At 52.5% G+C, this 141,767-nt stretch overlaps 1 protein-coding gene and 1 long non-coding RNA gene across 3 annotated transcripts; both read right to left on the bottom strand.

Moving 5' to 3' along the window:
• Positions 1-59,160: 59,160 nt before the first annotated feature.
• Positions 59,161-106,568, bottom strand: Disp3 (dispatched RND transporter family member 3). Its single transcript, XM_060379087.1, has 21 exons — positions 106,207-106,568; positions 89,191-90,166; positions 88,089-88,308; positions 79,690-79,826; positions 78,456-78,590; positions 77,848-78,008; positions 77,011-77,150; positions 76,392-76,540; positions 76,047-76,208; positions 75,020-75,181; positions 73,342-73,455; positions 72,398-72,534; positions 70,809-70,993; positions 69,126-69,256; positions 68,861-69,033; positions 68,078-68,204; positions 67,511-67,656; positions 62,737-62,896; positions 61,973-62,086; positions 61,318-61,484; positions 59,161-60,336 (listed from the first exon to the last, which is right to left on the bottom strand). The coding sequence occupies exons 2-21, from the start codon at positions 90,161-90,163 to the stop codon at positions 59,974-59,976; spliced, it is 4,056 nt and encodes a 1,351-aa protein (XP_060235070.1). The 5' UTR covers positions 90,164-90,166; positions 106,207-106,568; the 3' UTR covers positions 59,161-59,973.
• Positions 106,569-123,642: 17,074 nt separating this feature from the next.
• On the bottom strand, positions 123,643-140,586 carry LOC132652720 (uncharacterized). 2 transcript variants are annotated; one of them, XR_009590291.1, is made up of 3 exons: positions 139,207-139,292; positions 138,516-138,586; positions 123,643-124,131 (listed from the first exon to the last, which is right to left on the bottom strand). It is a non-coding gene; the product is annotated as an uncharacterized LOC132652720 (long non-coding RNA). The 2 variants fall into 2 exon arrangements; XR_009590290.1 differs by lacking the exon at positions 139,207-139,292 and adding an exon at positions 140,161-140,586 and having other exon boundaries at positions 123,644-124,131.
• Positions 140,587-141,767: the final 1,181 nt, after the last annotated feature.

Below are 141,767 nucleotides of genomic sequence, written 5' to 3'. Positions count from 1 at the left end.
CGTGTACAGGAGAGAACTGAGGTTCAACCGGCAGACGGGGCTAGCCACACACTGCCACACAGCTAGTTAGTGCGAGCGCCTGCTTCGTCCTGAGTTTCTCCAACCTGAGGGGAGGCATGGCCTCTACACCCTGTGGACACGGCGGTCCGAGGCTGCTCTGGTCCCTCTGAGAGGTCGGATCTGGGATCCCGAGCGCTCCTGGGTGCACACGCATGAAGGTAGAGGGAAGGGATCATGTTGTTCACAGGAAGCCACATGAGTCCCCTGGGAGCTGGGACATGGGTTGTCATGTCCCTGTTCCCAGCTTCTGGAAAGAGACCTGGAATTTGCTATCGGTGCCCCCACCTCCCTCAGGCACTTAAAGAACAGACCAGAACCGATGGCGAAATTAAACCTGCTGAGAGCGCCTGTTTAATTGAAAATGCCATCTGTAATTTAAACGTCAGAATCGGGGATGGTTATTGCGGCTGCCTTGAAGACTGGGGCTCATTTCACAGTTTCAAAAACAGACCAAGAGAAACAGCAAATGGACCGTGGCCTGCGGCATCGTGGAGCGATTAATGACTTCTCCGGTCCTGCTGAGCTCCGGCTTCGATGATAACCCGGTACAGAAGGCTCTGAATGGGGCTGCGGGCTTGAGATTTGGGCTTAGGGCTCAGCCCACCTCACTTCCGCACGGTTCTGCTCCCTCTCCGGCCAGGCATTAGGGCCGCTTGCCAAGCTGCAGGGCTCCCCTTGTTCCTCCAGAGGGTCTCTTTCGTCTTCCTGGAATGAGAGCCTACCTCCTAGCCTGACCTCCTCCTATCTGGGACTGTCACACACCCACAATTCCTATGACCAAAGGCAATCGAGAAACTCGCCCATTTGGGGGTCCTTTCCTCCATATTCTCTGCTTGTTAGAGGAAATTTTGGATGGACAGACTCAGGATGAAGCCCTGCCCTGGGAGGCCATGCTGCCTCCTGCTGACTTGGCAGGGGATTTGTACGCGGGACTTCCACTCTTCCTAAGTTCAGTGTTCTCTACAAAGATGTCCACACACGCTAGCCCCTCCCCCATCCCTCCCCCTCCTCTCCTGCCTCTGCCTCTGGAAGCCTGGCCAAGAGCTAGTCTGCGGGGACTTCTGCATATGGGCAGACCCACAGTCCTGGAGATCAGTGGAATCAAGAGTCACCCTCCCCCCCCAAGCCTATCATCCGGAGTGGAGGCAGGGACCTCTGGGTAGGGTCATTTTGACAGTGGGAGGAAAGAAAGAAAAATGAAGCTATGTTTTGAGGCTCGGTGCTGGAAATGAGTGTGAGCTGTGAGCTGTGAGTCATAACGGCTGCAGAGATGAAAAGTGGTGGGCATCCTTGGAGAGGTTAGGGGTGTAGAGAGGCAGAGAGTGCTGGGAAAGTGGGGGGACTCTGCCTCTGCGTCCCCATTTCCCCTTCCTCCTCTTCTCCTCCTTCTGAAACAGGGTCTCATGTAGCTCGCACTGGCCTCAAACTCTCCACAGAGCCAAGGGTTCTGTAGAACTGCTGCTCCTCCTGCCTCCACCTCCCCAGGGCTGGGTGGGAATGCAGGCATGCCCACCATACCTGGTTTGTGGGTTGCTGGCAATCTAACCCCGGACCACATGCGTGCTGGGCAATTCTGCTAACTACATCCCAGAGACCTTTCTTTATTGAAGGGCTGTTGTGTGCTAGGCCAATAGGAAAGGACAAAGCGACAAGGTTGGGAGATAGCAATATTATCACGGGTGGGTTTGACTCCTCCCACCCCGTCTGGAAGGGCAGGTAAGTCTGGGATTTGGGATCTGAGGGGGTAGAGGGTAGGTTCTGGAAAGAGCGGTGCCTGGAGGGCTGTGAGATGCCAGGTTTGATTTATGCCTCTCAGTGTGCTTCACCTACAAGCTGATTCTGTCCCAGGAAGATGACTGACAGCAGTGGGAGGAGACCTTCCCATTCAGGGAGCACGCTACGATTATCTAGGTGTGCACCGTCACGCCCAGTTTTACGTGGGACTGAAGACGGAACACAGAGCCTGGGGCAGCATGGAAAGCTGGGGAGAAAGCACCTCCTCACACTTTCCCTGCCCGCACTCCGGCCCTTGTGACCCCACACAGCGGCCATCCCCAGAAGCCTTGACTGGCTGCCTCAGGGAGCAGTCTCTTGCCCTGATTAACGCTCTGTCACCTCAGAGCTGACTGCTGAGGCCACTATTCCGGGGAAGGATGCTGGGGGCTGAGAAGGAAGGGTGAGGGAGGCCTGGCATTTATTTCCTGGGCATTTGCCATCATGAAGCACAGGATCCCCAGACACTTCCCTGGGTCCTAAGGGGGTGGCTTGCTGAGTGAAATGTTCAGGCTGCCTGTCAGGGACACATGGGCATGCTGTGCCCTGGGCTGCTGGGAGCTGGAGGTGTGGGGGCTGTGACAGGGGGGAGGAAATAGCCATGCTCTGCCTCTAAGGTGCTGTGTTTCCTCATTTATCTTGGAAGCACTCACCAGGGGCCAGCTGAACCTGCCAGGCCCTGGGCTGGGGGCTAGGTACAGTGAGGGGGCAGCCCAGCCTGGTCCCTGTCCTTAGAGGCCTTAGTGCTCTTTCCTACCTTCTCCTGCCACCCAGTAGGCAAGGCAGATTTGAGCGCTGGCTGAGGGCAGACAGACACTTAGGTCTCTCTCCTGCCCTTACCCCTCCATCCCTGCTCTGTCTGCCTCTGCACAGACGTCCAAACAAGATATTCAGGGGGTGGGGATGTAGCTAGCTCCATCTGGGGGAGTGTTTGCCTAGCACAGGCAGGGTCCTGGGTCCGATGCCCAGAATCCTATAACACTGGGGATGATGGCACACACCTGTAGTCCTAGCACTTGCTGGGTGGAGGCAGGAGAATCAAAGGTTCTAGGTCATCCTCGGTTAACAGCTACACAGTGAGTTCAAGGCCAGCTCCGGTCACATGAGAGCCTGTCTCAAAAACAGGGTGCTGGGAAGACTGTTCAGTGAATAAAAGTACTTGCTTTGCAAGCATGAGACAGGAGAATCACTGGGCTTGCTGGCTGAAAGTCTAGCTCCAGGTTGAGTGGAAGACCCTGTCTAAAGAGAATAGGGCAGAGAGATAGAGAAGGCCATGCAGTGGCGTCTTTTGCTTTACACATGTGTATGTGTGACTAGGCGTGCCTGTCTGCATGGTATTTTGCACACAGACCATACACACATATACACAAACAACCAAACGAATGAATGAACAAACAACAAAACATTTCAATCCCAAGTGTGCTGATAGTTGCAAGTTTTGTCCCAGGGACCTCCTCTGCCAGGACCCTCCCTTCCAGGACCCACCTCTCCTGGGCAGACGAGGGAGAGAGAGCCTTGTCTTCAAAACCTTCGAAACCTCTTTGCCTTCCTCCCTCCCCATCTCAATCAACCCCACTTCTCAGATGAGGGCTGTGTCCCAGGGTCACCCCTCCATCACCAGTCTCTTCCCGAGTCTGCCTCACTGATGCCAGGTCAGTGACTTGAAACCGGCCTTTGTGGGAGGATTTAACACTGTGGCAAACGGCAGACTCCAGGAATCAGGACGTTCCACTATAGGGAGCCAGGCCGGATTCGCCCACGGCCTTCCATGCTCTGTGCTTGGACCAGGATGCAGCTAGAGAGGAAGCCAAGGATGGCATCTCCTTGGAGCCTTTGGTGATGCCCCACCTACTGACGAAAGGCCGCTCCCAGGTAGGAGCTGGCGCTTCTGTCTCTCTGTGCCACCTTCAGCATCATAGGTGGTCTGAAGATCCGGAATGCAGCTCTCTGCCGCCCTTCCCTCCCGTGCCCAGGTTAATGGTGGAGATGAGAAGACCTGTAGCTAATTGAGGTCTCACTCAAGGTTAACTGGCGCTTTTATTGGTGTGAGTGATAACTCCTTCTGGGTCTGAGAAAGAGGCAAAGATTTGATGACGCAGAGCTGAGGGGCTCCTTTCCCTTCTCTCCTAGGTGTGTGTGTATATATATATATATAATTTTTTTTCTTTTGAAATTTTTTTTATTTTTTTATTTTTTCTTTATTAATTACACTTTACTCACTTTGTATCCTCCCCCACCGTGGTTCCCTCCCTCCTCCCATCCCAATCCCTCCCTTCCTCCACCCTCTGCCTGCATGCCCCTCCCCAAGACCACTGATAGGGGAGGACTTCTTTTCCTTCCTTCTGATCCTAGTCAAATAGGTCTCATCAGGAGTGGCTGCATTGTCTTCTTCTGTGGCCTGGTAATGCTGCTTCCCCCTCAGGGGGAGGAAATTAAAGAGGAGGCCAATCAGTTCATGTCAGAGACAGTCCCTGTTTGTATTACAATGGAACCCACTTGGATACTGAACTGCCATGAGCTACATCTGTGCAAGGGTCTTAGGTTATCTCCATGCATAGTCCTTGGTTGGAATATCAGTCTTAGGAAAGACCCCTGTGCTCAGATTTTTTTTGGTTCTGTTGCTCTCCTTATGGAGTTCCTGTCCTTTCCAGATCTTATTATTTCCCACTTCTTTCCTGAGATTCCCTGCACTCTGCCCAAAGGTTGCCCATAAGTCTCAGTATCTACATTGATAGTCTGCAGGGCAAAGCTTTTCAGAGGTCTTCTGTGTCAGGCTCCTGACTTGTTCCCTCTTTTCTCCTTCTTCTGATGTCCAGCCTCTTTGCCTTTCTGGATAGGAATTGACCTAGGTATATTTTATAGCTGCCATTTCTCCCTTCCCTGCTCATCTCGAGAGCTGCCCAGGCATCCTGTCTGTGGCAGATTTCTCTGTTTAACCCCACAATGTTCTCTTTAGTTTATTTTCCACTTATTTACTTTTCTTTTATTGTGTGCATATGTGTGTGTGCATGGGTTTTTGAGATAGAATCTCTCACGGGCCTGGAATTCACCCAGAAGGCTAGGCTGTATGGCCAGGAGGCATCAGAGACCCACTTGTCTCTGCTCTCTAGAGATGAGATTACATGTTAGAACTATAAGGCTTAGATTTTTTTAAATTAAGATTTAATTAATGTATTCAATGTGTATGGATGTTTGTCCTGCTTGTGTGTCTGTGTACCACGTGGGTACCTGGTGCCCACGGGAAGCCAGAAGAGGGCATTGGTTCTCCTTCAGCTGGAGTCTCTGTTGAGCCACCCTGTGGGCGCTGGGAATTGAACCTGGGTCCTTTGGAAGATCAGCCACCTCTCCAGGCAGATTTGTAAGTGAGTGCCAGGGATCAAACTCAGATCCTGATGCTCTTCCAACAAGCACTTCACTGACTGAGCCTTCTCCCTTGCCCTGTTGGTTTACTTCCTTGACTGCTCCACAAGATGGGAAGCAGAGGGCGGAGACTCTGCAGGCTGCTTCCCACCCCTAGCTGTCCCTCCGCAGCTTCCACCCCTCGGCTCTTCAATGGCGCCTCCTCATCCTGACTTCCGTTCTTCTGTGTGAGTCTGTTTACTTATTTGCTTTGACACCACGTCTCCCTCTGCAGTCCAGACTGACTGGCTTCAAACTTGTGATTCTCCTGCCTTGGCCTCCCTTCTTCTGGGGTTGTAGGTGTGTCCTCCTCCCTCATCTGGTTTTGCATGAGGCTCAAATGGCTGGGAGCTTGGTCCCCAACATTCTGGTTCAGAGGTGTAGGATTGTTAACGTGTGGGGCAATGAGGCCAGCTTTTTCACTACTCAAGACTGAATTAGTTCTCATGAGAAGAACAGAGCCTTGTTAGAACAAGAGCCTTGACTCCTTCCCTTTCCGGAGTTAGCCCCTCCCATCTGAGCCCAAGACCCGCCCCCTCCAGTAATTATAAGTAACATTAAAACTGCCTCCCGGAGCAAGTTATTACTTCCAAGAATAATAGTCTGTTACTACAAGAAACTAATTAACAGCATGCAATGAAGGGGAAAAATTCAATTAATTAGTGGTTTAATAAGCGCTCCCAATGACTCAGGCCCAGTTTGGGCCTTAGGGTGGGAGAGAGGAGAGACTCAAGGGCTAGGCTGGGGATGGGGGTGAGGGTAGGACTCAGTAGCCTGTAGGCCTAGGACGACTCCTGAGGCCCAGCAGAGCCCAGGGGGAGAGCTCCCCTGTTGGGTTCTGTCCGGTTTTCGGCTTCCCTGCTGGGCTGAGGCATTCAGCACTGTCACATTGCGGGTGCTCTCAGGGTAGGGTTGTAGCTGCGATGAGATAGGAGAGACTTTGTCCGTGTCCTGTGTACTAGAGCATGGGTGCCATGGCGCATGTGTGACATCAGGGGACAGCTTGCCGGGGCTGGTGCTCTCCTTCCACTTGGTGGGTGCCAGGCTTGGAGCTGAGTCCTCATCTGCTGAGCACCTCACTGGCTCCTCCCACTTGGCAGCTAGACTGGAGGGCGGGCCCTGGGATCCCCCTTTCCACCTCCCAACACTGGGTTTGTAGCCTGTGCTGCAGCCCTGGCCTGTTAGATGGGTTCTGAGCATTGAACTCAGGTCCTCATCATGTACAGCAAGCAGTTAACTCACTGAGTCTCCCTCGTTCCTGAATTATTTTAAAATACGAGTCCTCGTATCTCCTGCCCTAGATTGATGTCAGTTCCTGCTAGCCTAATATCCCGTCTGTTCCACCCCAGAGCCTCTGTGTGGACTGTTCCCATGCCGGGCGCTGTCTATACCTCTCCACGCTCTTTTTTTTTCCTTTAAAAATATTTTATTTTGTTTTAATTATGCGTGTGTGTGAGAGAAGAAGTGTGTGTGTGTGAGAGAGAGAGAGAGAGAGATCCTGCGGTGTAGGAGTTACAGGCAGTTGAAAGCCACCCAGCATGGGAGCTGGGAACTGAGCCCGGGTTCTCTAGAAGAGCAGACGTATAGTTGGAAGGTCCTTACAAAGTTTGTTTTGTTTGAGATTACATCTCACTGTGTAGTCCTGGCCTAGAACTCACTATGTACCTGAACTCACAGAGACCCGTCCACCTGCCTCTGCCTCCTAGAGCAGGGCACACCCGGCTTTCCCCATCCTCTTTTTCTCCCTTAGACGTCAGCCTGGGTCCTTTATAAACGTCTCCTCCTGTCTTAAGCCCCTCCCCGCTTCTCCGCCTTCTGGCTGGGTCTCCAGGGCCTTCCCTTTGCGGGCCCTCTGTGATGACGGTTACTCACGAATTTTCTGTGTCTTCCACTCCCTGTCAGCTGTGACTCTATCTGCCCTGTAAACTCTTATCACTAAGCGCTCAGTAAGTGCATGTAGCATCAGAGGGGTCTGGGGGCGCTCCCAAGCTGGAAGGATGCCGCTGCTCCTGAACACAGATGCCTGTGGGGGTCGTGTCACACAATTGTGGGATCCGGGCCACACCACACATAGGAGGCCAAAGGCCATCTCATGGGAACCCAGACATGGGGTGGCAGAGTGTGTGTCGTGAAATTCTAAGGCACGAAGTTGCTTGAAGAGGCAGGCTGGGTTAGACTGTGGGGTAACGGGGAGCCATTGCTGGTTCTGGAGTGCCCTAGCCCTCCCAGCCCGTCCTTGTGAAAGCATTCTCTGTCCCGGCTTGTCCTCCGCCTGGCTGCGGCTGACCTGGGGCAGCAGCTAAACTCGGTGTCCGCTGGTGTGGGTGGCCCTGACCTGCCCCCTCCAGCCCCTTCGTGAAGCCTATCACAGCAGCTGCTGTGGGCCAGCCGTTTCCAGAGGGAGGCCAACAGGCGCTTATTGAATGTATGGTTTTAATTTATGACAATTCTAATCCCATTACGGGTTCCCTTTTGTCTGCAGCCCCACAGCAGTGGAGTTTAATTACGGCCAAGCAAGAGTTCCCCCACACGAGGGACCTCGCCTGCCAGCCTCTGCCCTTCCCAGTTGTCTGAAGGCGTTTGGTGGCTCTGCAAAGGGGTGTCCACAGCGGAGAAGGAGTGCTCCTTAGCCCTGTGGTGCTGGCATCAGAGGGCTTCCTGGGCCCACAGCTGCACCCCACAGGATGCACGGTGATGGCTGCTGGATAATAATGAGGGCCGCAGTGTATGATGGGCTGGGCTTCAGTGCCCAACTTGAACAGCTACTGGGGCAGAGGTGGGCCGTCCTGGGGTAGCAGGAAGTGGGCAGCTCAGGGACCTGTTTGGAGAGGCACTGAAAGACAGTGAGATGTACCTTAGTTGGTAATGCTTTACCAGCAGGGACAAAGCCCTGGGCTCCATCCCAGCACTGCATTAAACCAAAGGGAAGCAAGAAGACTGGAAGTTCAAGGCCATCCTCAGAAAGAGTGTGATTGCAGCTAACTCTTTCTGGATTTTATGAGAGCCTGTCTTTTGAAAAAAGATAAGGTCATCTCCTGGGTTGGTCTGTGCCCCACCACCCACCCTCCCATTCTAGAAACAGATGCCTCCCAGGATGCCAAAGGAGGCAAACTTAAGCCAGGCTCAAGCACATGGTGGTGATGTAATGTCCAAAAAGGTGTTGATGGAGGGCACTGCAGAGTGGATTGTAAAACGCTGTGGCGGAGGGGTCAGGGGTCAGGGGTCAGGGGTCAGGGGTTGTCAGGTGCTGATCCCAGGCTGGCAGGGAGTCCCCGTGGGACTCCAGGTGCACAGGGTGCTCCTTTCTCTGACCTTACAGCCAGAACTCAGAGCCATCTAACCTGAAGGGTGTTGCCAGGAGAGCCGGGATGGAGGGAAAACAAGGGCCTGGAGATGCTGCAAGCAGGCTGAAGAGATGGCAGTACCAGATGAGGTCCCTGGAGCCAGGGGACACACAGGAAGAAACAGGGCCTGCCTGTGGTCAGGCCACCTGCAGAGGGGCAGAAGCCCAGAAGGGCCAACAGCCCCACTTTCCAGAGAGCAGGCCAGGGCTGCCTGCCACACACGGGCTGGCCAGGGAGTGGTGTCTGCTAGGCAGAGGCCCAGGGGTCAGGACTCTGAGGCCCCAGGCTGTGGGTTATGGGTTCGGAGACTGCTGTGGGGCAAACACTTGTAGATCTCAGGGCTAATGGACAGATCCTAGGCAGAGGTTTGAGGGAAGCCGATCGTATATGGGACTTTTGCAAGTTTGCTGCCAGTATCCTGGTTCCTTCCAAACCAGGTATGTGAGGTGCTCAAGGGATAGTGTGGGGTGCAGGCTGCAAGCCTAGACCCCTCGGAGGGTGAGAAAGTAGCTTAAGTAAAAAAAACAAAAAAACAAAAAAAACAGACAAGGAGAACATTAGGGTATGGTAGGGACTAGGGCCAACTGGAGCACCCAAGGGGGCAGCCACCTCTCTACCCCACCATCATCAGCATGAGAGAATGCTGATCTTGCACTGCCTGATGGACTCAGTCTTCCCGTGTCTATATCTGTAAAATGGGCATAGTAATAATGCTTATCCCATTGACTTGAGATGTGGGTTCGAGTGGGTAAGTACAGTGCTTGGCACAGTAGCTGGCACACATGAGTGGTAATTATTTGCATTCACAATTATCCTGGTGTCTGCCATTCTCTACGGACACGAGAGACCAGCGGTCTTTTCTCCCACCATCAGCACAGTGACAGGGGGATGTGCAGGCGTTGCTTTTGGCGGTTTGGGGGTCTTTGGAATTCCGGGACGGTCCAGTCCCGGTCTGGACGGCGACTGTGCTCAGGACATGTTTTGATCCGCACAGGAAGCAGAAGCGTGGCCGAATTGCCTGGAGTCACGCCGTCCCAGAGACACACATTGGCAGAGAAGATTTGTCAGGCTCCGCTGGGCCGTGAGATGGAAGGGCTTGGGAGACAGGAGTCACGTGGCGTGGGGCGCAACCACGTCAGTAGGAGCAGGGGCTTGCTCTGTGAACTTGAGATTTGGGATTGTGTTCAAGCACAGAAGAGGGAGAGGCAAGAGTGAGATGGCGGCAGAGGGGGGCAGAGCCGTCCATCCACCCCTGCACTCAGGAATCCTGCTGGGGCTGGGAGGAGGAGCTCCGGTCTCACTTTACAGACATGGACGTGGGAAGACTGCCTCGCACGCCACACGCTAAATAGCCTTGGCTGGCCAGGAACTCACTGTGTAGACGGGACCATCCTTGAACTCAGAAAGATCTGCCTGCCTCTGCCTCCACGCCTGGCTGAATGGAATTCTTGGGCCTCCGGCTGGCATGCCCCAAGTGTCTGGATTCCAAGCACGCACCCCCACAGCTGGTTTATGAGGTGCCCAGAATGGAACCCTGGGCTTCGCGCATGCCAGGCAAGCAGCCTGACTCTGAGATACCCCAGCTGCGCACATGCTCTCAGGATGTCTCACCAGCGGCACTGGTTGGGCCAACCAGAGACAGCTCGTCAGCTCGTATGCACCCCTAGTCTAGCCATCATCTTCTCACTTTCTGTCTTGTGAAGGGAGCAGTGATTCGATTCCAATCTGGGGCATCTGGACTTGCCTCTTTTCCTAGTCTGAAGCCATCTAGCTGCCACAAGACAGTTGCTGAGCCCAGGCTAGACCACAAACCTGCTGGTGGTGATGGCTCCACATTGCCTTGTGGCAGATGGTACATGTGGGGGTTGGGTCTCCCCAACTGATGGATCATTTAGGAGCTGAGACCTCTTCCTGGGGACACTGGCACTTCCTGGGATGAGGTCCATGGAAGATGAGGCTGGCGGTTTGGAGGGCCATCCTGGGGCTATGACCAGGCCGCCTTGGTCCAGCAGGGAGTGAGAGCCGCAGGTGGTTCTGTCAGATTAGGCTGGCTTCCCTGGGCCTCATTCTTCCCTCCTACAGAATGGGTGTAGGGTAGTTATGATGACTACCCAGACTGTAGGGCACTGTGGTCCAGCCCAGCCCTTAGCATGAAGTGGGGTAATCGGGCTCAGCTGGCAGAGGGGCACCTGGGGGAGCTTTAGGAAGGCAGTGGGGAGGCAGCCGCTGTTGGGGTGGGAAGGGGGCCTCAGCTGACAGAACCCACTCAGGAGCCAATGGCTTTGTCCCCCATCAGGACCCGAACAGCAGGGAAACGGGTGGTGCTGAAGTCTATGTGCTTGCACTATGAGCCCTGGAGCTGGGGTGGGGGCCTGGGCTCCTGCGAGCCTTCCACTCTGGGAGTCCCCACCCAGGAGGACAGGCTGGAGAAGCAAGGGCTCCGGGAAAATGGAGGGGGGACGCCTGCTGCCGGGTCATTTGACCACCCAAGGGTCAGACAACCATTGTCTAGACCCTGAAGCTCCTCTCCCCGGGTTTGAATTTGTAGTTCTGTGACCTTGGGTGAGACCTGACCTCCCCATGCCTCAGTTTCCTCACCTATAAAGCAGAGATGGTGACAGCACTTCCTGGGCCTCCTCCTGAAGATGAGGGGCTTTGGATCATGCCAGCTGGGCACTCAGCCCACTGCTGCCCCTGGTGTTGGCATCCGCACTGGATACAGGGCAAGGCTGTGGAGGCTGAGCCTCTGGAGGGTGATGTTCTCTCATCCTCTGACTTCCTCGTGCCTCAGTTTCCCCGCTTCTGAAAGGAGAGTTGTGTGGGGCGCAGCATGTGAAGCCACCGTGACCGTGGCATCATTGCTTGGAGGGCTGACTGGCGTGGATATGTCAAGGGTGTGCTCTGGGGCAGAGCTGGAGTGGGCACTGGGCCCTCCTGGTACCACAGGAATCGGGGTGAGAGACGGAAGACCGTTGGAGGCAGGAAGCAGTTGCCGGGGTGGAATGTTTGAAGATCCATACTCTGTCTCCAGTGAAGCCACACACACATACTGGCCTTTGGGTGTCTCTAGCTGAGAGACACCAGTCCAAGGCCTGGCCTGGCCTTCCGCTAATCCAAGCTTCAGCTCTGAATCTATGGAGCACAATAATAAGTCTATGTTGCTGGCATAGACTTATCTATGCTGGAGGCTTACGGGGGCGGGGGGGGGGGTGTTGCGGGGAATGGCTGGAGGAGGCCGTGACCCCAGCAGAGCCAGTTACACCACCGGAGAGATTTACAATCGGAGACACAAACCCAAGTTTGTTCCTTAACTCTGCCACTCACTGACTGGGCGACTCCAGGCAATTTCCTCCACTTCCTGGAACCCCGGGCCCTCCTTACATGTACTGAAATATGGCTTGAGGGTTTATACTAATGTGGGTTCAAAATGAAACTCTATGCCAAGTGTCCAGCCCAAGGGTGAAGTGACCAGAAGGGAGTGCACCCTGGGGCAAGGGTCATCGGGATAGACGCACTCTCCTCCCCTTCCTCTTCCTCCCAGCCTGTGACCTGGGCGGTTCTCTGTTTGCCTCCTTGCTTGCTGCACAGCCAAACAGACCCACAGTGACACGGGAGGGAGTTTCTTTCCCTTTCATCTGTACTTTTTGCCTCCTGGTCCCTGGTGCTCCGCTCAGTCCCCCCTTTCCTGTGATGTTCGCCATTCTAATTAAGTGGAAAAGGCTTTTACTCCATACAATTCTCCAGTTATGAATAATGATACTGGCTCATAAATGAAAATCGCTTTTCTATTTAAATTCTGTGGGTTTATTTTTTTCTGATTTAAAAAAAAAAAAAAAAAAAGGAAGTAGGAACCCAGGGCTCCTGGGTCATTTGCAAGTTATTCATTTTAAGCAGAGCCCTTAGCTAGCTCATTAATGGTGAGTGTGGGACCCCAGTTAAATGCAAGGATGTTAATTACCTTGCAGTTTCCATGGGGAGAGGAGGCTGGCTCCTGGAGTAGGAGAGGCTTGGCAAGGGAGCAGGAGTCTCTTCTAGAAGCCACGAAGAACGGAAGCCTGGCCCAATGAGATCCCCTGGAAAACAAGTGTAGGGTTCCAAGGAGTAACACTGAGGCCATTTGCCCAGAACCTGAGGACTCTGGGGTGAGGTGAGGGGGCAGGCTAGGGGCTTGAGTGTGGGGCCCCAAGGACGTAAGTGTGCCTAATGAGGCATGTGCTAATTTTCCGAGAGATGTGTATTAATTCCATGACTTGATCATTGCGTGTCTATAGCCTGTGGATATGTCCCGCTATTGTGTGTCAAGGAGGAGCTGGGGAGCTGGCCCAGTGGGTAAAGCATCTGCCTGCTACTCAAGTGAGAGGACCTGAGATCGGAGCCCAGCACCCAGGGGCTCCTGCAACCCCAGCACTGAGGAGGCGGAGGCAGGAGGACCCCTAAAGTTCACTGGCTGCCAGTCTAGTGGAATTAGTGTGCTCCTGGTTCAGAAAGACCTGTCTTAAAAAAAAAAAAAAAAAAAAAGGCCACCATTAGTTCTGTATCTAGTTTTAAAAGCAGAGGCGAACTGCCTGCTCTTCCACGGGACCTGGGCTCGGTTCCCAGCTCACACACGGCAGCTCACAACCTCATGTAATTCCGGTTCTAGTGGGTCCCAGACTTTCTTTTGGCCTCTGTGGGTATTGCATGAACTCAATGCACAGATATACACACACACACCCAAACAAACAAACAAATACATACATAAGTAGACAAATTTTGTGTATTTTGTGATCGTTTCATGCATCTTGATGGCGAGCATCTCCAGTTTTTCCGTCCTGTTCCCAGCAAGCACCCCAGGGTAACCCTTCCCACTTGCGTGCTCTTGCTGAGGAATCACTGACACTGGTGGGCTTCTTGGGGAGGGAGAGTCAGGGTTCCGCCTCTGCAGACCGCTCAAGCCCTGACGGATGGCTCCCCACTCATGAGCATATGCCCAGCATGAACTGGACTAAAAAGGGGGGTGCTGGAGAGGCGGGTCAGCCGTTGAGAGCACCTGCTGCCCTCGTGGAGGACCTGGGTTCAGTTCCCAGCACCGACGTGCTAGCTCACAAACCCTTTGTAACTCCCGTCCCACGGAATTCAATGCCCTTTTCTGGCTTCTTTGGGCACCAGGCACACATGTGCTGCATGTACATACATACACTCAGGCAAAATATTTATTAATGATGATGATGATGATGATGATGATGATGATGATGATGGAAGGCTGGAGAGATGGGTCAGCTGTTATGAATGGTGCTGCTTTTGTGGAGGGCCTAGGTCCAATCTCCAGCACCCACATGGTGGCTCATGACTGTTTATCACTCCAGTTGTGGGGATGTGACGTCCTCTTACAGCCTCTGTGGGTACCAGGCATGCATCTGATACAATACATGGACACACACACACACACACACACGCACGCGCGCGCGCTCGTGCATGCACATAAACATAAAATAAAAATAAGTCTTGGTAGAAAAAGACACAAAATTGAGAGTGGTGGTAGAAGAAGGGAGGTGGGTCTAGGAGTTAGGCTGAGGCGTGCGAGGAAAGTATGATCAGATACATTGTGTGCATGCGTGTATGTGTGTATGCATATCTGTATATATGCGTATATGTAATTCTCAAAGAATGATTGAATATTAAATGAAGGTGAAGAGGTATAGACAAAGACCCCCACCCTTGTTGACCTCTGTGTGCACACACATACACATGCACACACACAATCAAGAAAGCCAGACACAGGGCACACCCCTTGACTTTGGCCTCCAATGGCCGATGACAGCTGAGAGGAGGGAGGTTGACTGGCCAGTGGCAGCCATGTGATGAGTTTAGCGTTTCTGAACAGCTCCGCCATTCCCCATCTCTGCTGTATCGACACACCTCCTACTCAATTATTTACTTACTATTTTTATTTTCATTGACTTGTTTTTTAAAAAAAACTGAAATTTAGTTTAAAGGGGAACTTTATATCTCAGCAGTAAAAGGGAAACTTGCATACCATTCATAAATTCAAATAAACATAAAAATGAATACATGACTATTAAAATAAAAAATGTCCGTCCCTATGTCCCCTGAAAGCAACTTCCACACAGCGCAAGCTGCAACTCCTGTGCCATGGAGACCCCTTTGATGGAGTAGTCAAAGCAGTTTGCCCTCATGGTCTGGTGTCGTCAGGAGCCCGAGGAGGCAGGGGTCAGAGGACCAGCCAGGGACCTGACAGTGCTGCTGTAGCTGAAGCCAAAAGGCTGCAGGGCAAAGGCAGACCGGGGAATTTCCTGGCATTCTGGGCTTCAGGGAGTACCCTGCAAATGATATGCTAATCATACACATGTAAATTCCACACTAGCCAGCCTGCTGTGCCCTGGGGACTGGCAGCTCAGCAGTGTGCCCGGATCTCCCAACCTAACTCGTTCTCATGGGGTCAAGGATTTACAGCAAGATCCAGAGGACTGTGCAGAAAGCACTTGGCGGGGAGCCTGGATGGAAATCTCTGAGCTCTGCCGATACTCAACCAGGTGACCTTGGTTGACCCCTGCAGCCTCCCTGGATCTCAGCTCCTTCGTCTTTGTAAGGAGGCTGAGAAAGAAGCATCGAGAGATGCAGAGATAGTCAGGTTTATGGGCAGTGGTGCTCCAAGCTGTAGGTCAACATTCTCCGGATGTTTGGACGGGATTAGTTCTACTCTAACTCTACTGGAAGTGGAGCAGGTGCCCGCTGTCACGGGGGGTGGGAGGTGGGGGGTGGGGGTGGTCCTTGTCTAACCAGTAGAAGCCATGAATACCTCTCACTGCCAACTGAGGAACCGCGTCCGCCTTGTCATTTGATCTGTAGATACTTCAGTGCCATCTCTAACAGATAAAGGTGTCCCCCCCACCTAAGGCAGTGGTGGCAGCACCTTTAATACAAGAACTGGGGAGGCAGAGGCAGGAGAATCTCTGAGTTCAAGACCAGCTTGGTCTACAGAGTGAGTTCCAGGACAGCCAGGGCTACACAGAGAAACCCTGAAATCCCCCACTCTGGGTGGAGGTCAGAGGAAAACTTGAGGAAGTCTGTCCTCTCCTTCCACCTTGTGGGTCCTGGGGATCGAACCCGGGTCATCACACATGTGCAGCAAGTCCTTCCACCCACGGAGCCATTTCTGTTAGGTGGCAGGAGCCTTAGGGTAGGGGCTGCCATCGTGTTCACTCTATAAGACGGGGGCCTAGGTGCTGGGCCTGGAGAGCAGGGAGTGAGGCAGCGGCAGCGGCTCCTGGGCAGTGCGGTGTGGAGCTGACCCAGGGTACCATCTTTCAGGCCCAGATTTTTTTATCCTTTTAAAAATGCAAATCCCAGGAGAGCTGTCAGGCTCCAGTTTCTCATTCTTCTGAGATGTGGAGGATTTGAGGCCCCGCAAGCTGACATGGGAGACTTAGCCTCGCTCCATCAGCTCTCCCTTCATCCCCTGTGATGTGTGGCTGCTGCTGGAGGCAAGCCTGGGGATAGGCCCCATCCCTGTCCACCGCAGGGCCGCCTCTGTCAGGAAGGCACCATCGCCCTCTCCTCATTTCCAGTGAAGGGTTTTTGTTTTTGCTGTTGTTGTTGTTTTTTGTTTTTTTGTTTGTTTGTTTTTTGACAAGAGGTTGGGAGCTTGGGTTCTAGTCTCTTCAGTAGCCTGGGGAGCAGGACCAGGTTGGGGAATGGCAGTGTGTGTGTGTGTGTGTGTGTGTGTGTGTGTGTGTGTGAAAATAGATCCTGATATTCATAATTGAGGACAACCCAGCAGACAGATATGCTCGGAGCTCCTCTCCTCTCCTCTTTCCCAGGGCATGTCCCCGTCTCTCTGGCCTTAAGGCAGTGGAGATGGGGGTCACTGGACCAGTACACACCCCTGAAGGGGCCGAGGCTTCGAGGCGTGCTTCCATTGCTTTGACCCACATGCCAAGCTATGCCGTCATCACTCGAGGGCCTGACTCAGATGGGGGTGCTGGCCCTCAGAGGCTATCACAGTGGAGCTTGTCGTTGATAGAGCTGCCGGGTCCCCACTTCAGCAGCCTGCCCTGCCCAGACCTGCCTGCAGCTGCCAGCAACCAGTGTTGCGAGGTGGGGGACCCACCTTCCCCCAGGCTTTCCCACTTTCCTTCCGTGGAGTTGAAAGAGGGAGGAGACACGTGCTACAAGCCGATTAACTAAAAAATATACACTGCACCATGCAATGGAGAGTCAACTGCCTGGCAACATTACATCGCTTATTGCTTTGTTCTTCATGGGTGACAGGCGGTCTTTGCTGTGGCAAGCACGCTGTGTGGGCGTCGCTGGCTGTTCCTGCCGGCCTTGGCTTGACCCAGTGTGGCTCTGAAAAGCCCCTCTGGGTTGGGGATTAGATCTTTGGGATTTGCCTAAGGTTGGAGAACAGGATGGGGAAACTGAGGCTCAGACAGCACTTCCCCCATCCCTTGTTGAAGGTCACACCACCACTTCAGGATCCCACAAAAATCTCTGAGCCTTTAAAATATTTATCGGCCGCCAAATGGGAAAAGAAAACGGGGAAATCGAAATTAATAAATGTTAAATGTCTACACAGAATAACACGAGGTCAGACGCATTAATTACCACATTTGGTATTCATAAATGTGTCATTACCCGCGAAAGCAATTTGTCAGCTACATTTCAGCGTAGGCCAGAGAATGGATGGAAGGCACAGCCAATTATCAATGGAACCAGTGCCCGCCAGCCAAACAAGCCCAACAGCCAAATTAGAAAAATCCCTTTAAAAATTGTTGGCAATAGCGTTGTATTTAATGAGAGCTGCTGGTGTACTTTGTTCCTGTTCGGAGAGGGAAACTTTAAAAGTCATTGTTGGAAGCTGGCGAGATGGCTCAGTGCTGAAGGTGCTTGCAGCCAAGCCTGGCCACTTGAGTTCAGTCCCCACCCGGAACCCCTGGGAAGCCCTGAATAGCAACTGCTTCATGGGCTGAGGAGGACTCTGAGGGCCCTGCTGGCCCTGCTGTTATTCTTCAGACCTCACCTCGAGGACGGTTACCTCACTGGAGCTGTTTTTCATCTCCCCCTTGCTTCTTTCCTCTGCAGAGGGATTGAGGACTGTGAGGCCCCCATTGCCACAGGAGACCATAGTGCTCATGGCCCAGTTCCCATTCCAGGGAGGCAAGGAGGAGCCAGGCCATACGGGGCAGCAGAGTCTCTGTCCCCTCATCCACAGCCAGGCCACTGTGGCCATCTCTCTCCCTGAATCCAGGGGCTCGGTCCACTGTTAACGATTGGTTGGGCCCTGATTGCAGCCAATTAGGCCAGATAATGGATGTCCAAGGCTAAATGGGTCTTGTCCTTGCTGAGCAGTGGGGCAAGGAGAGTGGCTTGGTTCACGCCCAGCGTGTCTTGGATGACAGCTCAGACCCCACCTGTAGAGAAGAATGGGTGACGTTCTCCTGGGATACCAGGAGGCAGGGGTTCTGTTTCTGGGGCCCTCATTACCCCTTCTGCAAGAGTGACTAGCTTGGGTTCTTGCCATGGACAGCCCTCCTCTCAAGGTCAGGACCTTCCTCTGGCTCAGAACCTGCTGTGGCTCCCCCCACCATTCATCCTCTCCTCTTTTCTTCCTTGTCTTCGTTCACTTCTCAGGGAGTGTACTCAGAGTCCTCACTGCGCCCAGAACACTCCTTACATCCGAACCTTCAAGGTCCTGTGTGGAGCACTGCCAGGGTCCTCAGACCTGCAGCCCAGCGGGGAGCCCCACTGCTCTCACCTCCTCCCCATGTCTCCAGGCTTCCCACTCCGGGTCCTATCACAGCCGTGAAACGCTAGAGCCAGACACTTCATAAATGCAGGCTGTCATGGGGAGAGATGTCCATAGTGACACGAGGAGGCCTGAAGTGCTGGGAGGGAAGACTGAGAATGGTGGAATGGTGTTGGCTTTTCAAGGAGCCGGAGCAGTGGTCCTCAACCTCCCTGACGCTGTGACCCTTTAATACAGTTCCTCATGTGGTGACCCCCGACCATAAAATTATCTTTGTTGCTACTTCATAACTGTAAATTTGCTACTATGATGGCTCATAATGTAAACATCTGCATTTTCCGATGGTCTCAGGTGACCCCTGTGAAGGGGTCAGTAGATCCCCAAAGGGGTTGTGACCTACAGGATGAGAACTGCTGAGCTGGAGGAAGGATGAGGGAGTGACAGATACAAAGACCCTGAGGTAGGAGCAGCGGGGTGAGGATGAGGTCGGAGGGATACGGGGGCAAAGGGCTGTAGGGAGGAGTCATCGGGAAGTTTGGCTTTTAGATGCTATGGAGGAGGATAGGAGGGTGGTCCTAGGGCTTGTACCATGGTCCCCAAGGCTGTGGTGGCTGCAGAGTAGAGGAATGCAGGAGCAGGATGGGGGAGGGCTTAGACGGGCTGGGATGGGTTTTTGGAGATCAAGACTTGTCAGCTGGATATAGGAGAGCAGGACCCAGAGGGCTATGGATGAAGGCAAATGCAGCCTGCCCCCCTGGGATGGGGAGGTGTGGAGGACGCGGGACCCATGTTTGGAATTCCCGTGGCAGTGGAGCTGTCACGCAGGTGTGGAGAAGGGTCTGTCCCTCAGGAGAGTCATGGAGTGAAGATGTGCCCACAGGCACGAGAGAGGCATACCGTGGTGTCCCTGCTTCCTTCTGGCCAAGGCCTCCGAGAGGCACAGAGCTGGCTCTTATTATTATGTCTCTGGAGCTTCCGGGAAGAAGTCAGGTATCCGAGCCCGTAACTACTTCACTGGTTTAAAGCTATGGCTGACAAAATAAGAAAATCAGAATAAAACAGTTTATTGTGCGGAATGCTCCCTGTCTGCCTAGCTCTGCTGAGGGTGAGACAGTGTTCCTTCAGCTGGGACTGCAGAGGGTGAGGGGGGACAGAACTGAAGAACTCAATTATAGACACTGAATAACGACAGGCTGGGCACATGGCCCAGTTGGTAGAGTGCCTGCCTAGCATGTGCAAGGCCCAGACTTTGACCCCAGGTACCAAAGAAACAGCCTTCAACCCCAGCACTGGGGAGATAAAGGCAGGCAGAGGGTCAAGAAGTCAGTCACTAGCAAACACTGAGGGAGGCCAGTCTGGGTTGTGGGATCTTGTCTCAGGGACAAAATTAAAGAGTGAAGCAGAGAAGAGAGAGCCAGTAGAGGTGACAGAGGCAGGGGGATCTCGGAGTTTAAGGCCAGCTTGGTGTATACAGTGAGTGCCAGAGCAACACAGAGAGAACTTTCCTCAGAAAAAAAGAAAAAAGATAAGGAGGTGGAGGGCCACCGGTGTTTCCTAAAGGCTGTCAGGGGGCCTCTTTGAGTGGAGGACCCCTGAATACAGACCCGGTGGATGAGGCAGAGCTAGGTGGTTATTTGGAAGAAGTATATACAGGCAAAGGGAACTGTACGCTCAGAGGTCCCGAGGCCAGAGCAGACTCTGACAGGTGCCTGTGCCTGCGGCCGGTGTGACCTCAGGACAGACCTATAGGCTTGGGTCTTCCTGACACTGTTTATGTATTCCCGTCATTAAATGGCTGGATACACACAGGGGCTGGAACATCAGCTCGCAGAGAACATCTCCCCGCTCCGTAATTTTTAGGCTTTAGAGGAAATCACTCATGAGTAGATGAGTCAAGAGGCTATCTCATGGAGGGAAAGAGGTGGAGTCTGTGGCCCTCGCGCTGTGTCGGCCTTCCTGGGCCTAGTTGTGGATCTCATTTTGCCGTTGTGGGGGAGGGCATGTGAGAGGCTCGGCTTCACAAAGTGCTGGACTGGTAATAGCATGGAACAGAGTAATGCCTTAATGGGGCTGTTAGCTGCAATCACACAAAGTCATCCTGCCCCTTTGCAGCTGCCTCAGAAAGCCTTTGTCCTGATTTTGTTACAGGGGCCTCATGGGGGTGGGGTTTTCACTGTGGAGGCTGAACTGTGGTCGAAGCCCTCATTCTGGCCCCTCCTCCTCCTCCCCCAGCAGCCTGCGTCCAATGGAGGCTGGGGAAACTGAGGTCACTCTTGGCTGTGAGTCTCAGCGGTGTGAGGCTCCAGGCAGGTAGCGGCTCATGCTTCGGCCCAACTCTGCTCCATCCCACTGGGATTCTGCTGCATTAATGGACTAAGCTGGAAGGGACATAGGGGGAGCAAGTGTGTGTCACCCGGGGGAGGGGGACAGGGAGAGGGAGGAGGAGGGGGCTGTCCCTTCCAGGTGAGGAAATGATTTCACTTAGTGTTAACTTCGACTCTTTAAAAATGCTGCCATGTAGTTCAGTGGGTAGGGTGCTTGCCAGCGTGCACGAAGCCCTAGGTTCGTGTTCTGTAATGCTTGTAATCCCAGCACTCTGATCGTGTAGGCAGGAGGATCAGAAGTTCAATGTCATCCTCAGGCACATGATTAGCTTGAGACCCTGTCTCAAATTACAAAAGAGGAAGAGGAGCAGGAAGAGAACGAAGAGGAAAAAGAGAAGGAGGAGAAAAGGGTGAAGGTGCCTATCTCTAAGTCTGTTGACCTGAGTTTGAGTTTCAGAACCCACTTGGTGGAGAAAAACCAGCTACTACAACTTGTCTTGTATTCTATACACACACACACACACACACACACACACACACACACACACACACCCCAAGTAAAAATTTTAAAAATCCAATCAAATTATTAAAAACTATTTACTAATTTTGAGTTTGTGTATGTGAGTGCTCTCAGTGTGTGCAGAAGCCTGAGGAGCTCAGAAGTGTCAGAATTCAAGTTACAGATGGCTGTGAGCAGCTACGTAGATGCTGGAAACTGAACCCAGGTCCTCTGCAAGAGCAGCAAGTGCTCTTAACCACTGAGCTATCTATTCAGCCCTCGCATCATTAAAAAAAAAAAAAAAAGGTAAAAGGACAGACCATACTATGCAGACAATGCCCTTATCTACCCGGTAGTCTCTTCCTGGCTCCCACTCAGTGTCTGGTGGCCCCCCCCCCCCGGGCTGAATGAGGTTGCCTCTTTTGCACAGGCTGGTGAGTTCTGAGTCGTGTTCTTGAGGCTGAGTAAATCTTGTTGCTGTTAAACTTGGGGAGCAGCAATTCCCAGGAAAGATAGCGTTCAGATTTAACCCCGCCATCACTGATCCACCAAAGATGTCTCATGGAAGCTGTGCCAAGGCTGAGGTGGTCACACTGCCCTGGACGTGAGGAGTGAGCTGCCTTTGCAGGGAGACCTTTGGTGAGCAGAGGCAAATGTGGAGAAGGATGAGGTGGATGAAAGAGCCGCCTGTCATGGGAGATGGGGGACAGCATGAGGGAAGGGCTGGTTCGGAAGGGCTTGCAGGTTAAGGCTTTAGAAAACTGAAGAGATCATGGTTGGCTCTACGGAACACATCCCCACCCACCTCTTACTCCAATGCAGAGGTCCTGGGGCTGCCTGGATTCTGAAGTGACAGATATCCAGTGACCCTTCTGGACCGCTGCCTCCCTCTGAGTGGGAAGTCAACTCTGGCTTGAGTTTCAGGTGAGAAATTCACTTTCTGGATCAGGAAGCTGACCCAGGCTACAGCCTGAGAGATGCAGGGGATCCAGAGATCTGGCCTTCCTATCTGGGAAACCCCCTTTCCCCATCCCCCTTGAACTCTGTGCATTCCCTCTCTTATCTCATCAGTCTTCTATGCATAGATGCAGGAGCTGCAGGGATGGGCAGCGTGGGAAAACAGAGAGGAGGAAGACTGGAGACAGATGTTAAGTTTCAGGGCCTTGGCTGGCAGCCAGGGACAGGCAGGCCACAGAATGGGAAGAAGGAAGACACCCAATAAATTCTCTATTAATTTGGAAACAAATAGAAGAAGGTTGAACATCTTTACTTTTATTAATGATAAGGCTAGAAATGAACATGGGGAAACAGCTACCATTTATCAGACACTGACTACCACAGGCATCCAGTAATTTCTGCAGTTTCCCTCCTCCCCTCTCTCCCTCCCTCCCTTCCTCCTTTCTGTTCTTCCTCCTCACCCCTCCCTCCCCTCCATTCCCCTTCCCTTTTTTTTCCTCCTCCTCCCTCTCTCCTGCTCTCCCTACCAGCAGGCTCTCACATACCCCAGGCTAACCTCCTACCCTTTGAGTAGCTGAGGATAATCTTGAATTCACAGTCCAATTGCCCCCTACCTTCCGACTCTGGGATCACAGTGTGCTCTACCCACACCATGCCCAGGTTCTGAGATTCTGTTTAGGGCTTTCTGTATACTGGTCAAGTACTCTACCAATTAAGCTATATCTCTAGCTCTCACTCTAAAGAGCCACTGATAAAGCATTTTGGAAGTGGCTGGGAATGACACTTCCTTCCAGTAATCCAGGCTAGATAGGGATTTGGGAAGGACCCAGGCCACATGTCAGTTCTCTGCCATTGTCCCGCTGGGCTACTTGATTAGTGTATTTTATGTGTATGCTTTTTTTTTTTCCCTTGCATGCATAATTGCTCCTCATGCACACAGCACCAGAGGACAGAAGAGGGCATCAGATCCCCAGGAACTGGAATTACAAATGGTTGTGAGTCACCATGTGGTTGCTGGGAATTGAACTCAGGACCTCTGGAAAAGCAGCCAGTGCTCTTAGCCTCTGAGCCATCCCTCTCCCCTGATTGTGTCTGTTTTTCTAGGTGAACTGCCAGTGCCAGGAGAGACTGGTATCTATTTTTTTTTCATAGTCATATCTTCACTTCTCAGTGTCAGACTTAGTCTGAATTTGTTGAATGAATGAATAAATAAACCAAAGGGCTGGTTTCTCTGCGACCTCAAACAGGCTTCCTGGACCTGGGAATGGGAGTTCTTACAGAAGACCTAGAGTTCAAATTTTACCCACAATACCCTAGGAAGAGGGGCCCTAAGAAGCTTGTTGTCTGATGCTTCTATTGAAAGCCAGTTGTATCTGGATGATTAATAGATGGCCCAGTCTCCCTAGAGCCTAACAACAAGCTTCCCTGGACACGGACATTCCTGTGGGCTGACTAGACTCAGCTGGCAAATCCCCCCTGGGATCTCTTCCACAGTTATGTAAATGAGTACATGCTGCCTGGCTTCTTCATGTAAACGGGAGTGTGCGGAGTGTGCGGCCTGGCTCACAGACGCCAACGAGCAGGGACGGGGATTACACCTCTAAATTGCAGTTTATTCAGAGAGCCACTGATCTGAAAAACCAGCAGGTTAACAGCTGTGTTCGTCAGGCTCCTCTAGAGAAATGGAACTTAGAATATATATAAAGGAGATTTATTAGAATGGTTTCCAAGCTGTGGTCCAGTTATCCAGCAATGGCTGCTTATGAACTGCAGGTCCAAGAATTCAGAAGTTGGTCAGTCCAGGAGCCTGGATGTCTTGGCTGGTCTTCAGCAGCAAAAGTAGGCTTCAATGCCAGTGAAGGAATGGACTAGCTATCGAGGTGAGGGCAAGCCGGCAAATAGCAAACGCTTCCTTCTTCCATGTCCTTACACAGGCTTCCATTGGAAGTATGGCCCAGATCAAAGGTGCGTCCTCCCACCTCAAAGATACAGATTAGAAGTGCATCTTTCCACTTCAAGTTAAGCAAAAATCTCTCACAGATGTACTCCTCTATTTTTGGGTTTTAGTTAATTCCAGATGTAGCCAACAACCAAAAAGCCATTATACCACCCTAAACACAGCCACTTGCAGCCAGCAAGTGTTGTAAGGAATGAGGGTGGAGGCCCAGTCAAAGGTGCCCTGTGGTTCTGGGGTTCAGTCTTTCCCTTTTGGTCAGGTGGTCAGCCATGAGTTTGAGTCTTGAGATGACTGTGCCTTTTCCTTGACCATCCCAGCACTCTTCCCTCCTCTCTGGCTGCTTGGGCTCAGGCAGAGAAATTCTGAGTCAAGAGTTTCTGCTGGTGTCAACCTTGTACTCCATCAAAGGCATATAGGGTGAGAGGGGTTAGTAAACCATAAGAGTGTCTGTGCTAAGATAGTGTGCCTGCCAGCTTTAACTGTCACCTTAACACAACCTAAAGTCATCTGGGAGGGGAGTCTCAGTGAGGGATTGTCTACATTGGGTTGGCCTGTCGGGGGGCACTGTCTTCATAAAGTTGGTTGATGTGGGAAGACCCAGCCCACTGTGGGCGGCATCATTCCCTCGGTAGGGGATCCTGAATTGTACCAGTGTGGAGAAACCGAGCTGAGCACAAGCTTACAAGTGAATACACATGCATTCATTTCTCCCTGCTCTTGACTGTCAGTGTGATCCGACTAGCTGCCTCGACTTCCCCTTGGTAATGGGCCTGTGACCTAGAACTGTAGCTAGAACCCCTTGCTCCCCTAAGTTCCTTTTGCAGGAGTATTTTATCACAGCCACAGAAATGAAAGTAGAACAGCTAGCAATAATTTTCACGTCCTGAGTCCTCTATACAATATTATAAAGCAGAATACGAATGTGTCCCCTACCCTTCCCTGCTATCTCCCGTCAGTTACAGCTGGGGCTGGAACCGTCTGAAAGCTCACCAGGATGTCTACAGAAGCTGTTTTCTGCTTGTGTCAGCTAAGGCACTGGGGATGGGCGAATGGCCTAACGGAGCTTCTGCATGTGGCTAGCCTGGACGTCTGCACAGCAGGGAGGGAGTTAGACTTTCTACAGACACGGACTTTCCCAGGAGCAGGGTCTGAGGATCCCTGGGCCTCTGCATCCCAGCCCAGGGAGGCACCAGTACATTCTCTTCATTGAAGGCCAGTAGCAAGGCATCCGGCCAGAGAAGGGTCCACAGGAGCCCGTGGCTCTCAGAGGACAGACAGAGAAGTGTGGCTGCTGGATGAGGCTCTGTAATGCAACCGAAGACCTGTGTCCCAGTCCTGCTTCTGAGGATCACCCTCGCGGACCTGAGCTGAGCCCCCAAAGCTTGGTCCTCTGGGGTGCCCTGTGGTTCTGTGCCAAGGAAGCCCTGTGCGGCCTGCTTGCTAGGACAGGACAGAGAACAGCAGGGGCTCCAGGCTCTGGGTTTTGGAAAGAACCTGTCACCCTCCCCAGCCATCTCAGAGCACATTATTCATGGGTTCATTACTGTTTAATTTAATCACCAAATGCCATCCAAGTGCCATTTATTCTGCTTTCCCACCAGAGACCTGCCTATTTATTTCACATTTCAAATGGGTTGCTCATGAGCCTGTTGTTGGGGCTTTATTTTGTAATTCATTTGGTGAGTTCTGACAAGTTGAAAATGATGCTGTATTGAGCCACCTCCTGGCCCTCCTCTCAAGGGCCTTTTCCTTAATGGACCTCCCCTGTGCCTCTTTTTGTCGGAAGAGAACCTGCTCCCTCCCCCCCACCCCATTCCTGGTGCATAGTGAAGGGAGAGGAAGATAAACAATTCTGTTTTCTCTTGCTTCCAGGAGACTCAAATCTGAACCTCAACCACTCCTTTGCAGCAATGCTTACCTTTGAAAAAAAGGCAATTCCATTTTGCTGGGCCTGGTGGCACAAGCCTGTGGTTGGAAGACTGAGGCTGTAGGATTAAAAACCGAAAGCTAGCCTGGACTACAAAGTGAGGTCAAGACCAGTCTAGGCAACTTAGTGAGATCCTGTCTCAAAGTAACAGCCTTGGGGGCTGAGGAGATGGCTCAGTGATAAAGCACATACCTTGTGAACATGAGGACTCAGGTTTGATCTCTGGAACCCATGTTAAAATACTGGGCATGGTGGCAAATGCTCGTAATCCCAGCACTGGGCAGACAGTGACAGGAGGCTTTCTGGGGTGCACAGATCACCCAGTAAAGTGTAATTGTTGGATTCCAAGCCAATCACAGAAACTCTGTCTCAAAAGATGTGATCAGTATTCCTGAGGATGGCATTTTTATGTAGTCTTCTGTCCTCCACGTGCACACACGTATCTGCACATGAGTGGGTGTGTGTGTGAGCGTGCACATACACAAAGAGGGTTGGGAATATAACTCAGTGATACAGTCTTGCCTAGCATGGATGCGGTCCTGAGTTCAATGCCCAGTACTGGCAAGAAAAAGGAGGCCGTCTTTTGGGTTATAGAAGTTTTGCTGGCTATTTTTGTGTCAATTTGACACAAGCTAGAGTCACTGGAGAGGAGGAAGCCTCAACTGAGCAAACGCCTCAGTAAGGTCCAGTTATAGGCAACCCTAAAAGGCATTTTCTTAATTAGTGACTGATGGAAAAGGCCCAGCCCATTGTGGATGGGGCCACCCTTGAGCTGGTGGTCCTGGGTTCTATAAGAAATCAGGCTGAGTAAGCCCTGCAGAGCAAGCCAATAAGCAGCACCCCTCCATGGCCTCTGCCTCAGCTCCCGCCTCCAGGTTCCTGCCCTGTTTGAGGTCCTGTCCTGACTTCCTTCAGTGATGGGCTATGATGTGGAAGTGCAAGCCGAATAAGTCTTTTATTCTCCAACTTGCTTTTGGTCCTGGTGTTCCATCACAGCAATGATAATCCTAATTAAGACAGCAGTGCACCCCAAAACTTCCTATGTAGAACAGCTTGTTAAGTAAGGAGGCGTAGGGAAGGCTATGCAGAGAACGTGATGCAGCTTGAGGTTCAGTTTCATCCTTCAGTCATGGGCTGAGGTTTTCACTTCCAGGACAGTGGTTTCCCAGATCCACACCTGGGAGTATTCACCGGTAACCCGGAACGGTAGCAGAGCTGCGGTTACAGGGTTGTTTCAGAGGCTAACCAGGATGAGTCCTGCCGGGCACCTCTGCTGAGCTCCCTAACAGCAGTCACATCATTGTCCTCAGAACACAGCAGCCCAGCTGCATCCTTGCCAAGGGGCTGGAGTGGAAAGGTCAGAGACCTGGAGAGATTACAGTCAGCAAGAAGGTCTTGACCCTGTCTTCCCAGCTTCAGGCCTGGCTGGGAGGCTGCCAGGTCCAAGTTCAATCCCTCAGCCCTCCCTGGCTGCTGAGCAAGCAATCTGGGAGGTCTATCGATCTGAGAGACCAGCGACACCTCAGCTCGAACCCAAAGCCCAACACCCACTTCCTGCTCCGAGTATCCCAGGCCTCTTGGCATCTTGGAAAAATGTATTTATGCCTTTCTGATTAGTGATGAGCACCCGCCGTGTGCAGGAGGCTTGGCAAAAGACTTAGGAAAATCCCGAGCAATGAGGTAGTAATTACTGGAGTCTTTATCTTGCCTTTGTCACCCAGGACACGCACGTGTCTGCTATCATACTGCTGTGGTTGGCTCCTGTCTACCCACCTTGCATTGCCCGCAGGCCTCCTTGCTCCCCGTGTTGCCCTCCTCCCCCTTAGATCCCAATTCCCCACCCTAAAATACCCGTCCCAGACCTGGAGCCTCATCGAGCTGTTTCCAGGTTTCTTCATTTGATGCTGATTTTTTTGGAAAACAACCTCCCCTTGCTTCCTCAGGGACGCACTGCCTAGTGCACCGCCCACCCCCTGCAAGGCAGCCTCCTGCTTCTTCAGGCTTCTTCTCCAGGGCAGCCCCCTCAGCAGAGCAATAGGAGCTGCGATGGGGTTTAAAAAGTGTTCCAGCGGCCGTGTTGATGAACCCCCAGTGTGTGTGATGTCACCAGGACCATCCAGACGATTGTCACTTAATCCACGCGAGGACTCTGAATGGGTGAGTGTGCTCTTTGCTTCCATCCGCACCAACGCTTGGGAATCCAGGTGCGTTTGTTTGAAATGGTATCACACTTGGCTTCAGATTCCACGCCACTTCCGGTGCTCAGAGGTCACCCCTGGCTAAGACCGTGGAACCAGACAGTGAGTGCCTCTGGGATGCACCAAGGACGGGGTGCGGGCTCCTGTTCTCGTGTCCCACAAGGCTGCCTCTCACTGTGCCCTCTCTTACATCAGCAACACACAATCGTATTTCAGTGTCAGAAAAATCCACATGTGCTGATCTGGGTTTTTAAAATTTGTCTTTGATTTTTGAAAAAAGTCAAAGCTGGGGAGATGCCCATGGTTGAAGACACCTGCTGCTCTTGCAGAGGACCCAGTCCTCATTCCTAGCACCCACAGTGGGCGCCTCACAGCCTTCTGCAGCTCCAGATCCGGGATCTATGCTCTCTCTTGCCTTACAGAGACACCTGCATGCATACAGCACACATACAGACAAGCAGGCACACACACACACACACACATACACATAAACAAAAAGCAAATAAAAGAAGAAAATATTACATGTTTTACTGATGTGCACTCATGTGGCGGTCAGAGGATAACTTGTAGAAGTCAGTTCTCTCCTTTTACCATCTTGGTCCCAGGGACTGAACCTCAGCTTGAGAAACAGCTGTGTGCTGTGGGTGTGTCTCAGAGGTAGCCTGCTTGCCTGAACTGCAGGGAGCCCTGTCTTTGATCCTCAGCTCTGGGGGGAAAAAGAAAACTAACTAACTAACCAACCAACTAACCAACTAACTAACTAACTAAATCAGCTCTGGGGGAAAAAAAAGAAAACTAAGTAACTAACTAACTAACTGAATGAATGAGGTCCTAGCTTTGATTCTCAGCTCTGGGGGAAAAAAGAAAATTAAATAAATAAATGAATGAGTGAGTGAATGCATAAACAAACAAACAAACAAATAAAAAGGAACAAGGGAAGGCAGCTCCCACTTCCACAGCCTCAGAGCTGGTCTGTGCTCTGCCTCAAGAATTCAGGCCACTGGGCATTCCTAAAAATGGGGCTGCGAGCATTTAGGCAAGAGACACTCAAATCAGACAAGCCCCAGAGGCAGCTTTTAAGATTGGGGCTCCTGCTTGCATTCCCAATGCTAGTGAAGCAGAGACGGGGGTTGTAATGAGTTTAAAGCCAGCCTGGGCCTAATATGTGAAGGGGGGCGATGAGTGTGGTGGAGGTCAGAGGACAACCTTTGGAAGTTACTGCTCTCCGTCCATTGCATAGGTTCTTTGGTGACAGGCACATTTATCCTCTGGGCTATCCTATTGGCTCTTTTGCCAGGAGTGGAATCTTAGAGCTTGCTGCTTGCTAGGCAAGCACCGAACCATTAGAGCTGCAGCCCAGCCCTGATCCTCTGGCCTTACCGGCAAGCGTTCTTTCTTGTCATGGGTGTCTGGGAAATCCTGTTGCAGCATCCCCTGCCCCTGCCCGCATTTGGCCTCCCAACATCTTTGCCCCTTGTGGCACAACCTCCTTCTTTTCTTCTGCAAATATCTGTGCACAGATTTTCACGAGACCAGTCTCTAAAACCTCTTTGGATGCTGCTGCCCCAAAGGCCCTCAGCACCAGTCTGTCCCCTCTTGGGTCCTCAATAAATGTGTGGTTTATGGAAAAGGAGAGCACCAGGTTGAATAAGATTCAAAACCAGCCTCAGAGCTCGCTGACGTTTCGGTGACCACAGAGCGACGGCTCATGCTGCTGTGGTCTGTGTATGCCGTGCTGCCCCTGAAGCGCCTGTGTTGGAGGCTTGGCAGATCTATGCTTCTCCCAGTGACTGGATCCTGAGGGCTCTGGCCTCATCAGTGAATTCCCACAGAGCCAGACATTAGCATTGCTATTGGGAGGGGGGAGAGTACTCTGGAGAGCAGGGTGGGGGCTAGGTTGGAAGGACCAGCTCACTAGGGCTTGCTTTGGAAGGACAGGCCCCTCCCATGTGTGTGTCTCTGCAGCTCTCTGTCATCTGTTTCTTTCTCTCCTTCACATCACCATGAATGAAGGGAGCCACCTTCCTCGGCCATGTGCTTCTGCCTCCCAACAGTCCAGGAACACACAAGCCACAGACTATGGCTAGAAACCTCTGATGCCAGGAGCCAAAGAAAATGTCCCTCCTTCAAACGATATCTCTTAGGTCTTATTCATGGTGACAAAAAGTCCAGTTGGCTCCATCAGTCCAGGCCAAGTTTCAGCAGGTAGGACAGGCAGAGATATTTGTGAGAGGGCCAATGAGGCTTCGGAGAGCTTTCCTGCATGGTCATGGAAGCCTGGGCCAGGTGGGAAGGGCCTGGGGCGGCTCCTCTAGAAAGCACATTCCATGGAGATGGAGAAAGACTACCACGGGCTCATGGCAACAATCCCTGCTTCCTCCAGGGCACATTTCCATACCTGCCAGGGTCTAGACAACTTATTTTTTTGATTCTATAAATATTTGAGGGAAAAAAAGGCAAAGGGCACAGGGGAGTCTCCCCTTATGTCTGTGGGTGACCTCTACTGCCCCTCCAGCTCCAGCGGGTGTTCTAACAAGGGTATCACTCTGGTCTCCACAGATTGATGTTCCCTCTGATTGTCAAGGCAAAGGTCCGCTGAGCCATCTGAGGGTGACCTTCCCTTGTGACTGGCTCAGTGGACACTCGTGTACTTTAATCTCCTTGGTGATCTCAGCAAACAGCAGTTGGGAGAAGTGACACTAGAAACTGACACTAGCCTGGGTGTGTGACATTCAGATGACTGTCCTGGGGGATCTTTGAAAAAATATACATATTCTTAGCACGCTTTATTTAGTGTGTGTGTAGGTCAGCAGGGTCTATGCTCTACTTCCACCATGTGGGGCCTAGGGACTGAATTCATGTTGTCAGGCTTGGAAGCAAGTCACTTTCCCCACTGAGCCATCTCTCAGCAATCCTAAAGGGCTCTTGGATGCTTCCTAGCCATCTCTGAGAGAGCGGGCCCACCCAGGCAGGCACACTGCTCAGGGTGGCCTCCATGCGTACAGGACACTGCACCCGCCCCAGGCTGCCTTTCTTGTGTGGCCCTCCTTCCCATCACCGCACTGCCAGGAGACAGGGATGCGGGAAGTCAGGAGCTCATTCACCTCCTGCTCGGCGAGGTCCCCTCAATCATAGGCGCCTGCAATTTTCTGAGCTGTCGGTTCCCCACTTGGCGGGGTTTGCCTGCTGAGCCCAGCTGAGAGGAAATGAGCCTGAGGGACCCTGAGACCAGCAACTGCCTCAGCTTGCTTTTGATTAAAGCAAACCTGCGTGTGATCTGTGTTAGCAGGCTTGGTCCTCGGTGCTGTAGCTGGAAAGCCCTCACTCGCTTGTGCGATGAATGGTGTTGAAGGAAGGCCTTTGCTGCCCACCAAGGCCAGAACCTTCATCAAGCCCAGGCTGGCTTTCCCGCTCTTCTAAGTCTGTTCCCTGTGATAGAATTATGGCCGTAATTATAGCAATAGTGGTAATAGCTGTTATCATTGGCTGAGTGCCTGCTGCATATTTGAAATGGTGTCTGTTACATTGTATATTGAATGATGTAGGCATATGCTTATATATATTATGAAATGTAATTATAGAAAAAGGAGTATGTAAAGATTAGGTTATTGGATATCTACCATACCTTCATTCTTTAGAGGCCAAACTGGGTGTCAGAGAGGTTGAAAGGCTTGCCCGGGGTCACACAGCCAGGAAGGGTGCAGCTGAGACCAGCTCCCAGCTGTTTGGCTTCAGAGCTCTTGCCTCACCTTTGGGCTTCTGCCTCAACCTCCCACTCCTCTTTTTAGGGGTACCTCTGTGATTTTCTGGCTCCAGCACTTGATCTCACTTTCCAGAAGAGACAGAAACTGAGGTGTCACTGTCCCTCCCTCAGAGAGTGAATCTGTGGCTAGGCGCTTGCTCCGCAGACCAAGATCTCAGGTTTCAGCTCATTAAGACTGGGACAGGAGAGGCTCATTATCGGAGCCTTTCTCATTAACAAACAAACAAACAAACAAACAAGCAAACAATTAAATCGTGTGAGTGTGTGTGTGTGTGTGTGTGTGTGTGTGTGTGTGCCACAGCAGCACAATGTGGGGGTCAGAGGACAATTTGTGGGAGTTGATTCTCTTCTTCCACAATGTACATTCTGGGGATCAAACCCAGGCCCTCAGTCTTGACAGTAACACAGCCACTGAGCCACCCCACAGGCCTCTTTTTCATTCGTTCTATGGTGCCCTATGCCCAGCCATGTCCCCTTGCTTTCTCTTGGGCTGGATCTCACTCTGCTCCTTTCAGCACTGGGTAATGACCTTGTTGCGAGATCCTCACTGGGCGTGGTGGCACATGCCTGTAATCCTGGCACTCTGGAGGCAGAGGTAGGTGGGTCTCTGAGTTCGAGGTCTACGAGAGTGAGTTCCAGGACAGCCAGGGCTACACAGAGAAACCCTGCTTTGAAAAAAAAAACAGACAAACAAACAGAACATGATTCTCAGAGCTGACAGGTTAATACCTGACACGACCATCTCTGTCTCTTGGAGAGCTGGAACGAATCCAGGGTGTGGGTAGGGGGTTGTCTCAGCTATAGAGTCCAGACCCTCATCTCAGCCATCAGAGGGGACACATGGCCAACGCAGTGATGGACTGTGAGGCCTGAAGGCTGCATTTCCAAGGCAGAATGGAGGAGGACACTCGGGCCCCATCTCTGCGTCAGACTCCTTTAGCAGCTTTAGCTGAACCCAGACCACAGAGATTTGCTGTTACGGGTTCAAGATCTAGAATTGATTCTCAGAATGCCTGGTACATGGAACAGTTCCTTCCATGTGGGCTGGGGTCATTTTCCAAGTCACACAGACAAAGTCAACAGAGTGTTGGGAATAGAGAACAGATTTAATTGCCATACCCCACGCTAACGATCGATGCAGTTTTAATTGGGAGCCATGCCTGACAAGTCAGCCATCAGGAGCTCATTTGAGCTGAATGGGCTTGGGTAGATCCAATCCCTGGACTCAAGGCAGCTCTGATTTGGGGTGACTGGGGATGGAGGGAGGCCACATTCCTGCCTTGGCCACAGCTACAGGGTTAGGGTAGAGGCCACTTCTGGCTCCCCAGCCACCTGATCTTTTCAAGCTTGTAATTTTCTTCTTCTCTGTGTGAGCCCAGGCTAGCCCATTAGCCTGCGCACAGGGCTCCTTGTGCATCCATTCGCTCTTGGGCAGTAAGTACTTCTCTGCTGGGGCCTTGGGTCAGCAGCTCCATTAGGGCTTCTGTGAGGAGCAGCCAAAGAGCCCCATAGAGTGGTCCTTCCCTGTTTCCCAAATCCAGCCTGTCCTGTCTCCTGAGGCGGCTAAGGGGAGGCCTTCATGGCAACCAAGCGTGACTAGAGGTTTCCACTTCAGGCAGGCCCCGTCCTCCTCCAAAGCGAAAACCACTCCCGCCCTGGGGTGACCCATCACAAACGAGACTGGTTTCCACCCTGAGGATTCTAGCGGCCTGAGGCTTGGCCGATGCACTCTGCACGAACCCGGATGCCACACTGAGCAGACGGTGCATTCCCTAGGGGCGCCATTGCTTGGCGGCTTTGGACCCTCGGAGTGTTGCTCCAGAGATTCCAGCCAGGTCGCCACCCTCCGCGGTCTCGATGTCCCCCTGTGGCTCCCTTACCTCTTGCCTCATCCCTGCCTTGGCTACTTCTGCCCGATGCCTCTGGAACAGAGCATCCAACAGGCAAAATGCCATCTTCATTTTCTTCTTCCCACACATGGTCGGACGCAGGAAATCGGTCATGGGAGGTTCCTCAGCATCCCTCCCTCAGCTCAGCATCTTTCCTAAAGCAGGGTCCAGGCAGCTGATAACGATTGGGGAATGTATCTGACTGCCCCACACAAGGAGTTCGGAGACCCAGGCCTGTCACATGCTAAGCACGTGCTCGGCTGCTGAGCAGCTGCCCGCACCGTGCTCTGGATGGTTGCTAAGGGTTAGCTTTCTCCTTGTCACCTTTAGATGGGCTCTTTCCTGATGGTGGCTACCAGACTCCTGAAGTTCAGCCTCACATTTTCCAGGCTGGTATCTAGTAACTGACACCCAGATCCACAGACATTTATAGCCAAGAAGATGGAAGACATGGATGAGCCAGCCGGGGTCAGGAGTGCAACTTTGTCATACACATGAACTGAGAGTGACTGCCCCGGGACCCTCCATACATGGCTCAACTCCATGTTCTGAGGACCACAGTAGGTCTTCACAAGCCCGGTGGACCCCCAAATCTCCAGTCCCCTCTGGCTTCTCACCAACCCTCATAGGACGAAGGAGTAGTCCAGCCTCCCAGGCCACTGTATGGCTGTGTGCCTTCTCCCATGGAGAGGGATTTCGATAATCAGCGCCCACATCTGTCTGACACCTCCATCACCCCCCAGCCACACCTGTTCTAAGACCCCAGCACCGCCCCCCACCTCCTCTTTCAGTCCTGGAGCCTTGCGCTCCAGCTCAGGACCGAAAGCTCTGCAGTAAGCCCTGTACAACTTTTCCCTCATTCCACCATCTGTGGGGCCTTCTGCATGTCAGGCTTGGGTTACCTCTGGAAAGTGGATTCTCATTTGAGGTCTATGGAGAATTGTTGAAAGGAGGAAGAGCCCTGTGAGGTGGATTCTCTCAGTAAGGCAGGTGATGGATGGGAAACACAGTGACTCAGAGAGTTAGAGTAACTCACCCAGAGCCACACAGCATAGAGATGACAGGAGTGTGGCCACAGCAGAGGCAGCCTGTGGGGACTTCTCAGGCTTCTGAAGCTACTCAGCAAGGAACAGCTCAGGGTTAAGGTCCATGACAAGCGGGACAGGAGCCTTAGGCTTCTGCTCATGCTAGGCCCCTGTGAATCTGGTTCTGTTTGTAGCAAGTTGGCAGCTGAGCTATGGCCAAGCCAAGGGCTCAGTGTTCCAGGTCCCCCGCACCTGTGATTGATCACGGGCAGCAAATGTTCTCCCCTCCCGACTGGCCCTGCCTAGCGGGCCCCCAGCAAGAAGAAAGATCCTTCCACTGGACGTGAGGTATTGTTCCCATTTCCAGGGGGTCAGGGAGACACTATAATAACTCCAGCAGAAAGCCTGCTGTGTCACGGGGAATGTGAGTTAGCCAGAACCCTGTCAGCTCACACTGCCACTGCACCCCAGACTAGGACATCTTCCTTCCCTGCTCTGCACCTTGCACTTCCTCAGCTAGACTCCCCAGAGCAGCACCCCCCCCATCCTTCCACCAAAGCCCTGTTCTCACCTTTCTAAGCATCTGATTTTTTTTTTACGAAGGGTGACTCAGGTTTTTGTGTTGACAGCTGTTTCCTCAACACTGGGCTCAAGGTCCTCTGAGCAAATCCACGTCCCTTCCTTGAGATGGTCCGCTGCCGTTTGATAGACAGCTGTCCTAATTTGTGTACAAACCCGGGAGCGCCGTGCAAGCAGCGATCCTTAGCGCAATGCGGTGCAGAGCCTGGGCCACTGTTCGTGACAGCCTGGTGCACCACATAGCTGACAATGGACCGTAATTGTAAATATAATGGAGTTCAAAAGCTCAGATATACAAACCGAATCATTTAAATAACAAACTGAGTTCTTTGCTTGGGGCTGAGGAGTCCAGGCTTTGGTAAAAAGGGAAGCAAACTGGGTCAGTGATAAATAGACTCTCATAAAGAGGCTGTTTAGACCTTAAAGTGGGTCAGGACTCAACCCTGTGCAAATGAGCTGCTGTTTACTTAGAGACTTTTCTCTGGCGTGTGTGGCTGCACTGTTGGAGACTTAGCTCATTTGAGGATTGAATTTCAATAGAATATCAAAAGTCCTTTTTAAAAATAGCTTCCCAGGGACGGAGAGATGGCTCAGTGGGTCAAGGCACCTGGTATGAGGTCCGCAGTCCCAAGTTCAGTTCCTCCACCCACTCAGAGAGAACTGACTCGTAGGTTGACCTCTGACTGCCAGGTGTCCACCCACGTCGATGTACACATGCACGCATGTGCACACACACAGAGCTGCGGTGGTGACATGTGTCCCTTTACCTCCAAGCCTAGACTTACGGCTTCTAGCTCTCTGTAGACAAAGCTTGCCAACTTCTTCTTAAACCCCAGGTTTCCCACCCGCTTGGGGTGAGAGTGGCAGAGAGCCCTCTCTGGGGTTACTGCTCTGATGGAGTGAGGTCACCCGCTGTGCTGAGTGCCTTGAACACAGCCCCTCTCAGGCCTGCCGCTCCCCGTCACGCCCCTCTCCTGCTCCACCACCACTCAGCTCCTCCCTACAGAGGAGGATGAACCAACAGGCACAGCCGCGTCCCAGCAACGCCACCTGTAAGCACAAGCAGAGGGCCGGACTTTCTTCACAAGGGTCCAGGCTAGTTCATGGGCTGTTACACTGAGGTGGACGGCAGTCACTGGAGCTTGGGTTTGAATCCCACTTCCCACTCTCTGCCGCTGGCAGTGGGCAAACCTCATGACTGTCTCATGCCTCAGTTTCTCCATCTGCAGAACAGGGATGCAATTAGTACCTGCTGCTCAGGATTAAGTCAAGCACTGCGTTTGATGTGAAGGATGGATGTGCAGAGCACACAGAACCCGCTATGTGCAGACATACCGATGCTTAAGATTTAACTCAAAAAGTATACATGGTAAGAGCCTGACAACAGAACACATATGACAACAAAGTGCAATTGGAGCCATTGTAAGTGATTTCTGGAATGTTCTGTGTAATATTTTTGGATGGTCATAGTAGGCATGAAGTGAGCATTGCTTGTGACTCGAACCTATGAGTGTCAAACTGGATCCTTGCCCAGCAGGTAGAGGGGCAGGGTCTGTCCTCGTTCTTGTGGCCAGTTTCCAGTGTCTTAGCCAACACGGATCACGTTTCTTTGAGCTCCTAGAGGCACGTTCCCTGTGAGGATGGGTATGGGACACAGACTTGAGAGGGAGAAGGCCTTGCAGGAGGTAGTCCCAACTGCCACTGTTCCCTGTGCCCTCTGCAGGTGGCTGTGCTGGGGACAGCGTGAGGCAGAGCTATGGGAGGGCCGGGAGGCAAGGTTGGCAGTCAGAGCAGCTCCCCGAGTGCCACTTAGCTCGGGAGGAGAAGGCATGACAGATGAGCCACCATCCTGGAAGGCAAGCTCTGAGCAGCCCATACATTTCTGCCTAAAAGAGTTTTATACAACCAGGCACTCACTCAGCAGGGCCGCTGTGTGTTTACTGACGTTTTTAAACGCACGGCTCCCACAGCCTGTAAAGCCACAATTAGCTGGAGCTTAATTTATGAGCATGAGTTATGGCTGAGGGAGAGCTGGCTCTGTCCTGGCTGCCTGGGAGCTCCTGCAGCCACGGAGGGTGTCTTCGGAGCAGATGGGGTGCAGAAGGTCTCCCCGGGGCAGGGATGCTCCCCCACCAAAGCTTGTCTCAGTTCTCAGATCCTCACGACATCTCTTGAGGTCATCTCTGATATCCCTCCCAATTGTGATCGAGGAAATTGAGACTCAGAGATGCTAAGTGACTTGGTTGGAGATCACACAGTATGTAAGACTTGGGCAGTCTAGCAGCTCTTGGTACTGTTAGGAACCCTGAGAGCTGTCAGTCCTGTCCAGGCTTTCTAGTTGTGGCTACATAACCATTGGAAAGCAGTTCACCCTCCTGACACTTCAGCTGGCACATCTCTGTAAGACGAGGATGATGAAGGAACTTATGCCCTTAGATAAAGCGATGGTAAGAAGACGTTGGGCTTAGAACTGTGAAGGGATTGGTTTCCAGCTCTGGAGACGGGAGGTTGGAAGTGTGCTTTGTTGGTTACTCAGAAGGCCTGGGGCGGGGGTAGGGGTGGAGTGAGGGCAGTGGGGGATGGCAAAGAGGGCAGGCTCTGAATTGGGTGGCATCTAGCCATCCCTGGTCCTCTGTGACGATTTCCCAGCTCTGCCTATCTTCACATGAGTCTCCCTGAACTTCTGACCCTCTTCTGCACCTCCATAAGAACACATGTCACTTGTCAGGGTTAACACAGAACACTCTCAGTCAAGATGCTTAATTATGGGCTGGAGACATGGCTCAGGTGGGAAAGTGTTTGCTGCGTAACACGGGACTTGACTTTGATTTCCAGAACCCACATTTAAAACAATTTGGGCTTCATGGTGGGCTCTCAGAATACCTGGGCTGGAGAGGTAGGGGTGGGGGCAGCCTGGGCTCGCTGGCTGTGTTCAGTGAGTTCCATGTTCAGGGAGAGATCCTGCCTCCAAGTGGAGAGTGATGGAGGAAGACACGTGAGGCCAACCTTCAGCCTTCACAGGCTCTGTTCTGGGTCTCCATCTCTAGGTCGTGGGGCTGAAGACTTGCAGACGCCTGGCTACCGACAAGTACCCAAGCTGGGCTTCTTCCCAGGAGAACCATGAGTACCAATGAGGACAGCAGCTTGTACCGTGTGAGGTGATGGCTGGGATGGGCTGTTTGGCTCTCAGGAAGCTCCTAGATCCCCAAATGCTATTGGAGGGGTGAATGCAGAAATGTACACCAGCTTCTGCTGTGGATTCTCCTGGGAAGTTCTGAGGTAGATGCCAGAGGTTGTCCCAACTCAGGGCAAAACATAATGGCCTTGAGTCCTCAGAACCTTGGGTGGGAAAGTCCCCTGCCTTCTTGGGCCTGTCTTTGCTTGTGGGTAGCAGGATGGGATGAACACAGATGGACACAGACATTATGTTCTTAAAATAACGTTGTTTAGCTGTTAGCAAGCTCCAGTCACAGGACTTGGAGAATGAGCTAGAAGGAGAGTGATGCAGGTACTCTCCTGTCTCACCCACCCAGTGGTAGTCTTGTTGGTGAGGGCTGGGGAATCTCATCCCACAGGTTTTGTTTGATTTTTTGAGATAGGACCTCACATAGCCCAGGTTGGCCTAGAGCTCACCAAGTGGCAGAGGATGACCTTGAACTCTCGATTTCCTGTCTCTCCCTTCCAAGTGCTGGGGTCACAGTCATGCACCATGACATTGGTGCTTCTTTCCTATGCATAATTTTTGTTCACTGGGCTGACTCTGTTACTTTCATTCTGGACCTTGCTTTCTTCTTGCTTACTCCTCTAGCCTGTTTCCCCACTTGAGGAAAAGTCTTCACAAACACCAGTTTTCAAAAAAGATTTATTTATTATGTATACAGTATTCTGCCTTCATGTACACCTGCACAGCAGAAGAAGGCACCAACGCTCCTTATAGGTGGTTGTGAGTCACCATATGGTTGCTGGGAATTGAACTCAGGACCATCTGGAAGAGCAGCGAGTGCTCTTAACCTCTGAACCATCTCTCCAGCCCCAAAGGCCAGTTTTTAATGGTCATATAATATTTCACAGGGTGAACGTGGGGCTGTTGCTTACTCTAGTGGTCCTCATTCTGTACATGTCAAGTGACCCTCTCACAAGGCTCCCTAAGATCATCAGAAAACACAGACATTTGCATTATGATTCATAACAGTAGCAAAATTACATTCATGAAGTAGCAACAAAAACAATCTGATAGTTGGGGTCACCACAGCATGAGGAGCTGTATTTAAGGCTCGAAGCATTAGGAAGGTTGAGGACCACCGCCTTAGTCAGTACTGTTGGATGTCTCGGTCTTTTCCAGGATGGAGGCCAGTGATCAGAGCAGGCACAAGGAGCGGATGGGAGCTGGCAGAGCTAGCCGCAGGGCTGAGGGCACAGTGTGCCTGAAAGTCTGCCTGAGCTGTGGTCATCAGCCACCTGCACAGCTGCATGCCCAGCGGGAGCTACTGAACTTGCTGTCAGCCCTCCTTACTGGCAGGCGGCTTTATCTTCATTTCTGATGCTCTGCAGTGGTTCAGCCCTGACACTTCCTCTTTATGTCTCTCGATCTGGGAGCGTCTCTGTCAAGTAGCTAATGAACTGTAAACAGACACTCCAGTGTTCCGAGGACCCTTGGAGGAGCTCTGGGAGGGAGGAGCTGGGAGCTGCTCTTGACTGTGCCACGTAGAGCACAACAAAGCCTCCCACAACAGCCTCTGGGGAGGCAGAGCAGGGCTCCCATGCATGCTCTGTCCCTGTCAGGACAGCAGGCAGGACATTGCAGAAGGAGAGGGGAGAGGGGGGTGGGGGCAGCTTCCCAGGTCTCAGGTTCCTTAGCTCAGTGCTTTGAACCTCCCCAGAGTCTCAGTCATTGTCTTTTCCTTCCCCCTCCCTAGTCCCAGATGTCTCCAAACCAGACCACTGCTGACCTAGGCAGGGGACCCTGTGGGTCCCTGAGTCCCCAGACTACAGAGGTTTTGGTGGGATCCTGACTCAATTCAATTATCAGAGTATGCTGAGAAGTACTGAGCTAGGCTGGGGCGCCCACAAAGCTTGCCTCAGAAGCCCCCTCTCTGGGCACCACCTTCCCAGAAGCAGCGACTGTACCCAGGTCCCCTCACTGCCACTTCTCCAAGAACCCGGCTTCCTGCCAGTAGTCATTCAGCCCCCTCATGCTTTCGTCTTCACCCCCAGTTTAAGGATGTGAGTGTGAAGGCCCGTGAGGGGGCACATGGGGACAGTGCCTCTCCCTGACCCACCTCTAGAGGGAGAGAAGGAACCAGCGGGGCTCAGGCTTGCTTCAGTTTCTCCTCTGCTCTAAGTGCTGTGCTGTGGCTCACTCAACAGCCAAGCTGCTCTCAGAGCTGCCCCACCCCCCAAACAGCAGTCCTTCTCAGCACTCACTTTTCACCACCCACCCCCAGTCTCCTGACAACCATGAACACTTCTTGTCTCCCTGGCTTTCCCTGCTCTGGACATTTCATGTAAACAGAACCACAGGGCATGTGGTCCTAGCGTCTGGCTTCAGCCTGCTCACCTGTGTTGTATCAGGTGTGAATGATACAGTCTTTTTTTTTTTTCCTGTTGAATAATATTCCATTGTATGGCTAGTCTGCATCTTATTTGTCTAGTTGGTGGAATTTTGTGTATGTGTGTATACACGTTTGCTTGTGTCTATATGTATGTGTGTGACTGTGTGTATGAATGTATGTGTTCATGTATGTGTGCGTGCGTGTGTATGCGTAAGTATAGGCAAGCACTCATCACCTAGCTGTGTTCTAGACTGACCTGGGTTTTAAGCTCTTAGGGACTTTTACCATTAGAGCTGCTAAGACTAGTTAGGTGCAGAGTATTTTTCTTCCTCTCCTTCCTCCTCCCTCTTCTAGTCTTCCTCGTCTCGTTAAAGATAAAACCCAGTTTGCATTTTCAACTTTAAGTATTTATTTACTTCTAAGTTTCCTGGGACAAGGTTGTATAGCTCAGGCTGGCCCCAGACTCACTATGTAGCAGAGGATGGACAGCCCGGAGTTTCCAGCTTCCCTCCTCCACCTCCTAAGAAGGGGTTACAGGTGTGCACCGCCAGGCCGGTTTATGTGGCTCTAGGGCTGGAACCCAGGGCTCCGTGCTCGCTCGGCAAACACTACCCGCTGAGCTGTATCTCCACGCTCTCCTTTTCTGTTTTTGTAGTGTAAGATTTGACCTCAGCAGATTGTGTCTGTCCCCCTGCCCCCATCAGCGCTCCCTAAGAGAATTTTTTCACTTGGTCCAGGCCTGTTGCTTCTGTACAAGTCTGGTAAAGACATTTCAGTGAGATAAGATGCAAAACAAACTCTCCATTTTCCCTGCAGCTATAGAAAGCCGATTCTAATCGGCTTCAGAAAAAAATCCACCCTTGCAGACTCACTTCTTAAGACAAGTTTCTGTGGTACATTGGCCTTGGAGATGGCTGGGCTGTCAGCAAAGACTCTTCACTTTTAACAAAACTCAATAATCCTGGTAGATTGCTTGACTGCATAATTTATTACTCTTTAAGTGACTGTCCTTTCTCTTTGTGAGTGGTCCTGAAAGCAGAAGAGGGCCATGGGCATCGGCAAAAACTGCCTGGGCCTCTGGGGATTCCTATCTGAAGTAGGCGTTGGAGGCCCTGGACTCACTGATGCCACAAGCCGAGCGAGACTCCCCAGTTGGGGGATCTTGAGATCTTCGTAGCCAGCCAGATGGACCTGATATTCTAACTCCTTTTCAAACAGGACAGGGAGACACAGCAGGGATGACAGAGTGCCAGAGGCCGCGCAGCTGCCAGATGGTGAAGAGCAGTAGCTTGACCCAGAGGCCACCCTGCTAAGGGAGGGTAGGGCAGCGCTGCTGGGCAGAACAGCCGTTTGTTTTGAGAGCTGTGGAACGGGGAGCAGAGACTCAGGAAGCCAGAGCCTGCTGGGGAATCAAGCCTGTGGAAAAGGGGAGGATGGGCTTTAGCAGCAGGAGCGCTGCAGCTAGGAGGGAGGAGAGAAGTTCAGAGGAGAGGGAGCTGAGGAGTCTCGGGTCAGGGCCAGGGAGCTGGGGTGGAAGACAGGAGCTGGGGGATTGCACGGGAGTGCTTCAAGAATAAATGATGTTGGTCTGGAGGGCGCAAGGGGACCCAAGGCTGTTGCAGTGGTGTGGCACAGCACAGGGGACTGAGTTGGACTGGGGAGGGTGCAGAGCTTGCTTGGGGAGAGCACGCTTAGAAGAGTGTCCAGGTCTCTCAGGGAATGACAAGGGAATGTCCGGAGAAGAGTGTCAGTGCTTTAAACCTCTGCCGACCTGACCAGATAGGCAAGGCTGCGCCCAGTGTATATGTAGCCTAGGTTGTTGCATCACTCCTCCCTGGGTGAAAGGTGACATCCTGACAATGGAGGGACCAACCTAGGGATATGGCCTGGGTGGAAGGACAGTCCAGCCCTGGACTTCTGGGCCAGTCTGCAGAACCCTGTGAGACTTGGGGCGGCAGATGTGGCTCAGGTGGTAGAGTACTTGCCTAGGACGCGAGAGGCCTTGAGTCTGATTACCCAGCACTGCAAACGTGGTGGGCGGGGTGACTAATCACAGCACTCTAGAGTTGGAGGCAGGCAGATCGGGGCTCAAGGCTACATAAGTTTGTGGCCAGCCTGGGGTACATGAGACACCGTCGGAAGAGGGCACACATGGAGGGGGTGACAGTGTGGAGGGAGGGGAGACAGGAAGCGAAAAGAAAGGAGAAAAAGGAGAGGAGGGGTGTTCCACTTGGACCACAGCTGGAAACCCTTTGTCTCATGTCATGTACCACAGAGGCAACACGACAACACTGGGCTGAAGCTTTGAATATCTGTTTCCAGAAGAGTCAGGGACAAATCTCTAGGTGTCCCTGCCCTGCAAGGTTACTCTGTTCTGAAGATGTCAAGCCCATCTTCCTAGGGCACCAACACCCCCCAGCTATTTTAGGTCAGGCCAGTCTAAGGTCAGCTACTGTGGTGTCCCTGTCACACAGTAAGAAAAGCGTACGGGGCAGAAGGGATGAAGCTCCTTCTTTAGCAATACGCTCCTGGGGGCTTAGTGTGGTGGCCTCTTGGGGGTGCCCCTCTGTCCCCCAGGAGTAGTTTCTTTGTGTCTGTTGGTCAGGCTATCAATCCTTCTCGTGACGGTGTCATGAGTAGGGGTGGACACGTGGTTCAGGTGGGCCATTAGACTTGCTATCTCATGGACTTGGGCGAGCAATGTTCTGAAAAGGTGAGTCTGGCCTGCCTCTGGGATGCTTGTGGTAGGATGATGCACAGTGGACACACGGACCTGAGAGCAGGACAAACAGATGCCTGCATACTGCCTGACCCTCCGGGTGGAAGCTCGCTCTGTAACAGTCACAATGATGTTCTTTCTTTTTCTTTTTCTTTTTCCTTTCTTCTTCTTTTTTTTTTCTTTCTTATTTTCTGTTTTTCTCCTTTTTCTCCAACAGGGTTGGCCTCAGGTCTGGCTGGAACCAGTCGAGCAGGAAGCAGAGATGACTGCACCACCAAGCCAGGGGAAGCACGGAGAGTTTGTGTCCCGTGACTCAGTCTGTGCAGGAGCCCTGCAGCAAGGATGCCCAGCATCTTTCAGGGGAGGAGTGGCAGAGGAATGCTTAGGAGGAGGCCTCACCCTTGTGGGGTATAGTGCACACACTTGCACAGATGTGTGTCTTCACACACATGCTGGGGCGAAAAGGGGGGCTCAGCTGCTCCGAGCACTCGCTGCTCTTTCAGCAGACCAGGGTTTGTTCCTGCCTTGGTTAAGGTTCCTGCTGCTGTGATGAATCACCACCACCAGAAGCAACTCGGGGAGGACAGGGCTCCTTTCGGCTCATAACCTGTGGTCCATCACCCAGAGAAGACAGGACAGGAACCCGAGCAGGGTAGGAACCTGGAGGCAGAAACTGAAGCAGAGGCCATGGAGGGTGCTGCTTACTGGCTTGCTCCCCATGGCTTGCTCAGCCTGCTTTCTTATAGCACCCAGGGCCACCAGCCTAGGGATGCACCATCCACAGTGAATTGGTCCCTTCTCTGCATTCATCAACCAAGAAAATGTACCATAGGGTTGCCTACTAGCCAATCGGCAGGGCCATTTTTTTTCCAATGGAGGTTTCTTCTTTTCAAATGACTCTAGCTTGTATCAAGTTGACATAAAACTACCATCAGCTTCAGGAGATTTTAGTCCCTGTTCTGGCTTCCACAGACAGCTATATGCATATGCACACTCCAACCCCCACACTCACACACATATAAATAAAAATTTAAAATGAGTCTGCAAGTGAAACCCAATTGCAGTGCAAGGCACACAACAAGGGCCTGGTCCTGGTTGACCTGGGGCTCTTAAGCTCACCAAGATTTCTGCCATGCCAGAGATGGAGACCTCAGGGTCCTCAGCCCAGCATCTGCTCTGCTTTCCTCTAGTGATCTGGAAAAGGATTGGAACCTTGGAGAGGATTTGGGTAGATTGATATGTATGGGAGAGTGTTAATTTCCATAACAAACATCATCCTTCAGACCCAGGAGCCTTGCAGGGAACACCTTCTGAATGAGTACTCTCTGGAAAAGCCCACAGTGTCCTCCTCCTCTTCCCCATGCTAATGAGACTCCAATTACAGTGGAGGAGCCTGCTGATGAGCTCTGACAGTGGCCTTGAAAGGAAGATAGCAACTCCTGGCAGGGGCAGCTTCTTAGCCCCATCACGCCTGCTGGTGATGGCAAGGACTTTGCAGGGGAGCCAGGGCCTGACAGGAACTGAACGGGGCTGAGAGGAGGGGATGAGGACATCTGGAGTGTGAGGCGGGGTGCCCTCCAGTTCAATTTGCCTAAGCAAGCTGTAATGGGCCCTCATTCAGCACCCTGTAGCTGAGGCAGCAGAAAGCTTGTAAGCAGTGGCATGTGGCATGTGGCCTTCAGGTCTCATTTCCCTTCCTGAAAAACTACGTGTTAGTTATTTTTCTCTGCCGCCTTGACTCTGACAAAGTTGGCAATTTTCTTTTGGCTCTCAGTTGAAGGTAATGTCCAGAGATGTAGCAATGGGAGCAGTTGGCTGTCATGGCAGCTAGAATGTGGGGCAGTTTGCTCATATCTTGGTAGATCAGGAAGTAGAGACAGGACCACCCCAGAGATGAACTTCCTACAGCTAAGCCCCATATCCCAAAGCTTCCACCACCCCCTAAACAGCGCCAATAGCTGGGGACTAAATGATTCAACATAGGCATTTTGCATCCAATCTGTCATAACTTTAAGAGAGTTTTAAGACTCCAAGAGACACTTGGGTATAAAAGTCAATTATAGGCAGACCATGAGGCCAGGGGCCATTTACAAACTCAGAGATGCTGCAGCCAGAGGGTTACAAGGTCCAAATGAGGCCCTTGCTTTACATATGAGAAGAATGAGCCCCAGAGAGGGGAAAGAGTTTGTCTAATGCCCCCAGTGAAAAAGTGAGATGGGACCAGGAACCAGGCTAGTGAGGCTAAACCATGCTGCCTTTGTCTCTCCTCCCTGTTAAATGTCCTTTTGGTGGTTGTTCTGGGTACAAGTGGGCTGTTCAGCTGTCTATGGCTGGTAAGGTGGGGCAGGCCGTCCCTGTCTTGTCTTTGCAAGGTGGCACCCAAGGTGTATTTTGTATATGTTTATGTGTGTGCAGATATATGTGGATGCGTGTGCACGTAGAGGCCAGAGGATTTCCTCAAACGTTACCCACATTGCTTTGTTTGCACATTTTAAGATTTAAGTTTTTTTTTTTTAAGTGTGTGTGTGTGTTTGTGAGGTTTGAATGGATGCCATATGTGTGGGGCATCTACGAAGGCCAGAAGAGGGAATCAGTCTCCCCATAGCTGGACTTACATATGGTTGCAAGCCACCTGCCATGAATGCTGGGGACTGAACTCAGGTCCCTTGCAAGAGCAGCAAGTGCTCAATAGCAACCCCTGAGCGTCTCTCCAGCCCCTTCACCTTGTCTTGTGAAGCACTGTTTCTCACTGGTCTGAAACTTGCCTGGCCAGATTGGTGGGCCAGCATGTCACAGAGGGCTGTGTGTCTTTGCTTCCCCAATGCTGGGATTGCACTCACACTTTTTCACGTGGGTCCTAGGGATTGAACTCTAGTCCTTGTTTTGGTACAGCAAGCATTTCGCTGGCCCAGTGTCTCCCTGCTCACCCACATTGTGAATACATGCTGACACTTTTTAAAAAAAAATGATTTATTTTTATTTTATGTGCATTAGTGTTTTGCTTGCAAGTATGTCTGTGAGGATGTCAGAATTGAACCATGGGCCTCTGGAAGAACAGCTAGTGCTCTTAACCTCTGGGCCATCTCTCCTGCCCCACGCCGACACGTTTGCTCACTCATAACTGATAGTGTGTGGCTTCCCTGCGCTTCTCTGACCCCTGAGCCCACACTTCCCACTGGCCACGGTGAGGTGCTCTCCTTAGAGAAAGAGCCCCAAGGAGAGAATGAAAGGCTCTGTCTGCTCTTCCTTTCATATGACCTGCAAGCTCCCCCTCCCCCAAGCCTGCTTCCATGTTCCTAGTCTTCTTTCTCACTTCCAACCTGTCCATGCACAGGGACCTTCTTCCCTTACTTTGGCCGCATTGCATTCGTGTCCACCTCTTCCCCCTCCGGGTAGTGACCCCTGTCTCTCCAGATGCATTCTGGCCAGGTTTTTCTTGTTCGGATCTCATCTCAGACATCACCTGGTCATAGCTGTCTCTGCCTATCCAAACAGTGACTCCCACCCAAGACCCTCTCATTTTTAGTTCCCACAAGCTGAATAATTCCAGTCACTGGTTATGTTCATGCTGCCGCCCTTGCCAGCAGGTAAACTGCCTGAGAGTTCATCGGCCAGCCACTACGTTCCCAGTGCCTAGCACACAGCAGACTTTCATCGAGCTGGAGGGGTAGCTCAGTGGTTAAGAGGCCTGGTCTCTCCTCCAGAGGAGCCGGGTCAATTCCCAGTGTCTACCACACACACACACACACACACACACACACACACACACACACACACACACACAGCACCTAGCAAGCATCTGTAACTCCAGTTCCAGGGGAACCAACACCCTCTTCTTTCCTCTGTGGGCCCTGCACACATGAGGTGCACATATGTACATGCATTTAAGTTCCCACACGTGTAAAATGAAAATTTAAAAAATTTTTAAATGGGTTAAAAAAGAGTTCAGTGTGTTGAATAGATGAGTTGGTGATGTGTTGTTGCCATTGTTATTGGTCTTGTTGTTGGTGGTGGTGGTGGTTGGGTGTACTGTCAGAGGCCAGAAGAAGGTGTTGGGCCCCGGGAACTGGAATGACAGGAGGTTGTGAACTGTTGAATGTGGGTGCTGGAAACTGGACTCAGGTTCTCTGAAGGAGGATTAATTCCCTATGTGCTTTTAACTGAGGAGCCATGTCTTCGGCCCATTGTCGTATTTTAAAGAAGAGTTTTAAAACAGCCTCTCCTTTCACTCTCTCAGAAAGCGTTCTAGGTTTTGGGAGATGAGGTGAGTCCCAAGGGTCGTGTTCTTTTTGGCGAAGGTCATTTACCCGAGTGTTTTCTGCCTTGCAGGAACCGAGGGAGAGACCTGGGTTGGAGAAAGAAGGTGGCAGTGGGACCAGACACTCTTGGCATTGCACACACATGTCAACGCTGTCGGAGTTTAATTTGATACATAAGCTGGAAGCAGCCGCGCTGCACCTAAATAGCAAACTGTGGGAGACTGCTCTCAGCAACTAGACCGGGGTCTCTGTCCACGGTGCTGAAACAATCGGGCCCACGGGCTTCCCAAGATGACCTCCGTCTGAAGTTCTGAAACGCCTCATCCCATTTCCTACCGTGGGCCTTGCCTGGGCCCTGCGTGGTCACTTTCCGTTTCGGTTCCCTCCTTCCTTCGCTCTTCAGTTCTGGTATGTGGTGCAGCAGTGTTTTTTTTGTTTTGTTTTGCCGTACAGCGCTTTTGTGTGTGATAAGCACACTGTAATTCATTTGCTCCGTATTGATGGACAACAGGGCTGTCTCCAGTTTGAGCTATTTGGAAGATAATTGAGCATGTTTTCTTGTACATCTTTTTGGATGGGCAAAACATCTAGCTGTGCCAGACGTGTATTCAGAAATGGAATGGCTGGGTCATGGCGTAGACTTCAGCTTTCAAATTGGTCAGATTGATTTATAGGCATTAAAAAAATTAATTCCTCCTCCCTGCATCTCCTGACCAGGGGAGAAGGTGTTCTGAAGTCTCAGTTTGGATAATTGTTGCCTGAGAGTTTTCTGGGGCCGTTTACTGATCACTATTGATTAGGTGGTTTCCCTGCTAACCTCTGCCTGGAGGAGAGACATCTCCCCATGAACCTTCCTTCTCCTCTATCGCTGACGCGGCCCCAGTCTGTAATGAAATCTGGATAAGATGACACACAGCTTAGAGTGAGTGTGAATGACCCCTCTTTATCTTCCACATCCTGGACTAGAGTGTGACTGAGAGAAGAATCCAGCCCACAGGCCTTGGTCTCCACCCTCAGAGCCACTGCATGGCTCTGGGAGCTCTGGATACATACTCGAAGGACAGCTTAAAATCTGCAGGGAGCTTCCTGCTTCAGGAACCAGACAGGGACAAAGGCAGTGAAAAAGGAAACACTTTTACTTCCATTTCACTTTTCTCCAAGTCTTTTGAGATTCACGGGCAATATACTGGCTGCTTAGTGTTTATGAAAGTGTGTGTGTGTGTGTGTGTGTGTGTGTGTCTGTGTGTGTGTTTTCATACATCCACTTGTGTGCACACAAGGACCACAGAGGAGGATATTGACCATCCTGTCTCTCATTTTCACCTTCTTCCCTGGAGCTAAAATCCATCACTAAACCTGGAACTTGGCTGTTGGCCATCAAGCCCTGGTGTTCCTCCTGTGTCCACTCGGACCCCACCAGCACTGGCGTGACAGGTGTGCATGTGGCCACGTCTGTCTTTTGGATCTGGTCCTCATGCTTTTGAGTGCTCTTGCTGAGCCATTACCCAGCCTCCGAGTTTAGGTGATTCTAAGGCACAAGCTGGAGCTGTGTCATAGATAATGCAACACGGAACATTTCACAGTCTTCAACAGTGACCCACCCATGAGGGCCCCATCCTCGTTATCCTGATGACTACAGGGCTTTACTTTGGAGTCACAGGTTTTCAACTACGCAGTTACTTTTATGTGCAACCAATCTGTCCAGATATGTCTCTGTGTATATGTCTGTTCATGTATGTGTCTGTGTGTATATGTCTGTGAGTGTTTGTAGGTCTGTATATGTGTTTAAATCTGTATATCTAGATCAGTGGTTCTCAACCTGTGGTTATGACCTCCTCAGGGGTCACATATCAGATTTCCTGCATATCAGATATTTCCATTATGATTCATAACACTATCAAAATTATAATTTTGATATTCAATGAAATACTATAATGGCTGGGAGTCACCACAGCATGAGGAATTGTATTAAAGGGTCCCAGCATTGGGAAGGTTGAGGACCACTGTTTTGTCTATAGGTGTGTATGTCTGCCTATGTGTGTATGTGTATGTGTATGTGTATGTGTATGTGTATGTGTATGTGTATCTGTGTGTGTCTGGTTTCCTGCTGCTGTCCTGCCTCCTCTGTGTCTCCCAGTCTCTGCATGTCTTATGCCTTTTCCTCTCACTCCTTTTCCCACTGGGCTCCTGCCCCCTCCTTTTCTCTCGCCTCCTTTCTCCCTCTCTGCTGTTTCTCTTCCCACTTCCCTGCCCTCACTTACTCTTTGGAGAAAAGATCTCTGAATTCAAAATATCCAAAAGGCTGGTGCAGAATAAAGTGAAGCTCCTGAGTTCTCTTGAGCTGGAGCAGAGGATGCTCACAGCCCTTCAGAAGCAGGGGAGACAGGTAATGTTTTGTGCTGTGAGAGGGATGTTGACTCAGGGCTGGGTCGGCAGCATTCTTGACTTTGCACTCTGTCTTTCTGAGTTGACATCCAGGGTGCTGTTGGCTGGGCTAAGGTGAGGGTTAAAGGACTCAAGGCATAGCACGGAATGGGGAGAACATGACTTGTTTGGATTCCCCCCAGCCTGGACAGGGCCAGGCAGACAGGTTGTCATGGCAGGACGCAGTATTCTCCCTGGGGTCATGGTGACATCGGAGAGTCCATTCTGTGTGCATCTTGGAATGTTCTGACTTTGGGGCTGGGAACACTGTCTCAAGGGTACTTAACTTTCCTAGCAGCCACCCAGGCTACTTGCAGGTCATACAGGAAATGCTCTCAAATCTGCCGCAGCTGCAGGAGTCTCTGTGGCCTGCTAGCCCCACTGGCCCGAGGATGGTCACTGTCAGCACTTTCCCTCTCCGTGAAGATCAATAGGGCCCTTGGATGTGACCTCGAGTTCAATTATGACTTCAATTATGGAATAAAGAGGCTGTTATCACACACCTACCTCTTATTAGAGACACCATGCTAGGGGCTGCAGGAGACCCGTCCTGAGGGAAATCATTAGCCCACTAATTTGAAATCAATTTAAAGTGCATTTGCTTAATGATATGAGCATTGTGAATTATCTATAAATTGTTAATTTAGTTGGATGTCACACCAGATTTTTATTTTATAAATTGGGTTTCGGGGTTGGCTGATGTAAGTGTGGGTGTCACTTCTCCCCAGCTCTCCTCTGACATGAAGCTCAGCCATCTTTCTCATGCTTTTGAACTTGTGACCTGCAGCTACTCAAGAGCCTTCGGGTGTCTGAGACAATTAGGGCAGGAAAGGGTTGCTGGCAAGTGCTTGCGTGCCTGCCTTACCCCTCTGCCTCCCCACTGGTGACAGTTTGGAAGGGCGGGCAGAGTGGAGCAAGGCTGACCCGCCTCCCGGCTGCCTCTGGGTGCTTCAGCGTGGTGGTGTCTGTGCTCTGCTCACCAGGGGTCACTGCCTCCATCTGAACAGGAGGCAGGGGCATTGCCTGTGAAGCAGATTCCTGTGAGGAGGGACCCCAGGGTGGCTGACGGCCCGTGGGCTTTCCACAGAGCCTCCATAAGAGTGAGGCTGTTCCCTTCAGAGGCAGGTTTTTTTTTTTTTCCTCATGGAGTGGGAACCTGTGAATGGGAGGGAGCACCAGGTGGGCCCCTGGGGGCAGGCAGGGACCTCGATGCCAAGACAGCTGGAATTCATCAGTCTCTGAAGTTCTGCTCCATGCCAGGCCTGTTCTGGAAAGTGCATTTTAAAAAAAATTGCTTAAATAAATACTGACTTCAAGAACTTACCACTTTGTGGCCTCTGTGTCACACACCCTACTGAGACTTGGCTGCAGCAACACTGTGCAGGGGGATTCCTTGCCCTGATTAACAGATGAAGGCCTGGGAGCGGTTGATTGTGACCCACTGGCTGCTTCCATTTCTCCCACAGAATCTGAATCTGCAATCTATTGCAGAGGGCTCTTCACTTTCTTTGGGAGAATGGATGGACAGCATTTCTCCTCTGGTATCTGGCCCGACAGACCCCACTTCTGGTCCAGCTGGACTTGACACCAGGCCTGGGTTGAGGCCTGCAAGCATCCCTTCTGCTGCAGAAAGGATACTGGTGTTTTGGTTGCCCAGCTGCTCTAAAGAAAGCACCGAGAGCGAGCATGTAAGATCTCAGGGTTCTGAAGCAGGAGAGCAGGATGCCAGGCGAGCAGGATGCCAGCAGCCCAGGGCCTGGTGAAGCCTGTGGATTCCACCTTTGCCTCTCCCCAGTTGCAGGTACTTTGCAACGTCATAGGTGCTCTTTGGCATGTAGATACCCAGCTCTGGTCCTCAACTTCACCTGCTGTGTGTGTCTGTACTCAGATTCCCTCATTAAACACCTCCCTTCCTCCCTCTTTCTCTCTGGCACTCTCTCTCTGTACGTGTGTGTGTGTGTGTGTGTGAACACAGGTATGTGTGCCACAGTGCCTTTGTGGTCAGAGGATAGCCTCAGGCATTGGGCCTCTCACTCCACCTTGCTGAGATGGGGTACATCACTTGTTCCCCACTGTGTATGCTGGGCAAGCTAGCCCATGAGGGTCTGTGGATTTCTCTGTTCCCATCTTGCCTTTCTGTAGAGCATTGGCTTCACAGACTCCTGACAACATAGGTTTTGGGAATCTGAACTCAGGGGCTCACACTTGTGTGTCACTGAGCCATCCCCTCACCCAGCCACTGGTGTCATTTTATAAGGATGTCATCTATATTCATTTTCTGCCATAACAAAATAACAGGCGGGGGCTTCAACCACAAACACTGGATGCTGGCAGGGCTGGCTCGCACCTTCTCCCTGGGTCCTCCAAGCTTTGTGTGCTCTTGCAACCTGCACTCTAATCTCTTCTTACCTGTAAGAACAGCAGGCAGGCTGCCTCAGGCCCATGTGTTAACCTCCCTCCCTCACTAGAGGCCTCATCTCCAACAAAGTCACACATGAGCATCCAGGATTAGGGCCTAAGGAAATGAATTTTGGGATGGGGTGGGACACCGTTCAGGGCACAGCACCAGTCAGTTGATTAGAAGCAGGGTTCACCCTAACGACCTCGTCTTAACTTGCTTTAACTTGTGAAGAGCCTGCTTCCAAACAAGGCCACGTGCTGAAATACCAGAGGTCAGGATTTCAAAATATCATTTGTGTGCGTGTGCATGTGGGCGACATTGAGCTCATACAATGGGGCTGTGTGTGCATTCCCGGACTCACTGGCATTGTAGATGAGCCTGAGCTGGCCTGCTGGGTGCTGCATGACCCATGGCCTTGTGACCCACCTTTCGGTCCAGGAACTAGCCAAGCCTCCAACCCCTCAAACACCCAGCTAACCTACAGGTTAGTGTGGATTTACAGAAGACACACTGGGGTCGTAAAGCCACCCAGAGGAGCCTGGAGAACCTAGCTTGCTCTGTGACACCATGGAATCACAAGATGAACACAAGATGAAAGTTTATTTTTTATTCTTTTTAAGTGATGCGAGTGTGTGTGTGTGTGTGTGTGTGTGTGTGTGTGTGTGTGCCTGCCTGTGTGTGCAGTGCCCTCAGAGGGCAGAAGGTCTCGAGTCCCCTGGAACTCGAGTTATTGATGGCTGTGCACTGCCCACCATGGGAACTGGGACTCAAACGTGGGTTCTCTGTAAGGCAGCAAGTGACTCTTAACTGCCAAGCACACTCTGCAGCCCAGTGCACCTGTTGTTTGAAGCCAGCAGACTTTGAAGCATTTGGTTAAGTACCGAGAAAGGACAGCTATGCAGTCTCGGAGACAAAGGGGCGTGTAAAAGGTCACATCTCTGAAGCCAGGCGCCAAATGGCTGGGCCTCAAGGATCAGGCAGTGTCGAAACATTCTTCTCAAGCTCCCAGGAGTCAACGCAAGGTGATGTAAGCCTGTAATCCCAGCACTCAGGAGATGGAGGGGGGACCACCAGTTCAAGGTCGTCCTTGAATACATAGGTACTTTAAAGTGAACCTGGTGATACATGAGATTCTGCTTAAAAAACAAAAAAGAGGAGAGCATGGTAGGTGGGTGGGTGGAAGACAGCCTGGTACCCCCTACCCCCAGACCTTGCTCTGCTCCTGTGGCGGTGTCAGCGAGAATGGCCCCCGTAGGCTGGTATATTTGAATGCTTAGTTCCCAGTTGGTAGGCTCTTTAGGAAGGATGAGCAGGTGCGGCCTTGTTGGAGGAGGCGTGTCCCTGGAGGTGGGTCGGGAGGTTTCAAAGCCCATGCCAGGTCCATTCTAGCTCTCTAAGCTCTCGGCTACTGCTCCAGGGAACGCATGAAGCAAGAGCTTGGACGTCCATCCCTTGCTTCTGTGGAGCACCTCCTAGTGGGGTAGTGATCCATCGCAAACAGCGCAGGGGGAAGGCGAGGTGCTGTGTGGTGACTAACCCACGATGGGGGTTCCCACGAAGGCTTCCGGGGGAAAGCCAACTCCTTCGGGGCAAGGGGGCACTCCACAGTGCAGTGCCAACAAGAGGAGGACAGCGTGTGCAAAGGCTGGGGGTGAGCTGCAGCACTGCACCTGTTAGGGGTGATGCTGGGTTAGCAGAGCCTGAGAGCCAAAGCGGAGGGTGTGGCATGAGGCACGTTAGAGCCCCGACGAGCCCTCAGCTCCAGCGTACAGGCTCCAGGCGGTGCTCAGGCAGTTATTGCTGCTACCGTGTTCATAAGGAACACCCCCAAACTCGGCTCTTCCAATGCTAGTAGTTTACTGTCAGCGGGGAGTCTGATCTATGCTAGGACCATTTAGGATCGGCTGCAGGCCAGACATGGGGTCACGCTGGTCCTTCAGGGGTCTCAGCTTCCTGGAGTCATGGCTTGGGGGCCGTGTCCTTTTCTCAGAGAGACAGAAACACGGAGGGGCCAGGAATATTTCAAGACTTTACTGTTTTCTGCTTACCCTGTCCCACGGAAGAGCACGGGTCCCACAGCCAGGCTTACTGTTGGTAGGACAAGAAAGCGCATTCCCCCCCAGTCAGAGGGACAGCCGGGGAGGGAACAGCGCCTGCTTATTGAAGAGTTTCGGATGGTAAGCACATCCGTCTACCCAGGGTTGGTAGACCTGTCTGATAAGGCGACAGGGACGATGGCAACAGCGTGACAGGTATTACTGTGGCCACGGCTTGGGCAAACATCATCTTATTAAAACACAAAGGCCACACTCAGCGGGTATTATTCTATTTAACGGATGAGCAAGCAGGTAAAGACAGAATGTGTGAATTGCTTGGACACAAGGCCAGCAGAGGCAGAACGGAGGTGCGATTGTGAGAGCATGACAGGGGGGCAATGAGCCCAGCTGACCTCCTGCTCCCCAGGGCTGCTGGGTCCAGCATCTCCATGGCCCACACAGGGGCTGGGAGAGGTGTCAGGCCCCACCCCTTCAATCGCTCCAGACTCTCTAGCTCTAGCCCTGTCCCTGCTTGGGGAACGTAGCATGGCTGCAGGGTCCTCGGCATTGCCACCAGCAGATCCTGGAAGGGCATCAGATGCAACAGATGTCAGCTCATGTTTGTTAAGGCCTTTGGGGGGGACCCCTTCTCTCCTTCCTCCTGCTGTTGGAGTGGGCTTTCCAAGAATCTAGTGTCAGCCACCCCTCTCTTTACAAGAAAATCATCTACATGATCAATTCTTGTAGTCAGAACACTGGAGTGCACAGAGATTTATGGCAAGAAGCTTCTTCCTTGGCTCTCTGCCTCACAGAAGCGTCCCCGCCCTGGCACACACAGGTAACCACTGTTGCGGCTTCTCGTATTGTTCTCCAGAATTATTTAATGCACATGCAAACAAAAATGAGCACAGGTTCGCACCTGCTTGGGTATTTTTCAAACACATAAGCGAGTGTATTCCACATAGTTTTACAACCTCCTTTCTCTCATTTAATCTTTGTTGGCAATTTTTTTTCCATCCCGGCTCGAGGGAAGCTCCCTCATTCATTTTCAGCCACAGAACGCAGGCCTCTGTAACTCACTTCACCCGCTTCTATGCTGATGGATGCAGGGGTGGGCTGGGGCTCTGGTTCTTGGATAAGCCAGACCAGTCTTGCGTTCACACTTTCTGCACTCGGCCAGGGTTCAGTTTACCTGCACAGGATCAATTCTCAGGAGCAGGGGTGCTGAATCCGAGGGGCGGGGTGGCTGTAATTCTGCTACCGACAAACAGTCCTGCATGGCTGAGCAGATCACACTCTGACAGAGGATACCTGAGAACTCGCTTCCCCACAGCCTCACCACAAAACTTTTAAATCTATCAGCCAGACAGAATGGGCTTCTGCTTGGAAAACCCTGTTGTTGCTCCCCTGTTCTCCCCCAAACAAAGCACAGCATCCTTTGGCAGACATGGAGGTGGACATAGCCCCCTGTCCATCTCCAGGCTTCCGGTCGGCTAGGGAAGAGGACAGGAACACGTCTCTGGCCGCAGCTTCCTTAATGGAACAAGGCAAAGACCCTTTCCTGAGGCACACTGGGCACTCTCAAGGGGCAGGGACACCCCTTAAAAGCAGAGTAGGCACCCCTTAAAAGTAGGTGTCAGTGACATCTGGTCTTGGTAGTACAGTGAAGCCAAAAGGCCCTCGGTGGGTGAAGGGCTTTTACTCACTCGGACCCCACTCGTGCCCTTGGCCCCTCCTCCACACAGAAGAGGCACCTTGGTACATGAATGCCTGCATAGCCTGGAGCCCCCAGGCTGGTTGCTGAGCTCCAGTGAACAGAGATCTCATTAAGCTCGGCAAAGCTCATTAAGACTGCAGCCCACATTGGCGTCAAAGGAAGGTCACGCTTCTTTTCACGGGAGGTGGTGCCTCTGGGACCCGGTGATGCCAACAGCCACAAAGAATATGAAGGGGATCAAAGAGGCAGACAGCTGTCCCTAGGGCACCCAAACTGTCACCACCTCCTTCTCCTAGGCCTGTTCCTGCCCTGGAGACATCCAGGTGGGAATGGAGTCAACCAGCCACTACACCGGGCTCCAGGAAGGAAGGCAGGCACGCTGGCCTCAGAAGCTACGCACTGGATGTTGAGATTGCCATCCGTGGAGGAGACAGTAAGCCTGGCCAGAAGCCAGTGTGCCACACGCTCTAGCCCTCTCTGATAACCAGACTAATCATCTGTAGACTGGAGGCTTATAGGAGTCCCACGGGTCACAGAGCTGCCCAGAAGCTAGCGAGCCTGAGCCACAGTCTCCTCCATCCTCAGCCCACCTGCCCAGCATCCCCATAGCTCTCTGAAAAGGCAGGAGCCCAGGGAAGAATGAGCCATTCCTTAAAAGTAACTGGGCCAGCAGGGCTCTCCCTGAGTGAGCAAGCATCGTGTGGACAGTATGCAGACGACCAGGCTCTACATTAAACTGGGTTATTGGGAAGATCTCAGGACAAGGTCTTGGAGACACCAATCCTTTGGAGCTTTGCTAGCAGTCTGCCAGGCCCCTCCCCAACCCTCCCCAACTTTCGTAACCTGCTATCAGCACCGCACTCTATGCTGTGGTCGGTTGCATGGGCCCTGTATATGTGGCTGCTACACAAGGGGCTCGGAGCCCGCCTGCTCCCTGAGACCTTTCCCCCATGACAGGCCTCCCGGGGCTCCAGCTTTACCAAGCAAAAAGTGTGTTAGGCAGATCCAAGAACTTGCTTCAGGAGTTTGAGACCAGGCTCCTTGGTCTGACTGCAGCCTCCACCCGCCGTCCCCCCCCCCCCCGGAACACCATCTGCCCTTGTGAGAGGTTATGTGCCTTGATGGTTGAGGATATGCTTTGGGGACACAGCTATGCTCCACATCAGGCTCAGGATCCAGGAAAACCCATCTCTCAGGCCTTGGCTCCCTTGAATCCATCTACACCTGATGGTTATAAAAAAGAGCTGACTCCTCAGTGTGGCCCAGGATGCCCCTCAGTGGCCCTCGGATGCCTGCTCCACCACCTTCCTGATGTCATCATACTTGTCAGCTTTCTCCAGGTGGCATGTCAGGTCCATGGCACATTGTGGGTAGGAACATGGCTGCTGAGGAGTCCTTGTCCTAACTCAGCCCTGAGTACCTCCCTCAGTTTCCATCCCAGACCTCCAGAATAATGGGAGGGGCCTAGGGAACCCTACTTTCTTGAATACCATCAATAAAGTTCACTGCACCCACAGAAAAGAGAGAACGAAAAAGAGCTGACGCCTCCTGGCTGTGGAGGCACACACCTTTAATCCCAGCACCTGGGAGGCAGAGGCGGATGAATCTGAGTTTGAGGTCAGACTGGTCTACAGGGCGAGTTCCAGGACAGCCACAGAGAAACTCAGACTTGAGCTGCCCCTCCCCCCAAAAACCTGACTCTTGAATGTGATGACCCTGTCCCCAGGTATTCGGTGGCCCTAAAAGCTTAGTCTCCATGAGCAGGAGCTTATGGGGGGGGGTGTCGCTGCCGCCAATCAAGTTAAGATGACATCATGAGGGTGGGGTCAAATCCAGCATGACAGATGTCCCTCTTAGAGAGGAATGAGGACGTGAAATGATAGGCACATGGAGGCCAGCAGATGCCCAGCAGCCAGGGAGGCCTGGGCCAGATCCTCTCTTTGGATTCCCAGAGGGAACAGGCCTGCTCTCCAAGCCGAGGGCCCTCTCTGCTGCAGACATCTGTGGTGCCATCATAGTGCCTCAGGAAACAAACACCAACTCCAGGAAGAACGTCTGTTGTGTTACACGCCAGCCGGTACCCACAATCGCTTCACTTCTTGACTGTGGATGGTGGGTCCAAAGGTTTGATATTTCCTCAACAAACACTGGGCACCACGCCACGCCAGGCATACTCTAGGACACAGTGGTATCTGTCATGCTTCCCAGCCCTCCCTTCAATATCTATTAGGGACCAGGCGAGCTGGTGCGCAGACCACCCTGTTTCCTTTCTCACCCTCAGGGATCTGTCGCAGTCCAGGCCGTGTCCAGCTTTATAAGACCCCCAAGGAGTACGGTATCTATGCCCAGGAAGAACGCCAGTGGCACCAGTGGCTTTCACAATGCCAGGCTTTCAGAAATGCCCATCTGTGGGGCTGGCTGGGCCCCATAAAGGCACAAACTTCTGAGCCCCAACCACTTCCCACCAGGAGGCCCCAGCCTCACGCTGAGCCCAGAGGGTTCCCAGCTCTCTACCCACTTCTGTGCCTGTCCGGGTCCGGTGCCGCCCTCTGTGGCAGGCTGCAGGTGAATACTTAGTTATCTCAATTTTAAGAACATGATGGAGCCAGCGAGGCTGAAAATGCTTGTGTTAATAGCGGCGGTCTGCAGTTTTGTCTCATTTTAATAGGGACCATCTGCCGCGAGCAGGCGGCAGGCGCAGCCAGCCCCTCCCCATGTGCGCAACATCCCGCCACACACTCTCAGTCAGGTGGGGGGAGATGAGGTTTGAATCTGTAAAGATGGCTGAGGCAGAACTCCAGGGAGGCTGGGGCCGGGGCTAGGACATGCACCACCCCAGGAAGTGCCTCTGTTTCTGCTGCTGGAGTACAGGCCTGGGAAGGGCCACAGGGTCACCGAGCACCCGCGCCAGAAAGCCGAGGGGGCGTGGTTGAGGGCGTGGCCTCCCTGTCCCGAATCAGCTGTGCTGTTCCTGCAAAGGCCCAGTGGAGTCCTACGTTCTGAGGCAACTCTGGCTCCGCCCCGATCCAGCCACAGGGCAGTCCCTGCCTCCCGGTGCCTCAGTTTACACATCTCTAGAGTAGGGGGTCCTGAAATGTCCACCAAGCAGGTCGTGAGCACTGACGCAGTGTGAGAGGACCCACTGGCAGGAAGCCGGGTGGTGTCCAGGTGTGGGAGGGAGTCTTCCACGGCCAGGCAGACCTCAGTGGGGGGGCTGCAGCCCAGATAGTGTGGGGGTGTCTGGCTTCACTCCCAGTCTGGGCTGTGATAAAGGTGGCGTGGCCCACACAGCTCTGGGGCCCAGTCCCACGAAGCCTGCGGGCGGAGCTAGTTGGAACTGGGCCAGAAACCGAGGCTTTGAGTCTCAGACCCCCTCATCCCCGCTGCAGTGAAAGGTGCGTGAGTCAGGACCCAAGCACGGGGCTATAGCGTGGCCCCGCTGGGCAGGGGGATCTTGTAGCCACTGCGCAGGAGCACGAGACAGGCACCCAGCCCTAAGGCCCCTGCCAGCAACACCGCACCCAGGGCCTTGAGGAAGGAAGTCCTGGTCCGGGTGAAGGAGCCGGGGGCCATGATGCCCAGCAGGGCGGTGCTGACGGTGAGCGTGTAGAGGATGGACACTCCGGTGTTGAGCGCCACGATCTTCCCGAACTTGGCGAAGGGGGCAATAATGCAGAAGAAGAGCGGGACGGTGGCGATGACGGTGGTGAGGGCGCTGGACACGATGGCCACGCCAACATGCCGAACTGCCTCCAAGGTCCTCCACTGGCGCTGAGAGCTGGCATCCTGAGGGGGGGTGGGACAGAGAGAGAGAGAGAGAGAGAGAGAGAGAGAGAGAGAGCGCCCTGGGGCTGAGCGCACACTGTGGATAGCCAGCGTATACCGCTGCCCCAGGCTGTCTCTGCCTAAGATTGGCTGACAAGGCTGTAGGACAGGAGGGCATGCATAGTGGGTCCTCAAAAATGGGATCTCTGACTGGAGTTACTCCACACTTTCAACCAAAAAGTAATTGAAAGCGTGGCTGACTTAATTTTTTTGTCACCCTTTTAATCAGTCTTCACATCAAAGCAGGAAAAAAAAAAAAAAAAACGAAACAAAACGGAGGCAAGTTGGCTTTAGTTGCCAGCTTGGCACAGCCTGGCATCGCCTGGGAGAAGAACCTCAGCGAGGGGTTGTCTACATTGTGTTGGGCGGTGGGGGTGTCCTATGGGTTGTTAATGGATGTGGGAAGACACAGCCTGCCATGGGTGGCTCCATTCCCCAGGCAGGGGATCCTCAACTGTGTGGTCGTGGATACCCCAAGCGGAGCACAGCGAGCAAGCGAGCTGGCAAGAGCGCATGCATTCCATTTCTCCCTGCTCCAGACTGAAGAAGGATGGACTAGATGTCTGAAGTTTTTGCCCTGACCTGTCCGTCATGATGGACTAGAAAGCGGAATCAGAAGTCAAACAAACCCTTCTTCCTCTAAAATGTTTTTCTGCCCGGGGTATGTACAGTATCACAGCAATAGACATTTAACTAGAACAACTCTGCTGCCAATCCCCTCCTTAGGTCCACAGCAAGTGTGGGCTGTTACTCCATTAGAGGGTTGCACGGCTGTGGTCTCATGACTGGAAAGACACCCCATGCACCCAGGGCTGCGGACTGAGACACTGCAGTCTCAGGGAGAGCTCCAAGGACTCGGCTTGCCTGGGGGTGGGGGGAATCAGATGGGATGTCCCAAAGTGGGAGGTGAGTCAGGGGTCAGGCACACACAGGACTGCTTACCTCAGCCTGGTGTGGGGGTAGGTTCTCCCCAGCCAGCAAGTAGCCTTCTACCAGGTGGACACAGTAATCCACAGAAGAGCCAACCAGGATGGACAGGGAGATGGCCTCCACGGCGCCCATCTCCCAGCCACTCCAGTACATGATGGTCACCACGAGGCAGACAATGCCTGTGAGAGGGACAGGGAGGGTAGGGCTTAGACCTTTCTCTGTTCTTGTGGTCCTACAGGGTCTCTGGGGGATGGGGAAATCTATAGTCAAGAGGGATGATGGGGTCAAAGTCAGAGAGAAGGGAAGGGAGGAGGGGGAGGCAGGTACCACAAGATGCCACTCACCTAAATGATGGCGCAGAGAGAAACCTGGCTCCATTCACACAAACGTGCAGTTTCTGTGTGTCACCGTCACGTAATGCCAAGCGGGGGGGGGCAGGGCATTACGGATGTAGGGGTGGGGATGGCAACAAGGCCTTTGCTAAGACTGGAGGGCCAGAGGCTCAGCGAAACTCGGAGCCTCGAGGACCAGAAGACCCCTACACGTGGGCCCACTCCGGCCAGCCTGGCCCACTGTTCCACCAACCACATACCCACATCTGGCCCACTGCCCCCTGCCATATACCCCGGCTGGTGTCATTTCTGGTCGCCCTGGGCGGCACACATACCTAGGATACTAAGGAGCACGGGCAGCAGCAGGAGGACATGGGTGGTGAACACGGCCACCGCGGCCACACAGATGAGCAGGGAGAGGACCAGGCCGTACAGGGCACTCTGAACTCCTGCCAGGTAGGAGAGAAGGGGACTCAGGGGACGCAGGGTGGAGAGGCTGCGGCTCCCTTTTTCCTCAGTACAGAGGTTACCAGGGCTGTATGAAGACAGTCAGTTAGCTTGGCCACCCGGAGGTGCATGGCCTCCCTGAGTCTCTCTTCGGTGAGGCAAGGTCTGGCCATAGGTGAATTTTATTTGGAGTTCAAGGAGTTAAACAGGCCTCCAGAGAGGCCATGACACACTCTTTAAATTATTATTGCACGCATGTGTGCATCTGCTCACATGCCACAGCACACGTGTAGAGGCCAGAGGACTTAGGGCTGTTGGTTCTTTCCTTCCATCACGGGATTCGGGGGTTGACTCGGATCATCAGGCTTGCATGGCAAACACTTTTATCCACTGAGACACCTCACTGGCCAGAATGCTACTTTCCAGGTGGCCAAATTCAAGATCACACATGGACAGACACCACCAGCAGGAGAGGACTCGCACGCTGGCCTCTCATCCGTAGCCGGGGTGCTGCGTTACACCTCATTTCTGAGCCAGGACTCGGGGGGGGGAGGGCAGAAGGGTAGCACAGACAGACCACACTCTCAGTGTGGGCGACTGCCCCTGTGTGGACACACAGCACCTGCCCGGGGAGGGCTGGACTCACACCCACCTATGATCTCCATGAAGATCTGCTTCCAGTGCTCACAGGTCTGGAAGCCCCGTCGCAGGGCTGAGCCCTCAGGGAAGGCCTGCAGCTGCTGCCGGAGGAAGCTCTCCCAGCGCAGGTAGTCCGAGTAGGTCTGGAAGGAGGACTTGCCCTTGTAGGTGGTCTGCAGGGGAACAGGCGGGTGAGACTCGGGGTCTGCTTGCATGTCCTGGGGACAGCTGCTCAGTGGCCACCAGTGGAGGGTGTCCCGTGAGGATGTGGGTGCTGAGCCACCCCCCACGCACTGCTAGGAGCTCAGCATGTCTATGCACAGCTCCCTCTCTCTCTCTCTCTCTCTCTGTGTGTGTGTGTGTGTGTGTGTGCGTGTGTGTGCGTGCGTGCGTGCGTGCTTGGTCAGCTTGGAAGGGTTGAGATGATCAAAGCCATCTCTAGTTTCAGGTTGGCTGTGGCATCAGCCTGGAGAAAGGAAGACAGTCCCACCACATGCTACAGTATGAATGGACCTTGAAGGGCACGATGCCCATGAAAAGGACAAATCTGTATGATTCCATTTATGTGATCTATTTAGTGTAGTTAAACACAAACGGAAAGCAGAATGAGGTGTGAGGAAGGGCAGCCACTTGGTGATTAATGGGGACAGAGTATCCATTAAAGTTTTACAGATGGATGGTATCAATGATAGTCCAACAGTGACACTGAATTTTTCTTTCTTTTTGAGCCAGGGTCTCACTACTAGGCTGGCTAGAAATTATATAGACCAAGATGGCCTTGAACGCACAGAAGACTACTTGTCTCTGCCTTCTAAGTGCTGGGATTAAAGGTGTGTGACACCATGCCCAATTGTCAATGTTTTTAATGTCACAAAAATGGCTAAAATGGTGGGATGGCCAGTCTCCATTGTCAGTTTGACTGGATTTAGAATCACTGAGGATTTGATGAGGTACACCTCTGACTATGTATGTTGAGGGTATTTCTGGTGAGTTACAGTAATTGACCCGCTTTGGATGTGAGTGGCACCACCCCATAGACTGGGGGCCTGTGAGTGAATACACTGAACAAAATGTTAAAATAAAATGCTATCAGAGTGCCAACACTCTTTCTCTGCTTCCTGGCACACCATGACAGGAGATGCTCCGTTCCACCACTGTCTCAGCCATGATGGTCTACCCTCTTCCTCTCTACTCCCAGTCAAGCATTTAGGTAACAGTAATAAAATACTAACAATACAGACAATTGGTACCGGGAGTGGGGTTGTCGCTGCAACTAAGCCTGACCGTATAGTTCTTAGGTTCCTGGAGGTTTGTAGGAGGAATTTGGGAGTTTGGAGCTGTGGACTAGAACAGCTCTTAAATGTTCTATCCAGAGCTGATGAGGCCATTTTGGTGGGATCTTGGGAGACCAGAATGCAGACAGGAATGTGGGCAGTAAAGACTGTGCACTTTCAGATGGGAGTAAGGAATCAGGGAATTAGACTAGAGTCCATTCGTGTCACATTCTAGAAAACATACACACTGTCTGCATCTTGTCTATGTCCCTGTGATGGATAACTTTAACTGTCAGTTTGAAATAATCTACATTCACCTGATAAGAAGCCCTCAGTGAGGGACTGTCTACACCAAGTGGGCTTGGGGGCATGTCCATAGGAGGACTGTCTTGATTACATTAATTGGAACCCACTCACTGGAGGAGGCACTACTATCCGAGTAGAGAAGCTTGAACTGTATAGGAGTATAGTGGGGAGGAGCTGGAGAGATGGCTCAGTGGTGAAGAGCACTGGCTGCTCTCACAGAGGAGCTGGGTTTCATTCTCGGCCCCCACACAGTGGTTCACAACCATCTCTAACTACAGTTCCAGGGCATCTGATGCTGTCTTCTGGCCCCTGTGGGCACTAAATACAGGTGGTGCATACATGCTGACAAAACACACATACACAAAATTATTATTAATAATAATAATAATAATAATAATAATACATTTTAAAGAGGGGAGAGCCAAGCACAAGCATGCATTCACTCATTACTCCCTGCTTCCTGACTGTGAATGCAGATGGCCAGATGTCTCAAGCTCCTGTCACTGTGACTTCCTTACTTTGATGGACTGTAACCTGGAACTGTGAGCTAAAACAAACCTCTCTCTTGAGTTGCTTATGTCAGGGTGTTTTATAACAGTGTGCTGGACAGTCTTATGCCAACACAACACAGCTGGAGTCATCCGAGGAGGGAACCCGAGTTGAGAAAATGCCTCTGGGAGATTGGGCTGCAGGTAAGCCTGCACAGCATTTTTTGTAATTAGTGATTGACGGTGGTGTCATCCCAGGGCTGGTGGTCCTGCATTCTCTAAGGCTGAGCAAGTGATGGGGAGCAAGCCAGTAGGCAGCACCCCTCCATGGCCTCTGCCTCAGCTCCTGCCTTCAGGTTCCTGCCCTGTTTGAGTTTCTGTCCTGGCTTCCTTCAATTATTAACAGTGATGTGGAAGTGTAAGCCAGGGAAACCCTTTCTTCCCTAACTTGCCTTTTGGTCGTGGTGTTTTTCACTGTAGCAGTAGAAACCCTGAGCAGGGCAAACAATAACTGGAACAAGACATTAAGATAGTCTCAAAACATTGTGAGAAGACACATTTAAAGGTGACAGATTCATTAATTTGGCTGAGGAAGTTTCAAAACAGCATAACACTGAGGCTGTGGCATGGTTAATACTGCCTATTTTTAGCCAGATTTACAGTGAAAACGCAAACCAATGAAACAAAACAGAACAGAAGGATGTAAAAAATATGCAGTCTGTTCACAAAGGGAGCCAGTTGAAAGCTGTGGCAGGACCATTACACAGGTTAGCACTATGAAGAAAAACCCATGTACTCTAAGCTGGGACAGTAGGAAAAGCCATAAGGACATCCCATCACTGGAGACATAAAATGACAACTCATTTGAAGGACTTTTTCTTGCCAAACACGGGCCCCCCAGGGAAGTGCTTCCACTACTTGGGCACTCAGAGCCCTTGAGTTACAGTCCAAGGCCGCATACTGCTCAAGTCGGTGTCAGACCGTGGTATCACCCACACAGTGCTGTTTTGTAGGTAGGCAGGATGCAAGAGGTAAAGGTCACAGAGCTCGTACCTGCCTTTTTTATTTCACAGGGGCTCACAGCTAAGAGCTTACCTTGAGTCTCAGAGAAGACTCTGAAATCAAGACTTTTGAAAGACATCAGAACTGTTAAGAATACATTTTTCACTGTGAGATGGACATGACCTGGACCAGGGGTTTAAACTGATATATTTAGGTGTAAAGTTGACAAGGGGTAGACTTGTAACACATAGTAAGGGAAACTTGTAGGTTTCTAGAAAGCATTGCGTAGGGAAGAAAGACTTACCTTGATGTGGGTGGTACCATCCGGCAGGCTGGCGTCCCAGGTACAATGAAAGAGGAGAAGGCTAGTGGAAAGCTAGCATTCTTGTCACCTTACTTTGTTCCTCTGAGACATGGCCTGCTATTCTCCGCTACATCCTCCTCTCCATGGCGAACCAAACCATTTGAAACCATGAACCAGCCTGCCTGCCTTCCTGCCTTCCTTCTTTCCGCCTGCCATTGGTATTAGCAACAAAATGCCAACTAATGCAGGCACTAAGTTTTATATAATGTTTTGCCAAAGATAAAAAAGGAATGTCCTCCCTGGAACTCTGACTCAGACCTTGCATCAGCCTGGGATTCATCTCACTGGGCTAGGGATCTCTAGTCACATGAGCTTATCAGAGGCTTCATGGTTTGTACAAGTAACACTGACCATGGGAGACGGCCTGAGGGGCCTGAGGACACGCACTCTCTCCCACTTGTCACCTGGTCTTATTTTTGCCACTTCCAGCAAAGTGCGTTATCTCCACGGGTCTGTGTCTCCACAATAGCCAAGCTGGGCAGGGGAAGTCTTTCAATTTTTTAAAAAGACTTATTTATTTTATGTATGTGGCTGTTTTATCTGCATGTATATCTTTCTGTACACCAGAAGAGGTCATCTGCTCCCTGGAGACTACAGTTACACATGGTTGTGAGCCACCATATGGGTGCTGGGAATTGAACTCAGGACCTTTGAAAGAGCAGCTAGGGCTCTTACCTGCTGATTCATCTCTCCAGCCCCCGCCCTCCTTTTGAGACAGGGTTTCTCTGTGTAGCCCTGGCTGTTCTGGAACTCGCTCTGTAGTCCAGGCTAGCGTCAAACTCAGAGATCCACCTGCCTCGGCCTCCCAGTTGCTTCGATTAGAGGCGTGTGCCATCACCATTCAGGTGGGGAAAGGCTTTTACACCCTGCTTTGTAGGTGGAGAATAAGAAGCCAAAGGGAAGTGGGGATCTGAGCTATAACGTCAATCACACCACGACCAGGTAAAGGCTGGGCCCTAGTCTCCACATGGAGGCAGCAGGACGCCTTCTCAAGCCTGAGAGACTAAAGTGCCAAGTCTCAGGGAGGCCAGGTCAGGTGACTGTGTGTATAATAAGAATGTGCGTGTGTGTGCACACGTTCCTGGATCTCCCTTGGCAGAAGCAGAGAACATAATGGTGAGAGTGGGGAGTCTCCTGGCCTCCCCTTATCCTTACAGACTGTTAGTCTATGTGTAGAAAGGACGACGGAGTGGTGCAATCAAGTGGGGGTGGTGCTTGCCAGTGACAGCTTGGCAAGGCCAAGTGTCTTTCAAGATCAAGGCCTGGGTGTCTTTCTCTGGTCTGGGCTGAGGGACAGGAGTGGGAAGGACTCAGGTTCAAGGTGAGCACACCTCGCAGGGGCCCCAGCCTCACCGACTCGAAGGCCATGGAGATCCACTGCACGCGGCCCTCCTTGACACCCACCGCCCCATGGGACAGCTGCCCGGGCAGCAGGTTGGGCTCAGGCAGCTCCTTGCACTCAGGGTGTAACATCTGCAGGAAGGAAGAGATGCTGTACCCTGTAGGAAGAAGCAAGAGGGGGTTGTGGCAAGAAAAACGGTCAGTCCCACACATTACACCCAGGCGCACTCACTCCCCTGCCTCTCAAGCCTCCAGGGCGTTAGCACACACTGAGCAGTGTCACTGAGAGACCTACAATTTGCCACTGAGGCGGGAAAAGTACACCTGCCGTTTGGACCAGCCCCTTGCCCTGCCCTCAATTTTTGGAAGTGCCCCCTGGAGGCATAGCTATACATTACGCTAGCACATCCCTGCAGCGTTGGGATTCACTTTCAAGCCTGTGACAGCTGGGGGAACCTCTGTACGGTGAATGCTGTATGGATGCACTCCAGCCCAGACCCCCGAACACCAGGCATGCGTCATCAAGCTGTACCGCGCAGACCGTGGACCCCCAGCCTCCCCAGCCTTGCCCACACACACCTGACGGCAAGCACTGGGCCCCGCCCGGCTTCACCAGCTCCGAGTTGCCCGCGATGGCCTTGCAGAGGCGACACAGGTGCCCGATTTCTTTGAAGAGGTCAAAGCTGCTGTCGTAGATGACGCTGCCCTTTCCCAAGGAGACACACGGGCCCAGGCACTCAGTGAGTTGTGGACTCAGCCCCAGGCTCCCCTTCCCCACTGTGGGGACAACCCTGCAGCAGCTCCCTTTTCCACATCACTTCCTCACGTGGATGCCCCCTGCTCCCTTTGCTCTGCCCCTCTGGCCCCTCTGCTCACCCTGCAGCCCCTGCTCTCACCTCTAAAAAGCCTTTTCGCTTTCCTCCCTCGCCTCCAGCCAGCTCTATCTTACAGCCTGCCTGTCTCCTCCTTAGTCTCCCACCCCTGCTCTGAGTGTGGACAGTATCCATCTGGACTGCAGAGACTGACCTCATCTTCTTCCTTTCACGCCTGCGCCCAACCCAAATACAGCTACACTGCAAGTACACCTGTTGGGCCTTTCAGTCACACATGGTCAGTGGGGTCAACATTCAGACCCCACCCCAGAGGAGGACAGGCTTGATTCCTCTCATCTCTGTTCCAGCCCCTAATGGCGAGCAGGCAGCCAGTGGGTCCCCAAATGTACCCTCACTCCTCAGTAATTCTCCATCAGTTCTGCTTGGCCCTCCCAGGGAAGAACGGCTGCCTCAGGGGCCTGTGGAGGCCCCATGAAAACTGCAGGAGCTGTGTTTGAGTCAAGAGTGCATGGGAAGGTAGTGGCCATACCGGGTCCCCGATAACGTGGTTGTCCATCTGCTGGGTGCGGTTGATGCCAATGATGCCAAAGACCACGAAGACCATGGCCCCTGTATCCACCAGTGGCCGCACTGCTGGCTTCCCACAGCCTGTGTTCACACAAGGGTTGAAGCCAAAGGTGGCAGAGATCCGAGCCTTGGGCACTGCAGGGGAGGGATCAGAGCCAACACTGAGGGCGGGGCCCAGGCTTCTGAGGCTCCCCTCGACCCCCCGAGGGATGTGCGCCCACGATTACCTTTGTCGCTAGGCACATAGAAGAAGCCTTTGGTGGGCCCATCAGGGCTGGAGCTGAGCAAGCACCCAGGTGGCGTCACACACAGGCGCCCGTGGAAGGGGGGCTTGTGAGACTGAGCAAAGTACAGCTTCCTGTGGAGGCAGGGAGGCCAGGCTGAGTGGGGACAGCCCAGAAAGATCAAACGAGGTGAGATGAGGAGGCCTGGCTGGGCTAGGAAGCCGAGGAAAGGTCAGGGAAGGCAGCGCAAGGAGGCCATTTCAGGTGGGGACCAAGCTGGGCTCCTCCGGCACAGGACAGAGGGTGCCCAGGGCTGGGGTCTGGAGGCTTGCTTTAGTTCTGCCTCTGCCACGACAGACCTGATCCTGATCAAGGCTCTTCCCTCTGGGTCTCACAATCCCACAATGGCTCAAAAAGGGAGGAGGCATGAGGGTCCAGTTTAAGACTGGCCTCCAGAGTTGAGGAAGGACCTAGGGCCAGCCTTAGTCCATCAGCAGCCAGCTAGCCCACTGCAACCTGAGGAGTCATGGAGCCTTGAGTCTGCCACTGGCTTCTAGTTTCTCCTAGAATGTTTATTCAGGGAATTGCCAGGAATTGCCACCCTGAGACAAGGGATGCTTAGCTAGAGCCACCTGACCACCTGTTGCCTCCTGACTTCACCCGCTGCTCCAGGTGGAGTCAGCCTGTTGGGGTGGGGGAGCCGAATGCCCAGGAGCCAGTTCACTGTCAGACCGCAGCCCCCAGGTGGCCCAGGCAGTGTAGGCCTGGCGCTGAGATGCCTTCCTGGAACAGGAGCTGCGCTCTTCCCGAGTGTTCCCGTTCCTCTCCCGGGGAAGTGATCGCTTTCCCGCCCTGCCCCTAGTGTGCTGCATGGCACACATTTGGTGTTTGGAAAATTAATGGCTGGGTACTTGGGCCAAGACAGCCCTACCTGACACAAGGGCATAAAGCCTGGGGCAAGACTGCCCTGGGGACTTGGGACACCATGAGGTGGAGGATGTAGCTCTGAATCAGCAAAAATGAGGCACCCTGCCGCATGCCAGGGGGTGGAGACTGAGCATAAACCACAACAGATAAAACTGGCACCAATCCCCAACAATCTAGGAAAGGAGCACAGAAAGGCCCTGCTTGTTAGGAGTGGGGAGGGCCTTGGACAGGAAGTGTGGCGCACACTCATCCAGCACACCTACTGAGTGCCTGTCGTGTGTCAGATGCCACACTGTGTGCTGGATGCAGCCTGCACGACCTCTCTGAGTGCCCTAAAGGACACAGTCCCGGGGCTGGACAGGTCACACGCCAGACCAACATGACAGCAGGTGGCAACTGGGCCAGCAACAGCAGTGGGTGCTGCATGGAGAGCCTTGAGAGGGGTGATGTCAGATGGAGGGGGCTCTGTACAGGCACAGCCTCCCCCAGGAGGCGGCGCGAGGCTGAAAGCTTGAATCTGGGGGAGTAGGGCTTGGGAGGGCACGAGGAGAATGTTCTGGGCACAGGGTATAAACGCCAAGGTCCTGAGGTGGATCTGGGACTTGGCCATGGTGACCCTGCAGGGCTGACCGGATCAGTGGCAAGGTGGACTGGGGGTATTGTGGACCGCTCACCCTTGCCAGTGTCCCCCTCCTAGACAGCGAGAGAAAGAGAAGCGAAGCAATGGTGCTCTGGGCACCATATCTGCACTGCTCTTACCTCGTGTGCTGTTGCTCCTTGGTGGCCACGTAAAAACTGAAGTCAAACTTCCAGCCCCTCTTGGCATCACAGGCCAAGGCCGTCACCATCCACTTGCGGGAGGGGCTCGCCGCCTGGAGCAGCCCTACTGTAGACATACAAGCGGTCAGCTTCTTGGTGAAGTCACCAAAAGGCGCTCTATACACCTAAGCAGTGGGTTGACAGAGATAAGACACGTGACTCGGGGAGGCTGCCTCGGCCTGCCCGGCCTCAAGGTCTGTCCCCTCCCTCCTCGGCCTATCTTCCACCTTGTCCTAGTTCCCAGAGCTCAGAGGCTTAGATCTGAACTTGAAAGTTGGGCAACCTCCCATCTCTCCCTTTGCTCCCTTCTCTTTCTCTCTCTCTCTCTCTCTCTCTCTCTCTCTCTCTCTCTCTCTCTCTCTCTGAACCTCATTTCTTTCCAGCAGAAATCACTGGGCTAACCTTAACTGTTGATGTGACACAAGCAAAAATCATCTGGGAAGAGAGTCCAAATGGACTGTCTACACTAGGTTAGCCCGTGGGAGATGTCTCAGTTAACTGATGTGGAAGATGCAGCCCACTGCGGGCAGCACCATTCCCTAGGCAGGGGGTCCAGACTGTATGAGGATCGAGACATCGAGCTGAGCACAAACAAGCAAGCGAGCGTGGATACATTTATTTCTCTCTGTTCCTGACTGTGGGTGTGATGGGACTAGCTGTTTGAAGTTCTTGCCGCGATTTTCCCCTAATGATGAACAGTAAGCTAGAATTATAAGCTGGGATAAACCCCCTTCTCCCCCAGGTTGCTTTTCATTGAAGTTATTTTATCACAGCATGAGGGGTGAAACTAGGACACTAGGTGTCTTCTTGGGACAGGTTTGGTGCTTGGATATACAGACAGCCTAGGCAGGATGGCCAAGGCCCTGACCCTGTGGAGTTGGCAGTGGAGAGGAGATGGTGTCAGATTCCAGCTGGGCCAGATTCAGACAAGACCATCATGTGAGAGAGGGTTATCTGAGAAGGGAGGCCAGGAAGGGCTGTGTGTGTGTGTGTGTGTGTGTGTGTGCACACGCGCGCGCGCACGCGATGGAGGACAAATCTGACCAGGTAGGTTCCCCTGTGCCAGTCTTCTGGAGGGGGGAAGGGTTAAAGGAACACGAGGGGACACTGAATCTGCATGTGGCTGTGGGAGGCTGTCTTCTGGCAATCTCTTTGTTATAGGCTGAACTGTGGCTGCCAGTGTGGGACAGTAACTGCATTCCAGCTGTCAGTTGGTACACAGCTCTTGTTCCCTGTATACCCAGCAATGTCTTTTATATCCCCATTTCATAAATGAGGAAACCGAGGCTCAGAGACACTGACTCACCTGCCCAACAACATGCAAGTTACACACGCCAGAGCTAGGACCCTAACCCAGGTCTGTCTGGATGCAGACAGACACACGTCTGACTGCTACAGGCTGCTGCTCCTCATGTGCCCTGAGCAGTCCATCCTCAAGGGCCCTGCTCCCTGCCTACATGGTTAGTGTCCATCAGTATGGCACCAACAGCCCCTCCTCAGTGCCTGACTTCACGACAGCTGAGGCTCACCTGGAAGGATGGCACCTCTCCATCTCCAGGGGACACGGCTTGCCAGGGGGCTGGTAGGCTGGCATTGAGGGAAAACCTGTAGACAGCTGGATGGCCTTTGCTCTTCACTTTGGAGATGTACACAGTGCTCACAGACTCTGAGGACAACCAAGGGATGGAAGAGGAGCGGACAGTGACCCTCGAAGCCTCAGGATGTGGCAGAAGCCCACCTTAGCTCTGCTGGTTAGGGAGCTGAGCACTGATCTGCTGGTCATGGGGGTGGGATGGTGGGAGGTGATGGTCATGAGATAGGATGGTGAAGATGATGGTGGGAGATAACCATGAGATGGGGTGGTTGGTGGTGAGAGGTGAGGGTCCTAGGGTGAGATGGTGGCAGTGACGGTAGGAGGTGATGTCATAGGTGGTATCGATGGTCATGGGACTGGGTGGTGACAGTGATGGCGCAGGTGATGATAACAGGACAGGGTAGCGCCGGTGATGGTAGGAGACGCACAAGTGGAGTCACACCAATGGTGGTGGGAGCCACCAGCAATGAATGGGACAGTGTTGCCATCGATGGGACACAGCGTGAAAGATGGGCTAGGTCTGTTAATGACAATAACGTGGGGTGTCAGGGATAAACATAATTGTCCACTAGGGTTACTTCCCCTTGTATGCTCATTCCAGCACCCCTTCTAATGGAGACCCCAGCAGAGGCGAGTCAAGGCTCCAGACACCCCCTTACTGACTCTCAGGATGGTTTTGGTGACCAGGGCAGGCTCATGGAGGCTGCAGTAGGCAGAAGAAGCCCTGAGTTCTAGTCAGGCGGGCTGCTGAGACAGTGAGTAAAGGGAATTTTCCATACACCCATGAATGGCCAAAGGACACAGGTCATATTCCCATGGGAGCATCAGCTTAGATGTGACCTGCGCTCCGTGTAGAGTCTACGGACCCACCCCGCTCACCCTGCGCAGTGGCCTCAGGCCGGCTGGCCCAGGAAGCCCCGGGACCTCGCTTCTTCTTCTCCAGCGATGTCCTGACACTGTTCTGCAGGCTGTGGGGCTTCTCCTGAAACAGACCTGCCCCATCCCCACATTGAGTCAGGGACATGGAGCCTCTTGGTCTTGCCTGGTAGGCAAGGAGGACACGCCAGGATCTGGGAAGGGCCCAGAGGCTGCAGGGAGTGGATACCAGCGTTTGAAGGAGACTCAGCGGAACCCAGGAAAACCTCAAATGTGTATTTTCATCTGGAGGATGACATGCTGGCCCGTGCCTGCTGTGGCCGCTTTCCCAGTCCTATGAGGCGAGGGTAAGGTGGGGCGATGAATGGCCTGCTTTGTTGCAGCACTACAGAGAAGGGTGTTTGTTTGTTTGCTTGCTTCTTCTTTTAACTGAGAGAAACTTCCTACATTAAAGCAACAGTCCTCACAGCCACCCCGAGGTTGGGCTTAACTTCATTGACAGAGGAGAAAGCTGTGGTTTGGGGGACCAGGGACTGAAGGGGCCGGGAAGTGAGGGGAGTCCAGGAGAGGCTGCCCTCTGTGAAAATCATAGCTGCCTCACCAAAGGTCTCCCTAAAAAGGGGTTCAGAGCAGCGTACAGGTACAGGGGTGAGGTGGCTCCTTCACCGATGCTATGGTGTCTGTCCAGCTGGGGGTGGCAGGAGACAGGCAGGAGGTCCCTGGGAGTGTGCATTGTGAACACACAGACCAGCTCTGAGCCCTAGTGGGGACCTGGGGGCTGAGCTGGGGCTGTCTGTGAGAAGCAAGGCTCTGGTACCTGTCAGAGCTCGGGTCTGCTATCATGCATTCAGCTCCAGCCTCGACCAAGGGGAAGGCTGGGTTAATGGGAGCGACGCCCTAATTAGGTGAAGGCAATTACAGCAGTGGCAGCTGGGCTCCTCTCCTGAGCCGTAGGCACCCTATTCACTCAGCATTCTCTCATTCCCCTTCTACCTGCTCTTTTGACACTTGCCCACCCCTGCTCCACCCCTCCTCTCCCTGCCCCACGCCTTGAGAGCCATCCCTCCCCATCTTGTTCAGCTCGAGACCTGCTGTGTCATCATCCTACAGGTTATCAACTCACTCCGAAAACTGTGACCCTTCAGCTGCTCCACGTCTCTTCTAGAGATGACGCCAGCCTCCTGCCCACCTCCATCTGGTCTCCCAACCCAAATCCCCCCGGAACCCTGCTCCTCCTATCAACGGACTAGTCTCAGCTCCCGCAACCGCTCCCTAAGACTTGGCTCTGCTCTTCCCCATCTCTGCCACTGCTCTCAACCCAGAACCCTCCTTCCTCGCCCCTGCGAACCTCTCCTGACTGACCTCCCCCCTCTCCTTTGGGTCTAACCTATTCCTTTCCTCCCCAATTCTATTAGTTGATGACGCTCATTCTTTAAATACGTGTTTAGACACCTCCTTCGGGCAGCCTTCCAGGGTATTCAGCCCATGAAGGATCCTCCCCTTCTTCCACAAAGGCTCCCATCTGCTACCGGAACAGCTTGTCCCTGGCTCTGTAATGTGGAGCCCCTGAGCCCAGGATGTCTGTCCCTCCTGCTCATTGCATCTCTGCAGTCTCTCCTCTCTCTGGCCAACAGGGGGCTCAGACACCACAGGAGGCAGGGGCAGCCAGTGGGGTCCTCACCTGAGCAGGTGATGCAGGATATGCCCTCGGCACTCAGGTTGTACTTGAGGTCCAGCAGCACCTGAATGTTGGTGTCAGGCCGGAAGAGCAGTGGGGCCCGGCTGGCGGGGCGGAGGCGGCTGGCAAACACCAGGGACAGGATGAGAATGGAGGCGAAGAGCCCTGTGAGGAAGATGCCGTGTGAGATGGTGCCCCAAGAAGGATGTGAGGCTGGCACCCCACCCTGGCAGAACCTCTGTCGGTGTGGAGAGCAGGGAGGTGGGGCGGGGGATAGCCTCACCAGAGGCAGGGAGAGCTATCGTGGTTGTAGAGTTGCTGGGGCCTGGCTGTCAGCTACAAGCCGACACTCCTCCACAAGGGTTAGCTAGTCCCTTAGGCGCCTCCTTCGGGCAGCCTTCCAGGGTTTTCATGCCCATGAAGTGCCCTGACAGTCCTGAAGAGCTGGCACCTCTGTCTGACTTGGGTGGCTCTCATGAGCCGTTGAAGGTGGTGATGGTGCCTGATGAATGCCAAGCATTTGGCAGGCTCCGTGCCAGGCCGAGACCTTTATATGTACTGCCCTCCTTAGAGCTCTTACTAGACCCTTATTCCTTTTTGGTTCTCGGAGGCAGAGCCCAGGCTTGGTACACGTGTCCTACTGCCGAGCTGCGCCCTAGCCCCAGGCGCTATTGCCAACCTCATTTTTAGACCAAGTGTTAGACGGGCTGGCACAGCCGAAGCCACAGCGCAGAGGGCAGAAGTGGGGTTCAAACTCAGCCAGGCTAGTCTACTCCAGGGCCAAGCGGGAGTACTCTGCTCTCCTGCCTGGCACGTGGCAATGCGTGAGCAGTGCGTGCACAGTGGCCGAGGAGGTCCAGGAGCAGCCTACACGGGAAAAGGGGGAGGCAGAGAAGAGGTCCTACCCAGGCCTTCGGTGACTACTTCTCTCCCAGGGCCTGTGGCCTGTTTTTATGAGGAGGTGGGGAGATGGGAGACAGGGGCGGAGGTGGGCTGTGCCTGCCTTCAGGAAGGGAAGGGGTACACTCACCTACAATCACCCAGCGGCTCTTGACAGCTGCCCATAACACCCAGTGGTGCAGCAGCTCTTGCAGCTGGGCGAGGAGCTGGCTCCTGCTGCTCCCATCGGGGACGGGCTGCAGACCCTCACAGGGCACAGAGACTAGCGACACGTCCCCCAGCTCCAGAGACACTGCCAGGCAGAGTGGCAGCCAGTCAAAGCCTGAGCCGCAACCTGCCCCAGCCCACACCTGCACTGGGGGAGCCCGTAATGCTGTGTGAGGGTCTCCACGGGCCTCTGGCCTGGCTCCCTCGGGACCAGCCTATCTCTGAACCTCCCTGTGGTGGCCAGCCCCAGCCGGGCCGGCCAGCTCACCTGGCTCATCCTCGACATTCAGCAAGGGGATGTCATCATCCAGGTAGGGTAGGGGACCCTGGGCAGGGCCGCCCCCAGCCTGCTCTGGAGCTGCAAACAGGTCCCCAGGGAAATGCAAGGAGCTCTTGCGGCCGCACTTCTGGTGGCAGCTATGAAGGGCAGTGGACAGGCATGAGGCTAGGAGTCATGGCACATAGAGAGGATGGGGGCAAGGCCAGGAAATTCCATGGGCCCAGGCAGCACATGGCTGCTCCTGCCTCTCACCAAAGGTACCACTGACTGCAAGAGCCAGTGCTGAGTTCCTTCTGGGGCCCTCTACCCTCAGCTTTGTGTCCTCTGGGGACACAAAGGGTCACAGGAAGTGAGAAAGCTGCCCTTTGATGGCCTAGGTTAGGCCCTGCCTAAAACACCCTATCAGTCCCTGAAGTAAACGGTGGTTTTAAGGGTGTATGTAAGCATGTCCATCTCTTGTTCACACATGACCACAGGCTGCTGCTTGATGCCTGCTCCTCTTCCATGCCCTGCCCTGGACTAGGCTTATAGAAGAACCCCAGAGGGTTTGGAGTGAGGGGGCAGCACGTTGTGGCTGCTTAGGGTGTGAAGGGCGCAGGCCGCTCACCTGCTCTGGCAGGAGCTCTCCAGGGGCGCCATGTAGAGGCTCCAGAGGCCCAGGGCCGCAGGCATGGTGAACAGCACAGCCAGCCAGCAGCATGTCACGATGAGAGACATGAACAAGCCGAAGTCATGCACAGCTGGGATCTGCAGCCAGGAGGCAGGGAGGATAGGACGCTGGTCAGGCTCGGGAGTCTCTACACTACGGCCCGAGAAAACCGGAGAGCTGGCTCTTTCCAGACTGAAATGGGAACAGTTTGGCTGCAGGGCAACAGCACTGGGCCTGGAGGATGCCGGAAGCTGGGAGCTGTGCTGGATACAGCAGCAGAGAAAGCGCCTGCTCCACCGAGGGCAGAGGACCTGGTCTGCCTGCAGCCAGCTGGGAACGGCACCCGGTAGTGGCCCTTACCCAAGACACATCACACAGAACCAGGCTGCGGGTTGATGAAGAGGAAGGGAATGTTGGTACCCGAAAATGGATGCAGGGAGTTGGGGCAGGAGCCTGAGAAACCCCTCAGGGACTTGCCCAGGGCTGTGGCGACTGGAGGAGACCCCCACCAATCAGCAGGCAGACCTGAAGTTTGTGAAACCACTTCACCACCTGCCCCAGAATAATCCACTGAGAACTGAGGCCCATTGCCCAGGGCACAGTCAGAGTGCCTATTCGCGAGCACTAAATGTACTGTGGTAACCGTCCCACCTGTTGGTTTTGGAATGGTGAGTAGCGACAGAAATGGGCTGTGGAGCCACAGGAAGGACCTTGAGGTGAAGGTGCTACGGTCAAGAGGCAGCCGTGTTGGGGTGGATGGGAAGCCAGGACAAGGACCTCGGGCAGGCTTCGAACCTGGGAGAAGACGTTGGCTGCGTAGGCCGCGGCAGTGGTCAGCGAGGTGAAGAAGGTGGCCTTGCCTGCCGTCTGGATGGTGTGGATCATCCGCAGCTGGGGGTCTTCCAGGTGGGTGGCCTGGCGGTAAGTGTTGATGAACACAAAGACATCGTCCACACCTGCAGGAAGGAGGCCCAGCCGGAGGGCGGCTCAGCTCAGGTCCCGCCTCTGTGTGCCCGAGGTCAGGTGCCAGGGGAGCCCGTGGCTCAGCTCTGGCTCAGCTCGAGGCGATCTGACTGGCTCCACCTTGAGGTCAAGTTCCACCCACCAGACTTCTTGACCTCATCCAGCCCCTCCAAGCCCCTCCCACTGTGGCTCCTTGGCCCCATGCGCTGTCTCCAAGCCCCACCCACAAAGTTTCAAGTCCCACCTACCAGATTCCTTGGCCACACCGACAAGAGTTCAAGCCCTACCCATCACGCTTCCAGGCCCTACCCATCCCTCTGACAAAGCTTAAGCATCTAGTTTTCCCACCACCCTTATCATCATCACCCAAAATACTTTCTTTGGGAAAGGGACAGAGTTCTCAAGTGGGAGTCCCCTGCCGGGGCTGGGAAACAACTCACCAATGCCCACGATCACAAAGGCGGCCACACCATTGAGGATGCCCAAGTACTGGATGCCAAAGACCACGTGGTAGAGGAAGAGGGCCACCAGGCAGCTGAGACCGATGCTGGCAATCCCAAAGAAGGACAGGAACACTGGGCAGGGCGAGGAGCAGAACGGGCCATGGGGAGGGCCCTCGAAGAACACAGACTCCCCCATCCTTAATGACCCTGACTCTTTTTTTTTTTTTTTTTTCATTTTTCACATTTTTTTTAATTTTTTAATTTTTTTTATCAGTTACATTTTATTAACTCTGTATCCCAGCCGTGTCCCGATCCCTCATTCCCTCCCAGTCCCTCCCTCCCTCCCTCATCTCTACCGTGCCCCTTTCCAAGTCCACTGATGGGGGGACCTCCTCCCCATTCATCTGATCCTGTTTTATCAGGTATCTTCAGGAAGGACTATTTCTAACAGGAACTCAATGACTGGCTCTTTGGTCTCCCCACCCCCGAAGGGAGGAGCAGTCCTGTTAGGCCACAGAGGAGGGCTTTGCAGCCAGTCCTGAAGATGACCCTGACTCTTAATCACCCTGGGCTCCCTGTCCTGTCCTGTCTGCTCCCAGCCATGTGTAGGGACAATCTGCAGAATCTGAAGCCTTTCATTCCCAGAGAAGGGGCTGGGCAGGAGGCCTGTGTGGCGGATGAAATCACCTGCGGTTAGGCTGCCCTGCCCGTGGGGGCTTCTTCCAGGTCCTAACTAACCTCACACATAAGGAGAGAACTGTGAATGTGTCAGACTGTGTGTCACCTGAGGGGACCAGAAGTTCCACGGTGTGGGACCGATGTCTGGTTCAGCCCTGGATTCCAGTGAGTCAGAACACCAGGCATATATTTAGCACCCAATTAATGTTTGCTGCGTATCCTGGGCCGTTTTCTGTCTCTGCTCTCTTAGGCAAGAGCACATGCCTACTGTATACAAGCAGCAGTTAGAGGCAGCTAGTGCATGTGAGACGGTGACAATGGCGAGGTTGTGGACAAAAGGGCAGCTGACGAGTTATGTAAAGTAGGCTCTTGACTGATCCTAGGCTAGACTTGAAAGTATCCCAGATGCCCCTACCAAAGTTGTCGTGGTGTCTGAGCACCACCGGCCCGGCTCTAACACTGGGTGGGAGGCTCTCCTGGCATCCTTGAACAGGCTCGTGCGTGCTGCAAGGAGAGGAGGTGCTGGCTCACATGGGCCTCTGAGACTCCATACCTGAGCAGGAGGTGAGGATGTAGACCAGGGCGGCGATGCAGCTGCTGCTGATGAAGGCGAGGAGCATGTCATTGTTGAAGGTCCTGCGTACCTCATAGTCAAAGAGATCTGTGCCCCCATAGAGGACCTGGACTTTGCTGGGGAGGGAGGCCGTGGAGAAAGGAAGGACAGGAAGGGGGTTGGAGGTGGCTGTGGACACTTGAGAGCCGTGCCCTTCATCAGTGGCTCTCTACCTCGGCTGCTCATTAAAATCACTTGAGCTTCCGAAACTCCCGATAGCTAGGCCTGATGCCAGCCAAATTAAATCATAATTTCTTGGGTGGAGCTGAATCAAGTGTCCCCCCTCCCCAAGTCTCCCAGGTGATTCGGTGTAGAGCGGAGGTTGAGAACTTCCATTCCAAGCAGACAAAAATCAGCGACAATCAGCCCCTATGTCACCTTCCGGTTCTCAGCTGTCCACAGCAATCTAAAGTCAATCAAAACGGCTCCAGATAATGTCAGCTCACGCCGCTGGGCAGTGTGGGCTCAAGACAGCCTATTTTCTACCAGGAACCCAACCAGGATGAGCAAGCTGTTTCTCTTCCTCTCGTGTGTACCTGGTGTGTGTGCACCTGTTGGTATGTGTGCGTACATGTATGTGCAGCTGCCCCTGCATGTGCGTGGGCGTGGAAGCACAGTGTAATGTAGGGAGTCCTCGATTGAGCTCAGCTTATTCAGTGAGGCCGATGTGCAGCTGAGCCCAGAGCTCTCTGACGCCGCTAGTTTGGCTAACCGGCTCGCTCTGGGACCCCTTCTCCACCTCACAAGCGGGCTGCCACACTCGACAGTTACGTGGGTTCTGGGGATCTGAGCTCTGGTCCTCACCGTCAGGCAACAAATGCTTCAACCACTGGGCAATCCCCCCAGACTGCATTTGAAAATGCATTCATTAAATCATTTATTCATTCATTCACTTGTTTGTTTATATGTTTGAGAGACAGGGTCTCACTATGTACTTAAAGTACTATGTGCACCAGGCTAGACTTGAATTTCACAGAAGTCTGTGTGCCTCTGCCTCATGAATACTGGGATTAAAGGTACACTACCTCACCTGCCATCCCAAACTATTTTTAAAATTTTATTTGTGTGTGTTTCTCTCTCTCCTTGTGTGTGTGTGTGTGTGTATGACAGAGAGAGAGAGACAGAGAGACAGAGAGACAGAGAGAGAGAGAGAGAGAGAGAGAGAGAGAGACTAGGGCTGGTGAGATGGTTGAGTTATTAAAAGTACCTGTACTCCTACAGAGGGCCTGGGTTTGATTCCCAGCACCCATATGCTGGATCACAACCATCCACAGGCCCAGTTACAGGGGATCCAACAACCACTCATGGGGCGCCCCCATATATACATGCAGGTAAAACACGTATGCACAGAAAATAAAAGCCATTAAATTTTAAAATAGGAGAAAACACATATTTCTGGACTCTAGACACCAGAGCACAAAGGATGACGGTCCTCCAAGGTAAGAAATGAAGCAGGCGCTGTGCTTTCCTGGGCTGTCGCCTGGCTGGCGTTGCTGTGCCCAGCACAGCCTCACAGAGCAGTTACTAGGTATTCTAGCAGCTGGAAAATTCCTCAGACTTGATGGAAACTGTGAATCTGTTGATCCAAAGACCAAACAGCTAAAGGGACAGCAATGCACATTGCATCTGAACTGCTCAGACACTCTCGTCAAGAGAAAAACTGACAGAGGAAAACAGACACGTCACATGCTGTGCAACAAAGAGAACAATGATGACAGATTTCTCGTCAGAAAATGATGAAAGTCAGGAAATGGCAGAGCAGAGTCCCCAGACACTCAGTGGGAACTCAAGCCACAATTCTATACCCAGCAAAAACACATTTCAAAAGCAAAGGCAAAATCAAACTCTGTCAGATATCCAAGCCTGAAATTACCTCTGGTACACCGAAACTACTGAAGAAGCTAAGGGGCCCCCTCCGGCAGAAGGAAGGAGGATCTAGCTCAGGATGATGCGCTGTAAATGGAAATGCCATGAGTAGGCTATGCAACATTTTTATTTACTTCTACAGAAGAGAACAGGCCGCTTAAGAATAACACAGCTGTGTGGGGTTCACAACAAAGGAGACTGGGACCCGCCGTGGCGGGGAGGCCACTGCAGCCCAGAAGGCTGTGGTGGTATGACATGGTACCCTCTCCGAGATGTACCGTGACGTTTAGGGGGTACACTACAAATCCTATAGTAGCCACTCAGTTATGGCTAAAAAAAAAATAAGATTAAAGTAAGAGCCTAAGAAATAATTCATCCAGAGTAAATAAATAAAGCGGCCATTCCATCTATTCAGCACTAGGGTTTGAAGTAAAATAGGCAAGAAAAGGAGAAATAAAATGGAAAAGAAGGTGCATTTCTGTCTTCATCAGGGTAACACACGCTTATCTATGTGGAAAATCTAAACCGAATCTAAAAGCAAAGCAACAACAAAAACCCTAAGTTTAACAAGGTTACAGAACACAAAGGAAATTATAAATTTAAATTAAGAGTTGGAGAATAAAATTTTAAATTATACTGTTATAGGAGCATGAAAATAGGAAGTGGTTAGATTAAATGAAAACTGACATTAGACGTATCATGTTCATGGATCCAGAGATGTACTATTTTAAGGTGTTGGTCACATTGAAGATCCCAGTACTTTTCTATCTCATGGCGCCTGGGGTTGAACCGAGGGATCCATACAGGCTGAGCACGTGCTCTGCCACTGAGCAACAACCTCAGCTATTTGTAATTTTTAAAAATAATTTGAGACAGGGTCTTGTTAAATTATCGAGGTGGTCCTTGAACACACCCTGTATTCTCCTGCCGAAGCTTCCCAGATATCTTGGGATTACAGATTTGTGGTCCATGGGCCACACTAACCATTTATCTATTTATTTAAGAATGACCTGATTCTAAAATTCATCTGGAAATCCAAATGATCTAGAAAAAAAAAAAAAAAAAAGACTAACACTGTCAAGACAGACAGGGCAGTGTGTGCCTCTCAGTGGTAGCTGCTTGCCGAATGTGTGCAATGCCTGGGCTCAACCCCCAGCAAGGAAGGAAGCAAGCAAACAAACAAACAAAAACAATCAAAACCCTGGTATGAAGAATGATAACCACGACTGTAGAGTTCTCAAGCACATATCCACGGAACAGAACAGGCATCTCAAAAACAGACACATAGGTAGACGATAAGTTTCTGTCCAAAGCACAAAGGCAATTCAGCGAAGAAAGAAGAGCCCCTCCAACAAATGACTCAAAAACAACCAGATGCCCAAGTAAAAATAATAAACCTCGGTCCATATTTTGCTCCGTGCTCAAAAGCAACCCCCAAATGAATGTCATAGTATGAAATGGAAAAACTCAACCAAAAACGGACACAAGTGGACAGTTGTTACCACAGAACCCCACACTTGGCCAAAGCACAGAGAACAAACATTTGTAGAACACTCGGCCATAAACGGGGCACACCACCAAGGCTCACCCCCAAGGCTCAGGGGAGATGGGGAAAGAGGGGGTGGAAAGACTTAAGATTTCTTTTGATTTTATGTGTATGAGTGTTTTGCCTGTCTGTGTGTGGGGGTATCATGAGTGTGCGGGGCCCGTGGCAGCCAGAGGGCGCGTCAGATCCCCTGGAATTGGAGGTACAGGTGGCTGTGAGCTGGCATGCAGGTCCTCTGCATGAGCAACAAGTGCTCTCCACCGAGGAGCCATCTCTCCAGTGAGGTGAAAAGACTGTACAAGACAAGGGGTGGGGGAAGACCAGAGGGAAACAGCATCTCGGCATGACAGGGCTCCGCACTCACGGACCCACACAGCAGCTGTGTCTTCCTGCACAATCAAGTCACTCAGCACTCCGACTTGCGCCTGTGAGTCCCCGACCCTGGCTATGCGGCCATGGAAGCTGACGGCTTCGGAAGGCGGAGACTCAGCTTTCTTTAAGGGTGCAGCCCCTGGTAGGTCTATACCCGGTGCGGACGGCCCCCTACTCAGGAGTGTGCAGACAGCATAGCCGGGACTCTGTGCTGGAAGACCTGGGAGGAGTGCGGGGAGGACGTGACCAAATACATTATGAACACGTACGAGGTTCTCAAAGAATACAAATGCTATTTGGAAACAGGCGCAAGATCTGTGTCAATGGAATCAGAAGGAACCAGATGGATGTACACAGCATCACCCATTAGAAAAAGGCAAACCAAAGACAGCAGGATTGCTGCTACATGCCCGCTAGAACAGCCACAGTCATTCATTTATTCATTCATTCTTTCTTTATCATTATTATTGTTGTTTTTCTAGACAGGGTTTCTCTGTGTAGTCTTAGCTGTCTTGGAACTCCCTCTGTAGACCAGGCTGGCTCAAACTCAGAGATGCACCTGATACATGATAAAACATGGGTACAATTCCAATTAGCTAGAAGGATGAATGAGTTCCATCAAAAAGAGAATATACTACAAGATACCATGTACACAAAACTCTAGAAAGGACTGTCTACACATGATGGTAGAAACAGAAAGTGGGGGCTGGAGAGATCACTCAGCTCTAGCAGAGGACCTGGGTTCGATTCCCAGCACCCACTTGAGAGCTGCCAGCTATCTGTAACTCTAGTTCCACTGGGTCTGATGCCCTCTTCTGGCCTCTTAGAGCAATGCATGCATGTGCTGCTCTTAAATGCACACAGGCAAATGCTCATATGCATAAAATTCAACAAAACAGAACTAAAACTAAAAAGTGAGTCCAAGGGCCGGGGCTGGCACGCAGTATGAGCTGGTTGTCAGTGGACGTAAGGAAACACACTGGGAATTTGTGATCTTGACAGTGGGTGTGTCAGGGCTGCTCAACTTTAAAATGTAAGTGTAAGTGTATGCAGTTACAGTTGGTCGTGTGCCAATTATACCATAACAATTTTTAAAATTTTTTCTCAACCTCATCTTTAAAAAAATTTTTAATTATCATTATTATTTATTACAGTTTATTCACTTTGTATCCTGGCTGTAGCCCCCCCATCTCCTCCCAGTCCCACCCTCCCTCTCTCTTCCCCACTATGTTCCTCCCCCGGTCCACTGATAGGGGAGGTCTCCTCCCCTACTATCTGACCCTAGCCTATCAGGTCTCATCAGGACTGTCTGGATCCTCTTCCCCTGTGGCCTAGCTAGGCTCTTGCCAGGCGGAGGTGATCAAAGAGCTGGCCACTGACTGAGCCCACTCAACCTCACCTTAACCTCATACATAACAGCCAAGAAGAAAAGAGCTCTGACGATCTTACTTTGATGAATTAGGTAATTTTTCTTTGAGTAAAACAGCGGGAAGTTAAATCAGTCATTTACTGTGTAAAAATTAATTTATATAGCATTTACAGAGTATCTTATGGGAAAGGGTGCTGGCGAGATGGCTCAGGGGTTCAGAGCACTTGCTGCTCCTGGGGAGGACCTGGGTTCAGTTCCCAGCGCTAACATGGTGGCCTGCAACTGCCTGTAATGCCAGCTGCAAGGGATCTGACACCTTCTGGCCGCCATGGGCACCCCACACACCTCATGCACACAAACACCCCACAAATAAAATAATAAGTAAATACATCTTTTTAAAAAATACACATATTAAAGACAGAGGAAAAACACTCCCTTTAAGAGAGCAACAATGAAGAGGCAAGATGGCTCAGTGGATAGGGGCACTTGCTGCCAAGACTGACAATATGAGTTCTGGAACCCATGTAGTGGAAGGAGAGGACGAATTCTTTCAAGTTGTCCTCTTTCAAGTTTCACACACACACAGAGGCACACATATGCCCACACACGTACACACGCACAAAATAAATGAACAAGTGTAATTAAAAAACTTTTAATTAGAAAAAAAAGCAACAGAAAAATTTGCAGCTGACTTCTCTACAGAAAATGGTAGAAGTAATGAGAGAGTGGAGCGGCATTTTTAAAAATAGTGAATAAACACAGCTGCCAATTAGGAATGCCACACAAGTAAAGCAGATTAGAAAAACAAAAGTAAAATAAAGATTTTTTTTTTCCAGGCAAACAAAAGAGAAGCCACCACCAGCAAACCTGCACTCAGAGAATACTAAACGGCCTTCTTCAGACACGAGGAGAGTGGTCCCAGAGGGAAGGACGGAACTGCTCAGTGATGGAGAGCAACAGGAAAGGCAAATACTCAGATGAACAGAATGAGCAGACTCCACAGGACAGACGGGCTGTGGGGTTTAAAATGTATATACAGTTAAAGCGCACGCAACAAAACCACAAGGGGATGAAGAACAGTTAATGCCATCCAAGTGTTCTAGGCCGCTGGAGTTATCAGTGAAGCCATAAAAGTCACGACTTGTGTAATTCCGTGTTGAGTCAAGGTGTTTTCCTCTTGAGTCACCAATAATACAACAATAAAAAGGATTTTGTGAATCCAAAAGAAGACATTAAAATCAAGTCCTCTCCCCATGTAGGCTGTCACTTCCTGTTAGGAAGTGCCACGTGAACAGAAGGGAGACTGGCATTGTTCCTAGGGCAAGGCCTTGAACCCAGCAGCCGAACGTTTCAGCAGAGGCAAATGTGGCTATGTGAAGCAACCTTTGCAGTCAGATCCTCTCAGCTGCCTTTCCTTGAGGTACTTTCATTTATCCATCCATCCATCCATCCATCCATCCATCCATCCAGCCAGCCAGCCAGCCAGCCAGCCAGCCCAGGCATCCATCCACCCACCCATCCACCCATGCATCCATCCATCCACCCACCCACCCACTCATCCCTTAGACCCATCTTTAACAAGTGGTGCCAGGCCCCATGTTGGAGCTAAGCTTACAGAGTGAGCCGGAAACAAGCCCATCTCCAAAACAGATCTTTCTTAAGTGTGTGTGTGTGTGTGTGTGTGTTGTATGTCCATACTATAGTGTGCATGTACAGGTCAGAGATCAACTTGTGGGAGGCAGCTCTCTCCTACCATACTGGTTCGAGGGACCTACCTCAGGTTACCAGGCTTGGTGGCAGGCTCCACTGAGACATCCTGCTGTGTGTGTGCCCAAATATGGACATGCGTACGCTCTGATGCGTGTGTGTACGTGCATATGGAGAACAGAGGTCAGAGATCAGCCTCGAATGTCTTCCTGTTCTTTTCCACCTTGTTTTCTTTAAGATTTATTTTCTTTTCAGTCTCTGTGTATGTGTGCACTTGTGTCTGTGAACATGTTTGCAGGTAACCACAGGGGCTGGAAAAGAGCGGTGGATCTCCTGCAGCTGGAGTTCCTGCGGTTGTGAGCTGCCTGATGAGGGTGCTGGGAACAGAGCTTCAGGTCCCCCGGATGAACACAGCAAGCACTCTTCACCACCAAGCTCTGCCCCGTCTTGTTTTTAGACAACCAGAGTTTATCAACCCAGCTAGGCTGGCCAGCCAGTTGACTCTAGGATCCCGTGACGGAGACCTCTCCAGCATGGGGACTGCCAGTGCGCTTTGCTACACCTGCGTTTTAGGGACTGAACTCAGGTCCTTGTACTTTCATGGCAAGCACTCAACCACTGAGCTGTCACCCCAGTCCCCACTGGCTTAAGCTTTACAGTATACAGAAATCCCACAGAAACACCACAGGTCTGAGAGAGGGCTTGCAAGCCCACGGTTCTAACAATCCTAAGACTGGGATTATACCTGGGCTTTATGTGGTTCTGGGGATCTGAACTTAGAGCTTCACGCCTGCATGGCAAGGCACATTCCTAACCGAGCCGTCTCCCCAGGCCCTAGCCCATTTCTTCTTCTCTTCTTTTAAAAAAATATTTATTTTATTCTGTATGTATGAGTGCTTTGCCTGTGTGTATGTGTCTCCTCTGCATGTGCCACGTGTCTGCAGAAGCCAGAAGAGGGTACAGGATCCTCTGAAACTGAAATCGCCGACAGTTCTGAGCTGCCACGTCACATAGGTGCCAAGAACGGAGAGAAGCGAGTGCTCTTAACTACCAAACCACCTCTCCAGCCCTGCTCTCTCTTCTTAGTGACCAGAGTAATAGGAACCGCAGACCCATTGTACAAGTGGGGGCACTCAGGCCCAAAGAAACAGAGCGATTTTGCCCACCGACTCTATGCATATTAGAGGCAGAAAGGAACTGCATCCTTTCTGGCCAGTCATACTCAAGCCCTCCAAGACAAGAATTTTGGAATTGTCACCCTCCCTCAAAGCTGTCACGTCTACTAACCATTAGCACCAATCAAGAAAAGAGGCCTTCTGGAGGGAGCCAGAGGTTATGCCTAACTCTGCCCAAATTTGGGGGAATCACACTTCCTGGGGTTACAGTTGTGAGGAAGGAGACTTGGGGCCCAAGAGGCACCCCGTTGTTTACCCACAGGTGTGCACAGGCAGGCACACAGGGCGGGGCTGGCCTTCTTACCTCGTGGACTGCTTGGCGAGCATGGCCACGTAGGTGACCACAAAGCTCTGGAACTTGGCCCTCTGCTCCTCCCAGCGGTCATCCACCGAGTAGTAGTTGGGAAGCGGTGCTCCAAACAGGATCTCGCTGCGCAGGAGGGAGCTCTTCAGGTTATCCACAGACAGCCCCTCATCCACATACCAATAGAACTCAGGGTGAGTCATGGCCAGCTCTAGGGAGCCTGCAGGGGACAGGGAACCCAAAGAGCTCTGAGCACGGCTCCCACCAGTACCCTCACCAACACTGCACCCTCTGGGATGGAGAAACGTCTCCAATCCACAGCTTCCTCGCTGCAACAGGCAGCGAATCCGATTCCAAGGCTCAGCCTGTAATCCAGCAGCTCCATCTGCTGAAGACCTACCCTGCCTGTGCCCTCTCTCCATCCAAACCCCACTCAATAGCATCGGCCCATCCTTCCTCAAGCCCCACCTCTGAGATGCCCTACACCTTCATTTTCCTGTTGTCCTGGTTAGTTGTCAGCTTGACACAAGCTAACGTCATCTGGGAAGAGGAACCTCCACCGGGAAAACAACTCCATCAGGTTGCTTAACAGAACATTTCTCTTGACTGTTAAATGAGAGAAGAGGGCCCAGGCTACTGGGGTTGGTGCTGTTCTTGGGCAGGTGGCCCTAGAGTGTTTGAGAAAGAAAACTGAGCGATCAGGCCAGTAAGCAGCTGCCTTCAGTGGCTTCTGCTTCAGTTCCTGCCTCTAGGTTCCTGCTTCTAGTTCCTGCCCTGACTTCCTTCAACGAGGTAGCATGATGTGGAAGTGCAAGATGAAATAAACCCTTTACTCTCCAAGGAGCGCTCAGTCACAGTGTTTCACCACGATAGAAACCTAACTAAGACAAGTTTCCTTCCAGGTTCCTCTAAACAACCCCACCCTAAGTCTCACTTCACGCCTTTTCTCCCTCTGGACTCAATCCCAGTGGGCTCCCTAGTCTGTTCCTTTCTCTCGCTCTCCCTCTTCAGATCCAATCCCAGCGGTACATCCCTCCGACACCTTGCCCGCTGGCCACGCCCAAGCTCTGCATAGTCCCTTGCCATCGGTGCACCTGCTCACCCCGGATATCCGCCAGGTCCTGGCCCATGCCATCGTAGTAGATCTTGCCGCCCCTCTCGGTAGGGAAAAAGTAAGTCATGAGTGAGCTGGGCGGGGAGCAGTAGGAATAGGAGCCAAGCGGCAGGTCCTTGAGCACCTCATGCGGCTTCCAGCAGAACTCCCGGAAGCCCGGGTGGTCCATGATCTTGCGCTCGATCTCGTGGATCGTGACCAGACGCTCGCTCGTAAAGATGTTGCGCTCCGCGTCCCCGCGCGCCAGGAAGATGAGCTCGATGCGCCAGTGCGCGTGCGTCTGGGTGTTGGCGCTCACATAGGTGCGCGAGTAATCCCAGCGCGAGGCTCCCCGACGGGCTCGGCTCTGATTGGCTACCTGACCCCCAGGGGGCGGAGCCTCTCGGCGACGTCGCTCACTCGGATTGGCTGCTGATCTCTGAGTGGCAGGGATGTCTCTAGGGCCCGAGCGTGGAGTCCGGGAGGCAGGTCGCGAATGGTTCCCCAAGTGCAGCTGCTGAAGCTGCTCTGAGATGAGGCGCTGTAGGGTCTCCGAGGTGAAGTCCGCCAGGTCGCGCCTGTTGCGCCCCCAAGATCCAAACTGCGACTTGAGGGCCAAGGCCAGGGCGTCGAAGCGCTGTGACGCCTCGTGGTTGCGGATCTCAAAGGCGTTGTAGGAGATGTCGATGTCCAGGGGCGGGTAGTAGAGGAACATGAAGGCGGACAGCACCATGGGGATGCTGCAGCCGAGGAACAGCACCAGCCCCGCGCAGCACGGGTTGGTGAAGGCCCAGCCCAGGGTGCTCCAGAACCCCGAGGCTGGGGGCCGGGAAGGCAGCGTACAGCGTCGCCAGCAGCCCCGTGCTCCGGAGTGCAGCCCTGGCCCCGCGACACCCCTGCAGGCCTCGCCCGAGGTCTCCTCTTCCTGCTGTTCCTCTTCTAGCCACACATCCTGCAGCAGGGGGTCATCCTCCGAGTCCATAACCTAGGGGAAAGGCACGGGTCAGCAGCCTTGAGAGGGGAGGCGTCGCCCAGCCTGGGTACCACAAGCACACACCGATTCTACCGTAGGTTTGCATCATGCTCTCGCTAAGCTGTCGAGGAGCCCAACATGTGGGCACCTACCAGGAAAACCACATTGTTCTTCCCGATTAAACCCAGCCATGTGATTTTGGCTTTCAAGACCAAAGAAAGGGGAGAACTGGGGCTGAAGAGATGATTCAGTGGTTAAGAGCACCAGTTGGTCTCTCGAGGCACCCCGGTTCAATTCCCAGCACCCACATGGCAGCTCACACCTGCCTGTAGCTCCAGTTCCAAGGGTTCTGACCCCAGGGGCGCCAGGCACACGTGTGTGCACATTCATACTTGCAGACGAAATAGTCATGTGCATAAAAATACATAAAGGGGGTGGGACCTGTAAGCCAATTGTGACAGAAAAGACATTTCTTCTATTGCACAAAGGCCAGCCAAGCTTCTGGCTACATGTGATTTTTCAATCTTTACTGCACTCTCTGTCTGACTTTAGAAGTCAAAGCCAATGTAAGATGTGGCTCCATAGCACATAGCTACTTGTGTAGAATGAGCAACTGTAAAGCACCTTCAGAGCTTTGTCAGGGTAGATGGAGAGAAAGTGATCCCTGGAATCAGACAGGCCCTGATTTGGGTCTTGGCAACTGGACCGTTGCCAAGATTTGGAGCCACCCTGAACTTCCGAGTTATCCTCTATAAAATGGAGGCAGCCGTTCCTGCCTCATGGGATTATGGGGTCAGAGGCGGGAGTTCTCTGCAGTCTGTGTAGTATGTTAAGTATTGCCCGTCAGCCAATCAGATTCCTCTGTTCTGCTTTGGAAATGTAACACCCTCAACCATTGCCCAGGGGACTGTGCCAAGGCTAGGTGTCTGCCACAAAGTCTTCAGTATATCCCCGTCCTCTCCCTGAACGCTGCAGCTGCCACCACTGTTTGCCAAGCTTAGACCACTTAATGTGCCACTCCAGCAATGGCAGCCCTCTGAGCACGAGCAGGGGCGAGGCATCTCTTGGTGAGACGGGAGGACTCTCATCTCTGGGATAGCCAGCCCCCTCAAAGGCTCCTAATCCAGATAGACACCAGGCAGAAGGGAAGAGGCAGGTGGGCTAAGGGTGCTTCCCGCTGCCATGCTCTGGGACATTTCGCATTAATTAGCTGGTCAGCCCAGGAAGGAGAGGGTGCTGTCGGTCCAGAGCAAGTAAGGAAGAGGAAGGAAGGGAGGAGTAGGGCAACAGGCATGGGGAGAGCGGGATAACAGGAGGTGGGTGCAGGAGAGACAGATTCAATAGACAGACTGAGGGTGACTCGGGGTCCAAGACTTGAAAGAGGGATAAAAAAATCAAGAGAATGACCCCTTAACATAGAGCAAAGAAGAAAAAGATGTGGCCAGTTCTCTCCCTCCTTCCTTCCCCCTTCACATTCCTGCCTTTTTATTCCATTCTATTCTCTCTCCTCCACTTTGTGGAGGTGTGCACACACCCATCCGTGGTGTGCATATGACATTCAGAGGACAGCTAGGGGGAAGCCAGCCCTCTCCTCCCACCATGTGCGTTCTGGGGACTGAGCTCAGCTCACAGGCTTGCCTTCACCTCCTAACCCGTCTTACTGACACTCTGCATTTATGTCAGTGTGTGAGTTTATATGCCTCGCGTGTGCAGGTGACCACAGAGGTCAAATGTCGTTGGCTCCCCTGGAACTTGAGTCACAGGCAGTTGTGAACTCCTGTTGTGGGTGCTGGGAACTGAACCTGGGTCCTCTGAAAGAGCAGTAAGTGCTCTTAACCACTGAGCCATCTCTCCAGCTCTGACCTTACAGTTTTTTGAGACTGGGTATTATGTAGCCTAGATTTGCCTCAAACTCTGCATAGAGCTGAGAATGACCTTGAACTTCCAATCCTCCTGCCTCTACTTTCCAAGTGCTTGAATGCCAGTCATGAACTTCCATGCCGGTCTGGCTGATGCAACCAATTTCAAGACCAGTTTTTCTATGACTCAAAGCATAGCCAAAGCAAAAACCCCACTTTTATGTCCAGGGGTGGGGTGGGAAAGGAATGTATGTATTTTCAATACAACCCATTGAGACTGGTTATCACTGTTTGGGAGGATGATGAGGGGTGATTTTTATTTTCTCCTTTATGCTTGCCTGTTTTCCAATTTTCTGCAATGATTAGGTAGTCTTACTTTTAGAATCAGAAATAAATGCTACTTAGAAATTGTGTGTGTCAACAAGATTTTTTCCCCTCTGTTGAGGAGGAGGTTGTAAGGATAGAGGATGGGTACGGGGGGGGGAGGGGAGCGAGTAGAACTAGAGCCCATGATGTGAAATTCAAAAAGAACCAATAAAAATTTTTTAAAAAGTATATGTGTGTGTGTGTGTGTGTGTGTGTGTGTGTGTGTCAAAGAGCCATGACAATGAGCATGGGTACAGAGTGCTGGCCTCCAAGGGGTAAACCAAGGATACAGGATACAGCAGTGAGGACCCAGAACAGTGGACTAGCTGGGAGAGAGTACAGACACCCTCAGTCCCTTGAGACAGAGAGAACATTCTTGAAAGGAAAGGGAAGTAAATCACAGTCCGGGAAACCTTAGCAAAGGTGTGGCTCAGCTGCAGAGAGCTTGCTAGCTCGCATGACTCTCCTGTTTCCATCCCTAGATCCACATACCACGTAGAGCGGCCCCTACCTCTAATCCCAGCCCTCGGGGGATTGGGAGCTTAAAGTTCATCCTCGGATCCATTGCAAATTCAAGACCAGCTTGGGCCACATAAAATTGTGTCTTGAAAAACAAAACAAAATTAAATACAGCGGTTCCACTGCACACACAGGGAAACTGAGACCCAGCGGTCAGGCTCACCACACCCAAGGTCATTCTAGCAATGGTGGGGCCAGGATTCTCACCCGGAGGTTTTCTGTTTTGCCGCTGGACTCTGGAGTAACATTTTATGGCAGCCCCAGGGGACAAGCGTGTCTGGAGAGGACAAGGACATTCTAGTTGAAGAAGCTCTGGCCAGGTGGTGACCGTGGGGGCGGGGAGGCAGAGGCAGGCGGATCTCTGTGAGTTCTAGGCCAGCCTGGTCTACACAGTGAGTTCCAGCCAAGGCTACATAGAGAAACCCTGTCTCAACAAACAACAACGGAAAGGGAAAGGACCTTGGTGATAACCGGTATCAATACCTACTCAGCCCCCTCCATACGCTTCACACAGCGTCCAGGCAGGAGGCCCACACCAAAACTTTCTGTTTTCAACTCTCCCCCTCTGAGCCAGGGATGGTGGGCTCCTTCCTTCTTCATTCCCTCATCCCAGCCAGACTATTAAAATGTAATCAAAAAATCACATTAGACATGCAGATTCTACTTAAAATACATATATGTATATATATAATTTAACGGCAATTAGGAGCTAATCAGCTTTTTCTCCCTGACTCGGTGTGTTTTGCTTCCCTGGTTCAGCTCTGGTCCATGAACGGCTCAGAGCCCTTAGGATCCTCTCACTTTGGGGTTGAAAGATTTGGGCAGAAGTTCAAGCTCAGATAATTTGAGTTAAGTAGTTCTGCTCCGCTGCTGCTGCTGGAGTGGGGGCACTGGGTCTCTTTCCAACGATGGGTGCCTCTTTCACGAGTTCAGCTCATGGGGAAGAAAAGGAAGCAAAGGGAAGGTCCCAGGCATGCCTAGGTATCGCTGTCCTGAGCCCTGGTCTTTCCTTCCTCCCTGCCGCCCCCACCACGGACCTGCTGTCCAGCATCCCAAGGCCCTTTTCTGTGACTTGGATACTCCATTCCAAACTAGCAGATTAGTGGCGGCTTAGACACCCAATGGGGGCAAAAATCACACACATAGGGTGAAGCCGAAGCCTGGCGAAGTTGTTGTCTCCGACACTCGTTAAGATAATTATTATCCATCTTCTGTCGGCCTCACATCAGCCTCGCAATAGAGGCATGTGAGCGGCCCATTTTACAGAAGAAAAAAATTCACAGAGAACATTTATATCCATCCATCCATCTATCTATCTATCTATCTATCTATCTATCTATCCATCCATCCATCCATCCATCCATCCATCCATCTATCTATCTATCTATCTATCTATCTATCTACATATGTATCTATAGAAATCCAGTAGCTTTGTTTCACTGGAGAACTCTAGTATAAGCAGAATAAGGTACAGAGAGAATCGGGCAATACAGGGAGCCCTACTGAAGCAACTAGATGCCAGGGCAGTTCCAGAATTTTCTCTCAAGAAACCCAGATCATAGGCTGGAGACAGCTCAGCAGGAGACTGTTTGCCCAGCATGTGTAAGGCCCTGGTTCAGTCCCCAGTACCAGAAAAAGGAAAGTCCAGCTTCTAGACTTATAGGCAGATGATGTTTCTCAGAGGCTTCATCCTTCCTCCAGAAGGGTCACCTTAGGTTTCTCAGCTCACCCCCGGGGAACGCTGGCTGTGCCCAGCTGAGGTAGATGCTGAGACTTCCTACAGCAGATGTGCTGCTATGGCGTGCCATTCTGTTGGCTCAGGAGACCTGGACTTACTATTAGGAGCATAGGTGGGGTCAGGGAGGAAATAGGGGCTGGCTGTGGTAAGCTTGCCCAAGCCCCACATTTCTCGGAGAAGGGCAGGCTGCTGAGATGGAGCAGATGAGGACGGCCATCCTCCCCAAGCTGACAGCTGGTAAGGGAAGTGGGCGCTGACTCATAAACCCGACAGCTCAATATATATCAGGCAAATGAGCTTTGCTCTGGGCAGTATATCAGCGGAGGGTACTGTCCCAGCATCTCCAGAGAACCCTTACAATAGCGTCTCTTCCATTCTGTGGATTCCCTCTGGTGGGCTCTGTGAGACAGGACTGGTTCCCCTGACAACTAGAGGTTACCAGAGACTTCAAACCAGGCCTGATTCCAGGGGCGAGGGGTGAGCTAAGCAGCACAGACTGTGTAGTCAGATAGAGCTCAGTTCAAATCCTGGTACTGCCACTTGCTGGGTGTTTGGGGCAGGAATTTTCCTCTATTGATAAAATGGTGGGAAGCTTACCATGATCCGGGGCCTACTGTGTGTCCAGCACACACTATGTGCCTCTGAAAAATGACATGTATTTATTGTGTGTGTGCATATATAGGTGTGTGTGTGTGTCTGTAGGTCAGAGCACACCTTGCTGGAATCAGTTTCTTCCTTTCATTAAGTGGGTCCTAGGAATCAAACTCAGGCTGTCAGGCTTGGAGGCAAGTGCCTTTAGTTGCTGAGCCATATCACTGTCCCTGCTTTTTTCATTTCTTCTGCTTCTCATCTGCTCTCAGCTCACAAGATAGCTAGCTGCCTGCAGGGTAGGGCTGGGTTGAGCTCCTGCAGGCTGGAGGTAGAAGCAGTGCTTTTAGTCACCCTGTTTGGCTGCCACAGGAGGACTGATTTCTCCTCCTCTCCCCTTTTCCTCCTTTCCTACCTGCGCAGCTCAGTTCTCTCTCCAGACCCATCAATCAGCCCAGACTCTGGAGCCCTCACAGCAGCCTCGGCGTCACAGAGAACAAGACAATGAAAGCTTAATGTAACCAGAAGCACGAATAGAAATCGGAAATTAGAACACGCTCCCAGCCACTCCTGGTGGAAGGGTCAGAAGGTTCCAGAACCCCCCCCCATCACCCCTTTCCATCACATCCTGGTCACTGCCTGGAATGCCATGTGGGGCTCTGGAGTCTGAGACCCCTGGGGCTCAGCAGCCCCTGCGGTTCCCTAGCCCCTGGAAGACTGGGTTAATAAAAACAGAGAAAGAGCCCACAATGGAGGGTGAATAACCAGGGCTATAAAAGCCAAATTGGATTCCTTCCTGGCTGATGAGCTCAGGGCTCTTCTCTCCCTCTAAGACCCGATTAGCAAATATGTAAAACCACTCTTGCTTCCCCGCTTCCAGGCAGCTCTTCCTGGAGCTTGGTGGGGGGTGGGGGCACAGGGAGGTGCAGGAAGCAATGACAGGCACCTGCAGCAGCAGAATGGGCCAGAGGCTGAGAGTACGGTCCTGGCCTGCCACAGACTTGCTGTGCAACCTACAACAAGTCATCTAACATCTCTGGGCCAGCAGGACCCCTACCAGCAGGGGGCAGGGAGCTGAGCGCTGAGAGAGGTCTGCCCCTTACCCTAAGCACAAGCTTCTGTGTAATGGGGGAAGAGGAAATGGCACTCAAGGGCAATGCAAGAACATCAGACTTATGTAGCAGAAATAGCTGAATAGCCAGTAGCTATGCATTGGGTGCCACTGGCCCCCTTTGAGACATTGGGCCACCACCCTCCAGTGCCTAGTTCTGGGAAAGGGCTCAGAGACACCTAGACCCCACCCACAAGTCCCAGCCCATGCAGTACTCGTTAGGGCCAAAGACCTCTCAGGGAGAGGCTGGAGAGAATGGAGAAGCTGTAAAATAAACAGGAGCCTAAAGCAGGGCGCGCCGGCCTTGGAGGAGCACGGTGACTAGTTCCAGGTGAGATGAGACTCCTCCCCTGGAGAACTCGGGGCTCCTCGGGGCTTGAGAAGCACAAAGGAGGCCAGTCCCAGATGAGAGAGGTGGGGGGATGGTAGAGGCCACCTAGGTGCCATGTAGGCAAGCCAGAGCCATTTTCTGCCCATCCTCTGTCTTCTCAACCTAGGGGACTCGGACACTGCAGCTCTGCAGCAGTTTCCAGCTTGCAGACCATTAGGTATCGTGTTTTCTACCCCGAGGAATGATTTCCAATTTGCAAAGCAGAAAGCTGCGTCTTTTAAAGGACTACAGGGGCTCGTTTGAACCCAAACTTCTCACTGTTAGGTCTTACTTGTGTTTGAAATATTTGAAAACGCTGGGCTCTACAGCCGGCCCTTCTGACCCTCGCTGGTGTGTGCCTGCACACTGTGCACTGGGCACACTTAGCATCCAGCCCTGAGTCATTCTAACAACGGTGTTGGCAGAGCCCCAGCTGGGGCAGCGGGACAGCAGCCCCAGGAGAGAGGTGAATGGAAACATCAACCCAAGAGACTGACACCCTGCTTTGCATTGAGGGTGTCTGGATGGATTCTCCTTTCAGTACCCAAGTCAGCGGCTTTCTCAGACTGCTGATTGACAGTTCCAGCGTCTACAGAGGGAGTGTGGTCAATGCTGGAGGAGAGCCTAGCCCTCCTCCTTACCTAGTATTGGCACAGAGCCCTTAGCGGGGCTAGGAGCTTGACACTGCTCGGTCCTCAGCCCACCCTGTGATGACTCCATTGTCTACTGAGACAGGCAGGAGTGGGTCAGGGCTGAGCAGTGGGGGGCCAACTCTGCAATTTTTATCATAAAAAGACTGAGGAGATCCAGGGCCCCAGGGCTGAGAACAGCTGCTTCCAGCCCCAGAGATCTTGAAAGGTCCAGCAAGGTCACCCGGTCCTCCCCACCTGCAGCCATCCCACCTGTTCACACTGAGATATTTACCAACTCCCATCCCTGTTTCCTCTTAGCCCTCTGCCAAACAGGAAGGCTGAGCTTCAGAGACAACTCCGTTCCGTCTTCCAGAATCCCTAAAGGGTCAGGACGTAGGTAGAGTGACAGAAGAGATGGAGCTAGCAGGGAAGGGGGCTGTTGATTCCCTGAGATCTTGGGGTCATGCCATTACTTAGCACTTTGCCCTCCTAGTTGCACGGCACAGCCAGGAGGTGGGGGAATCCAGTAACTGAGGGTCCTTCAGAATTAGATGGGGTTGGAGATGGAGCGAGAGAATGAGGCTCATGGGATCAGATCATCTCTCCTTGTCCTCAGGCCCCACACTACCCCAGGGCAGGAGAAGCACGCAAGGAGCAGTGAGGGTCTAGGCTGCTTTGATGGAGGACTGCAGAGGGAGATGCAATCCACTTCGTCTTCTGGACAGGTGAAGGCAGCAAACAATCGGAACTGATTCTTATTCAAATTTAGCTGCCGCTGGCTAAACTGGCAGTGGGAGAGCTGCTGCTCGCTACCCCACATAGGGCCTTTCTATGCCCCTAGACTTAGACTTGGCTTCATCTACTATACATCCCTCCAGGAGAGGAATCTGTCGGGGTCTCTAATACGTAGCCAAAGATCCCTCCCCAGAAGTTTGGGGCTTCCCAGACTCAGGGACCTTCTCTAGTGACAGGGAAACTCTTCCTGGAGGAAGGGAAGTTCTTTGAAGATGGAGAGAGGGACAAAGACCTTTCCCTTTGTCGTTACCTGGGACCTGGCCTCACCAATCAAAGCCACGATTATCAAAGCCCATCAGCTCCATCCATCTGTCCATCCATCCATCCATCCATCCATGCAACCACCTATCTATACACCGGTGCATGAATACATTCATCCACCACCTATCTGCCCAACCATGCTTGCACCTACCACCCATTCATCATGCATTGCAAGCATTTATACAACTGTACACGCATGCATACATCCACCCATCATCTATCCTCACCCAGGCATGTATCCACCTCATTCATCCATGCATACATGCACCCATCCATCCTTCCATCCATCCTTCCGTCCATCCATCCATCCACCCATCCATCCATTCATGTATGTATACATCCACCTACCCACTCATCCATCCATCCACCCATCCATCCATCCATCCATCTATCTATTCATGTATGTATACATCCACCTACCCACTCATCCATCCCTCCATCCATCCATTCATGCATCAACCCACCCACCTACTCATCCACACAGGCATGAAATCATCTATGTACCCATCCACGTGTGCAGCCATCCCTCCTTGTTGGTACTTTCTATATAAAAGGACTGTTATTTTGTTAAATCATCCTAGGCTTGACTTTGTGACATCTGAAGTCCTTCTTCCCGAAGGATTCATGAAGCCTCCGACCCTAGATCCATTCTCAAGCTCACTGATGCCCAAGAATATCTCCTGATCCTGACATGTCCCTGCTTATTGAGATTCCAGCTCTGGTACTTCGGATGCTGTGCACCAAGCCTCTGTCAGACCTGCTTGCCTTGCGGGTAGCTACCACTGCAGTGCTTGTCCCCAGCCAGACCAGGAAGAGTTTCATCTGGTGGCTGATGCGTTTCCAAAGCCTGATTTCTTTCTGGCTTAATTTCTCTCAGGTCTGGGCTGCAGGCAAGAACAAAACCAGTATCCTATTTTTGTGACCACACAATGAAGCTTTTAGACAACTAAAGGCTTTTCATCCAGGAAGTCCCAGATGCTATTATATCTAGAGAGACCTGAAACCCACCTGTGTATCCAACTGATGGAAAAGGGGGAACCATCTGGATGAAAATTAGAGGATGTCTCATCAGTCAGCCAGATGCTGTCCACATCTGGATATCAAAAGAATGATCTGTTTGGTTGCTTGACAGTCAGGACTGCAAATGGCCAGTCCCCATCCAGAGTCAGACATACAAACTACCCAGATCACTGACGATGCAAAAGGTACTTTTACAAATTTTGTAAGCAAAGGCCAAGCTGTGGACTTCATCCTCACATAGTGGTCTGTCATCGGCTTGCCTGGGTTCGAATCCTGCCTCTGCTGTTTCCTGATTCACCTCTCTGCACTTCCCACTCCCTGCCCTTTTGATGGACATAGTGGGCACTGCCTGCTGCCAGTGAGCATGAGGACAAAATCTGCAGAATGTAGCCTGTGCAGCAAACATTTTAAGTATGCTGCCTGGGGCTGGGGAGATGGCTCAACAGTTAGGAACACTTGTTGTTCTTGCAGGGGACCAGCGCCTACATGGTGGCTCACAGTTTCCATAACTCCAGTTCCAGGGTATCCATTGACCTCTTCTGACTTCTGTAGGCACTAGGCACACATGCAATTCACATATATACATGCAAACAAAACACTCATACACGAAAAATCAGTAAAATTCAAAAATCTCAAAGTATGCTGCTGTGTTTGGGAGTCATTCTTATCCCTGGGGTGACCCCTCTGCAGCTCAACCCCAGCGAGGCTCAGAAGAAGTCCCTCAAGATGGTACCAAAGTCAGGACACTTGGGAACCATCACTTCAAAGTGTCCCAATTTATCATCATCCTTCCTTGAACTCCTTGTAAGCTACCTTTCCCAGAGTCAGGAAATCCACCCCCTCCCCCGCAGGACAGGACTGGCTGCCCTTTGCCTGTCGTGCCTCTCCTCTCCTCCTGATGGGGTGCCACATGTGTGCTGGATATCAGGGCCAGATGTCAGCTGGGAAGAACCCGCGCCATGGCGCCTCCCATCGCAGCCACCGAGATAGGAAGCTGACAGGCACGCTTTACACTTATTATAACATCATGGAAACTTTCCCCCTGGCCTGGGGAAGACTACCCACTTGGATCAGGTCCTCAGTCCCAAAAAATACTGGGTCCCTTTTCTGTTTCTGGTGGGGACACAAGAGAGCCATCATTTGGGCTGGAGAGATGGCTCAGTGGTTAAGAGCACTGGCTGCTTTTCCAGAGGTCCTGAGTTCAATTCCATATGCTGGCTTTAATATAATCTGATGCTCTCTTCTGGCATGCAGGTGTACATACAGATAGAGCATTTGTATACATAAAATAAGCAAACAAATCTTAAAGGAAACATTTGAAGGGGCATCATTCATCACCCATCACCTTTGCTCTCGGGGCAGAAGGAATCAGGGGTTGGGTAAGGAACTCCATGGCACTCTGCAGGGATGGAGACAGATCTTTCCACTTCTGAACGCCCAGTGCCTGGCACGCCATGGGACTGCCCATGCCGATGTTTAGGGGTGCAGGGGATTAGAGGGGCCTTTCCCAGGAGGCTTAAGGCCCTGATAGTGTCTCCCAAGATACCCCTCTCTGCTTCCAAAGATTGCCCTCTGTAGGGGACCTGGATGGCACAGGCTAGCATCAAAATCCACACAATCTTTCCATAGTCTAGTTCCCACTATGTTGAGACCTGAGCCTGTCACCAAGGAAGCTACAAACTTCCCACGTCCCCAGGCTGGCTCCCTTAGAGACAGGCATTAACAAGAAGGAAGTGGGATGCCAGAATCTAGGGCACGTGGGCCTACATGCCACGATGCCCCTTCCGGTGGCTTCAGTACCCGGAGCTCAAGGTAAAACATTCCCACTCTTACACTCCAGCAATATCCTTCAGCAGCTGCTCCCAGATGCTGCCCTGTGTTCTTCCTTCCAGGGATTGGCAGGGACACAGTTGCTGGTGCCAGCAATCGTGACAAGGCTGAAGAGGAGTCATAAAAATAGCCTGGGGCTGCCCAGTGACTCCACCTACCTCCTGGCTCTGGTCCCATATCCTCACTCTCATGGTGAACCTGCAATCAGGGGCTCTGCTGGGACCCATCTGCCCCTTAACTAACTCTGTGACCTTGGGCCAGTGACTCAACCTCTCTAGCCTCACTTGCTTCCTTCTGTTGTAAAATGGAACAAGAGTACCCATCTTTAGGGTGCTTTCGGGCATTAGAATCCAAAGGGCACTTAGCAACATGCCTGACACACGGCTGGAACATTGTATGTGCCTCAGTTACTGGCCGTGGTGGGCCTGGGGTAGGAAGAGGTGCGGGCTGATGGCGGCGGGGATGCAGAGCCGGCTTGAACAGTAACGGCAGGAACTCGAAGGGCCACTGCTAGGCTCACTGCCTGCATCAGTGCAGTCTTCAGGGCCAGCCAGACTGCTCCAGAAGAAGCATCTCTGAGACAATGAGACTCGGGCTCTGGTGCCAGAATGCTGTGTGGTACTGAAGAACTCATTTCCCCATCTGCAGAGCCTCTTTGGCCCTGATCTCTCAGGATGCTGGTTGGCCTCCCAAGGCTGGAGACAGGGCCTGAGAGGCAGAAGTGAGGCATTCACCCCCAGCTTCAGCAGAGTCATGGCTCAGAAACCCTGGGTACCCAGGCCCAGGGTGCTAGTTCAGGCCACAGAGAGACACGTTTGTGACAATGACGACTTAAACCTGGAGGCAGAACAGTTTATAGTCTTTGTAAACAATTGCATAGGTAGGTCTGGTTTGGTTTGGTGCAGTTTGGATTTTGAGACAGGGTCTCATTACATAATCCAGACTAGCCTTGAATTTAGTCGCCTCCCCAATACTGAGATTACAGCATATGATGCCAAGCATAAGTGGTTTTCTTGACAAAACATATTAAATAAACAAGAAATCACTGCAACAATGCAGAATCCTGGGCAAAATGGAGACTTTTGCTTCATTCAAATCAAAATTCAGACCTACCTGGTATGGTGATGCACACCTTTAAACCCAGCACTAGGGAGGCAGAGGCAGGAGAATCTCTGTGAGTTCAAAGCCAACCTGATCTACAGAGTAAGTTCTTGGAGAGCCAGGGTTACACAGAGAAACCCTGTCATGAAAAACAAAGCAAGCAAACAAAAATTCAGTCCCAACTTGGAACCCTCAGGTTGTGTGGCCTCAAACTAGTCGCTTTGCTTCTTGGAGCCCTGTTTTCCCACAAATTCCTTGAGAATTGCAACCCTATGCCACGAGAAGATCTCAAAGCTTAAGTATGAACAAATGCATATGTGTTTAACGCCTGGCACACGGCAGGCGTCCAACTACTGCCAGCTGCTGTTACGGGTATTGCTGTTACGGGTATTGCCAGCCTCTCATTGTAAACAGGGGACCTGAGGCCATCAGCCTTGCATGTCCCTTCCTGAAGAACTGCTGAGTAGCCCTCAGGAACGTATTAACTGCCATTTGCCTTCTGGCACCTTCCAGCCAGGGCAGCCCAGGAGTGTGGTCCTGGATTCTCCCCGTGTGGGGAGCGAGCTCGCCGGGAAGGTTCTGCTGGCTTCCCTGAACTGGTCCCGCAACGAGCCCGCCTCTGGCCTTTGTGGAGCAGCTGGAGCGCATGCCGCACTGTCTGCCCGTGAAATGCGACTCATGGAAAACATGCATATTTGTGACTGGGTGCGTGTTTCTATTTCGGGCCGAGGCTGCTCTCTTTATTTATTTTCCCCAGGATATTGGTGCTTTGGAATCCAGCTTCGGAGGGCGTTTTGACAGACTTTGACGCCTCTCCTGCTCCATGGGCAAAAACAGGCTCCAGTGGGGGGGAGGGTGAGCACTGAGAGAGATGGTTTCAAAAGACAAGCCCTGTCGGCTAGGACATGGACAGTGATTCTCACTGACCACACCTGAGCACGCAGCAGAGGGGACACAGAGGGGTACCGGTGATGAGATAGGAGAGAGGAACCAGAAGACTGATCGCCAAGTTTCCAATTAAAAATTCTGCTACTGTCAGTTATCAATGCCAAGACTGTCACTAGCAGCTCCCAGGCCTTGGCCATGACCGTCATTTTCGGGTGCCTATATTTACAACCAATGGTGGGTTGATGGTTCCCTTAGAGAACCCATTGCATCTCTTGGCACCTCACTTTGCAGCTCCCTAAATCAAGAGGCTGTGAGAAGCAGCTTATAGCCAAATAGTGTTGGAGCCTGTGTTTTCTCCCTGCCCAGATCTGACTGCCCACGAGCAGGCTGCTTGGTCTAGTCCAAGAGACTTGAGGCTGAAGGTCAATATAATACTGACAGGTGAGATGGTGTGGACAGACCCTTCTGTGAGGCTGTGTGTTTAAGGGCAAGGATCTCCAGCCTGGCAACTGCAGCTGCCTTTAAACAGCCATGTATGCTGGTAGCCAGGGAAGTCCTCAATACCAGAAGCAAGGCCTTGGGCCATCATTGTTTGGCACAGTGGATACACAGACAGCCATGGAGACTGAACCTGAACAGTGTGACATAAGAAAATTACTTGGACTCTCTGGTCCTATTAAGAAAATCAACTGAGAGTCCCTCACCAGGAGCAAGGTGTCTTTAGTGAGGAGTTCTGAGGAAATGGGGAGGCACCATAACCTTTGGGAGTTACAGCCACGATTTTCAATCTCACCCAAATCAAGGCACTCACTATAGAGTGAGTATTCTTCACACTCCAGTCCTAAAAGGGACCCCGTGGGCAGCCCTGCTCACTCACAATAGAAAGCTTGAAGCTGAGAGTATGGCAAGAGTCTGTCCAGGGGAGCACTGGGCACCTGTGATCTAGGTATCCCTGTTTCAGGCTTATTTTTCCCCTCTACTACAAGAGGATTTTTCTGGATTTTAAGAACAATAACAAAAGAGTGTCAAAAGGCAAGCTGGGGCATGGGTCTGGATCCTTGAAAACACCACCTTTCAGGGAGCAGAGAAACTGAGGCTTCCTGGGATCCCAGCACTATCTCACTCTACAGGTTCTGGGACCCTGGAGACAGTTTTCTGAGGTTCTGGCCCTGGGGGGAAAAATCCCTAAGATTTTCAGTAAAAGCTGCCGAAGCTACTGGGCAGCGAGAGAGATACTGGAAGAGACAGGAATGGGTGAATGGAGACTGCAGCCGAGGAAGCGAGCCAGAGTCAGTGCCCTAAGGGCCAGCAGTGCCAGCCTGAGAATCAGAGTGCAGACCAGGTCAGACTCAAGTGAAGGAAAAGTCAGAAAAAGGAATGAAAGCAGCCAGGAAAGATGATGGACAGGAAAGACTACAGGGTGTGCATTTGAAAGATAACCCTGGGAAGGAACAGAGCAGCGAACAAAGACAGCACTAGCAAAGACTGCAGACCCTGGAGGCAGACGATATGCCAGGAAGAGGCTTGAGTATGCACGGGGGTGGAGAGTCCGAAATGGACACTGAGAGTCAAACCAAGACTGCTAGGCGCCTGCCTGCCTAGCTGGGCTGCTGCCCGGAGCTTCCTTTGAGCCCAACAGCTGCTTCGCTCCTTTGGCAGATACTCTGATTCTCGGGGAGGTCTGCAGTAGAAAAGGGGGAGGGGGCGAGCCTGAGTGTTTGTGTGTGTACACACCAGTGTCTGTGCCCCACAGCCTGAGCCCCTGTGTGAGGTGAGGTATCAGCGGGAGTCCTATGCAGCGGTCTCTGGAGTCTGGGGTTTGAGCACCCTCCAGAGAGAGCACAGAGCGGGATGTGTCCGGGTCCACGAACTGGGGCTGGTGGGAAGATTAGGTTTGTCCACGTGGCTGTGAATCCTAGGTCTCTGAGTGCACCCAGTGCGCCTATGAGCCACCCCGGGAGCATATTTACCAGAGTGGTGTGAGAATTTGTGCACGGAGTGTTCGCGAGTGGTCTATAGATACACGTAGCGTGTATGCATGCTTCATTCGTGTGTGTGTGTGTGTGTGTGTGTGTGTGTGTGTGTGTGTGTGTGTTTAGCTTGGGGCTGGAGGCTTCAGTGCGCTGTCCGCGGTACTGACCGAGTGTGGCCACACTCAGGAAGCTTCGCGGTTAGCAGGCACCCTCCGTGGAGCAGACAGGGGTCGAGCAGAGGAAACCTCCAAAGAGGCGTCTCCCCCGGGGAGTTGGGAAAAGTTCTCCCCGCGGCAGGGCTGGCTCTCGGGACTCGCCGCCACTCGGGCTGGTAACCTTTCCCTGACTGTGCCCCACGGCTGCTCAGATGCCCCCCACCCACCCACACAGACCTCGCTGGCGTTCTGGCCTGAGCCAGGGACCCTCTAGCGTTCGGCTTCCTTCGCCTGCCAGAGCCCCAGAGGTGCTGGCTCGCCGCAACAGCTGCAGCGGGTTCACCGCAGCCCAGGACTCGGAGAACGTCCCGCCGAGCGCGAGAGTGCGCTCAAGTAGGGGGCAGCTGCAGAGGCCGCCCTTCGCCTTTTCCTGTCCCCTCCCTCCTCAGAGGACAGCCCGGCAGACAGACTGGGGATGGCTTCAGGCTGACGCTCAACTTTTATGGACCCAGACAGACACCTCGTGGGACAAGCAGGGGCGCGGAGATCAGGGGCCAGGGCGACTCTGGACGTTAAACTCCAGCAGACCAAGGCTGCACGGCTCCCTGGCGCCTTGATGTATGCCCTGGGGGCGCGTGGACTGGCTCTGAGAGCTGAACTCCGTCCCCTCAGCCGGCTTCCCCGTGGCGCCGAGGCCCTCACCCGGGGTGGCCTGAGAGCGGGAGAAGTTCCCGCACTTCCCCAGCACCCCCGCGCAGGCGGGGCGCGTTTAGCTTGTTGGACCCTTCCCCTCTCCGGAGCAGCGCGTCCCCAGCCCCGATGGCGCCCAGCGGCCGTCGCACTCACCTCGCTGGCTGAGCTGAGCTAGGCAGAAACACTGGTGCCGCAGGGGCTAGGGGGCTTCGGCCACCCCGCCGCGGACACTTGTCCCTTGTGGGGAGTCTCAGGAGGAAAGGTCCTCAGAGCTGCAGGAGGCCAGCGGCCCCCAAGCTCCGCTCCCGGGCGAGCAGACCGAGCAGACTGCGGCCAGGTCCGTGACAACCGCGTCCCCAGCGCGCACCCGAAGCACTCGGCACCGCCGCCGCCTTTTATCTGCCGCCCGCCTTTGTTTGGGTCCGGGTTCCTACCACGGGGTGCGGGGGTGTCCCGAGCAGGCTCTGGAGTCGCGCCTCCCCCCGGCCACTGGCGCCTCCTGCCTCAGCGCCTGCGGGCTCTGCGTCACCGTCCGGCGAGGGCTTGCGCTTCGCCGCGCGCTGCTGTCCCCCGATCCCGCCGCCAGGCGCCGCCCTGGCTGCCGCTCCCCCTGCGGGAGCCGCGCGGTGGTACAGCCAGGCTCCCCTAGCTGGCGAGCGGGAGCTGCGCACAGCGCAGCGACCCCTGGGGGTCATTTTCAGTCTCTGCAAACGGCCCTGACCGTGCCCACTGCTGTCCCCAAGGTTTCTGGGTGCCCAGGTCTCTCCCAGGCCTGCGCTCCTGCTGGCTGCTCTCAGCTCCATCTGCCCAGCTTTGGCACCTCACCAGCCTGTTGGACACTCGAGGGCATCCCCGGGTGCCCTCCTGAGGTGGCTGCCAAGCCCAGGCGCCTGGCACCATCGCTCCCTCTTTCCCTCCCTCCCTTCTCTATTCACCTCCCTGGCAGCAGAGCCCAGAGCCCTGCCAACCCCTGGGACCAGGCACTCGTCCAGTAGCCGCACAAGGTCGGCCTGACATCTCCTGCCAAAAGGGTGCCCAAAGAGGAAAGGGCCCAGGAGCCCCTGCTTCATTCCCTTTCAGTGCTCCAAAGGCATTGGCCTTGATATCACCCAAGGAGAGCCAAGGGAACCCTCAAAAGGACCTGGTGCCTCCTGCTGTCTGCTGAGAGGCCACCCTGGTGATGAGGACACCAAGCAGAATGTGAACTTCTGGGGGAGCAGGAAGATGGAGAAACAAGTGAGCCGCAACCTTTGCCTTCAAGAAGTCTCCATTTTATGTAAAAGATCATCACGGATAAAAATATCAAAACCCGCACACCTGGCTCCATGCTGTGGAGCCCATGCCCCAGCTGTGTTTTTAAATGAGGAAAACTAGGGGCCTGGGAGATGGCTTTAGCAGGTGCTTCTGCCAAGCCTGACAGCCTTAGCTGGATCCCCAGGGCAAACTCACTCCTGTGAACTGTCATGTGCGCACACCCACTAAACAAACAAACAAACAAACAAACAAAGTTTTGATTTCAAAAAGAGACAACTTGGGAGTTCTCTGTACCCCTCCCACTTTGGGGTTCTACGGTGAACTCCTCCAGTCACTCAGCTGCTGCACCTGTTCAGCTTTCGTGGACACAGCCCCCCGGGAACTGCACGCATCGGCTGGCTGACAGCGGGACATATAGGTTCATGTTCCAGGGTACACCCAGAGCTCTTCTGTGACGTAGCAAATGAGCACAGCCAATGTTCCTACCCTGGCATTCGCCTTCCCCACACCTCATGCTCAGGAAAGGTTTTCAGGGGACCCACTGGCCAGCCACCAAGCCCTTCAGAAGATCTGCGGTGAATTCATGCCACCCTGAAGACATTGGGGTTATGGACTGCTCCTGGTGGGAAGGGTGCCAGAGAGAAGGAGAGAAACGAAGGCCTAAAACGGGGTGTGTGTGTGTGTGTGTGTGCGCGTGCGTGCGTGCGTGGTGTGTGATACTCTACATAGTACAATCTAGCAGTGCCTTGAGAACTCTACCTAACATATCCCAGAGGGAGGCAGAGAAAGAGGAGCCATGGGGGAGGAGGGGGGAGGGAGAGCCAGGGAAACATTTGTTTCTAAGGGAGCAAAGGGAGACACAAAGTGTGTTCCCAAGCCCAGCTGAGAGCAGAGGTTTGTTTTTCCGGGTGAATGGCTTAGTTGTTTTCAGTTTGTTTTAAGACTGCTTTCAGGGGCCTCCTTAAAGATCTCCAAACTCTCTGTACTGTTCCCTGCAACCCAACAGAATCACAGGGCACCCCATTTGCGTTCCCAGGATGCTGTGCCTCCCACCAACCCGCGCTCATGGATATGACCCCCATTCTCCTGGGAACTACATTTATTAGATTTGATAAGGGCCCCGACGACACGACATTTCCCCCTTCTTTCATTAGAATCCTTTCCACCCTCTCTAGGCCTCCAGGTAATCTCCAGGGGGCCAGGGCTTGTTCTGCCTTTGGTAAGGAATCCTCTTCAAAGGGAATATACAGACCTGACCATGCTCCCCGCGCCACCTCCCCCCGCCCCTGTGTGTGTGTGTGTGTGTGTGTGTGTGTGTGGTGATACTCAGAAATTTTGAAAGGATATGATTTTTCCCAGGCCATCAGCGAGGTTTTAAAATGCAAATGGAACCAGGCCTTTGAAATATGCCTGCTATAAAGGGGAGCCTGTGGTGGCAGCGGAACAGGCAAGAGCGCAGAGAGCTGTGAGAATCCTGCTCCGAGGCCGAGCTCAGCTCTCTCTCTCCCTGGCTAACCCTCCAATATGAGATCATTGTCCCACTTCAGGCCCCTCCTGAGCCCCACCCCTTACCTCCAGGAGCTCCCCAGAGATGACTCCAGTGGCCCTGTGATGGGCCCAGTTGTGAGGTGGCAGAGAATGCTGTTTCCGCATTGTCCCATCTGGCTCTGCAGTTCCCCATTGTCCCCACTGCTGAAAGTGTTTCCTGGGTATGACTTCAATGTCCCTTGGTGTCCAGAGGCTGTTTCCCCTATGCTCTGTCTTCCTGACTAACTGAAAAGTCTCCTTTTAAAAGGGATGCAAGCCATAAAGAGCAGCTTTGTCCTCAGCTCTGTTCCTTTAATGTACCTTCTGTCTGGTCCCCAGCTATGCTTCCTGGGCGGCCACTCTCGGGAAAGCTACTTTCCTGTTGCGCTCTTTACAAGCTGCTGTGTGTCCTTGGGGAAGTCACCTCCTTGCTGAGGTTCCCCTCCCCTCCCCCCTTTCTTTTAATAAAATGGAGGCAGTGGAAGTACCTGTCTCACAGTGTGGTTATCAAGGTGTACCAGATAAGAACATCTATCTCTATGGAAAAGCAGCATTTAACACATTGCATGGCATGACTTAGGATGTGGGCAGGTGAGGGCTGGAGAGATGTCTTAGCGGTTAAGAGTACTGACTGCTGTTCCAGAGGTCCTGAGTTCAATTCCCAGCAACCACATAATGGAATCTGATTCCCTCTTGTGGTGTGCATGAAAACAAAGTGTTCATATGCGATAAATAAATAATTCTTTTAAATAAAGATTGGGGCAAATGTCAGTGTCTTCTTCAGACTCCTGACACTTACTAAACAAGAGCCAGGATGCCAGTGCCTCCTATTTCTTTGTTCCTTTGGTGAGGAAGATTATACACAAATCAGGTTATTTCACCAGATGGCTGAGCAGCTGAAGGTTAAGCATATGGGGAGAGTTGGAGTGTTTATCTTTAAAAATATGGGATGTTAAGACATTGTCCCAGCATAGTGGAAGGGAATAAATAGCTTTGGAAGTAGTTCCTTTTAAATCTGCTAACACCCTGACTTCGGGGGAAGCTGGAGTTGATTTGTGTGCATGAATGTTATATTAACTGTGAACTTGGGTGAGTCAGCTCATTTTGCTGACACTCAGTTTACTCATCTGAAAAATGGGATTAACCAAGACCTCCACCTCTCCTACACTTGCAGTGAGTTTAATGACAGATTTGGATGTGTTTCTAGGCAACTGCTCAGTAGTTTCTTACATAGAATTTAATTCAGTGTAGTCAGAAAGATAAATAATAGAACGATTGGTTGTGATTCAGCAACTGTCAGGTTGGTCGGGAAAGAGCGTGGTAAACTTGATCAAGTTTGCTTCGAGTAAACTGTCTTCTTGAGGTCACACAAGTTAGTGGGGAAACTTGGGTTGAATTCCCAGGCCCTCTAGGGTCCAGGCCCATACTTTCCCTGAAATACTCCCTTTCCTCTGCCCAACCCCCTCTTCCCTAAGGCTTCATTTGAGAGTTTGAGCTTACAAAACTCGCATAAGGAGAAGATAGATGAGCTGATCATTTAGGAGAAGAAAGAGGTTTGAGGGAGGAGACAGAGCCAGCTCCAGGCTGGGTTGCTCTGCACAGGGCTGTGGGGGAGTGGCAGATGGCCAGCACCCCCTTCCTTTCCCAGCGCTGTGCAAGCAGCCAGGCCCTAGCACTCCTTTCCCAGCCTCACTTGCCTCCTCCAAGGAAGCAGGCAGCCTGCGCCAGAGTGAATACAATCCAAGTTATTAATTGCCTGCAACAATTAGCCCAAGCTCCTGAGCCTGCAGACGCTCAGGCTCTGAAAGAGGAAGCCAATTACAGCTTCATCAATATTCACGCTGCTGCATAATCTCCTGACAAGATGCCCCCAACCCCTTCCATGTTTGGAGGGGGGGGGGCTTTGCTCTGATCCCCGAAGCCTTCATAGGGCCTACTATTGCTGAGGCCTTTGAGAGTGAATGTCACTTAGGGCCAGACCCAGAAGGACATTCATGTAGTGGAGTCATAGCACTGAGGGAGAAAACAAAGACCTAAATAAGTGGTTTCAGCCAAAACAGTCACATTGTGGGGGAACATTAGTCTCCAGGTTGTGGGTGCAAGCAGATTCCTTAGTGCTCTTGTTGCTATAATGGCTTAGAAAGGGGAGGTAAAAGACTCCCCTAAAAGTTCTAGGGCTTTCATCACATGTATTTATGTGTACATGCATGGTTTTGGGTGCATGTGTAGGCCATATGCCCATATCAGGTCTTCCTCTATTGCTCTGTATCTTATCTTCTGAGATATGGTCTCTCACTGAACCTGGGCTCACTGATCCAGCTAGGCTGGCTAGCCAGCAAGCTCCTGGGATCTGCCTGTCTCTTTGCCAGTGCTCGGACCACAGGCATGAACTATCACCCCCAGTTCAGTTCCTGGGTATCCGAACTCGGGTCCTCAGGCTTGCACAGCAAGGGCTTTGCTAACTGAGCCATCTCCCCAGACCACATTCTAGTCTTAATTCCAGTTCAGTCACATGTCTGCATTGTGGTCTGACAGAAGTCAAGTCCCATCTCTGGGCCCTCATGAGGGATGATTCTGGAAGATGCTAAGCAGAACAAACATCCAGTAAGCTATACACAGTGAGCTGGAAATAAAGACGGTGTTCCTGTTCTGTCTGGAAAAAAAAACATCTGAAAGGAGAGACCGTGACCCCCAGGGAAGAATGGGGTGGTAAGGATGAGACAGACAGGAGGTTAGAGGAGCTAGGTGCTGCCCTCACTTCTTGGCCTTGGTATTCTTTTGTACCTGGTCTCTTGTTTCTGCTTGCCAAGTGAGAACACCAAAATAGATGTTTTCAGAGGTGCCCTGATGGCATCTCCCAGGAAAGTGTGGGAGGAAGGATGAATGTGCAATGGGTACACTGTGTCAGAGGAACAGGAAAGCCCTGATTTTCAAAGGGGTAGTTAAATGCAGCGAAATGGCCCAGAGAACATGAAACTAAGCACACAGCTCGCTCAGCCAAAGTCATGCTCCCATGTTTCCTACAACAGGAAAAGAAACCGCATACTTCTTTATCAAGACAGAAAATTAAAATTAACGCCTGGTGCCAGAACGCCAGAGAGAGGCTGTGTAGGACTCTGTAGACAGAGCCTAGCCCCAGGGCTGTTTCAGCACCACGGACAGGGGCTGGCGCCTGCTTTGCTTGTGTAAGGCTGGCTTTCTAAATGCTGGGTTCAAGCCTTGGAAGTGGTATGAGGCTTGGAGTGAGTGATGCTGAGTAATGCTCAGGTTCAAGTGTAAGTTTGTGCTGTCTGTCTTTCGAGTGCTCAGTGAGGCTGTCCAAACCTTGAGAGGGCAAAAGTCTTGCCCATAGCCTATCTTTCTGCTCCCCTAGGGGTACTCAAGGCTTCTGGTAAACCTGCCACTTGTGGCTCAGCACGAACCCCCAGCCTGGTTCCCCATTCTACCCTTTGTCTGGCCTCAGCTTCCTGGTACAAGTTGGCTAGCACCTTGTACTCCACCCAGCTCTGCTGGCCCACTGGCGCCAGGAGACAGCCTAGCTTTAACCCTGGCCACCAGGGCCCATCCAGAGTTCTTTAATGACAGCAAGAAAGAGCTTTCCTGGAATATCCCCAGTCAGGAATCTGTGTGGCTCTGATGGGCTGCCCCCCACTGCCAGTTTCTGGCCCCGTATATTCTGTGTGGGCAGGGTGCAGAAAAACACAGTGATAGGGCACTGAGCTGGAGCGGAGGCCTCGTGGACACATCTGAATCTCATCAGGATATATGCCCTTTGGCAACAAGGATGCTACCAACCTTATCTGTCATGATCCTAGTCAAGAGCTGCCATGGATTGGGTGCCAAGCCCTGCGTGCATCCGTCTTCACCCAACCCCTACCCCCACCACCCAGGAAGTGCAAGCACTGCTGTCCTTTTGGCCACCTCTCTTCTGCATCTTTCCTGATATCTCTGAGTCCTCATTTTGCAGCTGGGCACGTCAGGGGACAGCTGCTCTTGTTGGCAACCCAAGCCACATCTGGCAGATGTGTGAGCAGGATGCAGAAGGAATGTGTGAGTAGCCTTAATGTGTATGTGGGGAGCAGCTTAGGCCAGAGCTGCTGGCTGTGCCTGAAGAATTAGCTTGATGCCTCCCCTCCTCTCTTCTTTTCTTGTATCTTCCCCGCCTCTCTTCCTCTTCCTCTTCCTCCTCTTCTTTTTTGTCTCTTCCCATGCTCCCACACTCCCTGATCTCATCCTTTCCCTCCCCTTCCCTTTATACTGGTCCCAATAATCCACTATTTTCCTTCATCTTCCCATGACCCCATGGAAATAATTATCTCCCTTTTACAGACAGAAAAAAAGTGTAGAAGTCAAGTTTGTAAAGCCCAGCGAGTTCAAGCCCAGCATGTGTCTTTGGCTCTCCCAAGAGTTAGGGAATGGTAGCACCTCAGCCCTGTGGGACAGGAAGGCCAGAGCTGGTGAACCACCCTCTCTCCACCTCAGATGGGTTGTTGGGAGGATATGGTCTCATCACCCAGCCTAGACTGTGAGTCTCCCCCACCCCCAACCATTGTGCACGGGGTCAGCCCAGCGTCAGCATAGTTTATCAGGCACAAAACCAGAGAAATAGAAATGGATTTAGAAAAAAAAAAAAAAAAAAAAAAAAAAAAAAACGCAGCCAGGCTATTCCACAGGGACCCAGGCACAGAGGACTTTTCCTCCATGGAGATGCCGTGACTGTCATTTCTACTCTCTGGGATGTGTGGTCTGGAGCTCAGCATTTGGTGCTGGATAGACGTGGGAGCTGCATGGTTCGATGGAGGACGCTGTCAGTATTGCCTTTCTGAACTCTCTACCTCATAAAACAGCTGTAGCTGCACATGGCCGCCATGACCTCAGCACTCAGGAGGCTGAGGCAGGACTTAGCTCTATGCCAGCCTGGGCCTCACATTGAGATGCTGTCTTTTGAAACAACAAACACGCTGAGCTGTGATGGGGCACGCCTTTAATCCCAGCACTCTGGAGGCAGAGGCAGGCAGATCTCTGGGAGTTCCAGGCCAGCCTGGTCTACAGAGTGAGTTCCAGGGCAGTCAGAGCTACACCGAGAAACTCCGTCTCAAAAAAACAAACACAAAGCAAAACAAAACAAAACTCCAAAACAGCCAAATAACCAAATAACTAAAAACAAACAAAACCAAAACAAACACACAAGTGATTGCTAAGGTCACGTGAGGTTGCCTGTGTAGTATGTTTGGAGCATGGCAGACCCCAGGCAATTGCTGCCTTGTGTGTGTGTGTGTGTGTGTGTGTGTTGGAGAGGAGGGTTGGCAGTAGACTTAGGACAAAATCCTGATTAGCCCCAGGACATCTCAACACCCGTTTCACAGACAGCTGCTTGTTCTCAGTGTTCATGTGTTTGTTTGTTTTAGTATGGTTTAGATAGGAAGGCCACAGCAAGCAAATTGTGAGACACATTACTCACAATTCAGCACTCAAGCCCCAGAGTCAGAAGACTTGAGCTTAAATCTCAGTTCTTCCAGTTACTTGCTGTGTGACTTCAGGAAAATCACTAAACCATTCTGTGCATCAGTTTTCCCATCTGTAGAGTGGGCTGAAGCAAGAGGTGTGGCAGATAGACGCAAGATCAGTAAATATTGGCTAGCATTGTATTTAATTTCCTTAACAGTCCTAGAAGGTTTATAGAAAATGTAACAGAACCAAATATGGGAGCTATAACTAGAGTACTTGGGAAATGGAAGTGGAATGATCAGAGGTACAAGGCCAGCCAAGGCTACATAGCAAGTGTCAGGCCAGCTTTGGCTACATCAACCTTGTCTCAAAAAATAAACTACCGTCCCCACCACCACCAAAACCAAAAGAGTTAGTGACCAGATCCAGTCACTAGCCCAAGGCCAGGCAGCTAAACAACAGCAGAACTATTGGAATGCTGGATTCGAATCCAGGTCTGACTGGCTCCCAGGCCCGTGCCTTTCACCCAGCAGCCACACACTGAAAAGTCCAAGCAGGATGGAGCCCGTGGGCTCCTCTAAGGCTGAGCCAGCCCCTCTCTTTCAGTGACTCAGAGAGGCCCTCCTTCATGCAGTCCGCCTGCTCTCCCCGTCACTCTGTCTTAGCTGGCAGCTCGCCCTTCCCTTCCCACCCTGTCAGTCACTTCAGCTACACTCCTTCCTACTTAACTGCAGCAGCTCCCTAGGGTCCTCCCACCTGCCAAGCTGCTTACCTTGCAGGTCCCACGGGATCTGCGGAACCCTGAGCCCAAGCCTCATTTTCCATCCGGACCTGGCATGGGGGTCAGGGAGAGGCAGGACAGCTCCCTTCCCCCTGTCCCCTGATGGTCAGAGGGTTCATGTTCCAGGAGCTCCATGCCCCCCCGCCCCCACTGCCTGGCCCTCCAGGCCCCTCTCCTCCTCCATGACCTCCTTCTAGCTCTATAACCTGTTACTAACTTGTCTTTCGCAGCTCTTGCCAGGCCCCGGTCACACACACCGGTTAGGCTCGGGGTGTGCCGCCCAAGCTCACATTCCTTCCCCTACCTGAAATGCCCTTCTCCTCCCTTGCTGCCAGCAGATTCATCCATCGCTGGGCCAGCTCATACTGCCCTGGGAGAAACCGCCCCCATCCTCCCCACACCTTTTCTCTCCAGAGTGCCACTCCACCCCCTCCCGGAGCCAAGAACAAATTTACACATCTATTTCTGCACTTATCCCAGCCTGGCTTGTGTTCCACATGGAGGCTGTTGTCTAAGTGTGAGGACTCCTAAATTTCTGCAGGGGGCCACTTCCTAGGCGAGGGCTCCAGCAAGGTCAAGGGGAGACCTTGGGCAGCAAATCCTGAAGCTGTGGAACCATCTGGCTCCCACGGTTAGGTTAGACCCCGACACTCTTCTCCTCATTTCCGGGATGAGACATCCAGGATGGGCATCCCTTGAAGGCCTAACTGTCCTGTGGTTATACAGCCTTTGTGAAATATTGCCTGCCTGGCATTCTACTGCCTCATCCTACAAGGCTCCGAACCCTGGGCGCAGCCCTGGGGGCACACCAGAGTTTCCATCCCTCACCGGTCAGTCAGTGACACGGCGGTGTTGTGTCAAGAGTCACTCGGGACGTTGAACAAGAAGTTTCTGTTTGGCTCACAGCCCTAAGACTGGCCGGAAGCTCTGCCTGCTCTGGGCCATGAGTTAGGTCACCTCTGCTCTGGAGATCCTGAAAGGGTCCAAGGTTACTCTGACTATGTCCCTCGTCTTGCTGAGCTAGGAGAACTCAGCAGGCTGGTTGTGCCTGTAAATATGTTGCAGTCTAGGGCTGGAGAGATAAGAGAGTGCTCACAGGTTAAAAGCACCCGGTACTGTTGCTGGAGACAACTCAGAGCTGAGTTCCTGGTGCTGATACTTAGTGGCTCACAGCCATTTGTAACTCCGGCCCTGCCCAGATGTGGCCTTGGCAAGGGTGTGAATGCAAAGTGCCACTTCAGGAGATCCAAGAGCAGGGACGAGAAATGTAATCGTTTATGTTGTGCCTATGCCTTTCTTCCCACTTACAGACAAACCGAGAGCTAGATGTCCTTTCAAAAGCCACTAGACAGGTTCCCCAGTTCCCCCTTACAGCCACCACCTAGGGAGCTCTTCGTCACCCTCACATTCCCCACTGGAGCTGAGCCAGGCTGGATGTGAATCAGCAGGGAAGATGGTTGGAGAGAGAATGCCCCAACCTCAGTAGTGCGACATTGAGATGGGGCCACAGGAGCTTGGTCTGAGCAGGCAGAGAGCTGGAACCATGTGCCGACACCACACTGTCTTCTGGCACCATTTGCTGTCCGAATTCTGGTCGTTTTGAGGACCTTCCCAAGCTTTGAGTTGAGCTGACAAGGTCACTCAGTGGACAAAGGCACTTGTTGCCAAGTTCAGTGATTTGAGTTTGATTTCTGGGACCCAGATGTCAAAAGAAAGAACTGGCCTTTCACAACTTGTCCTCTGACCTCCTCATGTACAATATGCATGCACAAGCAATGTGAACACACACACACACACACACATACACACACACACACACAGGCAATAAATCTGAAGGTTAAAAACAAAACAAAAAATCTGAAGTTTCATAGTATCATTGCTCAGCATGGCCTGAGAAACTGGGTGTTTTATTTTTACCTTTCTATATCTGTTCACCCTCTGTTTAAAAAATATTTATTTTTATTTTTAATTATGTGTTTGTGTCAGTTTCTGTGTGGGTTTGTATATACAAGTCCAGGTGCCCAGGGAAACCAGACAAGTTGAATCTCCTGGAAAATGAGTTACAAGCAGTTGTGACCCCCCCCCCCTGATGTGGATTCTGGGAATTGAACCGAGGGGTCATCTGGAAGAACAGCCAGTGCTCCTAACCATTGAGCCATCTCACCAGCCCCATGTCCACCCACTTTTGATAGCAAGTGACTACCACCCCTTTCCCTCAATTTCTAAATCACCGTTTTCCACCTAGCCATTTGATTTGGGTAGAGACGCACATTTGGGAGTCAGGATAAGCCAATCAGGGTAGCCCATTCTCCCCTTGACCACTGTGTGTGGCCACAATGGCCTAATGGCAAACTCAGTTTAGTAATCAGTCTTAATGCTTTTGTCCCTTTGCTTGGCAAGAGACCCTCACTGGGCCAAGGAGATGTGGACTTTTCCTGGCCTTAGTATTGAATCTAAGAATAAGGATGCCATGAACTGAGGGGCAGAGAGAGATGTGGTTTGAGGTGCTGGATGAAGCTGTGCCTGGCGTCTTGGCTGCACTTTGAGCTTTTCTCTAGCCAGGCAAAGCAGGGGTTTTGTCACTTACAACTGAAAAAAGTCTGACTAAATAAACTTGAAATCCCATGTCTTGTGTTACCTTTCCCTGGGGAGACATGAACAAATGTCAGTTCACTCCAGATAGGGCACCAATGACAGACACCTGAGAAATGATTCCACCGGAGCCTGGGTTGGTGACCAGCGAGCTTTTGGGGCCTGTTTACAGGATCTTGGGTGAAGGGTTGCTTATAAAACTGGGTGACTCCACATCAGCCACAATGTCTCACCCCGGTGTGGATGACAGTTTCCCCAGAGCTGCATAGATAAAAGGCCTCGTTTGTTGAGGGTCTCCTGCAGGGAGTCCCAGCTTCCCTGAGTAAGGTGATCGTGTCTGCTGTGCCTGGAGGACAGAAGTCCACAGTGGTATCATTACAGAAGTTTGAACACCCAGAGCCAAGCAAGAATGCTTAGAATCATAAGTTTGTTGTGTCCCAGAGATGAAGCCTGTAGCGGTTAAACCTGTCTGGGATGGGAACCAGGAAAGAGCTTTAGCTGTGCGTGTGGAGAGCCAACCTTTCCCTACCGCTGTTGTTGCTGGGGAGGATTACCATCCCTTTGCACACGGTCGGTGCTCAGTAAGTGCATGGCTGGACTGGCATGCCCCTAGGCAACTTGAGCAGGAAGAATCCTAAGCAGAGCGACAGTGGGATTTGAGGGAAGCACCAGGTGAAAGCGTGATGTCAATTTCCAGCCTGCGGCCTGGCTTTACATGCAAAGACCCTGAAGACCAGAACAGAGATGAAGGCAGTGAGCAACGGCAGGTGTGCTAGGTTCCTGCCTGCAAAGGCAGCTGAGGCCACTGGGGACTATGCTTGGATGGTGTGGTCCAGAGGGGTCCCTGCGTTTCCTGCTCAGGGCTCACAGTGGTGTGTGTGTGTGTGTGTGTGTGTGTGTGTGTGTGTGTGTGCCAGGGATTCTTGGAGTTCCATCTGGGGAGGGCTTGCAAATACTGACATTGACACAGAACGCTCTACATGCAGTTTCTTAAAATACACCAGCCTGGTGGTTTACGCAGAAGTTTCTTTCTCTACCCTGGACCTTGCTTCCCAAAGTGCAGCCCATGGGGGAGCAGCACCAGCAACTTACAGGCATTCATTAAAACGCAGGGATGGGGAGATGGCTCAGGTGGCAAAGCGTTTGCCACTTACACATGAGGATGTGAGTTCCATCCCCAGTACCTATGTAAAAATTGTGGTGGTACTCACTTGAAATTTAAGTGCAGGGAAGCAGAGACAGGAGGATTCCTGAGTCTAACGGCAGTCAACCCAGCCTAGTTGATGAACCCCAGGCCCAGTAAGGGACCCTGTCTCAAAAAACAAGGTGGACAGCTCCTGGGAACACATCCAAGGTTGTCCTCTGGTCTCCCTGTGCAACTGAGCTGATAAGCAGGTTAGCAAGGCAATGACCGCAGACAACCGACCTGAGGGTGTGGCAGTCAGACCCCGATTGTAACTGCGATTCATGTCAGGCTGAGCTCAAGGACAGGAAGAGGCTGCCTCCCGTTCCCCTTCACACTTCCACCTGCTGCACTCAGTTCAGCTGGGAAAGAGGATGGGAGGACTCCATTCCAGCCACATTTACTGCGCCCCTACTATGTGTTCGAGCACCAGATGCCACGGGGCCTTAAAGAGACACAGCCCCTGCTCCCACAGGAATGAAGAAGAAAGACACATCTGTGTTGAACCCAAGGGCACATCCAGTCCCACGTAAGGCAACCACGCACTTAGCACCCTCCATGCAATCCTTGAGTGACAGTATATTCAGAGCACCTACTATGTGAAAGGCCCACAGAGAATGAGGAGAGGGCACCAGCTGTGCAGGCCCCAAGAACAGCGAGTGAGGATGTGTGCCCTGAGGCCTGGGTGAGAGCGTCACGTCATGAAAACCCTCCACAGGCCTTTCAGAAGCATGACTGTGTGGTGTGGTCTCCCTCCACTCCAGGGACCCATCTCCTCCTCTGTCAAGGCCCAGTTCCTAGGGCCACGCTGTCGCCATGCGGAGCCTGGATTCTGCCTTGGCTTGCCTTCTGCTTTCCCAGGGCAGAACGTCCAGATAGCTCTGACGCACCTGTGACTACACCTCTCACTGCAGAGACAGCGCTGCCCAGCAGGAGCCTTCTCTTTCCTCACACTGTAAAGCAGGGAGGTCTGCCATTCATTTTATAGTTCAGGCAGCTAAGGTTCCGAGAAGCCTGCGGGTCCCGCCTGACGTCCTCCCCTGGAGGGATCTGCAGCAGTTAAGGCACGGTGCAAAGGCCAGTTCCACAGGGCACTGCCCTGACGCACAGACAGGGAGTTCAGAGAGCTACAGTGTGGCCCCAAGCTCAGCTGTCCCGAGGGACACTGGCTGAGTGAGCTAGATTAACTGTAGGCCCCTGGTCATGACCATCCCCAGAGACTACCTGATGGCCATTCTGCCAACCATAGCTGAGCTTTGTTCCCAAACAGGCTCTATTCTCCCCATCCCCCGCCCCCCCCCAGGTGTCTACCCAGGAGCCCAGCAGGCCTGGGGATGTTGCATTGCCAAGTGGTGACACATGAAGGCATTTCTGAGGGAGAGACTAGCAGTCTTGGGGGCTGGGCTTCCCCTCTCTCTGGGAGCCTGCAGGATGCATTTATCCACCAGGTTCTCCCTCCCACAAACAACCACCGAACAGCTTGCCCGGGAAGGAAAATTCCTGGATTATGGAGCCATGATTCTAAATGGCTTTTTATCTGTGTTTTCTTTCACTTCTTAGACAAAATTGTTAAAATTTAAGCAAGTGAGTAAAATGCAGAGGAGCTAAAAGCTGTGCACATCGCCGCAGGAGAGCTGGCGTCGGACACCTTGGGAGGAGGAGGTGGGAGCCACCATGGCTGCCGCTGCCTCTCTGTTTGCCTGGCATGGCCTCCCCATCATACACACAGGGAGACTAGAGCCCAGAGAGCTCAAGTAACTGGAACAAGGCTGCACAGCCAGCATGTAGCCTTGTCACATCTGAAGCCAGGTGTTCCGTCTCCAAGGTCATGTCCCCTGCTCACGGCCTTGGCACGTCGGGTCACTCCTCCTTGCGAGCCTCTCGGAGAAGCTGCCCCAGAATGATGCAGACACAAATGATGTCCTCATCACATGACCGGCGGGCCACAGAACCAGAGTTAGGGCCCGGGCTCTGGCAGAATCCCAAAGGGAGAGGCAGAGGACTTGTCTTCACCCACCACACCTCTGGGTCCTTAGCATGGATACTTTAGCAGCTCCTTGGACCCTGGGTACCAGCTCCCAGAGGCTAGGAAGGAGCTATATCTGTTGCTCAACTATATGGCCCTTTAAGGGATTCACATTGCCTGATTCAAGTCTCTGCCCCTCCAGATTGCCAATCATCAGACCCATATCCCAAACTCAGGTCCACATCTGTAAAAGAAGATAAACACCAGCACCTGCCTTCTAGGATTCTTGGAGATGTATGAACAGTGTCTGGCAGCAGGACACGGAAAGTGCTCAGTAAATGCCGGTCTTCTCTTCATCCAGCCATGCCCTCGACAAGCACTCCTGTGTCCACACTGGAGCTGCAGACATAGGCTCCACCCACTCCAGCTGTCAGCTCATGGCCTGGGAGGAGTGGGAAGGGGTCAAACAGGGAGGTGGTGGGTGATCAGCAGCCCAGATCGGCACAGGGTTCTTAGCTAGCTTAGACGGGAGTCAGTGAAGACCACGGGGAAGAGACGATTAAGCTTAACCCTGACAGGCGAGCAGGGAGCCATAGGCTAGGCACTTGGGGGAAGGAACAGCATTCAGTAGCCCAGAGGGAAGGGAAAACTGCCCCCTTAGGGCCCTGTGAGTACCACGGTGACCAGACATGAGCAGAGACTGTAGGTCCGGCTGTCAGAAGTCTTGGGAACTGTTGGAGGTCAAGATAGGCACTCCAAGTCCCTACAGAGGAGTTGGCAGGACTATAATCCCCGTGTTGGGAGACAGAGCCGGTAGGATCCCTGGGGCTTACTGGGCAGCCGATCCAACAAATGCACTCTGGGTTCACTGAGAGCCCCTGTGTACACTGAGGTGTACCCTGATTAAGGAAGACCTCTCCCACTCACCCCCCCATAGATGAGGCCTCATATGTGCCCCCACCAGAGAGAGAGAGAGAGAGAAAGAGAGAGAGAGAGAGAGAGAGAGAGCCTAGTCCTAGGGCCAATGAATGGGACATTGTTTGGAACAGCATTGTCATAGATGTAATGGGTGAAAAGGAGTAGGTGGCCCTTAGCCTAATGTGATCAGTGTCCTAGAGGAGAGAGAGCCATTGATCAGGACAAAGACATCAGGGTAAAGCCACTCAAGGACCAAGGACCAGGAAGAGCACCAGGAGTGGCCTACCCCCCAATAGAAGTTAGAAGAGCCAGGAAAGGGCTCCCTTCAGTGCAAGGCGCTGGGACTGCTGAGACTTCGACTTCCAGCCTCGAGGAGAGAGAAGCGACTTCCTGTGTTTGAACCACTGCCCTGCTCCTGCCCGGGCTGAGCTGCCGCCAGTGTTCATTGGAGCGTGACCCGGAAGGCTCGGCCGTACTTGCTTCTCTGAGGCTCCTAGCAGTCAGTGGCACTTCATAGACCTGTCACCAGGTCGCCTGCCTGGGCTGCCCAAATCCCTTCTACCTGTGTACCATTTCTTGAAGGAGGCGAGATTCCTGGGTCCACCTCAGGGCCACAGCTTTAGCGGTGGCCCGGGTTCATTGCTGAGAATTACAGCTGGCCTTGGGCTGGTGACAAGGCCGGCCAGGCTGGCATGAATCATGTTTATTGAAAACAGGAAACAAAGGAAGGAAGAGAAGAAAGCCCAGGAAGGGGAGGCAGCAGGCAGAGGTGCAGCGAGCAGTAAAGGTGGGGGTTGGGAACAGCCCAAGAAAAGACTCATTCATTTCCTGATGTTTGCTCCAGGACACCGCAGACCAGCACGTGGCGAGGTTTATCTGCTTGCTTCAGCTGTGGAGCTCACTGTGAGCCAGCAATTGGGTGCTTCAGAGACTTGCCAGCCCGGGGAGAGGCCCCCGGAGCAGCTTCCGGCCCTTCTTTCGGGCAGCAGAGGCCTGGCTTTCAATGCTGTCCAAGGGTGAAATTGCATTACATTCTGCCTGGTAATGAGGTGTTGCAGGTCTTGGCCCCCGGCCAGGAGAAGCAGCTCTGGCCACCAGCCCTGGCCCAGCCGCCCTCCAGCCAGGACTGGCCTGGCCAGCAGAGCCAGGGAGGAGGGCAGGTGCAAGTACTCAGAGTAGGGACAGGGGACTACACCAGGCGATGAAGGAAGGGGAGCTTCCCACCCAGGACCTTGTACTCAGCACTTGGCACTCAGTACCTCAGTACCCTACCCCCAGCACTTCAGAGCTGGTACCGGAAACTTGCTCAGTCTTGCTGCTTCACACAGCAGGTCTCTGGCTCCCTGGGGCTGCCACAGTAAATCGGCAGAGACTCTAGGAGATGCTCTGCTACCTTCTGTGGCTGCCAGCCCCAAGTCCAGGTGTTGACAGGGTCGCACTTTTTGAGGCTCTGGGGCTGATCTCTTCCACACATCTCCTCTGCCGCGGCTGGTGACAATCCTTAGGTGTCCCTGGGCTGACGTATGTGTCACGCCAGCCTGTCTCCACCTCCACAGTGTTCTCTCCGTATCTTGCTATATCGGACCTAAATTTCCCTCCTATGACGGCAATGAATTAAGACCAAACTGATGGTGACATTACCGTAACTTGATTACAGCTACAGAGATCCCCATTTCCACGTCCAGTCCCATTCCTGGTATTATGGATTTAGGATCCTTAAAATTCAATCCATAACAAACGGAGACTCAGCATTGACTGACAGGCTACTGTTGTTCATCATGCATTCTGCTAGGACCTATCTGTGACCTCACTGATCACATTGCCACATCAGAGAGAAGAGGCAGGTACTGTTACATGCCCGTTTTACTGATGAGAAAGTTGAGGCTCTGAGACTGTCTTAGTTAGCATTTTATTGCTGTGAAGAGACAACATGACCATGGAAACTCTTATAAAGGGAAACATTTAATGGGGACTGACTTACAGTTTCAGAGGTTTAGTGTTAGGACCAAAGCAGGAATGTTAGGAAGCGTGTGCCTGTGGAGGTTACACTCGGGTCCACAAATCACACCACGAGATCGGTTTCACGTGGGAGGTTTATTAGGGGAAGGGGGTTACAGAGAGAGGAAGAGAGAAAGGAAGAGTCAGAGAGCGGAAGAAGAAGAGGAGAGAGAGGGAGGGGAGGGCTCCAGTTCTCTTATAGGGTGACCCAGGGCATTCGCAGGTAATTTCAGGTCGTCAGGGTGTCTTCACAAATGCCTGATAACTGCTCTATCAGGTCCCTTGGGGCTGGCCATAGAAGTGCCTGCTTACGGATCCCAACATTTAGTCCATTGTCATCATGGCAGGAAGCATGGCGGCATGCAGGCAGACATGGTGCTGGAGAAGTTGCTGAGAGTCCTACATCCAGATCTGCAGGCAGAAGGAAAAGAATGCCAGATTGGGCATGGCTTAAGAATCTGAAACCCTAGTGACATACTTCCTCCAGCAAGGCCACACCTACGGGGGCCATTTTCTTTCAGACCACCACAGAGAGTACACACACACACACACACACACAGAGAGAGAGAGAGAGAGAGAGAGAGAGAGAAAGAGAGAGAGAGAAAGAGAAAGAGGGAGAGCTAGGGCCAGGAGATGAGAGTCAGTGGTAGGTCTCTCACCTACCAGGCACAGGGCCCTGGGTTCCAGCCACAGTTATACAAACAAGGCAGCCACCTGTAGCTAATGTGTGATGATTTGCCCACAGATTCACGAAGCTGTAACATAGTCATGGTAGATGGAACAACACAGCAAGATGTGGGATGTGGAGCAGCGAGAGCATTTGGGGAAAGAGTGGGGACCAAAAAGCTTCCTGGAGAAGATGACACAGTCAAAGGAGGGAGCGCAAGTTCAGGATTGGTGGCCCGAGTTAGGTGTGGCAGAGTGGCCTTGCCGGAGGAAATACGTCACTGGGGGAGGCTGTGAAGTTTCAAGTCCCCTCCCCGTTCCCAGTGCGCTCACTCTGCTTTATGCTTGCTGCTGATGTGGGCTCTCAGCCTCCCGCTCCAGCCACCAGGCCTACCTGCTCTGCCCTCACAGACTTTGACCCTCTGGAACTCTGACCCTGCCTTCCATAAGTTGGCCTGGTCCTGGTGTCTTATACAGCAGCAGGTAAGTGACTAAGGCGCAGGTCCTCGCTGCTGTTTCAGTTGTACAAACGAAACAGACACCGGTAGCTAATGTGTGATGAGTTTACACACAGATGGAAGATGTAGCACAGTCACGGTAGAGGGATTTAATCAGTCACTGCTACGCAGGTCCTCATCGCTGCTGTTTCTCAGATCTGGTGCCCGGCAATCTTGGCCATTCTTCCAAAAGACACTACATGGACACTACTGCAGGGATAGGACTAGACTCTGACACTTCTCGGCTCTGCATTTTTGGGCTCCATCTTCATCTCTCTGGGCCACATACTGCAACAACTACCAAAGAAGATCGAATAAGGTGGCCGCAGTGAAGGTAGCTTGAAGACTGAGAGCTCTGGGGACCTGCCATCACTCTTTCACAGCAGGTGACATCCAACGAAAAGCAGCCTCCCTCCCACCCCTGCACCACTCACCTGCCACCTTTTGAACACACCTCTGGGCCTTCGCAGAGGCCTCAGTCCTCCCCCGGAGCACCTTTCTCCTGCACCCACCCCGTCGCCGTGCAAGCTCAATGATCCCACATGCTGGGCTGCCTTGGTGTTGTGAATTTCATCTCTAGACGTCAGTGTCTGTAACGCGGGGAATGCACACAGCCTCCTCAGCAGGGCTGCTGTGAGAATTAAATCAGGTAATGTGCCCAAAGCGGTGAGCATGGTAGCTGTATCATTTATCGGAGACAGAATGGTTACTGCCTGGGTGTCTGGGAGGGCACTGGTGGCTCCCCCACCCCCGAAGACAGGGAGTGGAAGAGGGAGGGACAGAGTGGGAGGAGAGGTGAGATATGGGAGCTAATTACAGAGGCCGGAGCTGAGAGCAGTGCCCGAGGCTCTTGGCTCCTGAGAGTCCCTGCCTAGAAGTCTCTGCCTCCTGAGGTTCCCTGCCTCTGGAGGACACCAGCCTTTTGACTTTCTCTCTGGCCATTTCAGGGACCCTGTTGAAGTTGTCCTCCTCCGTACTTGTCTTGGTCACGTCCTTTTTCTATAAGGACCATTTGGACCTTTTGTTCTTCTCCCCATATGATTCCTTCCTCTTTTCACCAACTTCTTAGACCTTTGCTCCTGTGAGGATTTTGTCTCTAACCTCAGGGCCCAACACAGGTTTGACTTTCATCCATGAATGAAATGAGTCTATAAGGGACTGTGTGGGAGACACCGGGGGTTACCAGTCCCTAGAGCCCTGGCACCAGCCCCCTCCTTCCCTCCCTAGCTGCTCCTGCCTCTGCCTTCTGCGTCACGTATACCAGTCCAGCCCTGTATGGAGTAAGGAACCCTGGGATTAGGAAAGGATCCGTGACTGATTTGCCATTGCTTGCAGTAAGAACTGTCCCAGAATGCCAGCTCCTCTGGGCACAAAATAACTTGGCACCCTGCCACCTGCACACCACTCTTTCTGCAGCCTCAGTGAGTTTGTCTCTGGAGGCAGACACAGATGGTCACAGAGAGAGGTAGGTAAGCTCTTAGACTTGGTGTGGCTTCCCCACCATGGCCCTGCCCCAAAGACGAGAGTCCTCTCCTGCTGGGCAAATCACTCCATCTTCCACCCCCCTGATATTTAAGGAAATTAAGGTCAGGTCTGTCTGCTAAATATTTGTCTAAGCAGAACAGAAAATGGTGCCAAAGAAGGCCTTCAATTTTATGAGCAAATAAATCGTGTGAAGGAGATGAGCTGGGGAGAGGGAGGCGGACAGGGCCTCAATTATTTAGAGCAAAGTGCCTTCCAGAGTCGGGAGGGGCTGTCCAATTCCCCTCCTTTTTTCTTTTCTTTTCTTTTCTTTTCTTTTCTTTTCTTTTCTTTTCTTTTCTTTTCTTCTTTTCTCTTCTTTTCTCTTTTCTTTTTCTTTCTTTTCTTTTCTTTCTTTTCTTTTCTTTTCTTTTCTTTTTTTTCCTTTGGCTGCCCTGGACCTCTCTTTGTATACCAGGCTGGCCTTGAACTCAGACACCTGCCTCCCTGTGCCTCCCACATGCTAGAATTAAAGGTGTGCACCACCACCACCACCACCACTACCCGGCCCGAATCCCTCTTTTTGAAAGCACACTCTTGCTCTTTTGCTTGGCTGTATGGGCTGAGGCTGAAGAAAATCACTTGCAGGCTCTTGTCTTCCTCCAGCGGCTCCCTGGCAGGAAGTTCCAGGTTCCCCATCCTGGATGGCTGCACCTCCTGATCCCCAGGGCAGCTGAGTGGAGGAGCTTGGCCTCTGCACTGGGCTGGACCTGCGCCTGTAAACTCAGTCTTCCCATACGTACAACGTTTTGTTTGTTTGTTTGTTTTTGTTTTTGATAATGAGCACAGCTTTCTGGAGGTGCTGTGGGTTTGAAGGCGGGGCTCGCTGTCAGCATATGACCCACAGTGAGGGTCCCGAAAGATATCCACATTCTAATCCCTGAAACCTGCGGTTATCACACTTTATGTCACAAAGCTGAGAGGTGGCATGAGGGAATGGACGCTGCAGGAGGAATGGAGGCTGCAAGAGGAATGGAGGCTGCTGATTAATTAGCCTTCAGGTGGAGAGAGGATCGGGGCGAGTGAGGGCCTGGGAGAAGGAAGAGTTCATACTGCGTAGGAGACAGACTTCAGCAGCCTTGTTGACATTGAGCTGGAAGGGACCACGAGCCAAGGAACGCAAATGGCCTCTTGAAGCTGGAACAGGCACAGAAAAGGTGTCTTCCTTAGAGCCTCCAGGAGCACAGCCCTGCCCATACCTTGGTGCCAACCCAGCAAGACCCATTTGGAACTGCTGACCTCCAGAGCTGCCGGAAAAGCCTTTGTGCTATTGGTTCATTTTATGTTTGTGTTACGCATTTATGTGTGTGTGTGTGTGTGTGTGTGGGTGGGTGGGTGTATTCAGGAGTTTGTGCTTGCCTTCCACCTCATTGAGGAAGAGTCTGTGTCCTCATTCCTCCTGCTGGGCTGCACACCCCAGGCTAACTGGCATGGAGCTTCCAGGCTATTGTCATGTATCTGCCACATCTCCCTGCATGAGTGCAGGGATGACGGACACTCTGTATCTGGCTCTTTATATGTGTTTTCAGTTATCTTACTGATGTCTTCACTCTGTCATGGCTGGTGCTATTATCTCCTGATCTATCTTCTTGGCCAAAGATATTAGAGTTTTTTTTTTTTTTTAGACAAAGTCTCCTGTGTCTTAGGTTGGGGTCAAACTCGCTATGTAGCTGGGGCTAGCCCCAAACTCCTGATTGTCCTTTTAGCCCACAGTTGCTGGGATTACAGTTGTGTGCCACCATGCCAGCTTCATCTGTGTTGTTTTTATAAACCACTCTGCTTATCACAACTGGTAACAGCAGCCAGCAGAGTCTAATCCAGTACCCAGTGAACAGTGAGTGTCAGTCTTGTCCCTGTGGGGCTGTGCGATGCTACCAGCCCCCGACTGCTCTCTAAACACCACATCTTCTTGGTGAGCATAAATTACAAACTGAGTTACAGAAGAGCATAAATTACAAACTGAAAGTTTTCTTGTTGTAATTGTTCCCTAAAAGATCATCTCAGCCCATCCAGTCCCTCCCTCCATGCCCCTCCTTCCCCCTGCAATCTGTTCCCTGCTCCCAGCAGGGTCTAGGCTGGGACCGGTGGTGCCCGCAGCCCCTGGAGGAGACAGTTAATAAAAGCAGGAGGAGGAGAATCAATGCTCACTGACATCCCTATGACAGATCAGCGAGAGAGACAGATTTAATATCCTGCCGTTTCCCTTCCTCAGCCTGGGGGCCGGAATTGATTAAATAAATTAAAGCTACGCAGTTTCGATGTCTGGGTAAGGTCGTCCAGTCCTCCCACTGTCACTGACCAGCTGCATGGCTCATCCCATTCCTGAGGTCGTCAGTAGCAATTCGAGGAGGGAGCCCTACAAGCATGGGCATTCTCCCTCTGTCTGGACTGCCCCTGAATGCAGAAGACCTTGGGCAGGTGAGAAAGGGGGTGGGCATGGCGAGAAAGGCTGGGAGGGAGAATTCGGAGCAAAAATAGCTGGGACCCTGCTGAGCTCCAGACAAGGGGCTGCAGCAGCGAGCTAGCTGGGCAGATGCCCAGTGACACAGGCTCTGCCTGGGTTTGGGCTCCAGCTGAAGGTAGGAGCCCTCAGTGGAGGCTCAGGATAGCAGGGTCCAGTTCTTCCAACAGGACAGTGGTCCACCCGAAACTTGATCCCACGCTCCTATCTCCCTAATTGGCATACTAGGGGGCATATGCTAGGGGGCATACGCTACTGAGCAGTCTGTCACCCTGTACTCTGTCCCTTCTTGCTCTCCTCATGACCAGTTCAGGGAAGGCAGGCACTGAGCCTGGAGGATGGAGGGTTCCTCTGGGTTGGAGATGATAGTAGGTCTTTGTAAACCTAATACTTGAGAGGCTGAGATTGCCTCGGAGAACTGTCGTCAACAACAGCAACAATGATGATGATAACAGTCAAAGCAGCTTCAAGATCAGCAGAAATAATTGGCCATCTGAGGACAGCCTGCACAAAAGCTTCCCTCCCCGGGCACGGAGAGGAGACTGCCCTATGGCCACAGGGCTTCAGTGAGCCCTACTCCTCCTTTGCCTGCAGGTAGCCATGGTTCTGAGCCTCCCATGCCTTAACAACTGCCAGACCCAGCAAGCATCTGCTGACTTTCCTTCCAAAGCACTCGGCATTATCATCCCGGCTGAGCTGGACGATAAAACAGTCCCCATTTTACAGATGAGGGAAGTGAGGTCAGGAAAAGGCCACCCAAGATCACAGCTTCAACCTGGAGCCAAGAACGCCTGTTTGCCCCACACCAAATCGTTCCATGTCACAGAAGACATCTCAACCTCCAGAGGTTGGGACAGGGCAGGAGTGAGGAGTCAGCGAGGCTGGAGGCGGTTAGGCTGGAGACGAAGTGCTGAGTGCAGCTCTGGACTCAGGGGCAGAATTGAGGTTGGAGACAAAGGATGCTCGCCGCCCTCCTTCCGCCCTCTTCCTGCAGCTCCCTTCAGCCTGTGTTGGCAGGGCTCGGTTGCTCAAGCCTCGGAGGTTCAATCAACCATCAAGGGACAAATCCCAGCTTTGCCACTGCCTGCATGGCCTCAAAGAAGCCACCAGCTTCTCACAGCTCCTCACTTGCCCAATCCGTAAAATGTTAATAGTGAGGGCATTGGCTTTACACAGAATGGCCCCTCCAGGGTTTTACAACAGGTGACGTAGCCAAGAGGTGAGCTATGGCTTATCCATTGCCAGTCCGAGTCGGCGATGCCATCAGTGTTCCTGGAGGGGGATCTAGGTCAAGGGCACACGTGGTCCAGGCACAGCCAGACAGCAAGGACAGTCGTGGGCTGTCTTGTGGAGACATCTTCCTCTCCTGCTAGCTGCTTTCTGAGGTAGCAGTCATCCGTGAGACATAGTTTGCCACTTTAGAGAACCTTGCAGTCCTCCCACCTTCCATGACTATTTTGGTCAGCAGGCTCCCAAATGTTATCTCTGACTACGGCGATTGCCAAGGCTTTCAGAGAGATGGCGCGAGGAAGCAGGGGCTCCTGGCTCCGGTGTCCTTTCTCCCCTTCAGCACACCAAGCGCTGCTTTTGCTTATGGGCTTGTGCCAGCTGCAAGCCAAGTCTGTCATTAGGCCTCGATTTTCGCTCGCAATCGAAGCAGGATGCTGGGAGGAGAAAGACAGCCAGGCGCTTGGTGATTCTAAGCACAACAGCCACACTTAGCCATCAGCCTGTCTGCCAGTTCCCGATGCAGCTTCTAACCACAGAACACAAGGCGGCCCCTCTCCCTTGCAATTAATTCTCGCTCCAGTTTAAACTCTTCCCAGGGAATGTTATGCAGATGCCCTGGGAAGGGGTGAATCCGGGGACAGAGGATAAATCAGGACACACAGAAAAACAGGGCACGAGGTGACAGCAGGCCTGGGAGCGCAGAGACAATGGCCACTGGCGGCAGGCACAAGAAGGATGAGGGTTCCTGGAAACCATTTCAGATCATGCCCCTCAGTCCAGAGTCAAATTCACTACCATTCTCCAGCTGGCCCCTGTTACACCATCACCCAAGCTGGATCCCGGGCTCCACCAGCTCTTCTTTATTACCCTTCCTTTATCTCCAAACACACCACCAAAAAAAAAAAAAATTAGTTTCCAGTGGCAACCCAACGGCAGTAATCACAGCTTCCGGCCACCCTCTCCCAGGAGGAGAACACAGTACCCTGACTCTGGCCATCACTCATTTTAACTTTGCAGCTTCTAAGCAGCAGGCGTGAGTCTGCAGCTAGGTTACAGAGGAGGAAACTTTGGCAGAGGGCAGCAAGGACTCTGAGGCAGAGCTAGGATTGGCACAGGGTTCTATCTAGCCCCAGAGCTGGCTCCTTAAGATCGAAGTATAGACTTCCCTCATACCTCCAATTCCTCCGATGGGCAATGAGGCTCTCATCTTTCTTTCCCAGCCCCAGTCCTCTGCCTCTCAGGGGACATGCTGAAGCTCTGTCCCAGTCTTCTTGCCTCCTCCATCAGCCTGCCAATCACTTCCAGTCCTGGTAGAATAGCCATCACCCTGACCTTGGATGCAGAGCCCAGGCTCTGTTCAGCATCCTTGCTAGATACCTGGGTCCCCTAGAAAAGAAAATGGCTTTCTTCTTGGAGCTCCTGTCACCCTCTGTGCACAAGAGGGTACACGTATCCCAGTAGCATCAGGTCTGTGGAAAGGACACCTGCTTTTTCTTGGCCAGCCCCAAGGAGCTGCCAGGAAACTAAAAACGACAGTTTTTACTCGAGGTAGAATTTGCTTCCAGCATGGTGCCTGCTGTGGAAGGCAGGGACAGATGTGGCCTGACAGGAGTTTGAAGTAGCTTAAAGAAGCCAGCTAGAGAGGAGGTGCCTGCAGCAGCCATCACAGATCACTTGTGACTTTTCATCAGAGCTGTTGCTAAGGCTGGTGCCCATTCCAGACAGAGGCCAGACTACGGGGCACCCGCGGATGCTCTGCCTTGCCAAACTGCTGCCTGTTGGCCTTCATCCTGTTCAGCCGTGCCCTGATGGCCATTAACCATGGCTGGAAAGTCAATGGCTGCAGCCAGCAAGGGCAGGATGAACTATGACATCCTCTGTGCACACACGGAACTTTAAATCCCAGACAGATAAGACCAGAGACCCCTCAGGCTCTCCCCCAGCTCACACAGCAAGCATCATGAGAGCTAAGAACACTGATCTTGTGCCAAAGCACTGAAACTCTGGCCTTTGTGAACTTTCTGCTACCCCAGCCCAGGGCAGGATGTGCCATGTGGCCAATGAAGTTTCAGGGTCTCCATAGCACAACATTTAAAAAGAATGCATTTTGTAATACATGTATGCCAGTTTTGATTGAAATGGTACAAAGGAGACAAAACGCTTCATCAGGTCGTCCATTGTGTTAGAGACAAGCTGGCTGGTCCACAAGCTTATGGGCATTCTCCTGTCTCACCAAAGTGCTGAGATTACAGACCACATCCTGGGGTTCTGGGTGTCTGGACTTAGGTCCTCATGCCTGCACGGTGACTGCTTTAACCCGCTCAACCTCCCCAGTCCCATTTTAACCGTTCTTAAGATACTGGACTGAGGACAGTCATGGTGGCTCAGCTGTCACTACTGCCATTCTCTAGCACCTTCTCGTTCCTCCAAGCCGGGTCTGTCCCATTGGCTCAGCACCCCACCCGCTTCCCCAGGAGTCTCTTTCCTGCCGTGAGCATGTGCATCTGAGGGCTCCGGAGGTCTGTCCTGCAGCCCCGTGTGGTCCTCAGCTGTGTCTTGCAACACTGTGAGCTCAGCCCAGCTGCACAGACGTTTCTCAGCCCTGCCTCCCTGAGCAGAGAACCCTGGTCGCAATTCCCACAGCACCCAGTCCTGTCTCCCTCTCCCTCTACTTCCAATCCAATGTGTGGCTGAGCAGCCAGCCCACCGTACGGGCATCTGTACTAGTTACTTTCCCCAAACCCAGAGGAAGATGGGAGCCGAGGGAGTTTTTGAAATCTGGCTTGGGAAATCTGCTTCCGCTGCCTACCACACCCCTGCCCTCTGCCCTCTGCCCTCTGCCCTGCTGTGACACAACACCATGACAGAAGCAAATTGTAAAATGAAGAATTTGTTGGGGCCGATGGTTCTAGCGGAATGTGTCCTTCAAGGCAAAGGAGCATGGCAGCAGTCGGCAGGTGTGGTAGTGGGTGAGGAAGCTGAGAGCTCGTCTCACCCATGAGCATGAAGCAGAGAGACGGGGAGAGAGAGCAAACTGGATATGGCGTGAGGCTTTTAATTGCAAAGCCTACCTTCAGCACGGCTGTACAACCCAAACCTCCCTAGACAGCGCCACCCACAGGGACCAAGGGCTCAAATGCCCAAGACTGTGGGCGATATTTCTCACTCAAACCATCCCAGTGTCACGTAGTCTCCAGTCTCTTCGCTGTTGGGAAGGAAGCTCATTGTGTGCTTGGTGTGCCTGTGGCATGGAATTGCACAGTCCATCCTGGGAGCTGCCTCTGGTCCCCCTCACACGTGGTAGGAGCAGTTAGGATATACCACCAGGGCAAGGAAGGCCTGGAGATTGGGTGAGACCTGGCTTCCCCTGGCTTTTCCTTTCTGCCTAGGCTTCCTCCATTGCCCCAGGAACACAGCTGCCCTTCTCAGGGTGTGGCTTCTGTACTAGAAGACCAGGCAGTATATGCTAGTTAAGCCCTACGGCCAGCCCTTCAGGCTTCTCAGACTCCCCGCTGCAGGCCTGCAGCCCAGGGCTCCTGTGATTTCAGGGGAGGCCCTAGCTGAATTACGGCTTGCACAGTCCTCTGGCGGATTCATCCAAGGGTATTTATCTTGGGCCTTTCTTTCCCTGAGATAAATGAAGAAAATTTATAGCTCCTGCAGCACTCCAGGGTAATCTGAAAGTGGGAGGCATTACCTGCCTGGGAGGGCATCAGGTCAGTGTGGGGAGGCAACGTGGGCCAGGCCTCAGGAAGGGCCAGGCAGGATGTGAGCCACAGGGGTCAGCGAGGGAAGGACCCCAGCCCCTTTGCCCTGGTTCTAATAGTGTCCTCTGCAAGTGTGAGGCCCCCAGGAGCCACAGAGAACAGTAAAACAAGAAGGGCAGGTGTTGCTCATTGAGCCTTCTCTGGTATCAGCCCTATATTTGGATTTCCTCATTTAATTCTCCTTCAGACTCTGCACCCCAGAAGAGATCCCATTTTACAGGGCAGGAAATGAAGCCTACCCAGGCCTGTCCATCACAGCCACAGAGCCGATAAGCAGGCAGAACTTAATCTAACCCAGGGCCCCCAAGTCTCAGCCCTCAGACCCATCCTATGAAAGAGTAAATAGAAGCTTCCAGAATAGAAAATCAAACTCCATTTGTTGGCTATTTCTTTCTTCTAGCCAGACAGACCCCTTCTCAAGGCCATTCTCTCACACTGCAGATGGACATGGGAGCTTCCAGAATGTTTCTTCACAGTTCTCCTTGCTCATCACAGTCGCACAGTGGTGAGCTAAGGCCCTCCTGTGCCGAGGGGCTACTGGCCACCAGCTGGTAAAAAAGGCAGAAATTTCATCAGCTGAATGCAACCCCCAAACCCAGAGGAAGATGGGAGCCGAGGGAGTTTTTGAAATCCGGCTTGGGGAAGTTTCAGTCTGCTTCCACTGCCCCACACTGCCTGCCCTCTGCCCTCTGCCCTCTGCCCTCTGCCCTCTGCCCTCTGCCCTCTGCCCTCTGCCCTCTGCCCTCTGCCCTCTGCCCTCTGCCCTCTGCCTCACAAACCCATTCTTCTCTCCAGACAAGCATAGGAAATGCAAAATGTCTATTTTCTCCTTGCCACCTCCCCTGAGTAATTTAGGGGTGCTCTTTCTGGAGCCTGGCCCAATAGCCAAAGGTCAGGGATGATGTGCCAATGCCGTAGTCCTTGGCCTGGGAAGCATTAGAGGTGGTAGATTGGGCGCGTAGCTGAGCCATCCACCCCTCAGTTCTCTTTAGTGACTCTTTAGTGATTTGCCCAGTGGCATTTAGTCTTGACCTTAGGTCATCATGGGTCTCAGCCCCAAAGGTTACCTGCCTCGGGCCTCTCTGCCTGTCTTCTGGCATCAACTAACCCTGCAGTCTTCTAGGATTCACTACTGACAATAATTAAGTCTCACAGGGATGAAACACAAATGAGTCGGAAGCCTTCAGGGATGGTATTAGCACACTAAGTCTGTTTGTGGCTTAAATATTAATGTCGGAGTGTAATTACTACCCCTGTGTCAAAGGCAGTGGTGTGGGAACAGCCTCAGCCCAGCAAATGGACCCATCCATCCTGAGTGGCGACACACAAAGGGGAAGAGCTCATGTTCTGGAGAGTGCTGAGGCTTTTGGAATTCTGGGCATTTAGAAGAAGGGTCACACATTGACAGTGGGGGCCCAATCTGGTCCACAGGACCTGTCTGGAATGTTTTCCCATGAAGGACAGTATTATAAAAACAGACAAACAAACAAACAAGCACCAGCTCTGGGGCTGCCTCTCAGGGGCAGAGTACTTGCCTCGTATGCATGAGACCATAGGTTCGATCCCTAGTACTTCAAAAGAAAAAAAATCATAAGAAACCCAGATCTACTTCTGCTTTATTTTATGGGTGTGAGTGTTTGCTGGCATGTATATTTGTGTGCTACGTGTGTGCCTGGTGCCCAGAGGCCGTATCTCCTGGAACTGGAGTGGTAGTTAGCCACCACATGCTCTTAACCACTGAGCCATCTCTCTAGCTTCCTATCACCTCTCTTGAACAATAGGGAAACTCTGGCCATGCCAGGCCACCATCCTACAGTGTCACCATGGACAGGGGTTTGCCTGTGCCTGGAGATGCCCCCCCCCCCAGTTTGCCACAGTCCTCACTGAGTCCTGTCATCTCCCTCAAGTCCGTGTTTCCTCTTGCTCTGCCCTCCTGGGCCCTGTCAGGATGTGAGTTTGCAGCTGCTGATTTCCAACTTGGAGAGTTCAGCAACAAAAAAGGTAGAGACCATATAGCTAAGAGCCAGATTTCAGGGGCCCCCAAACCTCTTAATGTCAGGGAAGGGGCATGCCTGGGTAAAAAATAAGTCCTTCCTTTGTCATTTGGACAGGTCCTGTGGCTCTCTGGTCCTCCAGACTTTGTGTATGTGTGTGTGAGAGAGAGAGAGTCTCAGCTCTGTAGCCCAAGCTGTTCTGAAGTACACCATATAGTCTAGGATGACCTGGCACGTGCTGGAGTTCCCTCCCCCATGCAGTCCAGATAGCACACACCCTCACAACCTGCATGACTCTGCCCATCTGACATCACACCTGCTTGACTCAGTTTCTCCATTTCATTCAGGAGTTGGTGGCTTTTGAGAGGACCCTCATTTAGATATGAGGTCACATAGCCTACTTCTTCACGGAGACCCTGTGGCACCCAGTGGACTGTCGTGGAACTTGGTCCTATAAGCAAAACTGCTGTCTGGAAGATATCATCTGCACCCACTTGAGGAGACCACCGGGAGTGCCTGTGGACTATAACATTTCCCCACAGAAAGAGAGGCTGGAGGGTCTCTGGAGGGGCTAGAAGGTGTGGCTGTGGGGGTAACTGAAGAGGGGCTCCATCTATGCCGCTATGGGCAAACCACCATCCATGATGGGTAAGGACCTTTCAGTACAACTGCTTTAGTGTCGCCCACGGTCCTGTAGACAGCCCCTCACCTAAACGCTGGAAGTAAGTACAGATGATCCCATAGATTCCCCGAGTTGAGCTTTGGTGGACTTGGTACTTCGGTTGATTGTTGGGACCTTATAAGGAAGAAGTAAACATTGTTTATACCTCTTCCCCAGGGAGGGACCCTCACAGCAGGGGCAGCAGAAGAAGCACTAAGTGAGAACACAGAGTGACCCCACATCCACTCTGCTCTCCTGGCCTGTAAGAGAGGAGACATTACCTATGGCAAGGGGTAAAGTGGAGAATTAAGGGAACCTTACACCCAGAACTCAGCATGAGCAGTGCTCGGAGATGCTGGGCACCGGATGGCACCTGCCAGACTGGAGTCAAAAGAATGAAGATACTGTGTGGACTGGGATAAGCCAAGAGCCCAGGACAGGTGAGGTGGGGCAGGAAGGCAGCAAGAGGTTCCTGCAGCAGGGATTGTCCAGGTCCCCTGTATAAGCTCAAGGGAACCAGGGTCATGTTAAGACACTAATATTGGGGCCACAATTCCAGTTGGCCTTGCCTGAACAAGAGGGAGATTATTAGGCCATTTTAAAGATTCCTTATGAGACTGAGAGGGGGAAATGGGGAACTCAATGGCAGATGGCTGGATTGGAGGCACAGCTTCTTCACGTTGTCTTCCTGTCTTTCGAGTGGGCCTCTTCTCCCCTCCTATTGGCTTTCTTCACCCCTTTCACTGTATCATCGTCTCTCTGTTGGTCCATCTCTGTCTCTCTCTGTCTCCACTTCTCTTTCTCTGTCTCACTCCCTACCCTCTTCATTTCAGTTTCAAACTGTAGCAGGGAATAAATGCAGGATAGAGTTTTTCTGAGCTGGGTCCCCCCTGTGTGGCTCAGCCAGACCTTGAATGATTAGATTACAGCGTCCTCCTTCCTCAGCCTCCAAAGCAGCTGGGACTGCAGGCATGTGCCACTTCTGGCTAGGAGTCATGTATTTTAATGGAGCAATGTGGGGGCGCACTAAAGCAGAACCTGAGGGGCCTGGATGAGAGCAGGGCTGGGTGGGCGAGGGGTCTCCCGGCTCCTGAGGAGGCTGCTGACTAGTGGAGGGGAGAGAGCGGAGAGGGGAGGGAATGCTGTAATTCATCTCACTTCATCTCTGTTCATTGTGGACAAATAGAGCAGAAACTGCAGACCAAGGAGGGAAGAAACAGGGCATGAAATTGAACTATGCCTTGTAATAGCTCTGCCAGCCGCGCCGTCAGGGCTAATAATCCACCAGCTCAGGCTCCACCCCACCCTGCACTGTAGAATGGGCACTCCGACACTCAGATGGCGACAGGGCACACGGTGGCTGCCTGGCTCCTGTCCTGGCATCTTCTCTCACCTTCAGCCGCTTTGGAAAAGCTGGAGAACTTCCAGATCCCAGAGGCTAAGACACCTCAGACAAAGATACTCACTCCCGGGAGCCCAGAGAGGACCCTCCACTAAGCACAAGAGAAAAGGCTCAGGAATGTAAGAGATTTGGCCAATCGATAAAACCCAGATCCAGATGATCAAAAACACGTCTTGAGGCAGGGGCATGGAAGCCACTGGAGATTTCTGGCGGGAGAGGACTATAGAAAAACTCTGTGTGTGCAGCCTTGGTAGGATTGTGTGGGAGGAGACAGGGCAGTTGGAGGTCTCTGCAGAATGCAGAAAGAGGTGTGGGCTTATGTGTTGTTGTTCCCCACTGCCCAGCCCTGAATGGCTCTGGGGGGCGATGCTATCAAAGGGCATCGGCATTAAGGATGGGCCGTGAATGAACAGACACATTCCCTGCTGAGAACCTAAGCCTCTGCTCCCGAAGCGCCTCCTTCCTTTGAGATTGGATGGCGGAGTGGGATGACAGAAAGGCTGTAGTCATCCAGCTTCTCCCATCCAGGTTTGCAACCAGGCCGATGGCCACCTAGGTCCCCAGAACAGGACTCCACCCACTCTGATCCTACTCACCTCTCCTGCAGGCCAGCTTCTGCCACCAGTTCCAGCCTGGGTGCTCCTCTGCCAATGGAGTGGGCACTGGCCTTGGGAAAAAAATCACACAACCCTTGAGAGCGAGTATCAGCATGCTCTCTCTATCTCAGGCAAGGTGCCGGGGGCGACATAGCATAGCCTTTGCCGCTCTGAGCACCTAAGCTCACTCCAGACAAACTTAACTCATCCCAAGGTCAGAAGCTCTGAGTCCAAGAGCTGTGGAGACACCGGGAATGTTGTGCAGTCAGGGATGGGAGCCACATCACTCCTCCAGAGTGGACACTCCAAGCAGGGCCATGTGTGCAGGGAAGGTGATTTGGGTTAGGGAGGTGGGCAGTGGGCGGAGCTATGGCCAGATAGGTTACAAAATGAGCTGCTGGTTTTGGGGTGGGGGTCTCGGGTGAATGGGTGTGGTGACTGGCAGTGAGCTGGTGTGTGGGGCAGGTGACTGAGTAGGCTCGGATGAGGTGGGTGGGCAGTGAGATGGGGAGGGACAAATACAGCTCACTGGTCCCGGTCATAGCACACCTCTTCTGGCCTCCGAAGTTTACCGTCTCTGTTCTCAGTAAGCCCTCTCCTCTCTCCCCTTTCCTTCATGCCCGCTTCCAGGGTCCGAGCAGATTCCTCCCTCCCCTTCCCATTATGACTCCCTCAGGCTCAGTTCAGATACCTTGCCACAGTCTCACGCCACCAAGTTCTCTGCAGCAGCCTGAACCATTCCTGTTGGTGCCACTCCCCTTACACCTCATCGCCTGCTGCCCGCTTCTACTTCCTGAGGGAACCTGGGACTTCCGAGGGCAGGGCTGGCTGCGCGTGCATCTCAGTGCGCGTACATCTCAGTGTGTGTTCCAGCACCCGCTCTGTGCCAGGTGTGACAGAGGGAGCAAAAATCTGGCCAAAGGGAGGGAGATCTGGAAGGCTCCTTTCCAGCGGCTCTCTGTCATCTGCCCTGCAGCCTTCAGGAGGGTGGGGACAAGACCCCAGCCAGGCATCATAGGCTATGAGGCCCTGAGTCCCAGTTTTTGACACTGAGCGGATCCTAGACTGTGCTCAGAAATGCATGCGGGGACATTTACAGCCACTGGCAAGCACAGAAGCCAGAGCCACAGCGAGACAGGCCTTCCTCTAGGTCACTGGTCCCGGCTCCCCCACAATCTTCCTGTCCTCCACTGATGCCTGTCAAGAACTGTCCCCTCCTATCTGTTTACCTTCCTGTGGTGACAGCAGAGGTGTGCTGGGAGGAGAACCAGCCCCCCCCCCCCCCCATCGAGGCAGCTAGTTTCCTGCTAATTGGTATTTGCACGGCAAATCCCGATAAAGATGGGATCATTTGCATGTTCTGGTGGTAATGATATTTGATGTTGTCAACTTATTACAACCTTAATCACCACTCAATTTCCTGCTTTCCAAGCTCCCAATCACTCTGCCACCCAAAATAACCACCTTTTTGACACTTGCTCAGAAGCTCCTCAGGGAGAGGGCCACATGGAGTTCCTCAGCTGAGGGGGCTGAATGACAATCGCCCTATGGTGGTGCTCTGTCCCCCTCCCTGCTTCTCCCCTTCTCCTCCTTTTCCTCCCTCTCCTTATTCCCTCCCCTCCCTCCCTCCCTCCTCCTCTCTTACCTTTCCTTCTTCTCCAGCTTGCTCTCTGTATTTCCTTCCTCTCTTTTTTTCTCCTGTCTCACCTTCCTCCCCGTCTCCCTCCTCCTGCTCCAGGGGCTGCTCCTGCAGTGAGCCTTCACTTTGCTAAATGTACTGATTCTCAGGGGGAAGCAGGACCAAAGAGCTTGTCTCCATGGTAAAAACAGGGAAAGAAACTCCTGTAGCAGGGGCAAACATCTAATTGGGCAATGTTTGTTTCTGAGAGCAAGAAGGGGTCCTTTTTCCAGACTCCAGAAAAAATCTTAAAGGAATAACAAGCATGCAACAGGCACTGCCAGGCACAGCCCTGTGTTCACAGAAAGGCCTCAGGAAGACTAGGGACCTCCATCCCCATCCCAGCCTCCTGTCTCCATCTCCAGGGTGGTGGTGGGGTCAGCCATGCAGACCTCAGCTATTTCCCCCCTACTTCGCCTCCGCCACCCACCTCCTACCCCAGCCCCTCTCTCGTTTAATCCTGAAATCCAGGCTGCTCTAGCTACCACACTCACATGACCCCAGCCTGCTGCCAGCCTTGGGGCCCTTCCTAACGTGTCTTCTTTCTCTTGTCCGTTAACACAGCAAGCCATCTTCTTGTTCTGTCTCCTGCTATGAGACTGAGACCATGGCTGGGATCCGTCTCTCTGGGTGATTCATGGGTAACAAGCCCTAGGCCTGAGGCCAATCTGGCTGACCCCAACACTGTGCTGTGGCACAGTGGACTCCTCAGCTGAAGCCCTGCCCTGTCCAGCTGGAGTGATCTAACCACTGAGCGGTGATAGAGTTGTCCCTTTTGGCCAGGAGTCACACAGACTCATCGTGAAACACCCGCCTCCTCAGTCGCTCCCTCAGAGCGACTCTGAGCAGTTACAAAGACTCATCCCACCTCAGTTTGCTCATCCAGGAAATGGCACCATGCTCTTGCCAAGCCAACTTTGAACATCACTACACTCAGTGGGCACAGACTTTTTTTTTCTCAGCACCCTTCCTAAGGACTATGGCACCACTGCGACGCTTTGCGACCACTGAGGTCTTTGTTGGGTGGAATCGCCAGGTCAGTGGGCGGGGCTGAGCTACAGTGAAGGGTTAGCCATCAACTTGATAGACTCTAGACGCACTTGGGTGATGGACGTCAGGGAATACCTCTGGGGGATTATTCATATGGGAAAACTGACCCCTATGGGCGGCACCATTCCCTGGCTGGGATCCTGGACGGGTGTGCCCAGGAGCGTGTGTATTGATTGCTTTCTTCTTCTGGCTGCTGATGTCATGTGACCAGCTGTTGGGAGCTCTGGCTGCCATTGCCTCGAACTGTGGGCTAAAATAAGCACTTTCTCCCTTATGTCGCTTTTGCCAGGGTATTTTATCACAGCCACAAAAAACGAAATGAAGATAGTGACAACCGAGTCCCGAGGCAGAGCCATGGAGATAGCACAGCTGATTCAGGAGGCCCCGGGGTGCAAGTTCTGCTCATTCCAGGAAGTCTGCTCCCCGTGACCTAACCCTGAGTTTTCCACAGTACACAGGATTTGCTTCTGGACTGCATCACAGTGTGCACACTTCAGACCGGATGTGGTTCTGGAACACGTGCA

This window comes from Meriones unguiculatus, chromosome 3 (assembly GCF_030254825.1).
Source record: "Meriones unguiculatus strain TT.TT164.6M chromosome 3, Bangor_MerUng_6.1, whole genome shotgun sequence".
NCBI classification, from domain to species: domain Eukaryota; kingdom Metazoa; phylum Chordata; class Mammalia; order Rodentia; family Muridae; genus Meriones; species Meriones unguiculatus.
Note: the sequence above shows the minus strand (reverse complement) of the source record. Positions and strands in the feature narration are given on the sequence as shown.

Bases quoted from the DNA above. Each gene is read 5' to 3' on its own strand.
- Disp3 (XM_060379087.1), bottom strand. From the start codon at position 90,163: ATGGACTCGGAGGATGACCCCCTGCTGCAGGATGTGTGGCTAGAAGAG. The intron at 78,591-79,689 runs GTATGGAGTCTC...CGCCCTGCCCAG, and splicing joins CATCCTCACCTCCTGCTCAG to TGTTCCTGTCCTTCTTTGGG. The intron at 78,009-78,455 runs GTGAGTTGTTTC...TCCTTCCTGCAG, and splicing joins CTTTGTGATCGTGGGCATTG to GTGTGGACGATGTCTTTGTG.